The 144,179-nt window shown below is 35.6% G+C and overlaps 4 protein-coding genes and 2 long non-coding RNA genes across 7 annotated transcripts; 2 read left to right on the forward strand and 4 right to left on the reverse strand.

The window, feature by feature from the left end:
- Window positions 1-18,946: 18,946 nt before the first annotated feature.
- On the reverse strand, window positions 18,947-19,978 carry LOC142353658 (ribosome production factor 2 homolog). The gene has a single exon (XM_075405956.1). The coding sequence runs from the start codon at window positions 19,970-19,972 to the stop codon at window positions 19,010-19,012; it is 963 nt and encodes a 320-aa protein (XP_075262071.1). The 5' UTR covers window positions 19,973-19,978; the 3' UTR covers window positions 18,947-19,009.
- An 843-nt stretch (window positions 19,979-20,821) lies between these two features.
- Window positions 20,822-28,978, reverse strand: LOC142353489 (26S proteasome non-ATPase regulatory subunit 12-like). Its single transcript, XM_075405742.1, has 2 exons — window positions 28,249-28,978; window positions 20,822-21,665 (listed from the first exon to the last, which is right to left on the reverse strand). Exons 1-2 carry the CDS (start codon window positions 28,937-28,939, stop codon window positions 20,977-20,979), a joined length of 1,380 nt encoding a protein of 459 aa, XP_075261857.1. The 5' UTR covers window positions 28,940-28,978; the 3' UTR covers window positions 20,822-20,976.
- A 24,584-nt stretch (window positions 28,979-53,562) lies between these two features.
- LOC142353706 (laminin subunit beta-1-like) lies at window positions 53,563-102,749 on the reverse strand. The gene is made up of 27 exons (XM_075406028.1): window positions 101,858-102,749; window positions 96,941-97,200; window positions 96,141-96,303; window positions 95,561-95,776; window positions 94,292-94,504; window positions 90,326-90,564; window positions 89,689-89,937; window positions 89,031-89,203; window positions 87,717-87,840; window positions 87,210-87,402; window positions 85,068-85,226; window positions 84,558-84,792; window positions 81,871-82,055; window positions 81,236-81,460; window positions 79,730-79,944; window positions 71,678-71,820; window positions 71,094-71,239; window positions 70,316-70,496; window positions 68,138-68,322; window positions 67,372-67,610; window positions 66,945-67,157; window positions 63,682-63,916; window positions 61,821-61,941; window positions 61,113-61,254; window positions 60,148-60,324; window positions 56,906-57,065; window positions 53,563-53,779 (listed from the first exon to the last, which is right to left on the reverse strand). The coding sequence occupies exons 1-27, from the start codon at window positions 101,913-101,915 to the stop codon at window positions 53,616-53,618; spliced, it is 5,013 nt and encodes a 1,670-aa protein (XP_075262143.1). The 5' UTR covers window positions 101,916-102,749; the 3' UTR covers window positions 53,563-53,615.
- A 6,865-nt stretch (window positions 102,750-109,614) lies between these two features.
- LOC142353220 (uncharacterized) lies at window positions 109,615-114,108 on the forward strand. The gene is made up of 3 exons (XR_012761037.1): window positions 109,615-109,695; window positions 109,974-110,234; window positions 113,538-114,108. It is a non-coding gene; the product is annotated as an uncharacterized LOC142353220 (long non-coding RNA).
- A 1,823-nt stretch (window positions 114,109-115,931) lies between these two features.
- Window positions 115,932-116,972, forward strand: LOC142353325 (uncharacterized). Its single transcript, XR_012761044.1, has 2 exons — window positions 115,932-116,251; window positions 116,601-116,972. It is a non-coding gene; the product is annotated as an uncharacterized LOC142353325 (long non-coding RNA).
- An 11,471-nt stretch (window positions 116,973-128,443) lies between these two features.
- On the reverse strand, window positions 128,444-139,062 carry LOC142352789 (rho GTPase-activating protein 32-like). 2 transcript variants are annotated; one of them, XM_075404898.1, is made up of 3 exons: window positions 137,741-139,062; window positions 129,165-130,068; window positions 128,444-129,098 (listed from the first exon to the last, which is right to left on the reverse strand). In XM_075404898.1, the coding sequence occupies exons 1-3, from the start codon at window positions 138,449-138,451 to the stop codon at window positions 128,596-128,598; spliced, it is 2,118 nt and encodes a 705-aa protein (XP_075261013.1). In that variant the 5' UTR covers window positions 138,452-139,062; the 3' UTR covers window positions 128,444-128,595. The 2 variants fall into 2 exon arrangements, with proteins under 2 accessions (XP_075261013.1, XP_075261012.1); XM_075404897.1 differs by having other exon boundaries at window positions 128,444-130,068.
- Between the last annotated feature and the right edge of the window lie 5,117 nt (window positions 139,063-144,179).

Genomic DNA, 144,179 nt, shown 5'->3' on the forward strand with positions numbered 1-144,179 from the left:
TTGTTTAAGATTTCAGTCAAAGCACGCATTATCCGTTAGTGTTATTCCCAATACGCAAACAAGACTTATTCACTACTGAAGCTGTTTCTAGCAACCCCCCGCAAATACAAAGCTTGTGTTCTTTCTTGCTTAATTGATCAAGTGGCTAATTAACTTTTGAAAATTTAGCTATTTTTACAGTTCCAGTGGAAACTACTCTTTTTGTACATCATTACACTATTTGTTTGATTCAAGCTCTTGACGAATTCCTATCATTCTACTTTACTTAACTAACACGTTCAGCTGCTCCTGCATATCATAGTTTTTCCACCAAATTTTTCGGTTTTTAACAGAATTTAATCTTTTTACTTAGCTCAATTTATTGTTTATCTCCCAACAATTTAACTCAAATAATTTTTTCCTGTAAATAATTTTGCTCAATCCTAGAAGGGTAGCTGAATGCCTATAGAGAAATTTGTTTTCAAAAAAGCATGCCCAGAACATCAAAAAGTTGTTTTTGTCTTCTGTGTTGCAACATTTTATCATTTTCTTGCCAAGGAGTAAATGACAAAGAGCATGAATTTGTTTTTTTAAGAAAAATCTTAATAGTTTTTTATTATGGTAGCTTGATAGGAGAAGAAATTTCAGTTTTCAACAAAGCATGCTCAGAACATCAAAAAGTTGTTTTTATCTTCTGTGTTGCAACATTTTATCATTTTCTTGCCTAGGATTAAAAGACAAAGAGCATGAATTTTTTTTCGTAAAAAATCTTGATAGTTTTTAATATGGTAGCTAGATAGGTGTAGAAAATTCAGTTTTCAACAAAGCATGCTCAGAACATCAAAACCTTGTTGTCGTCTTCGTTTGTGACATTTTGCTTGCCAATGCTTAATGGGACAGAGTTTAGCTACGCTGAAGGTCAAAATCCGTGTGCAAGATATAATATTATTGGATCGTGGAGACAAATAACAACATTCTTCAAGGCAATTAAATTGCCCTCCAGGAACTTATCTCCCCCCTCTCTCTATCTCTCTCCCTCTCTCTATCTCTCTCTCTCTTTCTCTCATCGGATTGGAAACATATAAATACATAAATACATAAACACATTCAGACATATATACATACATTTCACTGTATAGATATAGAAAAACATACACACATAAAACCAAGAACGTCTCGACAAATACACACATTTACAATTTCTAACCACAGACATACATTTCAGCCTATACTCATAGGAACATATTACTTAACTTAAGCACAGTTATAATTACTTATAAACAGATATACACTTTCATATATACTTTCATTATACACATGAATACGCATAATTATATAAATAAAACTCTCATTCTTTCGTTTCTTTCAATTGATCATTCCTACATAAACATTACAATTTTGAACACATGTAAGCAAATATACGTACTTGTTTTGATAGAAATATACATAGTTACACATGTATATAAAAAAATAAAGCCAAGCTTTCCACATCACACTGAACGTTTGCAAAAGTATTGTCAACACAAACTGCTTCTGACTGCTCTTTGACTTCTTTCAGACTACTTCAAAAACTGAGTTTTTCATGTCCTATTTGGTTGAACAAAATGAAGTCCACAAAAATCATTTTTGAAAGCTCCTTCATTGCGAAAAATCCATTTCATGCCACTTTAGGGCTTCAAAAAATTTTGAAATTTTTTTTCAGAAAAATAACGAAATTTTTGTATGTTTCGACCCCCCATACTTCATAGATGAATAAAGTGAAGTCAACAAAAAATCACTTTTGAGTGCTCTTTTATAGCGCAAAATCCATTTCAGACCATTTTAGGACTTTGAAAAATTTTGAAAATTTTTTTCAAAAATTTCGAAATTTTTGTATGTTTCGACCCCTATACTACTTAGGTGAAAAAAGTGAAGTCAACAAAAAATCACTTTTGAGTGCTCTTTCATAGCGCAAAATCCATTTCAGACCATTTTAGGACCTTGAAAAACTTTGAAAAATTTTCGAAAAAATTTTTGAAATTTTTTGAAAAATTTTAGGCTTCTGGTGTCTTATATTAGGTTTTTTATGTTTTCACCAAAAAGATTTAGTGAGAGTTCAAAACTTAGGTAACACCTAATTCTATATACAGCGAACATTTCAACAGCGGATATCTGCCATGTTACTGGAGGGCGGTAGTCCGGACACCCCCCCTACAAGAACGCTCACCACCGAAAAACTGATTTTCTCTTAGTGAAAGCAAGTTTTTTGGTTAAGTTTCGCCAGCCGACTTAACCCAAGAACTTCTCTCAGGCTGGCGAAACTTAACCAAAAAACTTGCTTTCACTAAGAGAAAATCAGTTTTTCGGTGGTGAGAGTTCTTGTAGGGGGGGGGGTCCGGACCCCCCCCCCCCCTCCAGTAACATGGCAGATATGAATACTACTTACGTTAATGGGGTCCGGGTGCTCATACTAATGATTTGGAAGACAATTGAAATTAAAATTGATGCGGACAGAAGTAAAATTAGAATAAGATACAACAAACAGTCTGGAAAACATAGCTGGCAGATTTCCAGAAAATAGCTGCAATAGCTTCGTAGATCTGCAGTCTAAAAAACAGTGCAAACAGACTGACCAAAAAAATTGCTCTTTTCATTAAAGATGAGATGTTACTTTGATTAAGAATCTGTATAGTTATTGCTGTCTCTGTTAGCTGCTCTCAAATAACCTTCATTTAGAGTGACATACATTCACTTGACTTTATCTCTTTGAATAAAAGTGAAGAAAAGTCAATTTTGAAGAGACGAAGTCATTTTTGAGAGTGAAGTTAGTCAAGTTGGACCAAAACGTAATCACGCAAAAAAAACAAAAACCAATCGAACAGTAGGAGTGAAAAAATGACGTCACGCATGAAAAACAAACAGACCAAAAAACTACTCTTTTCATCAAAGATGAGATGTTTTTTATTAAGAATCCGTATAAGTTATCGCTGTCTCTATTAGCTGCTCTCAAATAACCTTCCTTTAGATTGACTTACATTCACTTGACCTTATCTCTTTGAATTAAAGTGAAGAAAAGTCCATTTCAAAGTGAGCAAGTCATTTTTGAGAGTGAATTAATTCATATGACAAAAACTTGATCACGCGAATGAATAAAAAACACTCTCTAATAAGAGTGAAAAATGACGTCACTCCTTTAATTCAGAAAAAATACGTACACGATTGAACAAAAAGCACATTTAAAGTAGTTGCGACATCATATGGACTTAACAAAAATTTTGACGACGAAAGAATAAACCAAGAGAAGGCCAATAATAGCCCAGCTATCGCTGTGCGGCTATTAACAAAATCAACTTGAATTGCTAATGTGTTTAACCGGGTGCGGCTCGGTTACTTGTTGAGTACTGATTCATCAAGTTTCATTTATGTGTTATGAAATTGACAGAACTCTCATAAGGGAATTCTATAGACTGTCTATAATGTCTTTTACGCTTTCAATCTGCCGTTAGACTGAATAGAACGCTTTAGTACACTGCTTTTTCCCTTGGCAGAATGAGTCATAACATGAATTTTTTCTGAGCAGTATGGTTGAAAATGTGCACCACTTATGCGTTGGATACGTTTTAATTATGCGTAGGATGCATGACATAAAAATAACTAATATACTTAGTTTTTTACTTATTTAACTCGATTATTATCCAAAGTGTTTTGATAGAACAAATTTTGTATATAAAAATATCCATATCCATAATATTTGGAACAACTACATGTTCCTAGAAGGCGAGCAGAAGTAGCAAGGTTTTTTTTGTCCAACCGTTGTTTTTTTACTGTCCAAAAATTATTTGGAGTGTAATCAAACGATGTCTTTTTTAAATATCTTCGCAATTTCTGCTTTTTTATGTTAATTACAGGACAGCACTATTCAAATCAAGGCTTAATAACGACATGACTTGATGATCTGGCTTCCTATGGTTTTTCACGAAAACATATGTAGTGTTTTAGTCGAAAGCTTATGCTTGTTTTGACTTTATGGTTTTCCATTGTTTGTTTTGAAAATACTGGTTTTCAAAACAAACAATGGATTAATGTGATTTGCCAATTTTTCTCTTTATCTGGTTAACGTGTAGCTTCAAGTCATCATAAAAAGGGTCGGATAGTCTTTCTAGTGGAACAACATTTAATTATTTTTGCATTTTACGTTACAAGTCGATGTTTGTACATTTTCCCATCTTTATGCTTCCTTTTCTTTGTCTTGTTGTCTTGTCTACTTGTTACATAGTCGCATTAAATACAGGTCGTATATCACACTTTTGGATTTAAAAAGAAACATTCTATTTTTTTTAGTCATGGCATGTTTTTGCTAGTGAAGTACAAATCAATTTGTTTAGTTTAGGCTTTTTTGACGCTATTTTGACATTGTTATTAAGATTTCTTTATTCCAAAAAGATAAAATGAGTTTCGGATGTAAATATTGTTTGTTGTTCTTATTTGATTTTGTTTTTTGGCTTGTCTCGTAAATTTACTAAGGGCTGAACTCATCGGCCCTCTATTATGGCATTAGTTAATTTTCTAAGTGTCTTGAGTTGGAAGCAATTTTTCTATTCATACACCCATTTTTTTAACATTTCACCCGCATTATAATAAAATGAATGATAAACTGCTTGACATCAGCTAAGATATCTTCTATGGTTAAATATCAAGAGAAGCACACGGAATATTGTTTATGCGCTATTCTAAATAATCATCTTACAAACAAATGAAGCTGCATAACAATTTTAGGTTTTTGGTTATGATTTCATAATGTGAAAGATCAATTATTGCAGTAGTACTTAAAAAAGGATCAAATCAAATACCCACTTCCAATTTAGCGCAAAACAATCGACAAGAAATATGAATAACTCCCGGAAAAACAAGCTGTACGCTTTTAACAAAATCAGCTTGAATTGCTAATTGCTACAACACCTTGGCTGTTGTCATCACTATTCATGTGATGAAAAAAATTATGTGATTCATCAACTTTATTCTTGACCAAGGTGACACCCGTTAAATATCTGCCGAAAAAAAATATAATTCGAAGAACCCTGTCCAGGCAATTAAAAATCAGGAAACTGCACAGACAATTTTTGATTTCACATTTTTCCTATGATTTACATGAATAACTGAGACTAAACCGGATAAAACCAAGCTCCACCTACACTAATATTCAAGAAATTGTGCCATTTACTTTGATTTTGTTTTCTCAAAGGGGTTGCTATGAAACGAAACTCAAAGATTGGCAATGTGTGGCTGCACAAACAGTCCCAGCACTATTTAAAATACGTTCGATAGCATTTTCGTAAAAAGTTCAATACAATAAAATACGATTATCCTTACCAGTTTGAGGAACAATACGTTAATAATTTCCTCAACCCCTTTCCCTAAGGATTATCGGCTGGACCTAGCAGCTTATATCCCGAGCATCTTCATAACGCAATCAATTACCATAGCCCGAATGATTCAAAAAACATGAGGGCAAATCTTACTCGCATCGCCAATTTCACAGCCAGTCGAAATTTGCAGTGATACCTCCTCGTCACTGTGCTGTTCAAGCTGTTAGGCCTTTTATTGTTGGAGAGGTATTGCGACCTCTTGTCTCCCAAAATGTTGCGCCAAAAACGCATTCAATAAAAACAAAGACTTTGTTGTTGCCGTTGCCGACTAACGTGGCGCAGCGGCTATGATCCAAGTAGCCAAAATATCAATAAACCACTGTTTCACTGACAACAGCCAAGGAAATTTCCAGATAGACTTTGAGAATGCCTTCAACACGCTCAATCGGAAGAACATTATAGAGCAAGTTGGAGAACATTTACCTGACCCATCGTTTTTTGGGAAACTTGTAACTCCAGACACAGTCCTCTTTACTTCAGTGGACTTATCATTGAATACAAACTTGAGCCCAGCAAGGATGTTTCGATTTTCGCCTCAGCGCAACATCCGATTGACCGCAATTTGTCTTGAATAAGCTCCAATCTAGAACAAACCTCCTTCAAACAGGATGATGAACTTCTTTGTGGGGCATAAAATGAATTCCAGAAACGCTTTTGCGTAGTTGCTAAAGATGGAAAAAACATGTATCAAAGATAAAAGAAAAAATGTTCTCTCAGGTCCAGAAAAAATCTAGTTTCGATGCAAAAAAAACAAATCACAGCAGCGTGCATAGAAGTTCTGCGACCAGCTCTCGAAAAATGGTTTTATAGCCCAAAATTCGATATTGTTGAAAAAAACTCTTTCTAGAAAAGCGCACTACGGTTTACATTGCACAAGCCGAATTCTACAAAACTGTCAGGGCTTTTGAAAGATGACTTAGAGCCAACTGTTTGCGAGAAAAATTCTTCAGCATTGGATGACAACTCCAGGACAAGTGATAATGACAATTTACTTGTTAAACGGAAATTCAGCACAAACCCTTTTAATGCAAGACAGAATGAGGGCTAGTACAATTTCGATTGTTGCAGAAGACAAAAAAATCATTATCAGCACTGGAGAAGTCACGGAACCAATTTTTTATTCCATTGGCCGCCGAACCAACTGTCGAACTCCTTTAAGAGTTTTCTAGACTTTAAAACGAGCAGCGTTGTTGTTCTAAGAACACAATGCTTTCTCCAAGGCAACCAGCATTGTAGTCAGCCGAAGGATCCTATCGATCCTAATGATTTTCGTAAAAGGAACCACGGCCATGCAAATTGCACTGCAGATATGAGCTTGATACATTCAACCTTTTGTCTTTTTAAAGAGTTTATTGCGTCACACGTGACCAACAAAATAGTTGATATTTCAACTCCAATTGTGTCTGTTGAACGCTTTTTCTGAACCATACAAACAACTGCCAATACAGTAAAAAAAATCCCGAACACATGGAAACGAAGCAATTCGGCTTAGATGGTTCACTATTTTGAATTGAAACCCCGGTTGTCTGGGTCTTTTGGCATCAATGTACGACACTGTTAACTCTATCGTTCAGGGGAAGAACCGTTGATTGCTAATTCAAGGAGCAAATTCAATTGTTCTTAGCTGGATAAAGGTGGAAAAACACAAGCTGTTATTTGATTACCAATAAATGCGCTTTGCAATCTACATTTCATTCGTAACTAAGTTTCTGATTTTTCAAACAATGAGCACATATCATAGTGAATTTAAAATAATACTGTTTAAATTTGCTAAATTGTAAAAAAAAAAATTTACAAATTTTAAAATTCTGGAATCAATGGCAAAAACTGTTCATCTATTAACAAAGCCGTAGCCAAAAAAACAGGTAAATCCTCAAGTTAGTTATTAAACTAGCTTGAGGATTTAACTGTTATTTTTGGCTCCGGCTTGGTTAACAGATGAACAGTTTTTGCCATTAATTTCAGAAGTTTAAGATTTGTGATATTTTTCTTACGTTTAAGCAAATTTAAACAGTATTATTTTAATTTTAATATGATTTGTGTTCATTGTTTTAATGATGTAAACGAAAATTAGTTAGGAATAAAAAGTAGATTGCAAAGCACATGTATGGGTAATCAAGTAACAGCTTGTCTTTTTCCACCTTTAACCAGCTTAGAACAAATCAATTAACACATTGAATTAGCAATCGTCAGCTCTTCCCCCGAACGATGGAGTTGATAGTGTCTCAATTTGATGCCAAAAGACCCAGATAGTCGGATTCGAATTAAAAATAGTGAATCATCTATGCCGAATCGCTACGTTTAGTATTATTTTAAATTTAATTTAATGTGTTTAATCGATGTTAAAATTTCTGCGTTTCTTTGCAATATTTTTGAAATATTTTGTATGAAGAAATTTGTTTTGCGTGGTGCTCGTCAATCTAATTACGTTAGTTTTTTTGTATTTTTAATGCGCATAAAAATTTTTCCTTCTCAGTTATGAAATGAGCAAAATCGGAAAGAATATTGATAGCTAAAACGCGTGGCCCCTTAATAACTATGCGAACTCGAAACAAAACTAAGCGCAGTCACATCAAGGTGAATTGCAATGTCGCGACAGTATTTATCACAGTCGTTAACAATGATGACACTGCAAGAAACTGTTCAAAGGTAACTTTTAGGGAAAAATTGCGCTTTCTCTGCAAAAAATTGCATTTATTGATAGAAATTTTTTTCCTAACAGATATCTTTTTTATGGCTTCAAAGTACCAAACAGAAAATTCAAATCTCTTCTAAAAGCGCAGTTACCCAATTATCGAATGATCATGCTGATTTAAATTAGGAAACTATATGGATATACAAACGCAGAAGTTCTGCAATGTTCCTAAAAAGTTTATAAATTTCACGTTATAATTGAGAATTTGAAATTTTCTACCACGGCTGGCAAGTAAATGCACTTAAAATATGTCTTCCGTGGAAATTTTGTACCATATGACGTCATAAATCTTGTTTCTTTAATTTTTAAATAGCTCTTCATTTCGAACATGTTTGCTTTTCTTAATTGAAAACAGAAGTTTGCATGGAACAAAGGGTTTATTATCTTTTCGCTTTCCAAGTGCCTTATAATTTCAATCCAATGCTGTCAAAGTCTACGATAGACAAACAAACAGCACAATGTGATATTAAATTATGCATGATCTATTATCGTTCAGTAAAATTTCCACCCAATTACAAATTCTCTCTAAATTAAATGTCGACAATAAGAATACGTCTGAGGAGAACCGAACATGGTTGAAAGCAGTTTTAGCAAAAAAAAGTTGCAGATGAGTTTCAATTAAAATTGAATGTCCGTTTTTTCTTTCGATCTCAAGTTTTTGTTTTGACGATGTTTCTCATCATCAATATTTTAATTAGGCGCAAAATCTGCAGCCATTAAGGCATTATGATAACAAGAAAAGTGTGGGCCTGAAAAATGGGGTGCAAAAATTTCAAAGTGTTTCTTAAAATTATGGTTCCAGCCTAGTTTTCTCCTGGAAAGCTTGCAGATTAAATCAGTCTCCAACAAAAATGATGAATTTAGGATGCCCACTATATTGGTACAACTGAATGAAACTAATAAGGGTACTTGGGCTTACCTTTTCAGCGGTGTTTGACGATGCTTTAATATAGCATAGTCATTGTTCCAGTGATTGCAGAGGCATCATCATTAAACAGAAACTTCAATCTGTTCTAGATTCGAAATAAGAACTACTGTCGATCTACTGTCGCCTCCGCTAGCAAACATGCTACTCAGGCGTGTCAACGTTTGTTTGCAGCTTTGAAACGAATGCTGAGACACTTGAAAAAAGTAAATTCTATCGAGGGAAAATATTGACTGACACAAACAGATTGAATTTTGTTGCAATTTTGTCTAAGTCCTGCATTTTTGTTCAAGTTCGCGAATTTCAACAAAGCAAGACATTTTTTGGATTTTTTTCCTTTTTTTTCTCACTTCTAAAACTATCTATTTCTGTGTGGTTAACGAATAAGTGAGCGGAAAAGAAACAAAATAAGAGCACCCAAATAAACGCGTTTCTCCTTTTACAACAGGTGAATACAAAAAGTAGAAAATTTTTTGACCAGTGGAGTTCCACTATTGTTTGTTCCACTTTCCTAACAAGGAGCAACTAATTAGAACAGCAACTTTTTTTTGAAAATAATGTTGCATTAATTGATACAAAAAAATGGGAGAATATATATGCGAGGCATTTTTTACTCAGTCAAATTTACCTTTTTTTTGTTTACGCATCGTAGAAAAAGAAGAAAGACGCCATTTTTAGCCCTCAGGATATAGTTTTGATTAAAAACTTCAAAGGAAAAACTGAAAAATCGAGAGGAAAAAAGAACATCGCTCGGGAGGAGGGGGGAGGGGTTAGGGTTAGGGTTAGGGCCTGACATCACGTTGAATTTTAGGATAAAAACAAACGGAAAAATTTGTAATAAATTGAGGTTGAATTGAGATTTTCCAGTAATTCTTTACAGTTTCAAGCCCAAAAATAACAATAAAAATAACAATTTAAACTATGTGACCGAAAATTTCTCTCATTTCTATACATCTCTTAGTTTTTCCGGTTAAGTACTATGGTAAAAGCCATTATTTTCTCTGCATCAAAACGATTTTTGGAAAACTGAAGACTTCAGGCAATTTCGAGCCCTCAAAATAGCAAACATAACCGACTAACGTCGGGCGAATTGCCATAAAACGACCGGCGAGCGGTTAGCATCGTCAGTAGCTAGCCACGGTTTAGTGGGGCTAGCTACTGACGGTGAGGCTAGTTACCACGGTTTAGTGAGGCTAGCTTTTAGTTTTCTATCCTTGTTAGTAAATAAATCAAACAAAAAACTGATAATTTAAAAATTTGCAAAATATTGCAAAATTTAAAAGAATAGCTTCCAGATTTCGCAGTGACAAAAGCTAATAAACTAAATTTTAACTCTGGAGTTATGTCAAGTAACCAATCTGCAGGACTTGAAAAGCTTCGTTGGCCAGTAATGATCGTTAAATTCAGAAAAGGGCAAATTTTTTCAAAAATTTTGTCCTTTTCAATCGCAATTTTTAACGAAATCTTGCAAAAATTCGAGATATTGAAATCTTCAAAACCATTTCATGGTCTGAAGAGACTATCCCGTATCCCCATTCCAAGCTTTAAATAATTTCACTGGCTCATAAAGATCCATAAACTTGGAACATGATATCAATTTTGCGAAAATTTGAAAAAAATTAAATTTTACCAAATAATTGCTAAAGCTGGAGTCATTAAAATCTTGATAAACATTCCATTAACCCTAAAAACTATGCAACAGCTTATCATCAGACCTTTGAGGAGGTCACTAAGACGCTGGTGCCGGAAAAATAGATTTAAAAAATCAAAAAGATTCAAAAATTTGAAAAAAATTGCAAATATATTTTTTTAAAAATTGATGATATTAAAATCTTGAAAAATATTCCATTACATCTATAAGCTATGCAGTAAGTTATAATCAAACCCTAGAGGATGTTTAGTGGCTTTTGAGACTGAAGAAATCTAAAATAAACCAAAAATTTCAAAAAGATTAAAAAATTTGCAAATTGCATAACTAACTGCTAAACTTTGTGATAATAGTTGAAAATTAATCCATGGTCAAAAAACAATTTCCGGTACTTATTATCAATCCCTGAAAGAGATTTTCTTTTAGGCTGAAAAACCTGAAAAATGACAAAAAATGTCAAAAAAATTGAAAAAAATTAACGTTTTAGAAAAAAAACGCTAAATTTCGTGGTGTTGAAATCTTGAGAGACATTCAATTAGATTTAGAAACTGTACAGTTACCTATGATCAAACCCTACAGGAGGTTTCTGGGCTCTGGACGCGGGAGAAACTTAAAAACCCAAAAAATTTTCAAAACTTGAAAAAATTTGAAAAATTTATCGAAATATTGCTAAAGTTTGTGACAATAAAGAACTTAAAACTATTCCATGGACAATGAAAATTTTGCAGTGACTTACGATTAAACACTTAAAGAGGATTTCTGCCTCCTGGGTCTGTAAAAACTTGAATAATGAAAACTAAATGTCAAAAAAATTGAAAAAATTTGCACGATTTGTCAAAAAAATGCTAAAATTCGTAAAGTTAAAATGTTGAAACTATTCCACTACCACTAGAAACTATGCAGTAACCTTTAATAAAAATCTAGAGGAGGTTCCCTAATAGCTGGGGCAGAAAACTCAAAAAATGAGAAAAATTTTCAAAAAGCTTTGAAGAAGTTGTTAAAATTAGTATAAAATTGGGTGTTTTTAGCGATGAGTTTTTCGAACGTAGCCTCGGTGGGGGGGGGGGGGGGGGGGGGGGCAATAGTGGCGAGGGGTCAACAGTGCGGGTGTCTTTAACCTCTCTTCCGCTCTTCACACCATAAGTATAAGTCTCCAAAACAGTTTGAGCTAAAACAGATCTGAAAGGTTCTAAGAGCGCTTAATGGCTGCAGGGCGCTACCTGTTTATCCCTTTTTTGAGGACGAAAAGTCAAAAGCCTCGGACAAAAAATAAGTCAAACGAAAAATTGCATAAAAAAGACCGACAGGAGTAATATAATTGCTACAAACTTTGTTTGAGAGCAATTAAAAATCAAGTTTGAACAAGTAAAACTCGAAGTAGAAAATTGTACACTTTTCTATATTCTGGAATAGTTTCTGCAAAATTTCTTCACATTTCATCAGAACTAACCACCCAACTATTTTTGAGAAACTTGGAGAAAAGAAAAACCAGTTTGATAAAATCAACATCAAATCAATCAAATGCTTTTTGAAAAAAAAAACAGAAAAAATTTTGTCTCTTCTTATCTTTTTATTTGTATCAATTCTGATGTCAGAGCAGATAGTTCAAGCTAATCTACTATAGCATATCAGAATAAAAACTAATTTTATAGTTAGGGAGTAAAGACGAACATTGAGCAAAGATCAGAGGTCAAAAACGCAATTTAAAAAATGATTTTTTTTAAAAACGAGAATTGTTTTTGAATGTTTGTGTGTGTGTGTGTGTGTGTGCGTGCGCTTGTATAGGTGTATGTACGTGCGTGTGTTAGTAAAGGTAAGGTGTGATATGTGTTTAGGATAAAGGGAAAGAAGGAATTAGTGTGATAGAAATAGTCTCTTTAAATTTTGTACAAAGAGAAGCAGATTGCAAAAAAAAATTGGAAAATTAACATATTGTTTGCCACAAACTGTGGCTTTAAATAAATTCAAAGTCGCGACTCCTTATTTTCAAAGCTTGTTGATAACAGGTCTGCGCAATTTTGATAAACTGTTCCTCTCATTATGCTAATGAAACATCAAAAATGGCAAAATATTTCGATAAAGCTCAAGAAGCTCGTTTCCCATTTTCGTTTAATTTTTTGTACGGCTGAGGACACAACTGCCCCAAGGAATCCAAACCTAGCTTTCAAGAAAAAAACCATCAAGGCTATAAATGGTAGCAAACTTAGTAAAGATTAGATTCCAAAACGAAAATTTTCTTTTTGTTGGCGGTGTCTGCGTGTAGGCACGTTTCTGAAAGTGTATGTATCTGTGTGATTTTTGTAATGCGTGTGTTGTATCTAGAAGACAGAAGAAGTGAGTTTATGTCAGGGAGATAATTCCTTCAAATTTCAGACACAATTTAAGAAAATTAAATTACTTGCTACAAATTGCGGCTTTAAACGTGTCTTATATCAAAACCTAGTTTTCAAATATCGCTGATGAGGCCTGCAAGATTTAGAAAAATGAATTGTCCCATTATGCTCATGAGGCTCAAAAAATGAAAAATTCTGAAAATTGGAAAATTTGGAAAAGTTTCCTTCAGATTTTTTTGTCAGTCGTACGACAAACAATAGAATGGCCTCAGGAAGTCAACATCTGATTTCTCAGAAAAAAATCAAGACGTAAATGCACGGTGAGGAAACTTGAATAGATTTCAGATACGAGAGAGACAGGGAATTAAATTTAGTCTCAGATAGTTGATTCCATTGAATATTGGACAAAAATAGAAGCAGAGTGGAAAAACTGTTAGAAAACATGTCAAAATTAGAAAAATTTCTTATTACTTGGTACAAAATGCTAAACGATATAATTCCATAGCTAAACCTGTGTTTTCAAGTCTCGTTGAGGAAAAATCTGCCAGATTTCAAAAAATTAACTGTCCATGTGTAATAACTCAGCTTGTGGTATATCAAGCTAACAAAGTTGCTACTTCAGTAGAACTTTGGTGAAACGGTAGAATGCCTGGCCTCGGTTCTGGAGATATTCGGTTCGAGTCCTCTAAGCACTATTTCTTTTGCAGTTTATGGAGTTAGCTAATACCACAGTTGAGTTGTTACACTAGCAAAAAATCACTGTTTATTTCAAAAGTTACATTTAAAAGTTTGGTGTCAAATATACAGTTACATAGGTAATTGCCTTTATAATTCCACACCCATTTTTCTTTTAAAAAACAAAGAAGTTCTAAAAGATCGGTTACGAAACTTCAGTAGACCGATTTCCGAAAAAAATGTTTTTTTTCCTTAAGTTGATGTTTGTATTTGTTTGTTGGTGTTTGCGTAACGTGGAGTGTGGGTGTTTGTATGGTTGTTATGTGTCGGTGTGTTTCAAATTGTTGTACACTTTTCTTTCTAGAATTTTCGTTTTTGTCTGCCGAAAAAACACGGAATTTTTTGGGTGCACTGTACAAGTTATTTTCTCCAATGCATAACCAGCGCAACCTTGAGAGGTATGTTGGGACATTCTGTGCTAAGCACTGACTCTCATGAGCCGCCTTGTTTTAATTTGAGTTTAAGAGATCAGACATATCAAGCTAACTATAGAAAAGAAGTTTTAAGCATGGATGTCAATTTTATCGAGCCAAAAACTGGTGGAATGTAACATACATCATAACGATTGAAGTACATTTTTCTTCAATTATGTCAAAACCCAACGACGAGGGACAAGCATAGAACAGATCACTGTATTGGGTTTGGAGATTGCTATTCGTGCAAACTGTGATCGCCAAAATTCTCAAAGCTGATTCCAAACAGCTGCTATAACAAGGCACCTGTTTTTACAGATATCAAATATTATTTAACACACAAACTCTGTTCCAAATTTGTCAAATAATTTTTGACTAATGCTTGAATTTTTTTCTCAACTATTTTTCGAACAGTCTTTTAGTGTCGATGTAAATTTGGAAACCTATGCCAACCGTTCCAAGCTATGGTTTTCACATTTTCAGAGGTAAATTCCTTGCATCATTTTCAAGTTGTGATGAAATAAAAAGTTATATTGTTCACCCCGATCAAAATATCGCCGAATAACTATACAAAAATTGTTTTCGATGTAAGGGGCATGTTCTGCATCTTTCAAGCTGTGTTTGAAATTACGAAGATCTAAGTTTTCTTGAAAGATTTAAAACTCCGAAATACCACGGGACATTAAGCAGTTCAACGAAAGGGGACATATTGAATTACGTAAAAAAAATTTAATAGTAATAGTAAAAAAATATTCTTCCATTTTATTAAAAAATAATGGAAGAATCTGATGAACATTTCACGGAGATGGCTGATGAAAGTTGTGGATGATTGATTAGAAATTGGCGGACGAAAAAAAGCTTTTAATCCATATGATGATCCTATTGATGTGTTTGTGGTAGTTTTAGGCAGTATTTCTGTCGCTTTCCTTCAAACTAATTGTCTGTGGATAAACTTTAGCCAAGAGCGCAATGAAGGTTTTTCTTTGAAATTCAATCATTTTTTTTTCGTGGGGCCATTTATTTCAACAAGGAGGCTGGGTAATGTGCGTTTGCACACGTTATTCCGACTCCAGTCAACCACATTTTTGACTTAACTGTCTACCATGAAGAAACAAATAACTTTTAAAAGTACACATTTTGTTCGAAATAAACTGATGTAAAATTTTTTTTAAAAATGTAAAACCCCAAAACATAGTTAGATAATGCCACATTAGAGGGCTATTGAAAGCTGCCATTAATAAGGCTGCGCGACAAGACAAACAGCCAGATCAAACAAACGACAAGCATTAATTACGACCAAAATTCGACGTTTTTTCATAAAATATTTTCAAATAAGTCATGAAAACGATTAGCCAACATATGAAGACAAAAAATAGGTTCATTTTTATTTATATCTTCATAGGGAGCGACTAAAACTTGTCATTATCCAGAACATACTACGCGACCACAGAAAGAACGCAAATACCGAAAAAAACTTACTGTAGCGAAAACAAAGTGTTGCGAGAAAGCGTTGTCTAAGGCGAAATCCATTCACCTGTACGATATATGCCATCAACTGAGTCTCTTTTCTACACAGGTAATGTGATATGAGACCCTTCTTTAATGAGAAAATGTAAGAAGTGGGCAAAAAACAAAGTTAGAAAATAAAATTATGCATTCTAAAACATTTAATATCGAAGTCCTCAAAACAATTAGTTAATAACTGAAAACATAAAATAACCCATATATATTTCAAAAATAAGCGGTTGAGACTTGTCATTAAACAAAATTTGTCATTAAACTACCAAAAAGAACAAATAATGTAAAAAAAACAAGCCTAATTAAACTAATTAAATTTTGCGAGAACAGTGTCGAAACCGTTAAAATAATAAGTTATTCCCTAAAAACTCTTCAAATGCAGCTTCATGCAATGCAAATGATGACATAGGTGACGCGTCATTAATGAAACTAGAAAATAAAGGAACAAGAAAGAACGAAAAACGCTAATTTGAAAAAAAAAGAACTTTTTTTAAAACAATTATTTTCAAGTCATGAAAAACATGTCCGATCAACTAAAATCACTGAAGTGTTACGCAGTAACTTATAGAGTGTTCCTCGTGGTGTTATAAGGTTAATATTTGGTGTAAACGGCTTGAATTACTGACATTGTACAAGGACTTATTATGTTTCATAGTTCGACTTTTAGCGGATATAATTTGAACAAAGTTAGCTAGTAATAGCCTTTTGTTGAGCAGTTCAGACGCAGAATCCATTAGTTGCCTTGTGTTTTAATAGCTTCGTACAGTGTTATTTAGCTCTATGGAAGCCTGTTATAGCGTGAAATTTTATTAAGATTTTCCAGTTCAATCTTTAATTATTTTAAAAATAAATCAACAATAATCAATAAAAAGTTTTACAAGTTTTAGTGAAGTTTCAGGTGATTGTAATCAACTGATTATCAGGCTGGCTCGCCGGTGTTTTGCTGATCGCAGGTTTTGCTGATTTGTACCTGTAGTTGTAGTGGTCCTTCGCGTTGGACAATATTTACTGATCTTCAAGTTGGACAATTTCCGGCTTTTGTACGTCTCTTGATGTTTGTTAAGTACATATACAATTTCCGTATTAGCACGTACTTTATCAGAATAATTGATTCACCACGTAATTATTTTCTCATGAAGTTATTTACCCATTATACAAACTCATCGTCATGGAGCTTAAAAAGGTAAATATTGAGGCTTTTATATACTTAATATATTTATCTGTTAACTGTCAATCTGCGGTTGTTTTTAGTAAACCAAAACAAATAAAGGGTTACAGGACTAAATGGAATTACAGGCTAGATATGGCCTTGAAGTCTATCTGAATAAAAACTAGATTATAGCACTTTATATGGATATTTAAATGAAAAACGTCACGTAACTATAAGTCACGAAAAAGGAGCGTGACAAATAGTTTCATGTAAATCCCCATATAAATTCATTGCCTTTGAGAACTGTTATTATCCATAGTATGTCATGGCTATACAAAGGCATGACAAATACAGAAAAAAATCAAATATCAAAATTAAATTTTGCAAGACAACGGTGTTGAAGCTGTTAAAAACATCTATTCACTAAAAAATAAGATAGGTTCAATTCAGCTTCCTTTTAACATCAATAATCTGATATGTGACCCGTCATTAATGTCGAAAAAATGTCGCAAAGTTAGAAAAAACAATTGAATATTTTCAAAACAATTAAAATTGAAGTAATCAAAACCAATAGTTATTAACTGAAAAGAAAACAGACGTTCACCTATGCATTCACATGAAGCGATTGGGAATTGTCATCATCCAGAATATGCTATAGGACTAAATAAAGAACAAGAATACGGAAACCAATTAAATTTTGCGGTAAAACAATGTCGAAGCCGTTAAAGTCAATCTTTTCAAAAAACTTGATGATCAATTAGGGCTTGTCTCTGTGAGGAAAATGTCGTACGTCTACAAAAAGAACAACAGTAAAAGACGAAGGTCCAAAATTCAAATAAATTTTGCGAGAAAATGTTGTAGAAGCCGTTAAAACCATAATCTATTCACTAAAATTATTAGATACTTGCAATTGAACTTTCTTTCAACACCAAAAAATTGATATAAGACCACTCGTTAATGTCAAAAAACGAGAAAAGAACCTCAAAAATTTTCAGATGTCCACAAATCACCAAAATTTGTTTTAAAAAACTCGCATTACGAAAACCAAAAAACTCTACAAAAAACATAAAACTGCAATTATGATTAAATTTTGTTTCAATAGAAAACATACGCCCTGCCTTTGCTGAGACTAAGCTATAAATTGGTTGATAAAAACAAGATTCAGAAGTAGAAAAGCTCAAAGGTTCATTTTCAATTTTAGAAAACCGGCAAAATTTTGTCTTCAGAACACTCACAGGCGGCTTGCGTAAAAATAGTTTCATTTGGAGTTTCCATAGATTCACAGGTTGTGACAGCATTTTTTTGCATTTACGGCAGATATATACAAAGTGAGCTTAAGATGAATATTTGGTGCCATTTTTGTTAAAAGGGTTGAATTGACAAAAAACCAAAACTCAGCCAAAGTTTTAGCACGATCAGACGGTTCAGCAATACTTGTACATCTACGTCAATAAGTCAAGGAAATCAGTCAAATGTTCAAAAAACCTGGATATGTATTAAACCTCAATAACTTCGTATAAAATATGAAATTCGAAATCCTAGTAATTTTGTATTCTACGCTGGACGGGCTTTCTCACGATACCACTCACAACCCTCTAGGATGAATTTATCAATCGCCCAAAATTGACTAAACAAAAAACTCATTTGAGTATATAGTTCCTCCCCCCACAAAAGTGGGTCGGAACAATTAGAAAAATTTCGGCGATGAATTTTTAAAGAGCTATTAATTTCATTGCCTCAAACAGAACGATGCATGATTGAAAAATACCGAAGATAATTGAAACTCAAGAACGAAATCAAATGTATAATTTAGATGTCAAATATCTTATGGGGTGTCGAGCCTGCGGGGATACGGATGACTTTCATCTCAAACAGTTTTGGTGAATAACATACTTAGATTAGTGGACCGTAAGGCTCTAAGAGAAATTAATGCCCTGCAAACATTACCTGTTTATCTCATTTTTCAGGATATAAAGTCAAATAGTCAGACGAAAAGTCAAAAAGTCAGAAGAAATAGTCACACGAAAAGCGATTAATAACATTCATGCTTCCTATTTGAAGTTAATATCGAATCTTTCTTATCTGAAACTGTTTATAAAACAGCAACGCTACCCTTAGTCTTATATCAACTCACAAAAAAGACCACGCAATCCGAACATTTAAATTTATATCAAGATAGGAGAGAACATTTCACGTTTGATATAAACGTCAATAATCTTCATCAGACATTTCAGAATCCCTACTTTGATCAAGTTTCTCTCTAACTTCAGGAGGCAACCCTGCATTTGAGCTCTCCAAATGTTTGTACGCTTTGACCTTTCTCAACTGCAACTGGCTGAAATCTTGCTTCTCCATGTGAACCCTTCCTAGCTGAGATTTGAAATCGTCCGTAGAGATATTCTTCTTCTTTTTCGCCATCAATTCTTTTGGCCTTCTTAGACTCTCCTGGTACAAATCGTCTGTTGCCAGTTGCGATCTCGCCACCTTGAATGAAACCTGAGGTCCAGTTTCTAGCAACTCGACGCGGGGTGTATTTTCGCTACTGGCTCCACTTTTTGCCAATTTTATTGCATAAGGCATCATGTGCAACGTATCACCGACCAAGAAAAATGAAATAACACTTTTGATTCCTTGTAATGATATTTTGTCAGTTACGATTCCACGGAAATAATCGATCAAGAAACTTCGAAGACGCGACGTAGTTTTCGACTTCTCGTAATCATCTCCCGCAAAAACAAGAAGAGGTTTATTTCCTTTTCCTTCGGGTAAATTCCCTAAGAAATTTGAGATAGGCTTAATATCTTCAATTAAAAACTCAAACATATCTAATATATTTCCGTTGTACAATCGTCCGCAAATTAAAGAATTTGGTTTCTTCTTCGAATGTTTTGACACTGAGAATAAAGAAGCATCGTTTTTACGACAAAGCCTTTCAACAAGCGTCGGATCTTCGAAAGGGTAGACTTCTTGTTTTTGTTTCCCGTAAAACATTGCATGCGGCTTCTTCAAATGATGGAAATCTGTCAGGACTTGAGAGCTTTTAGTGCAAGTCGAAGAGCAGCGAATAAATACGGTGAACTTTTCATTTTCGACCACTTTCGCCTCCCTGTTGAGAAGAAACTTGCGCCCTTTGTGCGTTTTGGGTTTTTCTACCCTTGACAGCGGCGCCATAACTAACCAACTGAAAAATAGACTAAAGTTTGTTACATAATAACATCGTAATAAGACCGCAACAGTAACATGGTCGAGAGGGTCAAACATTTAAATGTGACGTGTTCCTAAATACTATAATGTGTTTCACCCAATTTACAAAACAGGCTTAGAGTACTATAAGGCGCAGAAGTTCTCTTAGCAGCGCCTAATCAATGCTACTGCAATGAGCTAGCTCCTTGTTTCAAATCGATTTTAGATTACCGGGGTCTTCAGTTGCAAAAAATGGGCAATTTCTGCTTTAACAACAACGGTCATCTCATGTTGTTCCGTGTTTAAAAAATAAAGCGTCAGCTCTTACAGAGCATTATCTTTGCCCTTTATCAAAATCTATGGCCTATTGCTTGCAAATTTGACTTTTACAAAAATCCAAAACCAACTTTTCCCAATTTTTTGCGCGTGGGAAAGCATTATAAAAACAATTATTCTTTTGGATTGTTCTGTAGCTTGATCTGAAAAAAACGAAGTAAGAAAATTTGCCAATATAGAGTGCTGCTCATCGTACCTTCACGCAGACTTTATAAATTCCTCCAGAATCGTCGAAAGATTATGTAAAAATCTGGAAAAAAGAGCAAATAGATGACAAATGTCAAAACATGAAAGGAAATGTAGTGTAATTCATTTTCTATTAATTTTCGTCCAAAATTGATTTAAAATTGGTTGATACATCATTCTAATTTTATTTTCAGTCTTGTGCAGCTTAAACATGAAAGTTATCGCGGTCTCACTAATAACAACCCTTTTTCTGAATATACATGAAACTAGTGTCCCAGTTACCCAAATTTGAAGCCTTGGGGTCGGTAAAAAAACTGTGCCAAGAAAATTGAATTCAGTTAAAAAGCACGTATCTTTATATGTAACGTAAACACATTTATTCAACAAAACAATTGAACATGATTAATTAGGCCTCAGGTCATTATCAGCGAGTACACGATATCCAGTAGTTCCGTTGTCACTTAGTCCAATCACCGAGCAGAAGTTGTTCCCTTTGCATTAGCATATTTGTGTATCATGAATTCTTTGTCAATTAAGTGAGAGGTATGACTCATCAGGTTCATCAACCCATTGATAGATACTGACCAATCATCCAACACCTTGGCAGCATCCCTGGGTTCCTTGAAACTGACTATGTTTGTCAATCCATCGATTCTGGCGTATATCATTTCTTTGAACACCAGTCGCGAAATACAGCTTTCAACTTCTTCTGAAGGAAGGTCAAGTAAAACAGACATGCGTTCCAGTTTCACCCTCGTATAGTATTTTGTCATGACTCGGATGTTATGTTCGACCACGCGCTCTTTCAAACATTTCCAAGCCTTTTCCCCATCTTCGCCCGTAAATACGTCTGGGGGCGGATTTGATTTTGACCCGGTGCGGAGCTCGCTGGTGTAATTGGCTTCTAACGCAGACCAAGAAATGAGTTCGGTGGTTAAAAACAGCTTCAACAAGCTTAAGTACATTTTCATTGGCTCCTCTTTCAAATTTTTGTCAGTTGAAATTCTGTGCATGAAATCCGATTGTTCGTTGCCGTATTCAGCTAAGCATATGAAAAGGACAACTGATTTGAGAGCCATGAATTTGTCGGATTCGTTCGATTTGACCACTGGAGTCTCATAAATTGCATGGAAATGTTTGCAGATATCCAAATATGATCCTGAAACAAAGACATTTTCACAAACTGCTAAAAAGGTTCTCCACAAATTCAGCTTTAGCTTCTCTGGACGATCAAATTTTGCAATGATCGGAAAAATCAAACATACCCGGCAGATTGCCGGAAAATAGCCGCCGTTGATTCCAATAAGCATGATTGGGATTGAAATAACAGATATTGAAAAAAAAAGATTTTTGTACAAAAACATTTTTTAAGTCCGATTTATTTTGATGGCATTTCGTAGTTGAACATACTTCTGTTTCTTAGAGAGAGGCTACAGGGGCTACTATCAATACCAATAAGCATAAGAGATGGTAACTAAGACTTATAGGAACGACGTTCAAATAGCGGGCATCTAAAGTTGGGCTTTATGGGTTTATCCCGTTTCTATTTCTGACTTCATTTTTTTATACTGACTCTGTTCATTTTGAATTGCTTTGCTGAGCAACTGATGTTCAAAATCACTTTTAGCAGAATGAGAGAAGAGAGAAACTAGCCTAGAGAAGTCAAAAAGATTTCACGCAAAATGTTGAAGATGCGGCAAAATGAGGTAAAGCGAAACATTTTTTTATTCGACGAAGTAAAAAACATAGCAGGACAAGTCCTGTCGTACAATTCAAAGAATTTTCATTGACTAAACAGAAAACTAGACCTAGAAAGGACTATGAATGGATTGGGAAAACCATTTAGAAAAAAATCCGATCCAAAAAATCGAAAAAACAGAAAATATCAAAGCGAAATTGCCGCATGTGAACAAAAAACCACTACCGATAAAGCGAATTTTTGTTCAAACACCGTATTCTCACTCTACTTTAAAATTAGAGCGAAAAAAATTCACGCCGCAAAACCACTCGCTTTTTCGCTCCACTTCCTGTTTCGGCGTGACCAAAATCACTACTCCAATTTGACTTCAAAAATCATGAAAATGTGTGAACAGATCTTAAAAAAAAAAAGACAGCGCCCCAATACAATTCAAATTCTTTGAATTGTAAAAAAAAAATAGGAGCGCTATAATAGCCGGCTGAGAAGATGAGGGCGGCTATTAATTATATTTACATAGCTGTCAGCTTGAGAATTAGAATAAATCTAATTTAGAAAGTTAGCCATCCAATTTGCCCTCGCAGAACCAGTTTGGAAGTGAGGTCATTTCTGATCAAAAACATTACGAACGAAAAAAAAACTCGTTTAAACAAGGGTCACACACACAACAAAAATTCTTGGATAAAAGACTAAGCTTGAACACAAGGTCGTAACAATAAGTTCGATAATTTATAGACGAACACACCGGAAACGAACCAAATTTTTGACTCTGCCACACTGCTAACTAAACCACAACGCAACCAAAAATAGGTGCGTTGTCAAAATAGGTGTTTAAATACAATTTTGAAAAAAACATCCGAACAGCTCGACTCAAAGTAAGACCCCAGGGAAGCAACCAATAATTAACCTATAAAACCTCATTATATGCAACTCCAAAACAATTATTCTCTGCATCAGACCTCGTAGCATTCTCCCTCGACTACTTTTTATTTATCTCAAGATAAACACAACGATTAAAATAGTACATAAAAACAACAGAAAAACGAAACAAAAAACTAAAACCTGTCAACATGTTTATTACCAAACATATATCATGTAGCATAAATGTAAAGTACGTTGAGGTACAATTTTTTGTCACTCTGAGTAAGCACACGATAAGAGGACCCTAAAAAATAACCGACTAGGACCCTAAAAAATAACCGACTAACGTCGGACGAATTGCTCTCATGGCGTGGTGCGGGCGTTGCTTGTTGCAGCTGCCCAAAGCTCTGGGAAATCAACTAGAATGGATTTACAACGTAAAATTACGCCTGCACAGCAGAATTCAGTGGGAGTAGGGTGGTTAGAGTGACCGAACGGCGGAGAGGGCGATGAAGGAGCGTGTTGTGGACCAAAGACTCCAATAATTGCCCTTCACATCTTGACTTTAGGATACGTCTGCCCAAAAGTTTCGTTGTTTTGCATACTACGAGCGTAGTAAGGCTCTTACAGAACTGCTCACCAACTTAATGCCCCCAAGCTTTAAACTCACACCTTTTCTGAAGACCAAAAGTTTGAAATTCGTTGGGCAAACCAAAAATCAGTAGTACAAAAAAAACTGCATTATAGAAAGACGAGCAGGACCAATACAATTGCACAAACTTATTGGGAGCCATTAACCAGAGGGAAACCACGAAAACAAAACAAAACACAGAATCTCATTTAAGTAACAACTGGTACATCAAAGATTCAAATTCCTCTTCGTAACAAAAACCCAGGAAGTGCAATTACGAAAACTTAGGTGGTCAACATTTCAAATTAGTAAATTCATTCTGCAGAAAAAGAAACAAAAGGTAACCAAAACCACCAAAAAGGCAAACTCCAGCCCATAATCTCACAAAATATGTTTAAAACGAGGAAAAGAAAAAGGAAACACTGGGATATCCAAGATGCCTCCTCCTATCAACAAAAACCAATATACTCGTTAGAGATAAACGTTGTACAAACTTAATTGACAATCGTCGGACGAAATAATCTTAACGGCAGGCAAGAAGTTCGCTTTGGCTGTAGCACTAAAACGGTGCGAGGTGGCGGTCCAAATTACCCCTTTAGACTACAAATGTCTGTCTCCTCAAGCGTTCCTCAGCAGCTTTGCTGAAAAGTAAACTTAGCTTAAGTTCTATTAGAGCTGCTCAGACTCTTAATGCCTTCGGGCTTAACCGGTTGATAAAAATTTTAAAGACGGAAAGTCAACTAAATCTCTCAAGAGAGCAAAATAGTTTTCTAGAAACTTTTAGAAAAGAAGTGAAAAAACTAGTGAACTCAAAACCAAACACTCAAGACTCTAATACTCAAGAATTAGGGCATATACGCTTGCCACTACTTAGATGCACACAATTGACCTTTAACTAGTAAATGTTCATAAAATTTGAAGTCCATTAAGTGAATTCAGAAGTCATTTTTGAGTGAGGTAAGTCACGCAATTGACCTAAAAGCAGAACAAATGACGTCACGCACACAAATTTTAACTGCAAAGCAGAAGTCACTGAAATTGAAATGTCCATGGTCGCAAAAATCATTGATGGCGACGACGAATTAAAAAGACATAGCAGGACAAGTCCTGACGTACAATTCAAAGAATTTTCATTGACTAAACAAAAAACTAGAGCTAGAATAGACTTTGAGTGAATTGGGAAAACCATTTCCAAAAAAATTCAGATTGAAAAAAAAACAGAAAACCAAAGTCAAAATGCCGCATGTGAACAAAAAAAACACCAACGAGAAAGAGAAATTTGAATCCAGCAAAAAACTACTCCTAGAATGAACTAAGAATGGATTGCGAAAATAAATTAGAAAAAAATCCGGTCCTAAAAATTAAAAAACTGTAAATATCAAAATGAAATTGCCGCATGTGAACAAAAAACCAGTAGCGAGAAAGCGAATTTTTGTTCAAACACCGTTTTCTCACTCTACTTCAAAATTGGAGAAAAAAATTTCACGCCGAAAAACCACTCGCCTTTTCGCTCCATTTCCTGTTTCAGCGTGACCAAAATCACTACTCCAATTTGACTTCAAACATCATGAAAATGTGTGAACAGACCTTAAAAAAGACAGCGCCCCAATATAATTCAAACTCTTTGAATTGTAAAAAACACGATTTCCCCAATAATAGCCACTATCGCTTCTCGGCTATTAATAATCTATCAAATTATTTGAGGGCAAAAAGTATTCCGAGAAGCACAATCAAAAGGCAGATAACTACAAAAGGAAAAACATGAACGAAAACCGTCGAGGAAATTGCTCACAAACGACTGGCGAAGGAATGGCTTTGTCATAAACTAGCTACGAAATAGGGAGGCCAGTACGAAATAGTTTTGCTTAATTGAGGGTGTGGGAGCGCGGTTACGGGTGAGAAACAAGATTGAAGATGGTGGACGACGAGGAGAGAAGGCGTGGAAAGAGTAAGCGGTTATTGTGGCGGGGGAGTGAGTGGTGGAGGGGTCTACGCCCTCCAAGCCATTCAAACCATGATTTTATATCTCAAGTTTCTGTGAATCGCATACTTAGAGACTAGTGAGCCATAAGACTCTAAGAGTTCTTCGTCAGGGAATTAGATGTTTATCTCGTTTTTGAGGACCAAAAGTTAAAGGTCAGACAAAAAAACGATTGAACAAACAGTTGGTAAAGCGGAAAATTGCATTGAAAAATGCCCACAGGACTAATATAATTAAACTAAATTTACTTTGTTCGACAGCAATTAAGTGGTAATCAAAACCACAAGAAACACAGAAGACAATTGATACTCCCTATAGGTTTCAAAAAATCGAAAAAGATCGCAAATGAAAAGCGTCTAATACTGTAATTTTCTCAAACCTCTTAATTGCATTATAACCAAAAACTGACAACCGTTGGATGAATTGGTATCAAACGACAGGCAGGGCAATTTAATCTATAGGAGGTAAATCTTAGAAAGGTCTCAATGGTGCAAACAAAACAACCCCATCATCTGACAGACATCTCCACTATTTGACAATGGCTTTGATTCTATTCTGCTAACAATCGCTTTTAGATTAGCATCGAACTTTATCTCACAAAGAGCAACTTAGTTCACTAAAAAATGACGCACTCATGCGTGATAAACTATCTCAAGAAGTCAAAGAATGTTCTAAAACAAAATTGCAAAAAAGACAATGTTAAAATTTTACATATAAAAGACAAAAACTTTTACCATAATTGCTTCAAACTTCCTTCGAGAGAAATTAAACATTTAAAATGATCAGAAGAGCTCACAGACATAAAATGTTGTTAAGGTATAATGAATGTCAAACATAAGTTAGCGCCCTTTAATTTTACGAAGTTATAAATCAATTTTTGAAGCAGCTTTACTCCAACTTGTAATCAATTCTTGCACAGTTTTTCTTACACCATTGACCTCCTTCAATAGCGCTTTGGCCCACCCATGAAATCACAAGCTAAGATAAATTACCAGAAAATAAAATTGAAAAAAAATCATCAATGTTGTCACGAAATCAGTTTCAGTTACAGTAAAAACTAAAAAAATTCTTATTTCCTTACACTCTGTATAGCTCGAAAGAATGTAAGAACAAAACCATTCTCTCTTTCAAACTCTCTTAGTTTGACTTTTGTTCAGTAGATTGAACTGAAAACTTCTTTCACGTGCATTTCAATTCAAGAGTTAAATTAGCATATCTGTGAAAGAAAGCCTGAAACAAAAAACTAACCCAGCTCCAGCAATTGTCTAACACCTACCTTTATTACTTCCCGGAAAAATAATTACCAAAATTTACGAAAACGAGTCAAACGGATTATCCTCAATTGAAGAATTCAAGGAGCCAAAATTACCTTACCTATTATCTGCTCCTTTTAGTTTGGCTTCGCATCACAAAAGGATTTTAAAAAAATATACACAATTGGCACGTTGAACAAAAAAAATCAAACTCAAAGATTACTTATCGATTAAAAGAGCGAAATACGAAAACCGCGTTTTTGCCTTCACCGGCGGTACAGGATCTACAGCGACAAAAGCTCTCAAACCGATTACTGCTTTTAATCTGCGCAAAATGCAAGGAACCGTACGCCAACGTAATGTCTATCTTCGACGCTGTTTCCCATACCTCAGGGGGTGTCAGCCGCTGTGAAAAAACAAAGCAAAAAAATTCATCCTCTACCATTCTTCACGAGGGACGGCTGAACGGTTTCTAATGTTTTCCTTATCAGCTGGTGCTGAAACATATTCCTACCTTGTTATATTCCAGAATAGACATAGTACGTAAACACAACACCGGCTTATTTTTTCTCTACACTAGACATATATGTATTCGAGCATAAGTTTCCTATGGTTCTTCATGTTATGCAACAAGCAGATACATTCAATGTTTGTTTTACCAAATAAAAGTTCGGTTTGTTTATCGGTAAACATTATTCATTTACTTTGTTTTAAAAAGAAATTGACTTTACTTCCTGTGAAAATCAAAAAACCCATTGAAAAACTTAGTTGGAGTAATGAAGCAGCAAGTAATGCTGTTTCAAAAACTGACTTATAACGTCGTAAAACTAAAGGGTGCTAACTTATATTTGACATTCATTATATCTTAGAAACCGTTCAGCCGTCCCTCGTGAAGAATGGTAGATGATGAATTTTTTTGGTTTGTTTTTTCACAGCGGCCGACACCTCCAGAGGCATGGGAAACAGCGTCGAAGATAGACATTACGTCGGCGTACGGTTCCTTGCATTTTTCACAGATTAAAAGCGGTAATCGGTTTGAGTGCTTTTTGTCGCTGTAGTATTTCGCTCTTTTAATAGATAATTAATCTTTAAATTTGATTTATTTGTTCAACTTCACCACTCTTCCCTATGAGAGGTCGACTTCAAGAACAGACTTATAAAATCGACGTTTCGAATTTAAAACAAGAAAGGCCAAAAAGGGATGCATTCGGCTCTCATCATCTCAATTAGAAACATTGTGGAGTTATAATTTTTTGTTGGTTATCATGGGAAAGTAACGATTAATATTTTGGTGGATGTATCTGCAAGATATAGACTTACCTTCGTGGTTATCCAAGCGAATCATCAATCTGTAGAACCTGAGTTTGAGATCGTGTGTAGATTCATCTTCAAAGTATCTTGTGGATATTTTCTTGCTGATAATCTGAGTTCTGATATAGTCATTGTTATCAAGGCAGAACCGCATCTGTTCCAGAATGAAGTTCACTTTCTCACGCCTGTCCATAGTGTTGTAAGTTTCCACTTGAAGCTCTATCATTAGCTTCACTGCTTCTTCTAACTGTCCATTTGCTTCTTTATGATCTGCTAAAATTTTAGTCAAACGCGCCCGCTCATTTTCCACGTATATTTTGCCCTCACAAACACTTCTAAGCGTATCGATTAATTTGAACTTGATAGTTTCATCTGCCAGTTCATCGACAAATTTACAACCCTCTTGAATCATTTTGGTTACAGCTTGTCGAAGCTGACTTCGCTTTTTAGAAAGTGCAACAATTTGCTCAAACAAGTTATCGAATTGCTGAGCGTCGTATAATATTCGGACAACTGTCACAAGAACTTTTTCTGTGCTGAAGACATCACAAGCTAGACGGGTCTGCTTTTCCATTGCGAGAAGCTTTTCAATTGCACCATTTACATCTACCTTCGCCTGATCGATACATTCAGGAATTAGCTTCTCAACTGTTCCTGAGTAATCGACCTCCATTTTTCGGACTTGTACTTCAGAATCCATTTTAAACTAAAAATCATTTAACAATACATTAAATTTAGATTTTTAATGCATAAAGTAGATTAAAAACACAACCTCAACACTGAGGATGAATATTGGCTGATAGTCCGTGGTCTTCCCAGATCTACGTCTGCGACACGCATTTTGTATTTTCCAAATTGATCAAACATAACCGACTAAACGTCGGAAAAGTTGCTCTCGAACTAGTGGTAGCTCTAATCAATTACAGCCCAGCCTGCTTCAGTCGGGGGGGGGGGGGGGGGGGGTTGGTGGGACTAAGAAGTTCAATAGTGGGCTTCAAATAACCGCATTAGAGGTTGATATATTCTACTATTAAGACTTAATGTGATAAATGGCACCAGTTTCGGCGCACTTTTCATTTGACTTTGAGTATTAAATTGCCGCCAATTGAGTTCAGCTGCTTGAAATTGTGATTGAGAGAGAATTTTAGATCACGCAAAACGTGAATGAGAATATAAACGTACTCGACTAACGGAGGCAGAATTGCTCTCAAACGATTGGTGGGAGCTGAAATCTATTGCAGCCTTCTTCAGTCAGGTGGGGGGTACTATATTCATTAAGGTGGCTAGGCTAAATTTGTCCTCTTGAGGTTATCAGACAGCACTGTTACAATTATACAACACAAAAACCTGTAAATTACATTAGAAAAGAATGACGCTGGAAATGTGTTTTCTTGATATCAACGTAAATTTGAGCAGCAAAAATAATTTGCAAAGATTTAGAAAAGGATCGTCAATTAAAAATTTTTCTACGAACGTTTTCAAACTCTGAGTTCATGGTCAGGTTATATAGAATGCAAAATGCTAGAAAAGCCAGAAAATAAATTGCAAATCACTGATATCCTCTCAGTCAAGGAAATTACAAACAAATTTGTACCTATCTACAGTCATATCTACAAAATTTTTCATTGGAGCATATATATACTCCTTTTGAGGTAGCAGATGCATTTCGACACGTTTTTAAAAAAACACTTATATTTTCTTAAGCTTACTTCGTTTTGTTCAATTGTAAAGTTGAAATTTTCGTTTCGTAAATTTTCCTTCTTTCAAGTTGGACTTTCATCTCCAAACTAAGCTTTCAGGGTCAATTCTTGTGCTCCATATTCATCGCGCGCGTTGATGGCCGGTTTCAGTGTTCTTATATGAAGCGCCTCTAGTGTGATTAATATGGATTGTTTGCCGCACTGGTCAAATATCTTCCACAGGAAAGCTGTTTTATCACCGTTGCACTCAATTGCATGTCTTGCCTTGGGCGAGTCCGCCTTGGCATGCTCTGAGACACTTGTGGTAATATGACGAGATATCTGCCCTTCATAAATGGATTTGCATCCATTACAAGTGAGTTCATAAACCACATGGGATTTGAGGACTTTATCAAAGCTAGATTTAGGGCCAGGTAAACAGCCCCTAAAATTCCGAGTGGTGAAATTTGTCTTTACAGGATGAAATTTGTTCAGAAACTTTATAAAATCATTAGAATTGTTGCCTCTGTACTATAATACACAATGTGGTTTCTCAGTTTTTTCTGTTGATTTACGGCTAGGCCAGGGTAGTATCCTTTTCTTTGGTTTTTCATTCGCAGCTGTTTAATTGTATCCTTGAAATTATTCCCTGCCTAATGCATAGAGTATTAAATACGTTCCCAATATTTATCATTTTTCGTCATTGCTTCATGGAACGCTTCCCAATTGCTAACTTTTCTGAACAGGCTGTGTATTGTTCCATTATATTGAAGAGGTGCACAGCTACAATAATTCAGACTTCCAGTATCTGATGATTTTCGATACCATGAGCAAAAAACTGTGCGCTCTGGTTGTACGTTAAATGAGATGTCAAGAAATGGCAGACTGTTTTTTGTCATCCGTTGTTTATAATGTAAATCGAAGATTTGAATGGAGGTTATTGACCGCATGTAACAGCTCGCTGGTGTCTTCTCTAACAGTTCTCACAATATCGTCGAAATGTCTTAGAAAATTTTTTGTTTAGAAAGATTCTTTAATGTCAGTCTTGTCATTTTTACGGCAGAATCAGAGCAATGAGAACTGGTTTTCCGTGCTATCATATTCTGTGTTACTGATTCGCTGACATTTTGCATGGAACCATCTATTGCAGTTTTACACTCAATAACTCTGGAATGTGTAGTTACACGGTGTTCGCAATTGCGACAGGTGCTCAATTGTGCGTTGGTTTTACATTAAGTTGCTTGTAGCTTCAATTGTGGCTCCCACGATTTTATCCAAAAGTCAGCCAAAATCTATGCTAAGGACGCACTCATTGCTAACCTGTCTTTCTGACAGTACAAACTTTCATTTCATCTGAAATGGACGCTTGTGATGGATGCTTCCAGCAGACGTTTCTTTGTTTTTCGAGTTATGTCTGGTTTATTGTCCCTAACATAAAGCGATCGCAGTGCAATGTTAATGGCTTCGTTTACGGAAACGTTGGTTTATAAACTTTTTACATCCTATGATAGGTTTTGTTCATCTTTTTCAAGTTTGTTTGCTCCTGTTTTTTGTGCAAAATTGGAGTTAGTTTTTATGTTTGCTCCTTCAATCTCTTGGGAAAAAAAGTGTTAGAAATTTGTTAAAGAAATGGTAACATTTTCCCGGGATAGGGAGAACAAGTCTTCGAGGGGTTTCTTTTTCATGTATTTTAGCTAATCGCTAGTGTACCCTTGCCGGTTGTGCTCCGGTGGAACTTAAAGCTTCGTATAGCTTAACCGGTATCTTCCTTTTTTCCTCATCTCCGAAAATTCTTTGTTTAATTCTGTTTCATCTTTCATTACGATATTATCACAATCCTTTTTCCGAGTTTTCTGAACTGCTCGCAATCTAGTAATTTTTCCAGTTTTTTTGCGTAAGTGCTCTTTTCCAAAACACAGAAACCAATATCTTTATCAAAAGAGGCAGCAATCAGGGCGTTGTCACGCTGATATTTTTGCAGTTTTGCTAATGCTCTATCTAAAGGTGTTTCTCTGATTTTTTTGAATACCAATTTGTTGCCACTTCAACTTCGAACAGTTTTTCACCTGGTACAATGTTCTCACATAGATTCCTTGTCAAACTTGTATATATCCGCCGAAAAATACAAATCCTTAAACTTGTCCCCTATTGCAAGCTTTGGACCAAAAGCGAGCAAGTCCGTGACGAATCCCGGCAAAATGATAATATCTAGAACCACTACATTTTTTTCATTAGATGATCATGGCGGCTTGTCTTGCCTTTCCAGAAGTTTGGCATGTTTTCCCCGCAGTCTTTGTTCAGAATTAACTACATGGCTGCAAACTTGGTTGTGGAAAATTTATGCAGGGCAATAGATGGTTGTCTAAATTTTTAAAGGGAGCTTTTCGACTAGCATCTGGCTTTGGGGCACATTTATTATGAGTGTCAACTGCTCTGGAGGTTTCCTACCTTAGCAATATTGGTTGAAATTTATGCACCACTTGATCCAAAAAAAGCGCAACAACTAGTTGGTTTGACTTCTATCAGCACATCAAAGCAAAAAGAAAAGCTAGACCAAAAGTCAGTCTACGGATGAATGGTCCTCAGAAATGTGACGCAGACTTTAGATAAGATAATAAATGTAGTAGTAAAAGACATTAAAATACCAATTAGGGACATTTAAGAGCCCAGAGAAGCTTGTGCCAAAGGTAATTAATGAACTAAACAATTGAAAAACCTTAATTAAAATAAATACTGAGCTGAGATCTGCAAATAGAACAGTGACAATTTACTTACCATTTGCAAGGTTGATTAATATTATATTTAGAGTAACGCAGTTTTTGGATAAAAAAATTATAAGAGATTTTGAGTTTCTTTGTGGCTCAAATAAACTGAAGCGCCTATTATCATAAAAATCAGTGGCCGCCGTCAAAACTCGGTAAAAAGTTATCGTTCTCATAGTTTTCTTTTATAGCCAGACGAAGATATATGTTGAACAGTGTCACTACATTAAGATCTTTGATCCCGCCTAATTGTAAAGTAATTGTCAAATGTATGCAGCTTCTTTACGTCTAATTGCTGAAAGAAATTGAGATTGCACTCAATAAAATTATATGATATCGGAAGTCAGTTTAGTGCCCCGAAATATTGATAAGAAGTCCGTCCTAACAAAAAAACTATGAAAATTATATGGGGATGAAACTTTTCCATCAACCCAGTATGACACATAAGGACTCCATACTTGTGATCTATACAAAAGATTCGATAAAGTGCAAGCATGGTACAAGTTCCATGTGTCCATGCTTGGCAGACTGTATGTGCTTCTTCGTTGTTTCTCGCCGGAAAATATTTTTGTGCTTGTATGCCGATCCAATCTAAAATTTGACAATACTTCAACTCCAAGATCAGATGAAATAATTAAAATTCAAGTAAATGTCAACACAGCTTGGAAAGCAATCTGAATTCGTTGGGACAGTTAAAAAAAGCATCATTACCTGACAAAAGTTTGTATCGTCAGCAACAAAGTTTCAAAGAGAATTTTCGGCTGATGTCATCTATATAAAGAAGGAAAAAATGGGACCAAGAAATCTAACTTTGCGTTTTCTCTTTGTTAAGTCAACAGTCGCTGACAAATATCCGTTCATTCTGACGCGCTGAATTCTCTAAAAAAAGCAATTTTTCAAAAGCCTAGAAATTGATGACCAGTTCCTTATGAAGGCAATTTTGTCATTGAAATGTCAATCTTTTACAAGTCAAAAGGTTTGGAGAAGCCTAGATATTCAACTACCTGTTCTATGTTCTTAACAAAATTAGCAGAAACTGATCAAGATAAACCTCTTATTGAGTAATAGTCGAATGGTTGTTTCTAAATCCATGCTGCTTAGAATTTAATCGATATCAAAATTTGGAGTACATTAAGTTGAAAAAAGTGTTCCAAAAATAACTATAACCGAGGTAGGATAGAGATAGCTCTTTATTTTTCAACGTCATTCTCGGACTTCTTCTTGTGTAGTACGTTTACAAATGCTAACTTCCAAAATCAGGTCTCTCGTACGTTTCCATAATGCGAGAAAATAACTAAGCAACGTGAAACGCAAAAAAGTCAGCACATGAAATCCAACACATTTTTGGTGCATCTTCGCAGGACGCCAGGGATCTCGGTGGTTTCTTTTTCAATTCCGAGTAAATTTTTGCTGTTTTTATAACAACTTCGGAGAGAAAAATGTCGGAATTGCAGCAAAAACACTGAAAAGTTTCCTTGCGCTTCTTTTTAGAAACGTTTTTAAAAAATCAGTTCACAAAATTGGCATTTCGTCCACCGTTTCCGCCGAACACTCTTTCCAAAAAGTATACTGGGGTTAACTGGCTCTATCGGATAAATGCTTCAGTAATTGGAAGGCGTCCTTCACTGCAAAATTTTTAAAGGAGGACAGGAGTGAAGCTTTGTCAAGCTAAATATTTTCGTTGAGTTCTATTTTCCAATTTTGCGGCGAAACAAGAAGTCACATAACCCTGTCTTGTAGATTGTAGTTTGTTTACTTGGTAAACGGTCAAAGATGAGTAGTAAAGTGGCATGTTGCTCCGTTTCATGCTTTCGCCTTTTAAAACAGGGGCCAGCACGTTATTAAAACTTGGCCTCCAGTAAAGATAACAAAATATGAGTTTGTTTGCCAGATGCAGCGCTGGTATAATTGTATCTTCAGACACATTTGTTATTAAAATTCTAATTGAATATTTGAATGATCTTGAGGCAAAAAAACTTCCCTGTGCTAACTTTATCATGATGAGATTTTGATCTGAGCAAAAAAATTGAGTATCACATAGCCTCATAATTCAGAATATGAGTTGGAGACAAATTCAAGAGTATTTTTCCGTTTTTGGCTAGAACTGTGAATAATTTGTTCCAGGAGACAACCGCAAACTCATCAAACACATTCTTTAATTCTTTCTGCAAGTGTCAACAATGTCGATAACAACAGACATTTCTCGAAGAACTAACTCAGAAACAAGCAGTGTGCGCTCGCTCGTATGAATACTTTGGATGTTGAGAAGCAGAAAACTTGTTTCGTGTTCATGGAAATCTTCAAGATTACAATTTGCTCATTTCGATTCAAAAACACGGCCTTTTTTGATAATGAATACTTTGTCAGCATATTTTTGCACTGATTTGCAGTTCTCAACCTGTTAACTGAAATTGGTCTTCACGCTCGGATTTGGTCAAATCAAGATTCACATATGTTTATTGATTTTTTGATGGTTTAATTAAATTAACTTTAGCTTACCCTAGTTTCATTTCTTAAAAATCCTATTCTCTTCACTGCATCTTTCAAACTGAATAACAAAATTTGCCTTTCATTGTTTTTGTGTTTTTCTCCAATCCCTTTTTGTTTCAAAATCTCGATCAAAGCTATGGAACGAACTTGACTGACATTTAATTTTTCAATATCACAGTCATTAATTACTTCAGACAAACGAAAGCTCTTGACAATAAAATTAAAATTCTTGTTGTTTTGTTCAACTTGTTAGTGAAGTCTTTACTACAGGATCAAGCTTTGCTCTCTTGCCGTAGATTATCAACCAGCACACTTGCACATTTATTTGTTTCCTTTGGCATTGAAGCTGCGCAAAACACAGATAAAATCTTTTGTAAATTGAAAAGTGTTTGAGATTAAAGCCTTGCTCACAACGGGGAATGAGATGTTCTTGCAACTGCTCTCTTTTTCAGTGAAACTTACTTTCGATTTGTGTGATCAGGTTGGCGTTTTCAAAACCTACGATCGCCAATTGCCAATGCTAACACTTGCAAGAGGGGTTAAAGGAGATCTAATAATTCCGGCTGCTACCAGTGGTCTTAGAAATGCAAAGGCGATGAAAGAAGCGGACAAGCATATTACTTCTAATGATCAAGTGAGGGAGCAATAAATGCGTTTCTTTTGCCGTTCAACTTGATTAGAAATTTCCGTAGAAGAGTTGCCTTCTTGTACTGCATTCTAAAATCCCAAATAAAGATGGGCTTCGCAGAGAATAATCTCGTTTCTGATATCAGGTAATTGAAGAACTTGAGCTGAAACAAAACTAAATAGCCTCCTGAGCGCAGATGGCGACTTATTAATTAGTTTATCACAACAATCAGGCCATTATTCAAAATATCAGGCCGTAATCAGCTGTCGAAATTAATACAAAGAGCATCAAAAAGCCTGACTATCTCTCAACAAAAAAACAAAAAAATTTTTATACAATATAGAGGAAGCCATTCAAAAAGTTTTGCAATGAAGCTGAAAAACTTAATGACTCCCATGAGCTATTCAAAACGCAAAATGTTACATCATACCTCCTAAAACAACATCCTAATTCATACCTTAAATCATCCATCTAAAGAGACCTGAATTCTCACGTCGTTTATGAAATAAAGTGTAATTGATTTCCACCATTAACAGGTCAGAATATAAGAAGAAAACATAAGTGGGTCAATTTTAACAAAAGAAATATCCACAAGACATAAAAGAAACAGTCAGGAGAAAAGCTTAAAAAAATCGCAATTTGCAAGTTGTCAATGAAAAGTTTGAAAATGGCTTCCGTTGGCAAATGGTTTGTGATTGCAATGCCTGTAGAAACAACTGTAGATTGTTTTAAACATAACGACAGGGACAGTGTTCCCACTGCGCCAGCAAAGTTATCTCGGCATCAACAACAGAAATGTAGTTGTTCCACGAGTAGCACTAAATGGAAAGTTCTGGATAATGTCGCGCAGTACAAAAACTTAGCACTATCAAAGCTCTATATGTATATAAATCGGGGTGGAAACCAAGTGACATTTATAGGGAAGGCAAACTCACGCCAAAATAATAGTTCAAAACATTTTTCTGACTTAATTATAGGACAAAAAATTTTGCATGGAAAAATAAAAATTGCAAAACCCTCACAAGAGGATTGACTAAGGTTATGGGCGAAACTCTGAACTACTTCGGAAACCAAAAAGCATGAGAAAAAAATCCGAAACACGAAATGATATCAGATGTAAAAGTGAAGTTGTAAGTAGATTAAATGTTTTCTATATGGAAATTTTTGATTCCAAAATGTTCAGGTGTTTCCTTGATACGAATAAATTGTGGTTTCAGATAAACGTAAATACCTTGTCATTTGACCGTCTAACAAATTGTGAAACAGTTTTAACTTGGCGATGAACCTAAAACCTGAAATAGCTTGTTTTAGAAACAAGAATTAGTTTTGAGATGACAAATCAGTTTCTTCAAAAATTTACTTGTTTGGTTTCTCTAAGGTCATATTATTTTCTACTGTTGAAATATGATATTAGAGTCGGCTGGAGGTCTCTCCAGATTTTCTTGTCTGCTTTTTTCTTTTTTAATTTGGTTTTCATTTGTTTACTAACATTGTCTGTATTTGGTTGATCAGCAATTTTTTAGTTATCCTTGACTGGCTTTCTGATGATAGATTTTCGAGTAAAAAAAAGCAACAAAGAGAAGTACATCAGGTTATTCCTTTAATAGTGAAAGAGGTAGCAAGTTGAGTTTAATCAGGTTTTTCTTGTAGGTGGTGTCCCAAACACTGATATTCCAAGATTTCGCTTTCGATTGGCATCTCTCAATTTTCTTTGTTTTCTTTTTGTTAGCGAATCAGAATAGATTTGAAAGTGTATCAATTGGGATCAAGTATCTCGCTCACGCATTAAGCTCAGAGTTTGGTTATGTAGACGCCGATGTGTGCCATAGATCACTCTTTTAGTGCCATAGGTCACGCTTTATTCAACATTTGACTGCGTTGGAATTCAGGTTTCTTTGTACTACCTTGATTTTTTTCTGCTCTGATACTGTAAAATTTGTTCTTCAATTTTTTTTAAAAAAAAACTTTCACTTCTTGTTAACCTGTTTTCGTTTTGCTTGATTTTTCTGTTCAAGCACCAATTCTCAATTCTATTTATGACATTGCTTTTTTTCTGTTCAATTCCAGGTTTTTAAATTAGTCGAAATAACAAAACGGTTTGCATTTGAACACTTGAATTGACAAATCGGTAATGAAGTTGATGAGCAAAAGTGGACCCAATAGCTATACTTGAGGTACCCCACTTGTTGCCGAACAAATTCTAACATACGATCATTCAATTTCACATACTGTCTTTGTTCGCATGAGTAGCTGGCAATCATCATTGGAAAATATCAACAAAAAACCCAATCATTAGATTTTTTTAGTATGAGGTCAAGTGTGACATTATACGCTTTAGCAGAAATGAATCAAGAAGAACCACGAATAACGACAAATCCAAGGGCTCGTATTGTTACCAACAATGCCTCTAGTAAATAGGCAAGCGAAGGCACTGCAATCGAGACTCAATCGCATTGACTGTCACATTGACTTTGACAAAAAAATTTGGACTGAAAACAAGAATAATTCGTGTCATCACAATTCGTGTGAACAATTTTTTTTGTGGGAAAAGTTGTTTGCCTATAAAGCCCAAGGAAACATGAATAAGGGCCCCGTCCATAGAGTGTTTAGAGCAACAAGCAATTGGTAGAGGTTTGATCAAACGTTAAGTACTATTGAAAAATTTTGGCTTGATAATTAGTACCCCCAAATATGGAGTGGCGAAGTTGAAACGATTGTTGGCGAAAAATTCAAAAGTAACAAGGTCAAGGGAAAAGCCGATCTGAAAACAGTCCAAGGTGCCCCAAACAAGGTTTGTACTAGTTGGCAATTTTGTAAACAGCTACAAAATAGCTGCCCAGGTTTTGGTCCAGACCCAAATTGAGCTATGATCAGACCCAATCGAGCGCACACCCTTGTGTTCCCAGACCGAAATTACAGGGTCTGGAAAGCGGCTCGAGCGCACAATAGTCCGGACCAGGGTCTGGGTTCGGTCTGATCAGAGGTCAATTCGGTCTGGAAGGTCTGATCATAGTCTCTTTAGTCTGGACCATGGTCTGGGTTCGGTCTGATCAGAGGTCAATTCGGTCTGGAAGGTCTGATCATAGTCTCTTGAGTCTGGACCATGGTCTGGGTTCGCTCTGATCAGAGGTCAATTCGGTCTGGAAGGTCTGATGATAGTCTCTTTAGTTTGGACTATGGCCTGGGTTCGGTCTGATCAGAGGTCAATTCGGTCTGGAAGGTCTGATCATAGTCTTTTTAGTCTGGACCATGGTCTGGGTTCGGTCTGATCAGAGGACGTTTCGAGCGCACTTGAGTCTGATCAGAGGCAACCAACCAAACACTGCAAGGAAGAGGGGTTCAGTGTCAACAAAATGCGACCACTCCCGTTTAATTTGGTTCAGTACTTTGGAAGATATTAACAAAATACTGTTCTGTACCCCATTTTTTGGGCTAAAATCGAAGCCCAAGATCTCCGGAACCGACGTAAAACAACGTGAAAACGCGTGCCCGGCGTATTTGTGGGTGTAATTCTGGTCCACTTCCACGTTCTAGGTCACGGCAAACCTTCATGGTGAGGTGGGAAAAAATTTCCCTGCACACCATGAAGGTTATGATGTTTTGTGTGTTTTGACATAAAGCAACATCCACAGAAATTTGATGAAATCGTGAAAAAAGAAAAATATGTGAAAAAGAACACTATACATCACTATATTAAGTCATTATTAAAAATATTTAGTATTGTAGTAACTTAAATAATTGCAATTAAAGAGAGGTCTGTATAACAAATCTCTAATTTTTTCAACAAACAAAACATTGTGATTGTGGTTACTTAGCTTAACTTAATCATGATTTGAACTTAACTGAATTTCAATAACTTCAATCTTTTGAACAAAGATCATTTGGTCATTGATGGACCGTAAGGTCTGATCATAGTCTTTTTATAATCTGGACAGTGGTCTGAATTTGGGTCTGATCATAGGCGCACTATAGTCTGGACAAAAGTCTGGGATTTGGTCTGAAAAGCGGTCACTTTGGTCTGGAAAGTCTGATCATAGTCTGTTTATAGTCTGGACAATGGTCTGAATTTGGGTCTGATCATAGGCGCACTATAGTATGGACAAAAGTCTGGGATTTGGTCTGAAAAGCGGTCACTTTGGTCTGGAAAGTCTCATCATAGTCTGTTTATAGTCTGGACAATGGTCTGAATTTGGGTCTGATCATAAGCGCACTATAGTCTGGACAAAGGTCTGGGTTCGGTCTGATCAGAGAACATTTTGGTCTGGAAAGTCTGATCAGAGATCATTTTGGTCTGGAAGGTCTGATCAGAGGTAATTTTGGTCTGGAAAGTCTGATCAGAGGTCCATTCAGTCTGGATAGTCTGATCATAGCTCAATTTGGATCTGGACCAAAACCTGGGTGTCCAATGACAACAATTTCTGTAACCCGCGGTGGGGACGGGGGGAGTCATTGATTGATTGAGTCATTGTTCCAGGGAATGCAAGGACTGGAACTGCGATGATAAAATATGGGTATGACAAAAGCATGCTGGCGACCAAAAAAATGTGTGAACAATGTTTGTTGTTTAGTTGGAAGTTTTTCTCGACAAATCAAACAGCACTCAAATGCAGCATATGCGATGGAATAATGATGATTGGCAATAGGAATAGCCCTTCGCCAGTGAATTGAAAAACAACTACAGAATAGGTGTAGTTGAGCTCTCTGTAAAACAATGAGTCTAAAAACGACGACGGAAACGGGAGGACGTCAACTGATAATGAAATATTCGACGGCAGCCCGACGGAAGCATGTATACTACAAAGAACTTTGAAAAAGAAACGTTTAGTGTCTGAAAATCATTTCTTTTGACAAGAACATTCTGCCAAAAAAAATGTACTTAAATGCAGCATATATGAGAAAAAAATGATGAGGAGCAAAAATATGATTTTAGATATTAAAAACCTTCACTTCGATTCAAGCAAGACCAACGAGAAAAAAAAAGATTTAGTTGTCACCCATATCTGCTTTCATCTAGAAATGATATCATGGTTTTTTGCGAATGGGATTTCAGAAACGAACAGATACATGCCTAGTGTTTATCGAAGTTGACTTCCAATAGAACCCAAAAAAATGATTGAAGGTGCTATCTATAGTTTTTTGGAGCCACAAGTGATTGGGGAAATTTCTGTCAAACTTTAAACCCTTGTGAAATAAATTGGCGGGATTATCATTTCCACTAAAAAAGGGAAAAAGATGTAAAGAACTGTTGGGACAGAGTATTTTAAACAGAAGCAAGTCCAAAGCAACAGTGCTAAAGGAAAACCAAATACGATGTGTCCTTGTTTGAGAATATTAGGTTGAAATGTAACAGGAACAGCCCAATAACATTATTTTTTACGTACTGCCAAATGAAACACGCTTTGACTCAACTAAATCAGTTTTTGAAATTGGGCTGAGATCACACGGGTTTTGAGATTAAATGATGTTGAATGAAATTAACTTATGTTGGTTAAAACTGTCGTCATGTAACCACACAAATTTTGGAATACAGATAATTTGCCTACCCACCCAGGATGAAGTCCGCGACCCAAGACAGGTATTGGCCAGACCGACCATACCCAAAACAGGCATTGGTCAGACCGACCATACCAAAAGATAGGTATTGGCCAGATCGAACAAAATTTGGCCACCATTGGCCAGACTGAGCAGACTTTGGCCACCATTGGCCAGACTGACCAGACATTGTCCAGACCATTGGGCAGACCGAACAGACCCTAGGCCAGACCGTTGTCCAGACCATCGGCCAGACCGTTGTCCAGACCAATGGCCAGACCGAACAGACCCTAGGCCGGACCATTGTCCAGAACGTAGGCCAGAACATCTGCCGGACCGTTGTCCAGACCAATGGCCAGACCGAGCAGACATTAAGCCAGACCTGCAGGTTTAGGTCCAGACCCACATTGAGCTATGATCAGACTATCCATACTAAAATGACCTGTTATCAGACTTTCCAGACCGAAGGTACCTATGATCAGGCCTTCCAGACCAAAATGATCTCTGATCAGACTTTCCAGACCAAAATGTCCTCTGATCAGACCGAACCCAGATCTTTGTCAAAACTATACTGCGCTTATGGTCAGACTCAAACCCAGACCATTGCCCAGACTATAAAAAGACTATGATCAGACCTTCCGGACCAAATTGACCGCTTAACAGACTCAATCTAGTCCAAATCTGGAAAAATGCACAATTTCTCTGTTTCAAATTTAAAAGTAAGCTAAGTAACCACAATCGAAAATATTTGTTTGTTGAAAGAAAATTTAGAGATTTTTTATACAGTCTTCCCTTTAATTGCAATTATTTAAGTTACTACAATACAAAATCTTTTATCTGACTTAATATAGAGGGCTGATCAAATTTTCAGGGGCAATATTATCTCTGATCAGACTTTCCAGACTGATAGGGTCTCTGATCAGACCAAAAGAATTCTGGTCAGAACGTCTCCCGACCGTGGTCCAGACTCAATTTCAGACCATCCCCCAGCACCATAATCAGAATATGATCAGACTTTTCAGACCCAAGTGACCTCTGAGCAGACACTAGAGTTAAGAAAGCACAAGATTTTAGGTGTCGTTAAAATTTATGCATTTCATAGAAAAACTGATCTGTCCAGCAAAAAGTGTTGAAGTAAAAACAAGGTCAAAAATGTTTTTTGAAATGAAAGTTTTTCAAAAATTTTGAAAAAAACACCATTACATGCCAATGCAAAAACAGCCAGCACCATAGATGAACTCAGACAGCTATTTATAAGAAACATCTGGATCTACAGTTGCTATTTCTATTTTACAGAGACCAATCAATTGATAGCGGTTGAACTCTTTTGTCGTGGTTGTTCTGATCCACGGCAAGGGATTCGAAATGAGTCTCTGGTCAGAACAGATATCTTTTCTCGGCTCGCAACAGAGTCATCACCAACTCTTTATTGGAAAAAATTGAAAAGAATGCTAAAATTGACATCTGATCAGACTTCGTGCGCTCGAAGCCGCTTCTGATCAGAGCCAAGTGTGCTGGACTCGGATTATGATCAGACTCAAATGCGCTCGAAGCGGTTATGATCAGACCCAAGTGCGACCGAAAGCACCTATAATCAGACTTTTCAGACCAAATTGACCTCTGATCAGACCAAACTCAGACCATGGCCCAGACTATAAAGACTATGATCAGACCTTTCAGACCGAATTGACCTCTCATCAGACCGAACCCAGACCATGGTCCCGATTATCAAGACTATGATCAGACTGTCCAGAGCGAAATGACCTCTGATCAGACACTAGAGTTAAACAAGCAGGAGATTTAGATGTCGTTAAAACCTATGCATTTCATAGAAAAACTGATCTGTCCAGCAGAAAAAATGGTGAAGTAAAAACAAAGCCAAAAATGTTTTTTTGAAATGATGGTTATTCAGAAATTTTGAAAAAAACACCATTACATGCCATTGCAAAAATAGCCAGCACCATAGATGAACTCAGACAGCTATTTATGAGAAACGTCTGGATCTACAGTTGCTATTTCTATTTTACAGAGACCAATCAATTGATAGCGGTTGGACTTTTTTGTCTTGGTTGTTCTGATCCACGGCAAGGGATTCGAAATGAGTCTCTGGTCAGAACAGATATCTTTTCTCGGCTCGCAACAGAGTCATCACCATCTCTTTATTGGAAAAAATTGAAAAGAATGCTAAAATTGACATCTGATCAGACTTCGTGCGCTCGAAGCCGCCTCTGATCAGAGCCAAGTGTGCTGGACTCGGATTATGATCAGACTCAAATGCGCTCGAAGCGGTTATGATCAGACCCAAGTGCGACCGAAAGCACCTCTGATCAGACTTTTCAGACCAAATTGACATCTGATCAGACCAAACTCAGACCATGGCCCAGACTATAAAGACTATGATCAGATCTTTCAGACCGAATTGACCTCTGATCAGACCGAACCCAGACCATGGTCCAGATAATCAAGACTATGATCAGACTGTCCAGACCGAATTGACCTCTGATCAGACCAAACTCAGACCATGGCCCAGACTATAAAGACTATGATCAGACCTTTCAGACCGAATTGACCTCTCATCAGACCGAACCCAGACCATGGTCCCGATTATCAAGACTATGATCAGACTGTCCAGAGCGAAATGACCTCTGATCAGACACTAGAGTTAAACAAGCAGGAGATTTAGGTGTCGTTAAAACCTATGCATTTCATAGAAAAACTGATCTGTCCAGCAGAAAAAATGGTGAAGTAAAAACAAAGTCAAAAATGTTTTTTTGAAATGATGGTTATTCAGAAATTTTGAAAAAAACACCATTACATGCCATTGCAAAAATAGCCAGCAACATAGATGAACTCAGACAGCTATTTATGAGAAACGTCTGGATCTACAGTTGCTATTTCTATTTTACAGAGACCAATCAATTGATAGCGGTTGGACTTTTTTGTCTTGGTTGTTCTGATCCACGGCAAGGGATTCGAAATGAGTCTCTGGTCAGAACAGATATCTTTTCTCGGCTCGCAACAGAGTCATCACCATCTCTTTATTGGAAAAAATTGAAAAGAATGCTAAAATTGACATCTGATCAGACTTCGTGCGCTCGAAGCCGCCTCTGATCAGAGCCAAGTGTGCTGGACTCGGATTATGATCAGACTCAAATGCGCTCGAAGCGGTTATGATCAGACCCAAGTGCGACCGAAAGCACCTCTGATCAGACTTTTCAGACCAAATTGACATCTGATCAGACCAAACTCAGACCATGGCCCAGACTATAAAGACTATGATCAGATCTTTCAGACCGAATTGACCTCTGATCAGACCGAACCCAGACCATGGTCCAGATAATCAAGACTATGATCAGACTGTCCAGACCGAATTGACCTCTGATCAGACCAAAATCAGACCATGGTCCACACTATTGTGCGCTCGAACCGCTTTCCAGAACCTGTAATTTCGGTCTGGGAACACACGGGTGTGCGCTTGATTGGGTCTGATCATAGCTCAATTTGCGTCTGGACCTAAGCCTGGGTAGTCAGTGGGGCATCATTTGGTTGAGTGACCGAGCTCCACGAAATCAATAATCAATGTTGATGATCAATACACCAACAGTGAGAGCTCCTAACCATTTAAGCTCTCAAGACAGCTGAAAAACAGCCAAGTTTGAAAACGCCCCAGGAAATACCAGGAGGGAAAATGATGATAAAATGTTAATCCGACGAAGTACTTCAGCTACCAACATCATTTGGAAAAATTATTTTGGTGTTTTACATTGAAGTTTTTTTCGGCAGCAACACTTTGCCATTAAAGGAGGACAAATGAAGCATATGGACGAAAAATAGTGAGAACGAGTAAGAACAATTTCCCCCGAGAAGTTTTTCAAAAATAGGTATAGGTTTCAATGAGTCTTGATTTTCAATTTTTCTTGTCTTTGATTTGAGAAAATGGCATTCATCTCCTTAATTAGACAGAATTTTTTCATCTCGCAATTTACGAAAATGAGGCAGAATCTTAACATCGTGACACACATCGGTAATAACTTTTGCAATGAACTATTGCAGTTTGTCGTGTTTTATGTCTGTTTATCCTCCTTTTGGAGAATGAAAGGCATTTGCAACATTGCATCGTTCAAGACAGGCACCTGATAATAGGATCTAGATTAGAACCGACATCATTTCGGCTACCAACATCATTTGGGAAAAATATTTTGGTGTTTCACTTTAAAGCTTTTTTTGACAGCAACACTTTGCCATTAAAGGAGAACACATGAAGCATATGGGCGAAAAAATAGTGAGAACGAGTAAGAACAATTTCCCCCGAGAAGTTTTTCAAAAATAGGTATAGGTTTCAATGAGTCTTGATTTTCAATTTTTCTTGTCTTTGATTTGAGAAAATGGCATTCATCTCCTTAATTAGACAGAATTTTTTCATCTCGCAATTTACGAAAATGAGGCAGAATCTTAACATCGTGACACACATCGGTAATAACTTTTGCAATGAACTATTGCAGTTTGTCGTGTTTTATGTCTGTTTATCCTCCTTTTGGAGAATGAAAGGCATTTGCAACATTGCATCGTTCAAGACAGGCACCTGATAATAGGATCTAGATTAGAACCGACATCATTTCGGCTACCAACATCATTTGGGAAAAATATTTTGGTGTTTCACTTTAAAGCTTTTTTTGACAGCAACACTTTGCCATTAAAGGAGAACACATGAAGCATATGGGCGAAAAAATAGTGAGAACGAGTAAGAACAATTTCCCCCGAGAAGATATTCAAATAAAGGTATAGGTTTCAATGAGTCTTGATTTTCAATTTTTCTTGTCTTTGATTTGAGAAAATGGCATTCATCTTCTTATATATACAGAATTTTTTCATCTCACAAATTACGAAATTGAGGCAGAATCTTAACATCGTGACGCACATCAGTAATAATTTTTGCAATAAACTATTGCAGTTTGTTGTGTTTTATGTCTGTTTATCCTCCTTTTAGAGGATGAAGGGCATTTGAAACAATGCATCGTTCAAGGCAGACACTTGATATTAGTATCTATATTAGAACCAAAACCGATAGCGTAGAGCACAACTATTACAAAAACTGCTTTTCGTGGACTCCAAGCGATGCTCTTTTACTGGCGTAGCGTGAAACGAATTCGATGCCCTTTACTCAATAGCAAAATGTATGTATGTTATTTAATGCAAAAATTCCAATGTCTTTTAAAGATGGATAAACTCAAAAAGTATCAAAAGTTTTAAAAAGTTTTGAGAAAATTCAGTTTCATTTTCAATTTTGCTACTTTTTGTGGAATTATAATTTTCAGAAATTTTCCCTTTCTCTTGATGCTTTCCAGTACTCATTTGTCAGCCCTAAAAAGTTTCACCGGCCTCTAAACGACCAAAAAAGCCAAAAATGACAAAGACTGCAAATTGGCGAAAATGAAAATTTTTGTTTGAAAATTGCTGACAAATTGTTTTAGTAAAACCATTAAAAACAATTCTTTGGTCTCTAGAAACTTTTCATCAACATTAAAAAGTTACCAAGTCCTAAAAAATTTACTGAAATTTCATTAATTTATTACCCGTTTAACAAACAACTCAGTAAGGAATCATCACGAACGTAAAAAATTGGACCATTTCCTCTCAAAACTACAAAAATTGACATGTTTAAATTAAAAAGTTAAAGAAATATTAGCGTTCTTTAGGAAGCTTTGCTCACTGGGTGTTATATATTAACACAGTCCTAAAAGACAATGTCGCAGATGAATTTGCAAGAAATTCTAAAAGAAAAAGACAGAAAAGTAGGAAAAATTCTACATTGCATTCGAAAGAAATGAAAATGAAGTAACTAAGGACACGACCTGACAACTATCTTTTTCACAGCAAAATTCAGCGAGACACTCAAACCCACAATTTTTTATGCGAAAAAGTGAATAAAAGTTGATAAAAATTGTTCCTTTCCAAGTTCTGGCGTTTTAAGGATCAAAGATGATAAAAATTTTTATGATAAAAAAATTTATATCAAAAATTCTTTACACACATAAAATGTGTGTACGTATTATAATATTGTCGACATCAATAAAAAAACAAAAAAGTAAAACCCAAAAATCACGCAACCATCGGAATAGATTTGAAAGTCAGTTGCATCAAGCAAGAAAACCACATAACCATATGCCAAAATACTTAATCACAACTTATCATAAAATTTAAAAAAACAAGAACTAGCGTATAGCAGATTCAATGGCCGCAAAGGGGGACAATGGAACTTCAATTGAAAGCAATAATCATAAAATCATTTAAACATTTCGCAAGACAAACGATACCTTAGTCAATTAAAAAGATAGGTAAAAGTTGGAACCAATAAATTGATCAGAATTATGCCTCACATGAAAATTGTCATTTTGAAGCCAAACGATAATAGCAAGAGAAATCAACAAAAAATATGACTCAAAAATAAGTTTTCTCCAGAAGTAGAGTCAAAACAATAACCAAAAACGGTTTCTATGAGCCTGAGCAACTAATTAGATTCACTCCTTCATTTTTAGCAACCGATAAAGCTTGTCCATAATGAGAATAGTTGATGAGGTTAAAAAATACAACAAAAACTCCAAATCCTGCTTCTTTGTGTTAAAAAAAGTTTAAAAGTGAGACGAAGCTGTGCACGATTGAGAGGTAGAAACAGTGCAAAAATCTCAGAGCAGCAAAAGAGTTGGCTGATAAAAGCCAAAATGTTACAGCTGTTTGCATTCTCTGGGGAAAACAAGAGATATTATGTGACCACAAAGTAGATTCTCTCTCAGACTCCAGTATAGGTATGGGAACAGGTCGGATATCAAGTTAACAGGACGCCGCATAGGATGTTGACAAAGTGACAAAATGCTCTCCTCAAAGAGCTAGACCCCAGATTGTCTTCGCACCGATGATCTAGTCTTCATGGCTTGGAATTCATTCCTCTAAAGGTCTGATGACTAAATACCTAAGGCTCCGGCCAGATGGGAGGTGCACTTAAAAGATGGAAACATGACATTTGATAACTTTGCTATCCTTTCCCCAAACTCTTGACAAGCGAACCTGTCGAAAATTTCTAAGAAGCCTCCTGAGGACTGTCTAATTTGGTATCATTAAAACAAAGAAGATACAAAACTTATTCCAAAAAGAACGACGGTGAAGCACTAAAAAATGAGCGCTAGCTCTAGCAATAACCTATATAATTGTAACTCCTGATGATTCGAATACTGAATGCAGGTATCACCGGCTTTCACAACATAAGCACTGTCATATTTGTGCATAAGCAGCCGTCACCATTGTACCCTGAATCCGCAATATATTCAAGAAATCAGTGTGGTAATTCGACAGAGACCAACCCATTGTCCCAATTAAAAATTCAATTGAAACCCGGAACACCAGAAGAAAAGTACAGCCTAAGAAAACTCATGTAAATTTTGCATTCGATGCATGTATCGTTCAGAAAGCATTAAAGTTGAAACACTAAATGTTTATATTGCTAACTACGGCTCAGACACTGATGATACAGAGGACAACTGTGTTTAAATAGTTGACAAACTTCAATAGTCGAAAACAATCGAGCCATTGATTATCAACATTCGCAATTATTATAACTATTTAGTTCTGGTGGCTTCGGGCAGCATTTGCACTATCAAAAAAATCACTTGCAAATCCAAATTGTGAATACCGACCCTGAGAGCTAATGGTCGAACTGTAAGAAGATGCAAAATTTGAAGACTTTCTGAAAGGATTCGGTCAAGAACATGGTGCCAATCAAAACAAAAATTCGATTTTGCGAAGTAGCAGATATCGAAAGATAAGTTTTCAATTATGTTCCTAAATTTCTACCAGGCTGGGAGCCCTTTGAAAAACTCGGTTTATCAATTCAACAAAGTTTACATGTAATCACTAACATTGAAGAAAAATTAACATCGACGCTCTCTAAAAAGAACAATTGTCCCAATAATTAACCACTAGAATTGATAGTCGAAAACACACAAAACAGAGGTATTATATTACGGACACTGTTCTTTAAATCATAAAAAAGGTCGGCGAGTACTTTTTTTGAAGAGGAAAAATCGCTTTTGAAAATACGAAAATAATCAAAGGGTGTCATATTATCCAAGTAATCACCTGTCCTAGCAACAACTTCATCTGACCAATTGTTTTTGAAGTTAAACGAATTAAAAAGTCATATTTCAGCAATTGGTTCAAAAATTTCTAATAAGTCCATACAAATAAGTCAATGCTTAAAAATAATAATCTGAAAAGTACATTTTCGCAAAATTTAGTTGAAACTTAAAATGAAGCAGCCTATTTTTCAACATTAGATTCAAACCATAAGTTCAGTCAAGAAAAGTTAAACACGGAATCGATAACACTGCTTTATCAGTATAGTAAAAGGCGAATCCACTGACATTCACAGGATTGTTACTGGATCTTAACGTTTATCAGGTATGCGAGTGGCATTCCAAATAAAACATTGGCTACACTTTAAGTTTTTTTCAAAAACACTAATATTTTTGAAAGATTTTTTAGCGTCAGTCGTGGAACACAAAATTATTGACTAATGTAATTAAGACTACAAAAATCTCATAAAATTGGGTAAAGATAAACTGAGAGTATCAACTCAAATTAACTAAATGGTACTTAACGAAAGCCAAATAGGATTGCTTAGCTTATAGAATTACTAAAAGAGGAGTTTAAGCAGTTAGCTAAAAAAAGGAAAGAGAAACAATACAAGCACTAGCACCTCTAGAAGTTCAGAAAAAAAGATTAGGATTAAGCATCACTTCAGACTATTTTTCCAAATCCTGCTCAATTCTGCCACCTTCTCAAACTCTTACCTAAAATATCAAAAAAAAATTCATTTGCACCACGACGAGACGTACTAAAAAAATTATAATCAAAAAAGGACAATTGGCATCAGCAGCTGAAACCAGACTGTAATCCAACATTGGAACTGCGCATCAAATGTGCTCATCAAACGCTGGTTAAGGCGCTTTTTATAGCAGTGAACATTTGAAGAGTTCAAAACAATAGCGTATGCATAGACATTTCCAAAATTCAAACATAATATAGTTTGAATTACGAAGGCTGAACGTATATGAATTTCGTGTGATTCGCGGTGCATATCAATCAAATTTCAATGAGGGGCAGAATCGCGGAGCAAATCAAGCTTTATAAAACTGAGAATGTAAGAATTAGATCCGACTGTGCTGATTGGCTGAGCGAATCAAGCTTATCAATATTTTGTGACTTGCTAATTGCTGGGAGATTAGGCTATTGTGCCAGGGTATTTTAGTCGCCTAGCGAATCAAAACATATTGTCAAAGACAAAGATTGAATTACAACGGATCAGAGTAAGAGAGTTAGTTGCACCGAATAGCTTAGCAACAGACAAGAGCAGAGTGAACGAAATCTAAATGTTTATAACGCTGCATGAACAAAGATATGAACAAGAATGAACAGCCCTAAGATGGAAGTTACAGAAATTGAACAAGTTTATAGGATTAGCAACGTAGACTCAAAGAAGTCAAGAATAGAGGCAAAAGTAACTATAAACATAAATAGAAATATTTAAATAAATGGTGGATCAACAACAAGTTGGATGGGACCATCGTAGATGTGTACCATAAGATGTCCCAAGGGCAACCAACAGAGTATACCAGCATTCGTTATTTTCTGGCATTTCAAATTCCACGAAACTTTGAGTTGTGCATTTCGCAACTTTCTTTCTCCTTCAGTTGTCTCAGTGTGATCATAGATAGGCTGTTCTTGTCGTGGTTCTGATAGGAGATTCACCCTGGTTGGTTTTGGATTGAGCAACACGTCAAGATTGGTTCCCTCTTTGGCTAAAATTGCTAGCTTCACTTGCGTCCTCCACTGTTCCCTTCGTAGCGGTGGTTCCGACGATGGTTTCTTCCAAAAAGGGACGATTGGCAGCGGTGTCTTTCTTGGTCCTGCTGACTGCGCCATGTTGCACAAGCTTGCTAAAAGTATTTGATTTTCCTATTCGCGATGAGAATCAAGCAAATTTAAATGAAGTGCTGAATCGCAGAGTGAATCATGCCATTTAGATTTGCGAAATATTTGCGAATTATTTCCGACTGTACTGATTCGCGGAGCAAGTCAGGCTTATCATTATCTATCTTCGATTTGCTATTCGCGGGGCGATTAGGCTCTTGTTCTATAGAAATGTATTCACTTAGCGAATCAAAACATATTTTCAATGATTGAATTACAACTGATCAGAGTAAGAGAGTTAATTCAGACATTTAAGTTTCAATTAACTTTTCACACTTCAAGACCCAATCTCACAAGCTACAAAATAGAAAACAGAACAGGGAAAAAACAGTACAGTTCAAAGCAGCTCACATAAACCTTGTTTTTTAACAAAAATTGCCTGAAATGGAAAACTACGAATGACTTTTAACCAAACAACAAACAAAAAGTTAATAAGGTAGATAAATGATCCATTTAAGATAAGAGAACCAAACTCTAAAGAAAGGAACACTTCATCTGGCACTGTCGAAAAGATGGCAATTTTCTCGAACACAAGTTCTCAAAAACAACCTAACACACAACTTCTAATTAGACGAAGAACTTTGCGTGCATTATTCTGTTAAATTAGCTCTCACTCTGACCCCCCCCCCCCCACCACCGACGGGAGCCCACCAAACAGCAATCCCTGTATGCCTTATGGTTTCATGATCTCACAAGCTGCATGTGAACAACATGGAGATTAGTAGAGGTAGTAGTAGTAAAAGACTAAATTCCCGGTTTATGGAAGAACAAATATTAATACTAATCGAAGCCAATCAGTTTTGTTGTTGTTGTTGTTGTTGTTGTTGTTGTAGTGTTTGCAGCCTCCGCTGCTAGGTGTTAAATAGGGGTTGCCATTTTGAAATTGCATCTACCTAACATGTTTTCCCAATTTTCAAATTTTCGTTTGCAACTATCTCGACTATGTATAGTCTGTAATAACAATAGTTATTAAGTATTTCCTGAAAACCCACATATTACTGGTTACACTGCACAAATCACTTGCCCGTTATATCACAGTCGTCGCTCTGTTCTGATCAGCCGGAGTACAGTCGGAGGCAGAGTCTTGCCATCAACATGGCTGATGGCAATAAACATTGACCAGACATAAGGCAGCTGGCTCTCACTCTGGGTAGTTGGCGGGAAATTTAAACTGATTATAAAATGGTTGTATTGCTTGTTATTGATATTGTCTTCACAATGAGGCGTAAGCCCGGGTGACCAGACCGCCCAGAACAACAGTCTTTGATTAGACCGTTCTGGAGCAATTCCTCCGAATCAGACTCAGCAGCACTCAACGATTTTCTGTGGACGAAGTGACCCCCCAAATCATTTCGATCACTCTGTTTTAAAACAAAATATGAATAGGTTACGCATTCTGCTTGAGAACTTCTGGCACTTTTCCAGAACCACGTAGCGGTACGAGAGTGTAGTCAAATTTTTGGATTGACTTCTGCAGAGAGTCACTTAACTCACTTAATTAATCGCGCTTAAAACACGAACCTTGCACGATTAAAAGTTGCAAAACTTATGGATGTCAATACAGGAACTTATGCCATTTTGGCATCGGATGCTGCAGATTTTGGAATATTAAACCGTGCACGTGCTCGCTTTAGTCCGTCTCTGATCACACAAATTCCAGACCATCGAACAATCGTAGAGCTGACCATGACCAGACTGTTGTGTGCAAAATATCCGATGATAAATCAATAGGGACCTGGTCTGGGGAGGCTTTTTGCAGACAACAACGAAAGTTTTTGGATCAGAAAATAAGCGATCATCGAGATTTTAGCTGTGCTACAACAGTAACAGATGTTACTATATTCAGTGACGTCAAAACAAAATCACAAAAATTCAATTCTAATTTAAATTACATGAAATAAATCTGCAGCTGATTTTCGTTTTTGAAACGATTCATCACACACGCTGGAGTCAATTTCCAAAGATCGGATTTATCGCCGTTTATATGCATTATCTAATAGAGTTACCAAAAATTGGAACGCAAACCAACGTTTCAAAGGCTAAAATTTAACCTTAAACCATGCGGACCGTTACGAAAAGAGGAAAATTAGACAAAGTATTCCTATGTATTTGAACATCCTGATGCTGTTTTTTTTTCAATACATAGTGTTTTTCAAACGTAAGTTTGCGTTTCAACTGAAACTATAGTTTAGGAATTGCAAATAATAATTAAATTATAGTCGTAATTAAATTTCATTTGTTTTGTTTATTTGTCTGGATAGTTTATAGTGATTCCGGGAAGTTAATTTTGGTGCACTGTGGGTCATATTTGAGTTTGTACTGGTATCGGATCTTCTCCCACGCGTCCTCCAGTCGATTATTGAGAGCATCTATCTTCTGGCCGTAGTCTCTGAACTTCCGTATTTGGTCAAACAGACGTCTGTTAACTAAAAGCCAAACAGATTGTTTCAGAAGTTTAATTTTTCGCTTTTTTGGTTACACAACCGGAGTCAACGAATAATTTTGATAAATCGATCATTCTTTTGAACTTGTTTCTGCGCCTTTCTGACGACTCAGATGATGTGTGAAAACCAATCACATAAATCGAAATTGAAATTTTTATTACTGAAGCTAAGTAAATTTGTTCTATAATGTCAAATACCCGACTCAGCTTTCAAATAAAATAACAAATTGGCGCAATTTTTCCCAAAATTTCAGTCCCTGTTTTTCACCTATTTTAAACCATAATTTTTTCTCAAGGTTTGCTCCAATTTTGTTTTCCCAATTGGCCCCTAAATTATACGCAAAATTAAAAAGCGCTCCTATTGTATAGAGTTCATATGAAGCTTTAATTAATCGTAGGACAAAGATTATAATTAATGGCTAGAATGATTAACAGCAAGATGTTCATTTGCCAATAACAATCCCACGATATGAAAACCATTGAAAGCAATAGCTAAAAACCGTAGTCCTCCTGAAATAGTAAAAGTTTTGTTTTTTTAGAGCTTAGGAGGGCATCAGAACAGATTGTCAAACATTTTTGAGGCCGCCTAAACCGTGATAGCTACACAATGAAATATCATAATCATTTACAATAACATATACAACCCCAGCCAAGAAAAATTTTATCTTGAAGATCTTGCAAGAGTCTACCAAATAATTGCAAGACGATGCATCGTCTGTGGTCAGAGTTTATGCCAACGCAAGTCCAAGATAAATATTTTCTTCCAAATAGGCAAATAATGGTACAAAATTGAATGCGTTTGAACACAATCAGCATATGATTTCTATGATGGGTTTCAATAACTATTTGAATGGATAAAATATCATTAGCTAAAAAGTTGACACTGAAATGAAGAATCAAATAATACTATCAAATAAACACAAAACAAGACAAAACAAGTCAGAAATGCTCAAAGTACGAATTAGTTTTATCTAGACTTTTTGTTTCTAAAATTCTTAGTAAAGTAAAATAGAGTAAAAACATTTTAAAGAAATTAATAGCCGAGCAATTTATATCGAACCCCAGTAGGCTTGCTATAGTGCATAATGATTTGCCCTGGATTGCAGATAATGGCGCAAAACAGATGTTGCAATTACTACCGAGTTTGTAAGCACTTTTTTGACAACATATTTTTTTGTAAATTTAGATCGCTTTACTTGAATGAATTCTGCAACAAATGATTGAATAAAATGAAACTCCAAATCATTCAGAACACAGCACCATCGGAACGTGCTTGCAAGAATCTTGTAAGATAACATTCGTAACATTCTGTCTTGCGAGATCTTGTACAATACCCTTCAACTTGCTAAGTATGATCATTTTTCACCTGATAAAATCTTGTATTCTTACATGATTAGTTTTTGTCTTGTGAAATCTTACAAGATATCCTTTTTCTAAATGAAAAGACGCACACTTCAACGGATACTTCGTCGGAGCAAAATCAAATGGATAAATTGATCTCGAAATCAATAGCGTTAGTTTCCTGTCAAGTCTCATTGTCGCGAAGCCGGCCTAATTGAACTAGTCTTCATTATTATTAGAAATATTATTACCTTATAAATTTTCTCAGGCCCGAATGATTATGCCTATTTATGTTCTGATGATTTGATCCGGAAAAAGTCTTTGTCAGAAAATGAAGCAAGATTTGTGAAGAATAGCGATGAAAAATTTTCCTATTGCAAGACGTTTTTACGGTTTTAAGCGTTGAATGTGTTAAAAACTTCAAATTTTTGTAAGAATTGCGGTAAATTTAACATTTTATCAAACTTTTTCACTGCATTTTTAACCATAGATAGAGAACCTCTTGGTGAGGCACTGCGCTCTCCAGGTCATCAAAATTTCAACAATTGGTTTAGATTTTATGTGATTCACTCTTTTGTGTCCAAATTGAAACTTTTTTCACCGATAAGCCCAAGAATTGTGATTTCAGCAAAACTTACTAAAAATTTAGCGATTAATTTTTTTTTTGAATTTTCTATTTCTTGTAAAAATTGAACTCACACACACATACACAAATGCAGGCAAGAACACAAGCACACCATTCTTTAATGGCTTTACAAATTCCGGTTCTTTACGCGAAAAATCTATAGTGTGCAAATATCAATTTATTGTGTTTTTTTTCAAGGGTGTTTTTTGATGATACAACTTCCAGTTCGCTAAGCAAAAGTTTTATAGTGTGAAAAAACTAATGTGCTTTATAGCAATTACTGGATAACAATTGCGGCAAAATAGTTGAACATTACATGGGTCTACTGGTAGCAAAACAAATTTATTTGCAAAGAAATTGGCTGTGACTAACATATCAAGTTAAAAAAATAGCGGGGATGGGATTTTAAACGAAATTGGGACATGTCCCCAAAAATGAAAATGACATTGAACTTACATAAAAAATAAGTGAATAAAGCACTTTTAAAATGTATTATTTTTGCAAATTATTTTTGCCCCTCGATAACATTTTGGCAAGTATTTGGCAAACAACGAAGGAAAAAGTTGAAAACACGATAAAAAATATTCACTTCTCTATTCTAAATAGTTTAGAGAATGGATGTAAGAAGTTCGAGAAAAAATGGTGCCATAAATGCTGGACGGACATAAAACGAAGTGCTACAAATGCTAAATATTAACAAAATTGTGACACTTTTTGTAAGCTATTATCCTGTAGAGACATTTGTTAGGGACACTTTAGTACTCTATAGTGTCCAGTGGATTTTGAAGAACCACTTATAAGTGTTTTATTTGGTACTCGCCTAATGTCCACAAAACTTTAGTTCAAAAAATTCGGCTACAAAAAATGCGTTAGCCTAGCCGAGTTTTCTATTACCCTACGCCCAAAAATATAGCAATCCATCGAACAAAATCTCTTTGAACAAAATTGTTTCAGCCACATTTGTCGCATTCACCTCAATTCTTGTTTTTTTTTCAAACAAGCATAAACATAGCTAGACTTTTTAGCAAAAATTTTCGTTTCTTTGCCACAAATACCCATTTACCTAATTACAAATCTTACAAAAAAATACGATTGATTGCGAAATAAAAAATTTGACAAAAATCTAATTTTTGAAGAACTTACGTGATTGGAATCGGTCGAAGACTTCTTGAGCGCCATCGGTGAGTTCTGTTGCATGCTCCAATGCATCTTCGGCTTTCTGAGACACTTGATTTGTTTCGGTTATTTTGTCATCCAGAAACTGCTCTAGTCGATCGAAGTCTTCGCGTAAGTCGTCAGCATCCTGTATCCAACATACCATGATCACAGTTGAAATCAAATCTGATTTGGACCCCCTTCAATCTTTTCAATATTTTTTCACCCCCCCCCCCCATCTGATGTACAATCATAGTTCCCTATTCCGGGAACGCGGTCCGAAAATTAACTTGGGAAAATGAGCAAATGAATTCCACTATGTTGATGATGGGATTATCAGGAACACAACTGCCGAAAGGCATGCCTGAATTGGGTGGGGAGTTTCTTTCGTGAGATCAAAATAACAATTTGTGCTTGCGCATAATATGTGCTGGTGAACAAAAATAATTTTAAATTTTTGCATCGTGGAATCTAATTATGCTGCTGTATTTTATTAAATATCAAAGTATTACCTCGTGGCATGATAGCCAAGAGGTAAGGTGTGTGGTGCACACGCCAATGCTTGAGAGTTCAATCCCCTGCCTCCGCGAAGATGTCTGTGTGAGGATGAGCTGTTACTTAACCATACTTCATGTTGACCATAGCCTGACCAATGTTGGCTGCAATGATGGTACCACGTGAAAGTTTCAGACGCAAAAAAAGTGGCTATAGTCACCAAAAAAAGAGCAATGCTGCTCATAAAAAATATCAGTCCCAAATGTGGGGAATAATAAGAAAAAGGGCAGCTGAAAACAGGCTACTGTAGGCCTAATGCTGTTCCGCTGTGATTACGCAGAAATCACAGTTTTTATTAAATATCAAAGCAGATATATTTTTCAATATGAAAGGAACCCGGGCATAAATACAGCTAGTTATGGAAAGTTCCAATGACAAAAACGAAAGCACTATTATCTGCAACAGAAAGAGGTAACAGTCGAATTACCAAAAGGACCAAGGTGCAGCGATGTGTCTTTCTTGCGGTAAGATCAGACTATGCATTAAATTGCATGACATAGCAAGGGTTGGAAAAAATTAGTTTTCTGATCTAGTATGTAGGTTTTCACAAAAACTAAACTTGAATTGGTACGCACGATCATATTTAGTGTTCCATTTGACACTACAAAACTGTATAGAAACTCTTTTGTTGTCACTAAAAATGTGCATATTAATTCAGAGAAATTACTCTAGGTAATCAGATTTCAATCGTGTGAGTTGTTTACATTACATCACTAATCCAATGGGTATTTGGTTCAAAGTAGCCACCCGGGTCGTGAAACTTAAGCAAGCAATCGATTTTACGGAGATATTTTGTCAGGCTAAGACTACATCCAATATATACCGATATATGGGGTATATTTAGGATAAGCCAATATATGGGGTATATTTAAAGAAGTTTGCAGCTACGATAGCAAGTAATTTTTTAAACGGATTTAGAGCGATTTAAGAGTTGTCTTACTTTCTCGCGACCAATTTTTAGTCAATCAGAATTGAGCAAAATTTAGCTATGCGAAAACAAAACTGCTAAAACACATCATAATCGCGCATGATTTCGTCGTTCAATATAGTTTGTAATTTCAATTCAACAAATTTGGTTTTAATTTTTTTGGCTTCACAATAAGTTTTCTTTCCAGATTCAATTTCTTTTCAAAAGCACAGCCCAAATCAACACCAAAAGACAAAAAGTTTTTAGCTGAAAAATAGTCAAAAATTAGAGATTTCGACTATTAGTTTTCCAAAATTAGGCCTTTTTTAGAGTCGAAAATCAATTTAAAATAATGAGCACAATCAATCTACCTTTGATATCTTCTATGCAGGTATAATTCATAATTTTATTCAAAAATTATGATAATTATACACTATTTGAATTTTTTAAGGCTTGGAGCATTTTGTTCTCTATTTCAGATGCAGATCTTCGTTTTCTTCCAATGAGCACCTGTTGGGTCAATAGACTTGCTGTTGCGAAAGTAATGCATGGAGTGGATAGACTGAAACTGATAGAAATCTGATGGACTTGAAATGTTAAATCAAAACTTTCAAATTACATGAATTGTTAATTTAAATTTAAAACAATATAACGGTTTTTCACTGAGCGGAGAAACTATATTAAAAATAGATTTAATGGAATTTTCGTAGCTCAATTTTAAATGCATTTCAAAGGTTTTTAAACAACTACAATGCAATTTTTTCAACGGAATTAAATAGATTTAAGAGGATTTAAATCGTTAAAATGGTCTCAAATTGATGCCGTAAAAGAGATTTTGTTGATAACACTTTTTAAAAATGAAAACCGCTATAAAATCGATTTTTATTTCAATTATTCCAATGCGGGCAACTTAAGTAAAATTCAAAAGCCTTATTAGGAACACATGTATGAACATAGGTTGTGATCCTTACATAGATTCGAGTGCAAAATTGCAAGAATTTGTACTGCTCAAATTCAATCAGGTAAACATTAATGATGGGTCCTCTTTTCAGCACCCAAGCGAATTCTTCTGTGCACCCAGAATCAAAATATGCCGCCAGAATTAAAAAAGCTAAATTTCAGGTGAAAAATATGCAACTTTTTGGTTTCGGATTACATTTTATTTGCCACTCGCCGTCAATTGAGCTCACGAAAACGTCAAAAACCAAATAAAAGGAATTGAACAAATCCAAAAATTAGAAACCAGTTCATATATAGATCTATAAACTGACAATATTTGCAATGCAAATTTATTTAAAATGGCAGCTACTATACTTTTGCTATCAAATTTTCCGATATGAGGGTTCCTGCTTTTTAGCACGTTTTTTTCCTTAGTGAATGTCAAGGAGTTACGGATTTTTGCGGATAATAGCAATGGATCATCTGAAAGCAACTCAATAACCAACTCAACTTTGCGGAAAACTATCCTTTTTGTCCTACTGATTTCAATGAACAGCCTAAAAAAACGTTGGAGAAACTATTAAACGTGCAATGACATTAACCAAGGATTTCCAAAAGCAAGTAGAGTATTAAAGAAGGCCAAAACGGCTAATGTGTAAACCTTTAAAGATGCAAATTCTGTCTCAAAAATGAGTTTGAGATTATAAAGTCTTATTAAGATCACATTCTTCTCCTTGCGCGAAATACATTGGCCATATTCATATACCTAAGAGGTCAAGAGGTCCAAAAAATTTTTTCATAAATTCATAATGTAACCATTAAACGGCACCTGTCCCGTTTTTGCGACAGTTGCATTTGCCTGATTGACCACAGCCTCTGCATCAGATAGTTCCACAGTTAGAGAACTCATAAGAGATGCCAGAGTGTCTCTGCATTGGAGCACTGATTTGAGAGAATCCGCTGTCTGGTTCACCAGTTTGTCCAGACCAGCCATGTCACTCCGGAGCTACGAAAAGAACATGAACCCAACATGAATTGTTTTCTACTTTTGATTTATACAATTCAAACTTATTTTTCTAATTTATGATTTTTATTCAAGAAGTCTGATTTCGCGCAAAAATCTTACTAGAATGCTCACACTTTCTCTGAAGTTCCGCTCTTAAACTGCTTACGATGGGAAAACAAGAAAGTCAAAATTTACATATTCGCAGCAGTTTCCTTCCCTCAGCAAGTGATTAGATGTTTTCGCCCAAGTTCCGATCCCTACAAATGTTCAAATTAGCCGGTGAAAGGGGACTGTTATGGGCAAATAACTTAAGATGGGTGCATAATAATTGAATATAAGACTTTATTTAAGAAGTTTTGCTTTATTTATAAATCAACATTTAAAACTACGATCTCTGGCCACAATTTTAAAATACGATATTTTTACCGACATCGTCATCTTAATCAGCATTTAACCGACGTGTCAGAAAACTCTTCAGTATTTTCGGGGGTTTTTTGTACTTGAAACCGACGATGCCAAAGTTCTGTAACAAACTGTTGTCGTTTTTGAACTATGGAAATTTGCGCACTCAGATTCAGGTCCCAGTCTGAAGCAACCTCTGGTTAGACTATCTCAGACCAAAGTGACCTCTGATCAGACAAATTCCAGTCCATTTTCGAGACCATTCTGAGCTCGAAGATTTTTTAAGACTATGTAATTCGAGTCACGATGCACAGGTGTGCAATCAAATATGGTCGGATCAGAGGTAGCTTTGTTCTATGACGTCAACCTGGGTATTAATAACTTACCCCATCAACTTTTGCGCCCATTTGGCTGAGGAGAAGCTTCGTGTCATTGATGGCCTGCTCCGTGAGGTTGTTGTATTGAACTGCATCAGTCAACATATTCATCAGTTTCATCACATCTGACATCACACTCTCAGCTAACTTACTAAAAAATCAATCAATCAACAAAAATATATCCTTGTGGATTGCCTCAGCACAATCGTTTCCGGAAAAACCGAGACCGATTCGGGGGGTCGCCCTTTTCTTTCAATGCATTATGCAGTCATGATGACTACTTCTCTTTGACCTTAAAAAGGCAGGGTGATGATGATGTCCAAGATGGGAGTAATAAACGGCACTGTGGGTGTAAGAGATCCTAGTTTTGCTATATTTGATCCTTTAAACTATATGTATACAAAATATAGTAGGTTCTGCTGCTTCTCAACGTGATTCATATAAACCATAAATTCTAATATGTCACATTTTAGCTCGTATTTGATTTCAACCCCCACAAACTTTTCATTGCAATACCATTTTTTCGACCCTTCGACCCCTCCTCGATTATTAGACCAAATTTTGACATTTTTGCTGACAAATTTCCTAGTTATATCAAGATAAATGATATCAGAGGTAAATGAAGGAGGGCTGAAAAAGACCGGAAACAAAGCAGGACAGTAAAACAGAAGTCAGTACTGTTTGTAAATTAAGTATCGTTTCGTATGGCCTCTTTACCGGGCTGTAAGTGCGTCTTGTAGTAGCGTGCGTACAAGAGAGGCATTAGCCTGCATCTGCTGAGTCACTTTGGCCATCTCGTCAACTTGTGCCTCCATACTTCGCATCTCTCGCTCAAGATCTAATCAAACAAACAATCACTTCTCTCAAAAACAAATCTTCGAAAAATATGAGTACAGCTCACGATTAATCAATTTTTCAAAGCAGAAGGGCGCATAAATAACTGAGTTTATAGCGTATACTGCTAGTTTTTCTCGAAATTTTAGTTAACCGCAAAATTGAGGAAATAGTGCAAATGAACGCCCATTCACAGATCGTTTTATTACATGTGTGGTAACTAGTGTTGAAATTCTGTATAATGCACAAAAAAAAACAAGATTTTGGCCTGAATGCGATAAATGTGTTGAACTTATGCACTGTTAACTTTATATAGATTATAGAGCTAATTTCACTTCATTAACTGTTTTTCTCTCTCATAGAATTTAGAAAGAGATCAACCCAAATACAGCACGTAAATTCTGCACGAACAGCAGGCAACGATCAAAAGAGTTTGCATTATGTGGGCTTCGGCATACCATAGGAACATTAACCAAGAAATGAACATCCGAAGATCTTGACACTGAAGTATCCAGGCAGAGAAGCAAAAATCAACCCACATTCATATCTATAAGGGATCTATCTAGGCCTCCATTTATGAGCGGCATGGTCTCGACACGTGAATTACCCGATGAATCAAAGCTTCATACATCTTCCGGTAACATTTAAGATCCTGACTAGCCAGTGTAAATTGGGATATGAACAGAGTTCCGGCCATCCACCAAAAAACAGAATGTCTCTGGACTGATTCAGCGCTGATTTGCTCTGCAACCAACCTCGGGGTATAAACAGATTTATGTAAAAGGTGGATGATCTCTGTTCGATGATGGATGAAAACTGTTCAAAGTGGGTTGCAAATTATATATATATATATATATATATATATAATATATACATATATATATATATATATATATATATATATATATATATATATATATATATATATGTATACACACACACACACACACACACACACATATATATATATATATATATATATATATATATATATATATAGAAGCTATATATATATATATATATATATATATATATATATATATATATATATATATATATGGGTTTTATAGAGGCTAGCTGTATACAAGGGTTGTACTCAAGAGAAATGATATTCTGTTAATTCAAAGAAGTGAAAACTGTTGATAGAGTGTTGCTCTGGTTGAATTTTGTATAATAGCAGGCGGAACGTGCGAGCAGAACTGTTGGAGCATATTTTATCCAGCTAAAGAGTCCATCTGAATTGCATCTCATCACTTTTATAAACAATTTATAAAAGATTTGTGTTCTCCTACAAAACTGAAACGAAGTCCCAGAGTTTTTGCTTTCATTTTGCCCATCATATGTTGAAAACACGAGGGCGGTTTTTTCCATTGTCAACGAGGGAAATCAATTCTATGACGCCAATGAAAAAATGGAAAACTGGACAATGCCAAGACGGCCTCATAGACTGAAAAACATTCACTACAGTTTTACGTTTAAAAGACTGGTCATGGAAATATTTGTTGTTGGATGTTTGAACTAACTAGCGAATAGAAATGGCACATTATTCTCCGATTCCAACTCCAGTTTTTTAATCTTTTGAATTTTTTTTGCTCAATTCGTTATTTTAATTTGCACAAGAAGAAAAAGCAAACGAAAGGACAGTGAGAGCTCTTGCAATAAGTATAAAAATGAGTTTGCGTTGTTTCTCCACACTGATAAGCGAATTTTGTGACGTCAAAAGTTCCAAAGTGTTCAAACTTACTCTCGATATCTTTTTGCGTAATGTTTGGCATTTGGAAGTTATCAATGGCCTTGAGCAGCTTCGAGACATCGTCCAGGTATCTATAGCTAAGAGCTTTCTGCTCAGCAATAGAGGTCAACTGGTCAGTGAAGGTTTTGTTCAAATTAGAAGCCATCTCTTGTGCGTCCTCTGCTCGCCTTCTCAAGTCCTCTGCTGACAGTGAAGTGATTTCAACCAATGAGAGAGCTTCGTTCACCTGCAAATGTTTTCACTCCAGAGCGAACAGTGCAAAAACTACTTAGTAATATTTTGAAAAAATTTGATGGTTAGAATAAGCAACTTAGCATATTAAACAACATAAACAACTTAGCACTAACAAGTTTTTTTTTACAATTCAAAGAATTTGAATTGTATTGGGGCGCTGTCTTTTTACAATTCAAAGAATTTGAATTGTATTGGGGTGCTGTCTTTTTTTTACGACTCGAAGAGGAGTATTGGTTTTCTTAAGGTTTTTTTTTACCGGAAGTACTATTCGTTCAGACGATGTTTTGACCTAAAAGCGAAAGCGAGTAAAATTGCAGTATGAACTAATTTTTTCTGAGCGAGAGAAGTTTTTTGATCATGCGCTGCGTTTAGTGAATGACTTTTTGACATTGAAAAGTAGTTTTTGACTGAATGGCACATATAGATAACCGTTTTTAGCCGTTTTTTCGTCTAAGTGGCCTAGTTTTATTGCTTGTAATTTGGTTTTTTGTAGAAATAATTTTTAATCGATGCTATGTTGAAATGTAAACCCGGGAAATTGTTAGCACAGTATTTTGCATAGCCTGAAATTGCGTTGCAAATGCGAAATTGGCACATATTTCTTGATTTTTTAGTTAATTTTTGGCTTTTTTTCTATTAATTTCTTCATTTTTGGATCTTTTAGCTGTTTTTTGTCAAAATATATCATATACTCAATGCCTCTTTCTACCTCGATGTTTTTTGTTTCAAAAAAATGTACATTTGCTAATCCGATTTTCGTAGTTTTTTGCATTTTTTTCAGTTTTTTGTTTGTATTTTGCTTTTAATTACTAAAAATAGTATTTTGGGGAAGATGAGGGACTTTAATTTTGTTTCAATAAAAATTCAATTATTTTTTGGGGTTAAGTTTTTGAAAAAACAGATAAATTTTTTTCATAAATGCAGTCTTAAATATTTTTTGACCACTTTTTTGCAAAATGTTTCATTGTTTCGTATGTCTGAATTCTGCTTTTTCTTGTTTTATTCTGTTCAGCAAGCTGGATTTTTGTCTCGAATGACTCGTTGTATTTTCTATGTCTCGAATGCTGATCAATGAAATGTACTCGTTTTTCTTGATTTTTTTAAACTTGATTTTTAACTTTCAAAAATCAAGAATTGGTCTTTTTGTTACGGTGTTCCTAACATTGTGTCCACATTCTTCACATTCTCGTTTGTATCATTCTAGTTTTTTCCTGGCACCTACTTTGGTTTTCGTTATATTGATTTTTTAAGTTGTTAAAAAATTGAATTAATTCAGCTTTTTCTTAGATCTTGGTTTCTTCGGTTTGCAATTGATTTAATTCAAAATAAGGCAGTACTGGGAGTTTGCTAGAAAGTCTTTGCCAACATTTCGACTTATTACTGTTCATTGCAATTTTATTCCGGGCTGGGTATTGTTTTTAGACGATTGTTTGCCTTTGAATATTATTCTGTTGCTTTTGTTTTTCTATGAATAATTTAATTTTTGAATTAGTATGAAATCTTGTTGTCTAGCATATATACAACAAGGAAAAATCATGTATTATTTTTGTCTTAATTGCCGTGATTAGAAATCTAATTGTAGTGGTTCTCTGATTCTTAAGTTTGAGCACTCTTTTTTGAATAATTTTGACTTTCCTGTCTTTTTGAAAAGTTTTTATCTGCCACTTGCTTTCGCGATCTTTTTGAGATTAGAATCATTAATTATCTGAGGGCAATTGATGGCCCCATCAGCTTTGTCAGGCTATCAGTTTTTTGACCATCCTAAAAATTTCAGACTTTTTTAACGTTACCAAACGTTTTCAATAATAAAAATTTGCTGCATTTTCTTTCTCTTGGTGACAGTGGTTTAAATTTCACCGATTTGTAGATCAGACCCGCGGAGGTAATGAGTTAAGGGTTTAAAACAAAAGGTAATGGCTTTAGCTTTTTGTGAAATTTTGGTGCTTCGAGTCGCTTCCGGAATTCTTCCGGCTATGTTTTTAAGATCTGTTCACACATTTTCATGATTTTTGAAGTCAAATTGGAGTAGTGATTTTGGTCACGCCGAAACAGGAAAGGGAGCGAAAAAGCGGGTGGCTTTGTGGCGTGAAATATTTTTGCTCTAAATTTAAAGTAGAGTGAGAAAATGGTGTTTGAACAAAAATTCGCTTTCTCGCTAGTGGTTTTTTGTTCACATGCGGCAATTTCACTTTGATTTTTACTGGTTTTTTTCGATTTTTTGGATCGGATTTTTTTCTAAATGGTTTTCCCAATCCATTTACAGCTCATTCTAGGCCTAGTTTTCTGCTTGAATTGAATTTTCATTTCTCGCTGGTGGTTTTTTTGTTCACATGCGGCATTTTGACATTGATTTTCTGTTGTTTTTTCTTATTTTTTGATCTGATTACTTTTAAAATTGTTTTCTCAATTCACTCATAGTCCATTCTTGGTCTAGTTTTCCTGTTTAGTCAATGAAAATTCTTTGAATTGTACGTCAGGACTTGTCCTGCTATGTTTTTTTAAAGATCTGTTCACACATTTTCATGATTTTTGAAGTCAAATTGGAGTAGTGATTTTGGTCACGCCGAAACAGGAAACGGAGCGAAAAAGCGAGTGGTTTTGCGGCGTGAAATTTTTTCGCTCTAAATTTAAAGTAGAGTGAGAAAACGGTGTTTGAACAAAAATTCGGTTTCTCGGTAGTGGTTTTTTGTTCACATGCGGCAATTTCACTCTGATTTTTACTGTTTTTTCGATTTTTTGGATCGGATTTTTTTCTAAATGGTTTTTCCAATCCATTCATAGTTTATTCTAGTCCTATTTTTTTATTTTTGAACCAAATTTTCACTACTGGCTAGTAGTTTTTTTTCACTTGCGGCTTCTTGACATTGATTTTTTGTTTTTTTAAATTTTTTTGTTATCTGATTTTTTTTTAGAAATGGGGGGGGAGGGGGGTTAATGGAGGGAAGATTCCAAATTATCTCACTGGATAACTGAGGACCGGTATTAAAAAAGTCAATAAAGTTTGCTTCTCTGGCACTGACCTCTTGAAGAACCTCTCTAGCTCGTGTCAGCTTTGCATCCAGCAGAGCTATGATCTCCTTCAATTTTGACTCTGCCTTCCTTGAGTAAGTGGTAGCACCCTTGCACGTGGCTAACACAATGCCCTCTGCAGTGGGAGTATTCCCACAGAATGAACAGCGGGGACCACCACAAGTGTCACAGGAGCCAATTGTGGGGTCCACCCCGCCACACATCTGTCAATAGATTCGAAAGTTTGTAAAATTCCAATTGTAAAATTACAAGTTTCAAAATTGAAATCGGCCATTTTACTTCTGGCAATTGTTAGTCGTTTTTTCTCAGGTTCTTCATTGAAATTAAAAAGTAATAGACTTTAATGTTATCTTCCTATCGAACAAACCAAGCGGACAAAAACTGTTAGCTATGCTTATGAAAATAAGGTAAATTTACCAGCTTAGTCATTTCTGCAATGAAGACCTGAGTAGAATTGACTTGAGTCTCCAATTCTTCGAACGTCTCCTGAAACTCCTCGACGGTCTCTTGGTACTGTGTCGGGTCAATTAAGGTCAACTGTCTCTCAATATAGTCCAGTTGCTTCTCAATTGACACCAGGCTCTCCATTTCAGATAGAGAATCAGCCATAGCTTGTTTTGACATCTCACTGGCTTTCGAGATGCGGTCTTTGATACCTGTGAAAGTAAAATGATTTAGAAGGTTTTAGTTTGATGGCTACCAGAAAATCTTCTAACATCCAATTTACATCGAATGGGATTTAAAATTCACATCTATTAAAGATTTATACCCCCTGAGAATACAAAAAAGATAACTGAGAATATGGAAAAGATAACTCTGTGAAAAAATAACTGCAATTGCAAGGCCACTGTGCAAGCCAAAAGGTACAGTAAAACATTGGTCTAGAAACGGTACTATTAATTATAGGAATTTCAGTTAAGCGACGTCGTTTTCTTGGATCAGTTTATTTCGTGGTAGGCTGGAACAGCAGAAGGCACATGATAAAGCAAGAACGCGAATTTTAACTGTTTTCAGAATGATTTCCGACATCAATTTTTGTGCTCTGAAGTTTAGTCTGAACATAGAGCAAAAAATAACCTGATCACAATATGACTAGTGTAAAAATGCAGACTGAGATTCTCATGATTCAGCGCTGCTTAACAATGTCTCTTCGATACAGGATAGAGAAAACAGTTCTGATTACCCAATAAGGAATCGGCAGCTAGTCCGTCTTTCTTGGCCTTGAGGATCTCTATTCTCCTGGATGATTCGTTCATGTCTCTCCTAGCCTGGTCCAACTGTAGACGCAGTCGGTCCAAGTCACCAGATTGGGTCTCAATTGAGGCCTCGTATTTCACCAATTCCTCCTCCAGCAAGTCTGCTCGCAACCTTCCAAAATGGAAACAATGTTATATCCGAAAAATTGAGACTGAAACGACAAATTCAAAAGATTAATCAATTCATTTAAGTTGTGTTCTCAAATAATTTATAACTTTCAAGTAGCGCGTGCACTTGCATTCGCTTTGGCTGTACATTTAACTTCATTTTGAAGTTGTGCTGCAGAAATTTATTGATTCTCAAATTTCTGGAGAAAAAAAATTTTAAATCGGAAAATGCTCGCATCAAGAATCAAAAAAGGTGGCGTGAATAAAAAGATGTGTCCTAAATCGGGAATAAATTTGAGACGCTATCTTCACGATCGGAGCCTTTTGAGGGGATGGACGAACCCGTTGGCGCCTCCAGAGATTGACTGACACCGCTGTCAGCATCACCAGGCGATCAACCGGAGCATCTATTTGTTTCGAATTGGCTTGGAATAACCACATACGATTCGAAATCATGTCACAGAACTCCACGGATAATGCTATCGCATTGGCACATACGATAATTTATTGCCACATGATTGGGGGGTTGGGTTGTGGGGGGTGGTTGGGTTGTGGGGGATTGGGTTGTGGGGGATTGGGTTGTGGGGGATTGGGTTGTGGGCGGTGTTCTCCATCAACGACCCATGACCCATGAAATCATACCTCCCATTACTGTATTATTGTTTTTACTGTAAAATTGCTCTGTTCGCCATTTTAGCTTTTCATGCTAATTTAAAATATATTGCTTTCGAAAATTTCAATTTCAACTCTGTAAATTTTGTAGCATGGGGGAGTCACTGAACAGGCCAGTAACATCCTTGCCTCTGGGCAGAGAATATTCAGCCTGAGTTTGACTCAGGTTGGACAGAAGTCACTCATTCTTTGTTCACGTTCAGTTGTTGAATAATTGCTGAGTTTAGCCTTTAGTAACTGTAGAGCATCTGCGCAGAAGAGAACGGTCGTTTTTCTTCATTTGTCATGGCAGAGTGCTGAGTGTTATGGAATTACCATGATTCAGTGGCTTATATACGAAGAAAAACAAACACATTCCGTTAATTTATTGAAAATCCATAGGATATAATCATTTTTTTGCTAACAAAAATGTTGGAAAAAAATTAATTTTGGTTTTTATACTGCCAGTGTTCACACAAATTGTTGAATAAGTAAGTTTTCCTGTATAGTGAAAGGTACCAGAGCGTTCAGATGTTCAATATCTGCATTAGTCGCACCCGATTTTGCATACATGCACGCAGTTTATCTGACGTACGTACATAGGCATGTTTTTCTTCACAACTGAAAACACTAAAGAACAAAACGCACAGAATATTTGCCAGAAAGAATTATGTAAGAAACTCTCTTAAAAATCAAAATCTGTTTAATTATTCATATTACTATGATGTCTTTTAACTTCTGGGAAAATTGGTTTTAGTTTCGACAAAAACGAGAAGTGTTACGCGTTTTACAAAGTATTACAAACTCTTACGCTTAAGTAGGAAGAAGTTTTTTGAATAAAGTTTTTCCACGAAAGAGTTTTAATCAGGCGTATGACTACCTGGATCTTCTATTATACGCCTTTCCTGCAGATCAATAGATACAAATACGCGCTAATGCTATGCAATCCCAGTTGTAACGTTATCATGAAAAAAGCTAGAAATTTAAATTACGTGAAAAGTTAAAGTTTTTTGCTTATTATACCCTTGTTTTGGATTGAGCGAATGGATTACAAGTAAATTGTGCCGGAAGTGCAACCAATTTTCCGTCAAATTGTCCGAAAACTTAAGATTCGTGCAGCTGACATGCAGATTGTTTTCAGGAATGCCAAAATACGGGCACACATCAAGTAAATTTACCTAAATTTTTGTTTAGTTTTCCCTGAACGCTTTCTTAGAGTGTATGAAGTTATGAAGTTGGAGACAGGTGGGTTAATGATGGTTATATTCCTCTAAGCGTGGGAGGAAGCAGTTTGGGTTTTGTTTAATAGAACAGGGTAGCGTGGTTCGGTTCGTAGAAATGCTTACTTAGAGCTCTCGACAGTGTCTTTGAGCTGTTTGAGTCTGTCCGCTGCCTCCTTGTTACTCTCCAACAACTTCTCAATATCTCTAATGTATCCATCTAGCTTCTGGAACTCTCTCGTGTACTCCCCCACACTTCCAGACTTCTCTATTTTGGCTGCTTTATCTGCCAGGATATCTGATTCTCCTGAAATATTGAGTTAAGCTTTACTCTCAAACAACTTTAACACAAATTTATGAACCGACAAAAGTTGGAAATAATACATTTGGAAATAATACATTTGGAAATAATAATTAAAAATTACTGTGTTTATAATTTCTTTTGCAAGTTTGTCTAAGTTTGGTTATAGTTGTATTTTAATTATTTGAAGAGAAAGTTATAGGGGTATGAATCTGGCAAAACATGCGGACCGTTCACGTTATTGACTCAGCTATTGGTACAATATTTTAGTTGACGCAATTTCACTTTTGCATGGCGGATCTCTTTCCGTTCGTTAACCCCCTTCCCCTCCCCCGCCCCCGCTTTGTGGTTACATATTATTTGTAACTCTCAAACGCGTGCCCTGTATCAACACAATAATTATATGTGAGGGAGCAAACAAGAATTAACACCATCTCAACGGATCTGAAAGGTGAGTCACACATGAAAGGAATTAGGTGTAATTACACACATAAATATTAATATAAAAATTTTGCTATATTGATTTTTATTTTTGTGGTTTTTTATGATTAAACTTTTAATTTAAATGTTTAAGAAAAAAATAGATCCCAAATAGTTGCTTACGTTTTAGATCGTCCATAATGAGTTTCCAGTTATCGTAGCAGGAGCCACAAGGCTCGCAAGCTGGAAAAGTGCCCTGGTAGCCAATTTCACACTCGTCACATTTCTGTCCCCTCACTCCCGTCCTGCACTCACACTGGCCAGAGTATCTGGAAAAAAGAAGGGAATATTAATGGCTGTAATATTTGGGATGACCCCTATATAAAAATCTTAGATATCTCCCAGGACAGCTCCAAATGGTTATAGTGAAGGATATTACAAGTTTCTGAGAGTATTGCAAGGTAACCATTAATCCTAAAAGAATCATACGAGATCTTACTAAAAGAATCTTTTTCAGAAATACATGGCCACTCAAATAAGAGATCGATTTTTTCCTATATATTTCTGAAATGTAATTTTTGCGTTATGTTTCAGTGTTTTTTTAGGATTATTAACAAAATCTCATTTTTAAAAGTACATTTTTTTGAAATATGAGTGCAACTTTTCATGAGTACACCAACATCAAAATAGGAAGTAGTAATTTAATATCTTTTTGAGTTGTAATGTCAATTCCGGCTGACTACAGTGAGAAAACGAAATTAACTGACCGACTGCACTGGTTTGAATTTGAGCCCCATGGGTTGCAGTCGCAGCTGTGGCACTTGTCAAGAGGATCACCCCACTCACCCTCCCCACACTCGTCACACTTCCTGCCCCCGTAGTAGGGCAAACAAGCGCAGAACCCCGTCACCTTGAAAAGAAGAAACACACACTACTCAAATGATCAAGTATTGATGATTTCGATTCTGCAATTGCAGCGGAACAGTATAAGGTATTTTAACCTAAGGTGGATTAACAGAAGACTGATGTTACTTTTCAGGAATAGCATTTATGCTCCTTTTCAGGAACATCATTGCTATTTTTTGACGAATAATGACGACTTTTTGCGTCTGAAACCTTTGCGTGGTTCCGACCTTCCAGCCAATAATGGTCAGAATTTTTCTTTACAAAATTTGTTTGCGTAGTAACGACCTTTCCCACCCACGGATACATTATCTAATTACCGAAATAAATAAATTTGATTCTGCGTAATCGCAGCGGAGCAGCATTAGGCTTTGAGTCTGCATTAACAGTAGCCTGTTCTCATCTGTCCTTTTTCTATTATTCCCCACCTCTCAGACAGCTCATTTAGTGAGCATGACTGCTCTTTTTGGTGACTATGGCCGCTTTTTTGCGTCTGAAACTTTCACGTGGTACCATCATTGCAGCCAGCATTAATAATTGTGGTTTCTGCGTAATCGCAGCGGAACAGCATTAGGCCTACAGTAGCCTGTTTTCAGCTGCCCTTTTTCTTATTATTGCCCACACTTCAGACTGATCTTTTTATGTCTGAATTGTGGGGAATAATAAGAAAAAGGGCAGTTGAAAACAGGCTACTGTAGGCCTAATGCTGTTCCGCTGCGATTACGCAGAAACCACAATTATTAATGTTGGCTGCAACATTGGTCAGGCTATGGTCAACCTGAAGCTATGGTTAAGTAAGAGCTCATCCTCACAAAAACAGCTTCACTGAGGCAGGGGATCGAACTAACGATCATTGGGGTGTCAATCACACACCTTACCTCTCGGCCATCACGCCAAATGACATGAAGCCTAATTTGTGATTAATTACAGAATTGCCCCTCTCGATACTAATTGTGGATTAAGAAGAGAGTTATTTGTTTTGAAATTTCACGCAGACCTGTCTTTTTTGTTCTTGCATATATCACGCTTGGTTGATCATTCATCGCCATAGCCAAACAAGAATTATTGTTCGGTTTAAAGGATTCCACAATCTCCATTTTCCCACTACAAAATGCAACTAATACAAAACGAAGAAACACTGAAATTTAAATTAAATTTTTCACGAATGTTTGTGTTCAGAACGATAGTTTTTTAAGCCTATAGCATCTGTTCAATTAATCCTTTTTCCTGTGTTAAAAAAACAAAGCAGTTGAACATAAGTTTCCTATTACAATAGATAAAATGACATTAAATCATAGTTTTTTTCGATTCAAATTTTTCTTTTTTTGGGAACTTTACCGTACACTTTTCTGTAGAAATAGCGCCGTCGTACAAAATTTAAAATGGATTTAAAATGCCTTGCTTAAACATTTCTAGCAATTTCTGTTTCAATAGTTAAAAATGAACTGCCCATTAAATATAGTCGCAACAAGATTTTAAATTGTGTTTTTAAAAAATGGTTCCAAATTCTTTGTGAATTACAGAGCGCTAAATTATCTGTTGCAGTGGGTTCTTGTCTACACATTGCAGTAGTCATTTGATTTTGGTTTCTCTTCACGTCTCAAACAAATCATGGCAGAGTATCTCTATTTTCTTCGTACGTTTTTATCTTTCTACATAAATTATTCCCAGAAACAGTGATGGATTAAGAATGCAAAAATATTGAACTGAGCTTTAAAATACTGCGGAAACATAATCCCATTTTAGATTTATTTGCCAGAAATTCAAAGAGGAAACTATAATGCAAAATGGTTTACTTAAAAAACAGGTACAATCGTTTGATCATTGTAGATTGCACATCTAAGACGCATCCAACCAATATTATATTTTTTCATTAAGTTATGGATTTTAATTTTTCAATTACCTGTAAATTTTGGACAAATGGCTGAAAAAACGAACAGAAGCTTCCTAAATTCCTCATTAAAAGAAATATTTACTATTTGCTTGCCTAGTCAGTGCTTCTGCACTTTTTTAGTTGTTATGCAATTAACACGAATTTTATTACTTTCAAAAATTTTTTGCATCTAATAATGAAATGACGCCCACTCATACGCCCCAAAATCGCCTGATTTTTGATACATTAACCATTTACCAAATGTAAACTGTAAATATATTATTTATATTTCAGACTATATATACAACTGATTTTTGTTAAAATCTTCACTCTTCTTTTCTCTTTTGAATCTCCTAAAATTAATTTATCTTATTCTCTCTAACAACTTCTGAGCTTAAACAGCTTCAATCTCTAATTTGCCGAAACTCGTCTCGCCTCATCGGGGTTGTTGCGCTACCGTGTCCTTAATCCTGCTAACAGGTTATGGGCCTAGCCATCAGACCGTTGATACTCTAATAGAGCTTTGGTTGAGATTGTAGTGTCAGTGGTGGCAGTTTTAGCTCTTCTAGATTCACGAGAGTTTTAAGATATAATATTTGAGATTTCCCTCGTGTATAAAACTAATTGAGAATTTTTGATAGAAAAGTTGAAGTTTAAACTTCATAATGGAACCATCAAACAATAGTTTGAAGTTGATGGCATTTAGTGGGTTGGCAGAGGACTACCCAACATGGAGCACTCGTTTCTCTACCTTTGCACAAACCTATGGCCTCTTCAAAACGCTCACAGACACAGTTGAGCTACCTGACAGGCCGACACCACTGAGGGAAGATACCAATAATGCTCAAATGCGAGAACAGACTCAAGCTAGAGCTACAACTGTACAAGAAGATGAGAGCCGCAAAAATCAGATCTCGTGCTACTTGGCGGTGACATTAGACGCCAGTAGCTTCATGCTCATTTGTCATGACTGTGTGAACAACAGGGGTCTCGGCGATGGTCAGAAAGCGTGGCGAATTTTCCAGCAAAGCTTCAGAATCGACGAAATATCTAGTCATAAGTCTGATGAGGCAGTTCCCCAGACTACAACTTCGAGAGGACGAAACCATCCACCAGTACTTCATCAGAGCGCAAAAGTTGGTCACCCGCTTGCATCTCGCTCTTGGAAGCTTTCTGAGACGCTGCTTAATGAAATGGTATTGAACGGTCTTCTACAACGATAAGAGCATTTTGTTGTGCAGGAGAGATTCAATCCTGCAAAGAACATTTTGGAACTGAGGAAGCGTCTCACCAAATTCCAAGAGAGCCGCAGACAGTAGAGATTATGTGGAGGAGGATCAGAACGTTGCTATGTCAGCAAAAAATGCTTCTCATCAAATTGGTATACACTCTTCATTCTAATCAGATCCTAGGAAGACCTTTTCTAAGCCTAGTAGTTCCAAAAACCCTAGATTGTGTTTTGTATGTAACAAACCTAAAATTTAGCAACTAGTTGTTACAAAAAGGACTACGCTGTACGTAGTATAGGCAAGGCTAAAGGCCACCTAGCAAGTGCATAAAGACTTCAACAAAAAAGTCATCATAAAGGCTGAGCATCCAGTTTAAGCGCTGAAAGCACATTTGAAGTTTCAAAAACTAATTTAGTAATAGATTCAGGAAGTACTGATCACATGATGATACTAAAACATGGTTTAAAAATCACCAAAAACTAGAAACCACAGTTAACAATCCAGATGGAGGGAAAACAAAAGTTGAAGGGATAAGAGATATAGATGTGGAAGCCCGAGACACAAAAGGTGTGCTAAATAAACTGACTTTTGAAAAAGCTCTGCATGTATCAGAGTACAAAACAAACTTAACTTCAGTTTCAAGTTTAGTTCAAAAGCAATACGGAGTATTTCACACAAAAGCTAAGTCAGTGCTAAAATTCAGAAGCAAAGAAAGCTTCAGACTGATAAGAAGAGGAAAATTGTTCTTCTTACAATACAGAAAAAAAACAAGCACCATTTTTCAAACTTAAGTGGACGCGCGTGTCAAGCAAAACTTTGACACAAAAGACTTGGACATTTGAACTATAGAGATGTAGCAAATACAACAGATGATGTTTCCCAAGCTTCAGATTTCTGTGAAACTTGTCCTTAGGGAAAAATTTTGAAAAAGCCTGTTCCAAAAGTGAGTGATAACACAGCAACTCAAATACTAGAAAGAATTTAATGTTTAATCTGACGTTAATGAACCAGTGAGTCCATCAAGTATAAGTGGCAACAGATATCCAATCAGTTTTACAGATGAATTCAGTGGCTATGCAGCAGTAGAATTTATGAAATACAAAACGAAGGCATTGCAAACTTCCAAAGAGTATGTAGCCCAAAATGGCCGACCAAAAAATTTCCGAACTGATAATGGGACAGAATACAGAAAAGCCTGTAAAAAATTTTGCATAAGCAAAGAAATAGCTCGTGAATTTACAGTTCCTGAAACACCCGAGAAAAATGGTGTTGCAGAACGTTTTAATAGAACCGTAGTAAAGGCTACAAGATGCCTTCTAATAGATTCAAAATTGACAAAAATCTGTTGGGTTCGAGCTGTAGATAAAGCTTGTTATGCTAGAAATTTGGTTGTGAAAGACAAAAATACAAAGTCAGTCTTCAAAAAATTTTTCGTTGGAAAACCGAGAACCCACCATCTAAAGATATTTGGCTGTGTAGCCCATTCAAAACATCGTGACGCCAGTGAAAAATCAAAGTTTTATCCAAAAGCAACAAAGTGCCTGCTCATTGGTTACTCTGATAACACAACAAATTATTTGTTGCAGAACATAAAAACTAGGCAAATTTTCCCTTCTACAAAAGTTAGGTTCAATAAAAACAATCTAACAAGTTTTCATAATGAATACGAGGACATAGATGACAGCTTTCTATATCTAGACTTAGACGAAATAAGAGAAAAACTTCAGGATATAAGCAACTCAAGCGATTCAAGTTCAGAGGTTGAGACAACTGAAACGGAGAGTTTTCAGAAAAATTTAAAAATGCTATTAATTCGGAACAAAAAGACAAATGCCTTGAAGTATTGAAAACAGAGATAGAGAGTTTAAATGAAACAGAAACTTGGGACTCAGGGCCAAAAGAAAAAGGACAAAATGTTATTCCTGGCCGGTGGATGGACAGAATTAAACATAACTCAAACAGAAACATCGATAAGTTTAAAGCTCTTTGTGCAGCAAAAGAATTTGAATAAAACAACAAATTGAGGAAAATGAATACTCGGATACTTTTGCTCCCACAAGCAAACCTGAAACCTTTAAAATTCTACTAGTTTTATCAGCTACCGAAAACTTCTTTTTAAAACAAATGGATGTAAAGCAGAGTATTTTCTTCCTAAAATGGACGAAGAAGTCTATTTAGAGGGAACAAAATGTTTCGAAAAGTTAGACAGCAATGGCAACAAGTTAGTTTGTTAACTAAAAAATCAATAAATGGACTGAAGCAAGCAACCAGAAACTGGTATCAGGAATTTTCTAATTCAGCAAGGTTTTCAGAGAAGTAAACACGATTACTGTCTTTTTCTAAAAACAAAGAAAATGAAAAATTCTTTCTAACCTGGGTTGATGACTTAGTCATAGCAGGAAATAGTCAAACATAGATCAAAAAATTGGAAAGTTCACTAGAATCAAAATTCTGAATGGACGACAGAAGAGATCTTGAATGGTTTCTTGGAATGCGAATTCTAAAAACAGAAAAGGAATAACCTTAGATCAAGAAAAGTACACTCAAAACATTTTATAACAGTTCAATATGCAAGACTACAAACCAATTAAAACACCAATAGAAAATAACATGTAACTTGAAGTAGCTCGAAGAGATTCGGTAAGAGTTGATTCACCTGAGTTGAGAAGTCTAGTAGGTTCACTACTTTACCTAGCTAAGCAAACTAGACCAAATATCATGTGGATCACAAATGTCTGATCACGATTCATGAACGACCCAACTGTTGAGCATTTTAATACTGACAAGCGCTTCTTGAGAAACCTGCAACACATTAAATCTCTTAGACTGTTTTTCCAATCAACCAGCAACAGCACTCTAGTTGGCGAAACAGATGCAGACTGGAGTGGAGACGTGAATGATAGACGATCAACCTCATGATGCTATTTCAAGCTGGGAGACAGTGACGCATCTGTCATTTGGCAAGTCAAGAAGCAACCAATGTTGCCACTCCAATCTTGTGGGGCAGAATACCAGGGTTTAACTGCCGCGGTTCAAGAAGCCATTTTCTTTCGTGGTCTTCTTAAAGAATTTGGGTACGAACAGTGTGAACCCACAACCAAAGGAGAGGACAACCAGAGTTGCATAAAGCTTGCAACTAACCCAGTGCTTCACATGAGATCAAAGAACACCGACACGAAATATCGTTTCATCCTCGAACGAGTTGATGACAACTCAATCAAATTGATCTACACGCCAACAGATGAAATCGTAGCAGATCTTCTGATAAAATCTTCATCACAGCAGAAAATAGAACAATGTCGAGAACAACTATTGGGCAATTCCAAATTCCCACCTAGTGGCAACAATCTGAGTGGGGGTATTGGAGCACAGAAAAGAACTTAGAAATTATCTTAGAGCTTAGAAACTTAACCTATGATAATAAACTGAGAAACAAAACAAACTTACCAGATTTATAATGACAACTGCAGCTATTAAATTAGAAAAAAATGTGAATCAGATTTGAACTGTATGTTTGTCAACTATTGATATCTATTTACTAATTTTGAAAGGGAAATGCAATTTTGTGAACGATCTCAAGTGAACTAAATTTTTGCATGCAATAATGAAATGACGCCCACTCATACGCCCCAAAATTGCCTGATTTTTGATACATTAACCTTTTAACAAATTTAAACTATCAATATTTTTTATATTTCAGACTATATATATATATATATATATATATATATATATATATATATACATATGTGTATATATATATATATATATATATATATATATATATATATATATATATATATACAACTGATTTTTGTTAAAATCTTCACTCTTCTCTTCTCTTTTCAATTTCCTAATTTCCGAAAATTAATTTATGTTATTTTCTTTAACATCTTTTGCGCTGAAATAGCTTCAATCTCTAATTTGCCAAAACTCGTCCCGCCTCATTTGTGTTGTTGCGCTACGGTGTCCTTAATTCTGCTAACACTAAGTATAACTCTGTCTTCTCTTTCCGCCCTGTTAAATTATTTTTTTAATTTTTCTATACAACGCATAAGCACATCAAAATATTGCCTACTTCAATAAGATATAAGTTGCAGGGGTATTACCATGGGCAAAATCTTCTCTTTGGCTCCATAGGTACCGCGGAGGGAAATCGTTTGTTTCTGCTGTCAATAGATTTGTAAATAGTGGAATGGGACAAATTTAAAACGGTTTAATGAAAAAAGAAGCCAGGGAACTGTTCAATAAGCGCCGTCAGGGAACTGACTTAAACTATTGACTGCGTTTTGTTGTTTTGGGCTGCGCTTCAATGTTTTCCAAAAAAGGAGATGCTTAAGCGCCAAAAAGAGAAAAAGCTGTCATAGATAACTTATAGAATCGACAACACTGAGTTCCTCTTACTCTGGGGTGGGATTATGCCCAGTTTTTCCAGGAAATAATTTTTTCCACCAAAATTAAATAAAAAACTTTGAAAATTGAATAACTCTTCCAATAGGGGGCTTAGAAACGAATCAGAGGGGTTCAACAGCGTCCTGTTAGCGTCGAGTTTGTCTGATGTCTTTGCATCTCGTGAGCTTCTAAATTGTTCTCTTTCTCGACGACCAATTTTTCCTTACTACGAATATAAACTACTGGTCAAAGACATCTCAAGATCTACCTGGCCATATCTTGCTAATGCATCGTTTTCGTCGAGAAGTTTGTCGAGATGGCCAAGATGTTAAATGTCCTAACAAAAATATCAAGAAGTTTCGTTTCAATAGGACAACAATCTGCCAATCAGGGATATAATTTTGCATGATTAGAAAACTAACCGGATCACACATGTTCTCACGTGACCCATAACTCGCACATTCACACGGTTGACAGCCATCAGGGTGTGAAATATTAAAATGGTTAGCTGCACATTGAGAACATTCTGCTCCGATCACATTCGGCTTACAGTAACAGCTGCCTGTGACGTCATCGCATGAACAACCAGATGGACCACATGTTTTATCCAGGGTTCCCGACCTGTCGCATCTGCAAGCTGCAAAAAGAAACTTTGTGTTATACGAAGGAGGAAGCCATGAGTGACAAGTTATCTAGTACCAGATTGACAATGACATAACAGGAAGTGACTGGAATGATAAAAGACAGATGAAATGTTGTTGCTTTTTGATAAAAGAAATTGCTGCGATGCGAACAAACGCTGTAGTCAGTAAACATAGGACCAAAAAATAAGCAGTACTTTTTGAGTAAAAGTTTTCGAAATGAAGCTATTTTCTAGAGACACCTTCAAAAGAGCGAACCGATGACTCCAAGTTGAATTCAATACCTTTTCATTTTACATATTGTGGATAGATTCATTACACGGGACGTTTGAACAACAAATACTAATGATTTTTATTTTATTGTGCTGGTACTTCCCTGTATAAATTCTTCCGCGTAATACCAAATTTGGCGCTGGATAGTCAGCGAGCATAGCGTTATCGTCGACAGTACTTGCAGACTCTATTAAATGGAAATGAGCACAGTTAGAGGAATTTTTGCAATTGAGAAGACGGAGACGTTAAAATTTGATAATTGACAGCAGAAAAATAGACTAAGATGCTTTTTTGGATCTTTTCAACAATTGCCCCCCCTTTTGCAAAAGGGGGGCTATTCTTGAATAGAATTTAAGTGAGCCATTTATTAACCAATCAGAGACGACTAATAACTTTCCACGCATGCACATATTATTAAACTGAATAGAATAAAATACACCGTGGTATAGCAATTAGCCGAACCGGAATACAAAGCGAAAAGAATTTCCGACTGGCGGGTCGGTGGGCTTCGCCGCGATAACCGACCCGCGATTTCCGGATTACATCCCACAGCGCATGAGAGGCATGGCCATGAACAGCGGTCCGCAATTGCGCTGAAACTATTATTCGGCTATCTGAACTGTAGGCCAAGTAATATCGTGGTAAAGTATACAACAGAGGGGGTGGCGATTCTCTACTAGGTACCAAAGGGGGGGGGGGGGTAGTTGTTGAAAAGATCCGCTTTTTTTTCAGGACACAAAACCATCACATTATATATTAAAAGTGTATTTTATGGGAAGTTTCACATTTTTCAAACTATTTGGCCATAATTCTTCACTTTTCCTGCACTCCAATTGAAGCAATCACTTTTTACAATTTATTACAAAAAATATCAATTTTTTTGTAAAAAAAGCTTTTTTTGATATTTCTTCGAAAAAAGCAGCTTAACCAAGCTCAACAAACAGCACGAAAAGCGTGAGAAATAATCTCTGCAAATGTGGCATTGGGTTAACTTTAGATTACTTTATTCCTCACCCGAACACCCTATCGTAGGGTCAGTTGGGTCCCCGAAGAACCCCTCTTTACACCTGTCACACTTATCACCGTCCGCACTGTTTCTGCACCCCAAACACACCCCACTTCTGCTGTCACACTTATGAACTGGGTCTAGTTCGTTCCCGTGGCATTCACATTCTCTGCACTGGATACCAGCTGCCGGGTTGCCGAAGTAGCCGGGTGCACATTCCGTGCATAGGTCACCTTAAAAGAAGCGACTAGTATTTAGCTGGCACAAGGAACAAATTTATTTGCCCGGGCCGAGGCCAAATCTTATTTTTACACTCTTTTCCCAGTTATTTTTGGTCAAAATCCTCGGCCCGGGTGCTGAAAACAATCTATAGGCATTTTGTTACCAAAACATCGAACAGAGAGCTTTAAGTTTTCGACAAGTCCTCACTAAGCAATAGGTGAAAATTTCGAATAGTTTAACTGAATTCGCTGCTTACTTAATAAAGACAAATTTCATCTTGTCCGGGAGAGAAATAATAGCTAAAATATCACTGCAGCAAAATGCGCCGTATTTTCTGGTGAAAATTGTAAACATCGCGCGCCTTATTAGTCTCTAAGCTGAAATTAGTGACCATTTTTTTAATCATGAGGACAGAACCCACCTTTGTATCCAGCTAGACATGAACATCTAACGGAGGAGGAGTCCTTGGAATCTACAGTGCATCCGGATGCGAAGAATGCGATGCTCTTGTTGAGTGAGTCCTGGAAGGTGCCTGGACACGAACAGGCTCTACAAGTTGCAGAAACTTCTGGGTTGGTTGCATCCAGGTAGTAACCATCCTCACACCTGGTGAAAATAAACCAGTAATAAGGTCCGAGAAATTGAAAACGGTATCTTACTCTCAGATGCTGATCTGTTTGCTTATACTGGTTACCGAACTATTTCTAACGCATACCAGTTACTGAACTAATTGTTTTGAGTAAATTTTGATCTTGCTGTTGGTTTCCACGTTTTATATGCCTTTTTAAGATTAAAGTTGTGATTTTATTGTTCCATCTCTCCCTAAAATTTATTTGTGGGCTAGGAACTTTATGTAAAGCTGTCTTTTTACGTAAAATTAATTTTGGCCAATCTTTATATTTTGCGAAGACATACAAAAGTGGTTTCACTGAAAAACTCTTGAAAAACTGGATTGATCTCTGGAGAAATATATCCATTTTTCTCATTTCTTGAAGAAAAAGGGAGGTTTAAAATTTTCAATTTTTCCCTTTCCTTTTCTACGTTTTTCACGATTCAAATACGCTATAATTTGTGTACCTGTATAAAAAAGTAAGTAATAGGATCTGTTTATTAAATAGAAGTCCAATAATCAGATTAAAGTAGTTACAGAACTGTCTCAAAGAACAAAAAACGAATTCTATGATAAATGCATGTGATGTACGAACGATGAGGAAATTGTTGAGAAAACTGTTTATTTAATTTTTTGTTGACCAAAGATAGTTATTGAATAAATAAAAAAAGTTTTCGAACAAAAAATTAAATAAACTCAAAATAAATTTTCTTTGCGGTTTGAATTTTGCCGTTGCAACATTGTGGTATGCTTTCAAATAAGATGACAATCATATTTCATAGGAATTGCTTACAAATATTCGATCATCGGGCAATATTTGTTTTATCAGAGTAACTTTTCAGGTCGAAAATGTTTTAATTTACTAATAAAAAGTTGCTAATAATTTAAATTTACCAATGATTTACTAATAAAAAATGGAATCTTTTACAAACTAATTAGTCTTGAAAAGTTTAGGCAAAACGATGCAAAATTTTCTAGACTTCAGAACACGTATGCCTTTATCTGATTTCTAGCTGTATTCATTACATAATTTTATGACTTCATTTCATAGACCACTTTTTATATATGTTGTGGAAGACTTTTTTATGCCATAAATAAACAATATTTGTAACCTTTAGCCATTTTCAGGCAATAAATACAATAAGTTTTTATAAGATTATCCCAGAGGTATATTAAAACTTCATTTTACCGTTGACATAATGAAATTGTTGAAAAAATACAAAGTAGACTCAGCCGCTCATAAATTCAAAATTTGATATTTAAATTGTCAGATTTTTGAAAATTGTTTTGGCTGGAAACTGTATTTTTTAATTTAGTTATTTTCTTCTTTCAACTATACTGTAGCCCACGAAATACTGACTATACACCTTTAGCCAAATGAGAATACTGTTTTCTATTTTAGATAGCGCTTGCACGCCTGATTGTAGTCAGTCTAATAGATAGTTGCACTATGTGTATACCATTGACTCCGGTGCTGTATTATATTACCACCGTAATATTGAAATTTATCAGTTAGACTTAGAGAACTAGGTAAGTCTACCTTGGGCGCAGAAAGAGGTAGCCCTAACTCTTTATACTTTAAGGCTGTAAAAGGAGCCCAACTAGGGTCTGCCTTAATACCATTAGTTGACGTGGATTTTTCGAAACCGCTGTGTTATGTTTCGGAGGAGAAACTTGTTTCAGAAAAAATTGTTTTTCACGGAAATTATTTCCTTCTTTTTTAACGGTTAGAACCTTTAAATTAACTCGCACATAAGTTTACCCTAACTAACTTTAAATTCAACGTCAATCAAATTTTTATTTGTTTTGTATCTTCCGAGGCTGATTTAAACTTTAGAAAAACCAGCTTGACATTTTTTTTTAATAGATTTTGTATATTTTTTGGTGGCTCACAAATTCCAAAGAAAACAGAAGACTAAGTGGATGCTAAGATAAGATATCTAATGGTTTTACCAGAAAAATCAGCGTAGCTTCTGGAATAAAGTGAATCCAACTTGATTTTTCTCAAAAAAAATGGATAACATTTTTTGACTTTTCTCTGTGTCACCAAAACTAAGAACTCTTTACAAAAGCGTATGTCATCATCCGACTGGTTGAATCATTATAAGCAAACGCAGACTACTTGCAAGATGGTGCATAATCTTACAAGACTCTTGCAAGATTCTTGCAAGATCTTGCAAGATAGCCGTCGGTATTAGACTAGGGTACGGATCCTTATTTTTCACTTTGTTCAAATCCCATATGAGCTGTTTAGGTTTACAAGAATTTAGAGAAGATTCACTCTTTAGAGAAGAATTTAAACTAAACTCTAGCAAGAAATTTGTGGGTCGATTTAAAATTATGGTAATAATTAAGTCGAACTCAATTTTTTCCATGGGCCATTTTGGTCAAGCGCGGACTTTTCATCCCACTTTTCATTAGAGCATGATTTTTTTAATATAAATCTAAACCTGGAGGGTTGCTCTGATCAATTCAGATTGCATAGAGACTTCACTAACAATTCGCAATTAAAGCCAGCGCTATGTTGTGTACACTCCAAACATTTTCCCGACTCCGGATCACAAGAAGCCGATTTTCCGTTACACTGGCACTCGTCACACTTTGGGAATCCAAACCTTCCCTCCTCACACTCGTCACAGTTCTTGCCAGAGAATCCGGGCAAACACTGACAATCTCCGGTTTGAGGGTCGCAAAAGGTGCCTGGTTTAGTGCCCAACATGTTGCAGCTGCAATCTAAGAACGGAAACTATTCTAAGTTTATGTTTTTTTATTTCAATTGCTGGCCGTTTAATTGATACGATAATAACTTCAATCTATTTTTGTGCAGCACTTCGAGATCATGTGTTGTTATATGGTTATAGGAGTTCTATCTACATGTATGCCTTTATAAATTCTATATAAGATATGGTTTCTAAGACGGGTAGAATGAAAAACGACAAATTGCAATCCAATTAATGTTTTCACAGACTACATGTTTTGTTTCTGATGTTTTTGATTAAAATCCATACCCTGACATCCTTCTTTATGTGTAATGTTGTATGTGCCCAGCAGACATTGGTCACACTGCCGACCAATCACATTAGTCTTACAACCACACTGGCCTCCCATTGGTTCACACTGCTGCTTCTGGCTACCATCCTTAGTGCCAAATTTGTTGCAATCACAGCCTATAAAATGTTCACAGTAAAACACTAGGATGGCGTGAGGGTTTTTTCAAATAGGTTTTGTGATTGGCTTTTTTCGTTGTTGAACGCAGAATTAAGACAAAAAAATTCCCAACTTTTTGTCCAATGGGCATTTTCATGCTGGTCCTGCAAAAATTCTCTCAATTTATGTTTATAGTTTACTTTTGAACCCACTGACCTTATGTGGCAAAGTATCTTACTCAATTTTTGGACGCATTTCATCAAGAGTGATCAATCATCATGTTTTGATTGTTTTTGTTTCCGTCAAATAAGATATTTCGTTCCTTTGTTTCATTCAATTTGCGAGCGGTTTTTTAAATAAAATTTCTGACGTTCTCCGCATAAAGTGTGTATGGAGCTTAATTGAACTGATTTTCATTTCAGCTGGCAAAATATCAGCGTTGTTAAAAACACATGGAAAATGAACAAGTTTTCTGCGCAAGTAACATACTTTTTGCCCCAGTTCATTTGTCCATTCATAAGCTGTAAATGTCTAGCCGACAGAATTTATTAAAAAATTGAAGTGAACGAATAACGAGAGAGAACGGTTGACTTGAATACTTGCAAACTTGTATCAGCCGAAGTGTGCGATGGTATAAAGAGCAAACAACGATTAAGAACAGGCCATATTTAAGAATATTATGTGATTTTCAAATTATTTCCAGAAAACTGACTGCAGTTTGGAAAAAATAGCTTTGGAAAAAACATAGAGAAGCTTCATGAAAATGTCTTTCCTGTCTGAAAAGACCAATTACTAATTATTTATTTTCAAATTGCAGTTTTTGCAAAAAATTTTGCTTGAAATTTGTGCATTAAAAAATTTAAATAATTTGCAGGTAATTTACCTGAATAATGTGAAGGTATTCAATTTTCAGGAAAATTGTGCAGGTAAATTTTACCTGCATATGGCTTTACCTGCACAGTGTTCAGGTAAATTTACCTGTATATTAATTAGTGGTTGCTTGCTGAAGACAATCGGGTAAAACAGATATAGGTTTTAAAATGAGGTGATCTTGAAAGACTTTGTCATATTCTAGCTAGACTTTTGCTTGTTTAAAAAATATATCAAACAATTTTGAATGATTCTTGCAGAATACCATTTCAACAATATAGCAATATAAGCCGAAAAAAATTACAAAACTTACAGAAGACGTGGCGGGTATACAGATGGTAGAGCTTCAAAAAATGGCTGACTTGTTCTTCGTTTTATATATAATTATTTGGGCTGCTCACTTGCGTGTGCAAACTTCAAACTTCAGAAGCTAAGCAAAGAGCGCAAAAAACTCCAAATTTCAGAAGCTAGACAAACAGAGCAAAAAATGTTCAATTAAAACGATCAATACAGGAGCCTTCAGCTATTATCCACTATTAGTCAACATAAAACCTCTTAACCTTACACTTCAACAATTTTATACAGAAAAGTTTCCCAAACTTTTCAGTTGATTTTTTGCTGCATTACGGTATCAAGTATTAGGGTGTCGGAGATAATTAGTGCCCAAAAATATAAAATTTGAAAAAAAGTTTATGAACTACTTAAGAGTTGAAAAAAACATTTTTTTAGATTATACCAACCTTCAATTTACCTCATATACGTTGCGTGAAATTAATTATTAAATGCGGTTAAAAAGTTTGTTTAAAAAGTTTTGTTGATTTATGCATTGAACAACTATCTCTAGGGCACCAGTTGACAAATGTCAGTAACCAGAAGAGTTGAAGGTGCAACTGAGTATGAGTGTTGCAAATTTTCAACACTAACATGAATTCTTTGACATAAATAACTGAAAATATCAAATTTCAATAGACATTGTTACCAAATAAAAGAAAAATTACCACAGTCCGAATTCGTCTGACTATCACTGCGCAATGCTGTAAACTTAAGAAGACAATTTTTCCAGAAAGCATCTTGCAGGATTCTTACAAACGTAGGTGAGTTTTTTCTATGAAACATTGAACAGAATGGCTCACTTTTTGCTCCATTGTAGAGTTCAGCCTGAACTGCAATTGTATATTGGCGACATTTGTCATTCATCTTAGACATTGTCAATGGCCCACTCAGAAGAGACATCTGCTGTTCAATGCAATAACTGGACACTATATCCTCTTCTGACAATCCAAAGTCACCAACCGAAGTGCCCTTGGGATATGGTGCCAGAATCAGCTAAAAACGACACAATAAAAAAATCAGAACCCAAAAGAATCGTTGAAAGAGATCCAAAAAATACCACGATATAAGGGCAATTCGTTCCTTTATTGATGATTATTTTGTAAAATATGTCAAAAAATTCTGTGTCGTAACAGACGACGCCATTAGAAATTATTGGCCAAAAGCAAAAAATAATCCTTGATTGAGGCTTATAAAGATGAATAAAAATTATAATGTCTAGATTTTACGCCGTTGTTCCCTGTTCTCCTTCATTGTTTGCAAATGGCTGCGGCTTTTTTAAGTTTAATAAAAAAAGTTGGATATCTAACGGAATCGATTTCCAAGGAAGATAGGGATTCTTCTCCTGATTTTGACTGGTCTATGGAAAGAATAATCTGCACGGGGATGTCCATTTGAAGACACAAAAGCATCTCGTCACCCATTCTGAGCCAACTAAAATAAATTTTTAAATAATGAGGTTTGTTGATAATGCATTCATCATTTCACCACAGAATTCACCACTTATATACCACCAATTCAGCAGTTATCTTACACCATTTATTAAAATCCAGTTGTCTCACCAACAGTCCCATAAGTTATGGACAAAATGACTTGTTTTTGCTCGACGAATACTGTGAAAATCGGACAAATAGGTTAATCTTGGCTTCAGGATTAGACAACTTTTTCCCGTAATTTTTTTCACCGATGTTGGTACATGAAAAAAAGTTTTCTAATGTGCTACCAAGTACCTAGCCGATTTGTATAATTGTAAGATTCTTGCTTCAATCAATTTTTGTAACAAAATACATATTCATGTATTTACATAAATTATGTAACATTAATTACTAAAAATTAGGTAAGATTCTAAAAGTGAACAGAGAACAAAAATTTTCACATTTACATTTTTTTGCAACTCTTACTGGACGTCTAGTTCCGACAAAACTTATTCCTGTTGAAGGAAAACAAGTTCACAAATCGCAGACGCGAAAGCGATTTGAAAATAATAACAAAAAAGGGCCAGAATTCTTCAGGAACTTTTGACAAGTTAACTCACTTTGATTTCACCAAGCAGAATCCATCATGATCAAAAATAGTGAAATTATAATAAATCGTCAGTTAATGGATGAAACGTACAAGGAATGCGACCTGAGGGCAGTATCCTATTGAATAAGAAGCACTCCCGAGTGGAGGTTTGGCGGTGAATTTTCGTAAGAAATGCGGTGAAATGCGGTGAAAAAAAAATAATTTTCACCCCGTTTTTCTTACATCTTTTTGCGGTGATTGCGGTGAATCGCGGTGAATTATTTATTTTCACCGCGTTCTCAGTATTCTTACAAAAAAAGCTTCATTACACGGGTTTTGGAACTCTTACATCCTGCATGTCTTCAACTCCTTATTCCACTGCGCCAAATTTCACTTGCTTCAATAATATCTCTTGTGAATTTAAATCAGGATTCAGTAAACGTTCGAAAGCAAATGCGGTGAATTTTTGTAAGAAATGCGGTGATTTTTTTTAAAGAAATTCGGTGAATTTCGCGGTGAATATTGGTAAGAAATGCGGTGAGTCTTTTTTTTCACCGCATTCACCGCATTTCTTACAAAAATTCACCCAAAAATTCACCCGGGCTCTTAACTCAGCTAACCCCCAAATAGTGTTCTGTTGATTGACTTCCACCGAGGTGGATTGACTAGGGTTGCGAATTCCGTATTCCGCTTGACATAGAGTGGTCCATTTGGATCCCATGCTGCGTCTCTCAGACTCCTTCCCTCCGAGGACTGTCCTCATTGAGAGCGTAAAAGAATGCTGGGAATCAATCTAAGCAACAAAAACATTTCAGAACTTCTTTCACATAAACCACAAAAAAAAATATGTTTGTGAAGAATGCAGAATGTTGAAGACAAAACTAACTAACCAAATTAATTAACACTAAATATTCGAAATAAAAAAACTAATTTAATCAAATTAATCAAAACTAAAACAAAAACAAAATGGACTATTATATCTGTCCCGAAAAATTGGATGGATTTTACAGCTTAAGAATAAATTATGTCAGGACAAAAGAGCAAAAATTTGCAATTGTTATTTAAAGGGTGAAATTTACATTTTTTGCGGTTTTTAACGATCATAAGAAATGACTTCAGACCTTTCGATAATTATGAACAGATAAAGAAGAACGCACAAGTTTTTAGGCACATTGATGTTGGTCTTCTGGGTAGAATTTCAAGCAATTGACGGATGATAAACATGATCAATTATGTTCTCAATGCAAAATATCCAAAACAGATTTTGAACCAACTTACCGGTTTCACACGTAAAAATGGTATGAAAAGCAATGGCTTTGAAGTCCTCGGGAATTGCTCCGAACTGATTTCGAACTTCAATGTTTCTCCTGATCTAAGTTCAACAAATCCATCGCCAGTCCAAGTTTTCAGACCATATTGCTTCATGATGATTTTTCTCGCATTTGATTGGCTGCTCTCAGCCTCCAATCGGAAGTGGTCAAATGTGGGTATGAATGAACCAGACTCCACTTGTTCACATTTCTGGCCCTAAATTGAACCAATTTGATACATCACTCTACCTTGAAGTTCTGGAAATACACAAAACTATGAAACAAAAATGCAACTTTACACGTTGCTCCTAAGTTCATAATGTTAAAAAGTTCTAACCAAAACGAATTCGATATTTTGTTGGTACAAATTGAGGAAATTCGTATTAGTTTGGTGCTGTTATTCCAATGAATATTTTCCAAATTTCCAATAAATATTTTTCAAAAAAACCGGAAGCTTTATTGAGTTGATACTGGTTGAAACTCCCTAATCGCAAATAATAGCAGCTCCTCACGTACATCAAATTTTTATTCGCGCCAAAATGATCCTCTTCAGGCAAAAGATGTAGGAGTGGGTTTTTCAGAAACAACTTTAAACCAAAACCCACCGTGAACCCGTATCTGCAGTCACATTTTCCCGATTTCCTCGAATCACAAGCTGGAGTTCTTGACCCTCCCGGAGCGCATTCGCAACTCATACAGCCCTCAACACTCCCGTAACCTAATCCATAAGTACCCTCGACACAAGTGTCACATCTGGGACCTGTCACTTTGGGCTTACAAAACACCTTGCCAGTTTTAGGGTCGCAGATTTCTCCGGTGACACCTCGCGGGTCATAGTCGCACACTAAATATGAGGTGAGAATAAGATAAGCTGTTCAAACCCTCACCCTCACTCAGAAGAACCCTCTGAAAACGAAAATAGTCAACCTATACAAATTACGATCAGCCTTAACGTATTCAAAAAAATACAAATAAACTATTTGTATTATTTAATAACCCTAGTAAAAATATTCATAATGTACGGCGCATCTGAACAATTTCTCGAGAAATATTGGAAGAAAGTCTTGAAAGAAGCCAATGTAAATCAAGATTCAGTTTAGGCTTATTTCGTCAGGCTACAAGAAAAATTTTGACTAGATTTTTGATTTTGAAAAAGCAAACGGATATTTAAAAAGAGTTTATGTTCCTTTCGAAGTATCGCATACCACCAACAGAATTTTCATAGCACATTATTTCTAAGATTGTTGAATTGGATTTACAAATCAATCATCATTAGAGACGAGCGCCACTATCAAATTTAAATTGAACTAGATTAACACAAATTCAACAAAATGGCTTATTTTGTGGAATATCATGAGACAATTTATCACCATAATACACCTATTGTGTTTTGTGGAAAAAACAATTTAACCCTGGAATATGGTGACATTATACCGCCATATACCACAATTAAGCGCATGAGCCGTTTTTAGAATTAAATTTATCTTGGCGTTGTTTTTACTGGTGTCAAGACAATTTACGCAATGTCATTACACGTAAAGCCAAAATAACCAATACCATTATACCCAATGCCAATATACCCAATGCCATTATACCCTGTGTACTTTGATATTTTGGTTCAATAATCCGACTAGCAGAAATTAGCAGTCGTTATTACCCGTATGTTTTAGCATACTTAATGGCCATGGCCATGCCTCAGCGGCCCGTGGAAATTGATATGAAACTATCACAACCGAACAAGTGATTAAATTATTATGCTTAATGGCCATAGCCATGCCTCAGCGGCCAAAAATGGGATTAAATTATCCGCTTGTTAAATCATAGGTGTAAGAGCTATTTTCTGCTAATTAGCAATCGAATTATGGAACGAAAATATAAATGTAAATTGGGTATAATGGCATTGGGTATTTTGGAATTGGGTATAATGGCATTGGGTATTTTGGCATTGGGTAAATTTTCATGTAACCGTTTTTTAGTAAAATAGCACTAATCCAAGTTCAAAGCCAGCTGTAATTGCCAAAAAAAATCAATTTAAGATAATGAAAAAATTGGTTTTTACCAGCTGGGGGATATTTCACAAATTAACGAAATTGCGAATCGTTTTCATCACGAAAGTTTTTTATGTGATTGCTACAATCTGGATAAAATAATAGCAACAAAAGTTCCATAAAGGTTTAGCAATTAAGATAAACAAAACCCTTCTATCCGTTTTGCTAACTGATTTGTATGTTAATTAGATATGGTATATATGGAACAGCATTAACTGAGTCGTTTTTTGAGGGACTTTTCAGATAAAAATCTTTTATCCTGGACGTTGATGCGTTCAACACCAACTCACTGACCTTCCAGCAACAGGACCTGAACAACAAACTAGGAAGTGTTTTAGTTCTGTATAACGTTTCTGAAATCTTGAAAATATAATAAAGTGTTAGAGTATAGGTTTAAACAGCTGAGGGAGAAGCATGAAATATTTACTGACCACTTTGCATGTAGAGGGATTTTTCTGGAATTATCATTTACTGATCACTTTTCAAAGAGGGAGATTTTCGGTAAATACGAAAAATTAATATTTAGTCTTTAGCAAATGTACCACCCCCAACTTCTTTAACTTATACTAATTTATTTCACCAGCTTTACAAAAGTTGCTTTATTTAATTTCTCGCCAAAGAAGCGTTAAATTGGTTTTATTTAAATGTTAAACACAAAATTCTTTTAAAATTGTTACAAATATAAAAACTATGAAACTATAATTAGCCGCATTCTGTTTCAATTATTTGCATATGGTTGTTCTGTTAAATAAAAATATGCGATGGAATCCAGTTTAAAAGTAGAAAAATTAAATTAATAGGTTATTTTGTATAACTATGAACTACTCAATTTGACTGTTCCTACATTTTCGGCTTAATTTCTTGTTTTAAAAGCGTCATCGAAGCCTGATTAGCAGCAAATTAAAGGAACTTACCAATTTGCTCATATGTGCAAAACAAAAGGACATTGCATTTGAAAATCGAATACCGGTCACCCGAATACCCGATGTGTGAAATGGACCGAATGCTCCGACCCATTTCGTTAGGGGCACTAGTATGTAATGATTATTTAGAGAGATGTTTTCTCGGAATTATAATGACAATTGTTTTACAAGAAAAATATGAAAATAATTTGCGCCTTTATGAGACAAATTGTCGTGAGGAACGCTAAAATCCTTACAGTAAATCCTTTTGACTCACCCAATGAGTGGGGAGCTCAAAATTTAACACATTGTCATACTAGCTGTAACTCAGTGGCGGGTGAAATTTGATTGCCCAGAACAGGAAGTTTTACCTCAAACAATTTTTCCAAGAAGGAAACTAGTGTGATTGCATGGGTGATTGCATGGGTGATTGCATGGGTTGAACTGATAACAATGATCGTTTATGAACCAAGGTTTTCTAATTAGATTGTAACCTTTACAGTAAATAGTATGAGAAAGTCAAAAACAATTTTTAGGTGACCTAATTGAAATTTAGCGAATTCCTATTGAGCTATGTGAAACAAAAATCGGCTTGAAGGAAATCATTGAGATTGGAAGGAATGAAAGCATAAATAAACATTGTTCCTTTAAGAATGGCGCACAGATAAAAAAAACAGTTTGTGCATATTCTTGGATAAGTCAGCGTTCAAAGACAAGATAAAATTGATTAGCCTGCAACCAATCATTTAATCATTGATATAGTGCTTCATTCATCAATACAATCAGCATTTGATTCCAGCAAATTATTTATGTGAATTGTCCTTAAGCTTGTATTCCAATATTTTCTGCAAAGATTGAGTCCGTTATTTATATACGGGGACTTCAATTGATTCAAAGTTTGGGATTTTAGCTGACAGTTTAACGTTGAAATGCTGGTCTATGTCTGCCGGGGACATCAAAAATTTTTTTCAAGATGTCATGAATTGTCAATTAAGTTGCATGATTACTACAAAAGAGTTTACGATTATTATGACTTCGGGGTAGTCAAACATTATTCAGGGAAAAAGAGTATAATAAAGGAATAAAGGGTTCCAGGACTAAAGAGTGTAGTTATAGTGTATTTTTAAAAGTGTAAAGAGTGTACACAAAAGTGTAATTTTTTTTAAAATTACACTCTTACACTTTTTTCCTGGTTAATTAAGAGTGGAATTGACTTTACGCCCTTATTTTCGCTTAATAACGGTAGAATACGGGTGGACGCCTCGGCTCGGGTACAAAACTTAAATAGATAGTCAACACCTTCATATTTGTTTTTGAAATGGGTTCCGTTGGTTTCACGAAGGGGATTGGTTTATAGCCCTGTAATCATGAATAAATGAATTAATTTTTTTTCTGATAGTACAAGTTTCAAATGTATGAATTCATGGCAATAAACAAGGATCATAAATGATTTGTTATCACTATTCTTCAACACTCAGAAGCAATATCTGGCATTTTCTTAGAAATCACGCCATAATAATTATCACTTCATTAGTTTAATGTATGAATCAAATTAAATTTCTGAGGTTTAGAAAACAGCCAAAATTGGTCTTTTCCGTAATAAAAACTTTGAGACGCTAACTTCTGCATGGAAATCTGTCCGATATCAGTCTTCCCAGTTGCAAATGGTACCCCACTCTGCACCTGTCACAATGAGCACCCTCAGTCTCGTCATCACAGTTCACACACTGTCCCCCGTCGCCCTCACCCCGTGAACTGCTGCCCCCTGTCATGGATAGCTCCCGTTGAGTTTGGTTGAACCGGCACACTGATGCGTGGTTGTTGCACTTGCATTCTGAAAATTGATTTAGTGTATTATCATACCTATATGTATTCTGTAGTCACAGTAAAACAGAACTTCAATTCAATTATGATCGGTACTTTAAGAACCATAACTTAACCTTGAAGCGCACGAGAACGTTCCAAAAGCACTAGGGCATGCAATAAACTCATTGCAATATTTTTTCTTAGATTTTTTAAACGAATTTAAACAAATTCGCACAAGTTTCAATCCAATGACATGCTGGATGCCGGAATATCTCAAGGTTTTGGTGATTTTCACAATTCATTTTCAAATCGTGCAATAATTGCAGAAATTTATGTAAAATTATTACTCCCTATATTGCACATAATAAAATTTCGAAAAGCGAAAGTAAGCTTGGTTTTAATCAGTCAAAACGATCGAAATTCTTGCATTTTTCTTCGGTTTCGTAGTTATGTTCTGGTTTCAAACGCGGGATACCTTTGGTATGTTCAGTTTCCAGATGTTAACAACTGTCAACATGTTAGGTTCCAAACCACAAGGCAATCTTAAGAAAAGGTTTTGTGATCTAATTAACACTCCTTGAAAGCAAACTAATGATCCGATTCGTCGTCAATGTTCAATATGTAAGCCACAATTTTAAAACAAAAATAAACAAAGCAAACTAATTTTAAATTTGCTAAAGTTTGTTTTTCCATCTCTTGAAATAATTTCTTCATTGAATAACAATTCAGTTTACTGATATTAGTTCCATTCAGAACTTCATTTAAAAATTGTGTACAAAAAAATCGACCATTTTTATTACGAAATTCTCGCGTTTAGATCCGATCGATTACCGACGTTTACTTTCGGTCTTCTGGACTTCGGATCCTTTTCCGAAACGGTTTCATTTAGGCTTGTTCATTATGTGGGGATGATGAATTAACAATTTGAACATTACAAATTTTCACGCAGCTTCAAATGCACATAACGCACCAAAATATTAAGTATTAGAAATTTTGGGATAAACTCTACCCGAATCAAGACATTCCGTCAAACTTTGGTCGAAAAATATCCACAAAAGTGTGAAATGTGGGCAATCACTCTAACCTCGGCACTCAAACTGGTTCTGTTCAGTCCATGGTTTCCACTCCAAGGCATTGTACATTGGCTTGCAACTGTCACAATTGGTTCCTTGTGTGAAATGAGCACACTGACACACCCCATACACTTTGTCACTCACAAATGCCTCGTAGGGGTCACTAGAGACACACTTGGATGCGTGTCCATTGCAGAAACACTTTCCTCCTATCTCCAGTTGAGAAACTGAAAGACAGGTAGTTATTTACCGAGTTGGGGTTATCCAGGATGAGGTCCTCGACCCAAAACAGGTATGGAACAGAGGGACTGGGGTCGCGGACAAGGGACACGGTGCGACCCTCTATCATAGTCTGGACGGAATTTGGGTCGCACCATCCGGACCGAGTCTAGTACGCTGGACCGTTGTATTATAGTCAATATGACCCTCTTGCCAGACCGTTAAAGTATTTTTTTAAGTCAAGGTCTGGACTTTTGGTCAATATAAGTGCACACGACGAAATTCTGGTATTTAGGGATTCTATATAGATTATCAGGAATTCCATCTAACATGTAGATCGATGACTATAACGGGTACAAAATTCTGGCTAACTTGAATAAAAGTATCTGAGTTTGTCAGCGGTGGCGTCAGTGATGTACGGCAATGCGTGGAACTTGATCAGTCTGATTCGCACATTGGTCACCATTTTCAATTCTTTCCCAGATGACTCATCCACCCCAGCACCGTCTAAGATGTCCTCAACTTTGAACACCACCTATTCAGAAAAAAATGGAAGAGCAAATGCATAACTTTTCAACAAATGCTTATAGGATGTCACCTTGTGTTTCGGAGACGAGCATGTTACCAATGCTTTTAGATAATTTTGCAGTTTATGTTAATGAAAAATGCTTCAATTTAATAGCATCAATTTTTTAACAGTCAATAATAAGAGCTATAAGCTTATCACAAATCTGTTCAAAAATTTAACCTCAGCAGCAAAAATCATTAAGAAAATTGTTTGAAATTATTGCGAAAACATTAAAAGAAGAGGTCTTTCCCATTATAGCCCCCCCCCCCAGCTTAGTGGTCATATAACCGCTTATAGCCCCTTCCCAATTGTTGTAATTATACAAAAATGGGGGGCTATAATTTCATGGGGGGGGGGGCTATAATGGGAGGACCCAAAAGAAACAGTCCACAATATACAAAAGTGCATCAATAATTATAAGCACAAGAATCCTCGACCGTATATTTTTGAACGCACCGTACCCCCTGTGTGCGTTCAAAAATGGTATGCGTCATAAACGATGACAATAACGAAAACCTCGACCTGGTGAGGCTACAAAATATTTGAAAATTCAATCCGATCAGGAAATATCGCTGGGCTAATTAAAAATTAAATTTAATCTTACAGCTGATTCGACGTCACTCGAATCGGAGAACCTCTGTTCACAATAAGGTTCTCCCTCTGCACGCGTGATCAAATTGGGTACTGTAGGGAACACCCTGAAACAGTCGTATGAGAAGTACTGCAGAGCACTCCATGACTTGCCCCCATCTGATGATTTCTCCATGACCATAGAGTGTGGTTTCGTGTACTTGAAGGTCACAGAGATGAAGTCCAGCTCAAAGGTGGACTCAAGATTTAGCTGGATTGTCACGTTTTCCACTCCTAAAGGATTACGATTTCAGTTGCTTTCATGCTGAAAGGACATTTAAGAGAAGTTTCAGCTTTCCTTTGGGTTCAACCCTGTGCTCATTTTCATTCTAGAAACCCCGTTCCTTTTCCTCAGAAAAAGAACTTTGAGTTTCTAGCTTTTAGTTTAGCTCCTGTATTTTGTTTTTGAGATACAAAATTGAAAAATGTGCAAAAGTTATTGAGTGAGCACGACTTGTTGGCGACTCTCGCCCTTATGTTTTCAATAATCGACAAACTTGATGAAATTTTTTTTCAAAAACCTCAAAAAATTGGTAGATAAGTTGATAGGTAACCTTTTCTCTCATTCATTCATCGTCATTCCTAGACACTTCTTCATTGTCAAGTCCCACTCGCATAAAAGCATAATTTGCACAAGTAGGAGAACTCTTGGCTCCAAATACATGACGCTGATATTCGTATACCTGAACAGGTTCGTTAGTTTTTGGACGCCATAAGAACCTCAAGCAACTTCTATCCTGTTCGGAAACTTGCACTTGTAGAAACATCGATTCGATGTCAGCTGTCAGGGCTATTGGTCCTTCACGGAATCTGAATTTTGTTCCATGTAGCAGATCAGGTCCTGCTAGTAGCTTGCCATTTAGGCAAACTTCTTTGTACTTCGATGCAACATTTCAAACACTTTTTACTTTACCAGGCTTATTCGAGTTTAGCACTGGCTGGTGTGACAAATACCATTCTTTCCTGAAGGTGCTTTTCGATTCGGACTCGTCCTTTATCTTTACCAATCCCTTTTCTACATCTTCATCTTTTGATTGTTGATACAAACTCTTCAGGTTTGGGTCCCTTTGAAATATTTGCTCCAGTGAGCAAAGCTGACCGAAGGCTGAGCTTTAGTTGCTCGGTAGGTTTGGCTCTGGCTCAGTTCTCATCATTCTCACTTCGTACCGCTCGCCTGTGAACTTCGTCGTACTCTCTAGCATCTTTTGTGCCTGCAGTTCCTTCTTTGACTGACTGACGACGTTGATTTTGGAAGCATCAGTTTCTATGACCTACCAAGTTTGGATATTCTCAGCCACTTTTACATCTTCTGAGAAGGCGGAATGATAAACATTTTGTCTTCTTTTGCCTGTCATGGGTCCACTGACTACATATCTTAGCTCTGTTAGAACAGCGATAGGTTCACTTCGTGTTCCTATCTTGTAGTCCAATGGGCGTTGCCGCTAATAAGCAACTTGACCAAGGATGAGGCCAACTTCCATCACGATGAAGCTTTTGTTTGGTAAACCACTCAAGTGATTGAAGTATTGCTTCATAAATTTGTTTTTGTAGTTTGTGTTTCCCAAGGAGATTGACGGGTGTGCAAACGTTTCGATTGAATGCACCTTTGAATGTAGTCCCTTTATCTTGAGAGGAACCTTTTCGCTCATCAGATCTTTTGTTCCGTGCATGTCAGCTATGTTTTGCGTCACATCGTTGCCTCTCATATTCTATTCGTCGTCGATCCACTGTAGCAATGAACATACTAGACCACTCCGGCCACTCGAAAGGGTTTCCATCAAAGTTGTTCAACTTCAGCTTTGGTAGATTACTGCTGCCTATGTAACCACTGATTTATCGTAGAATAGCTCTGGGGGAGACGTCCCGCTCGTGAACTGCAAAATCGTGAGAAGTGACAATGCCTGTTCACTTCAGGGTTGCTTCGAAGAGAGCTGTTGAGCATTCTGGTGTTAGAAGATTGCCAATCCTACTGGCCCAGTCTGAAACATCGCTCTTCTTTTGGGTAGAGTTGAAGGGTGATTTGTCTCAAGCACTAATTGCTTGAAAACGGACATTATCATTTTCTAATGCTGTTCTCTTCACTTTGCGCTCTAGCTCACGCTCTTCCTTCAGTAGTTGACGCTTGGTTTCTAGCTCCTTCAATTGCATTTCCAGGCCTAGCTTCCTCCGCTCGAACCGTGCTTGCTCTAGTCTCATCCTGGTTTTGGATTTGATATCGAATTTGTTCATCCTCTCGTCGCGTTTTTGCTTTGCTGAAGATGTTTCCGAGATATTTTCCGTGTCTTGGCCGCTTGCAGTTGCCCCGTTTCACTCTGTTTGAGCAACCGGGTTGTCCGTTGAGTAGTTTTTGTTTCTCTCACGTTCGTTCACTGCTTGAGTTACGTTGGTTCGTTCTTCATTCAATGGTGGTTGCGTGCCTTTTCTCATACATGCAACCAAATGATATTCTAAACCTGCTTGGCACTTCCTTGCTTCTTTCAAATCTCCCTTAACAAAATTTGCTTGTTAGGGCACAAGTCCGTTTCGACGCTGCAGCTGCTTGGGTGTTTCTTCTTCTAGAAGGTGGGCAGTCTGTTGGTAGAGGACCTGTAGTTTGTTGGGTCGATCTGAATCTTCAATTATTTTCTAGCCAAGCCCACGTTTAGTGTTAACTTCTTCTACTACGTCTCGGAAATTATTGTCCTATATGTGAGCTGTTGATTAAAGCTCTACTCTGCTTGTTGTGCTTGAATTACCTGGTTGCTGTTCGCTTCTGTTTTGCTAATTTCCTTTTAAAAGGGTTTGCACTTCAATTTCTTTAATGAAATGCACTCTTCTATTCGCCTCTCTGGCCTGTTGCTGTCGATTTGTTTGATTCTCTTTGGGCGGGGGGAGGGCGCCTTCGGCAATCATTTCATTAGATGCGACAGTAGTTTGCCTGCCACTGCCCGGGTCGGCGGACCAAATGTAATGGCTGCTTACCTATCAAAGACAAGGAAACTTTACACCGCCCAGTTCGTTTCAGCGGTTTCAAATCTGTCCGGATATTGCGTTTTTGCTGTAAATTTTTGTGAACTGTATTAAGCGCTATTCTGTGGATTACCGTTGCATTACTTGTTGCTAAACCAGTCCTGAAAACTAATCGCTCATGTTTGCTGAATAACAATTTACTTTGCTTGAATTAATCGAATGACTCAAAACTTCAAATAACCAATTAGACGTAAAATTACGAATTTCTACTATACTGCAAATGCTAAGGACAAAACAACTCTTGTGCTTATGCACGCTGGGTAGGCCAACTGATTGATATGAGAACAATGAAAACTACTTGATCTATATAGATGAACCCGGCTTTTATATTTTATACCCAATCTTAACAGACGGGCAAAAACAACGTTTCACATCTCCGATTGGTTGTAGATCACTATGTTGTAAGATTTTCTGGATAAACTGCGTGCGGGGTTTGGGATAACCTATACAGTGCCCCAAACTCTCCTCTCTAAATTGCTACAAAAATCGCAAAATTCATTGAATCTGGCTTACCAAGTTGGGTATCTCTTACTCCATCTGAGCTCAATTTGTGTCATTGAGAACACTTGAATACGTGACAATAATAGTGTTGTTCAAGTTTGAGTTCAAGTTCCACTTTATGTATGATGATTATGTACTAAAAATAGTTACTGAATAAAAATGTTGAACAAATTGAACAAATCCGTATGGCTTCGATAGAAAGTAGCATTAAATTTCGCTAGTCAAGCTACTCTAACTTTACTGCCTGAAATGGCTTCGAAGCGCTATTCAATTTGGTTGTTGAATTATTGAGCTCAGTCAACACAACTTAAAAGAAATTTTTAAAATCCAATCTTTTTCTTCAGAAAACGTTCACACAAAAGTCTGTTGAAAGTGTGATTGAGAAGGAGATTGCAAAATCTTATTTTTTTTTCAAAAATAACTGATCGAGAAAAAAATTATCACAAACTAAGAGCAGAATCTTCTAATTTGGTAACCCGATATCAAAACAAGAAAGGGCGTAATTTAGGATATGTATATTAGCTTAGCCGCGATTTATATAAGTTTATAACGAAATACTTCAACTCAAAGCATTGTATTCCGGATATAATAAAAAAGTAACTATCGACACTTTTCTCTTTTCTATTCAAATTCTCAAAACAGAAATAATCTGTCATTTATGACTTAAAACATAGACTTAAAAACATAGACGCTTAAAAACATTTCCTGTATTCGGTTTTGTTTGGTTTCAAACGTAAAAAATTCTAACGCAACTCTTGGAGAGACAATTTTGTCGAGAAAAGAGTGAAAATTATTGACATTCCTTAGCTCATTTCTAAAACTATTTGAAAAAATATAACTTTTTTGTTTGTTCATCAAGATAAAAATTGTAGAACTTGTAGAAAATTGATAGGGTTTTGGGGATTCAGTTCATTGAAAGACATCAATTCAGTCATGATAGGATCATGAGAATTCAAAAACATAATTAGTCATTTTCTCATGTTTTCTTGCAGTCTAGAACTTACCGACGGTTTCTTACGTTTAAAAACCGAACATATTGGCTGCACCGAAAAAGTAGGGGCTTTGTCGCTTTTGTCTAGCTAAAACCGAAAATACTGACAAACATTTGTGAACACTTCTGAACTAAGGTCACTTAGTGTTATGTTTTTGTATAGCCAAGAACTCCTCGCCACCCCCACCCCCCCCCCCCCCCTTCCCGGCTAAAATGCAAAAAAAAATGAAACACCTTCACAATTCATTTAAAAAATATAAAGTAGCTCTTTTTTCAATGTTTTTGTCGTGTTTTGGATTTGAGAACGTATTAGCTTTTGTTTGCATAGATAGTTCGTCTCCATTACAAATTTCAAATCGCAATTATTTTTGAATTCAACAATTAACAAACCAGGTTCCGACTGCCACCAGTAATTTTTCCTGAGGAAATGTTGATCGGAATTGACCATATTTTCTGCTAAGTGGGTCAATTCGGCTTGAGATTCAGTGTAGCCTCTTCTAGAGTCACATGACAAACATTGAGTAGTTGCTGGGTCATTCGGATCTGCTATGCAGTATTTCGACACTATTTCTAGCCCACATGTTGAGGTTGTTGTTAATTATGGCTCTCGACCAACTAAAAGGTCACCCGATTCAAGCGCGTTGCTTAAAAATAATAAATTTGAAATTGTGAAAATACAAACTAAAATCATAATTTTTAAGAAATCAGACGTAAAAATGATGTCCAATATAGTAAGTCTAATTTGAATTTAGAAAGAATCTGATAAGTTGATTGTATTTCTCCGTAAATAAACTAATACAGAATTTATTCATTCATTATTGTCCGACAGTTGAAATTGTTATTTTTTAAAACAACCGTTGAAAAGGTTGTAGAAGTAAAATCACTGTAGCAGTACTAACAACGATTGCTGGAAAGTTAGAGAAAATTGACATAAAAGTTACAGGAAAAAATCCATTAACATTTTTGTTAACTTTCTGATTTTCTGCTGTTTGTAGGAATGAGAAATTAGTTTAAGAAATTGTTGTTACGTAATATACAAGCAATAAATAAACAAGGGGAAATTACGAGTAGTTCAAAGACGTTTGAGTGAGGCCAGATACGAATTTCTTAATTTAAGATTTCCCTAGGATTTGGTTTAAAGTGTAAAAGCATAGATAGGTTAAATATCTATGGTTCAGTTGTACGGACTGTATGGTTTACTATGGGTTAGAGAAGTTGTAAAAGGGAATATCTTTCTTGTGTTTTATGTGCTTGGAAAACTTTCCCATGGGTTTAAACATATTTATTGGTTCGTGGTTCATGCATAAATGTATGTAAGTTCTTTCTGCAGTTTCTTACATGCTCTATTATTTGAATGCTTATTCTGCCATGTGCCTTCTGTGTAAGCGAGAGGAATATAAGGACAGGGCTTGTTTAGTAGATCAGTTATATTCTGTCAATCTGACAAACCTCCCTGCTTAGAAGCAGAAAGTCTGAGAAGTAATTTTTGGTAAGATACACCAAAAAAGCAGACTTAGCCAGGCTGCAAGGTCCCAGGTCAGAATGACATCTTATCAAACTATTAGGATTCAGACATTTTAATGAGACCTGAATGATCACTTAATCTGTCTTTATTCCCATAGTCCACATTTCCAGAGGCCGTTCCAAATTTTTTCTAATATTAGACTGATCATGCACCCTTCTGATTGTGCCTACTCGAGTTTAAAACAGTCTTTGAAGCTGCATTCAGTTTCTGCATTTCTATTGATGCCAAATTCTAACTTCAAATAACAAGAAACTTCTGGGCATATTTACTACATTGTAAGATCATTGCGATTTCAAAAAAAAACGTTAAATTTTTTTAAATTGTAATCTAATTCAAACTTACTTTAGAGAATAGAAACCATTGCAAATTCGATAGCTCTTATAGGCATCATTTAGGATTTTAATATGCTCATACAGCATTCAAATTATCTTATTAAACGTATTAAACTGTATGGGCTATGTGAAATGTGAATCTGCAAAAGATTTGGTCAGAATACCTTTATTTGAAAAAAAGTTGTCATTACTTAAAAAGTTGCAATTTTTATCTATGATCAGTTTTTATATAAGGCTTTATGAATTGTTCTTTTTTGTGCTGTTTATTGATAATTGCAGACAACCTTTGAGCTATGTGATGTCTTTGTAAGCACTTTGACTGGTTTTAATGTTTATTTTTGTCTTGTTTTAATGTTTATTTTGCCTTGTTGTTGTTTTGGAAAACTGTACAAGCATGGTTTTTTACCATGCTATACCAGTTTTCCTGAAGTTTATTTCAGTAACTCCGCAACTGCCGCTACCCAGCCCGGAATGAAAAAGGAGACATGACTTGAGAAAATTTCCGACCCCAAATTCTCCAGGTATTGTATGAATTTATATTTCTTAAGGACCTGAGAACGAAAGCAATGGTAAAACCTAGCATGACTAAGGAACAAAATCATGAAGTTAAACTAATTCAGAAAAAATCAGAGTCTAATTCAGAGCCTGAATCTAAAAAGAATCAGTGTCTGATTCAGAGTCTGACACAGAGTCTGAATCTCAGTCTGAATCAGAGAATATCAGAGCAAAATGTGACATGAACAGATTCTGAATCAGTACTGAATTGTTTCTGAAAAACCGCCTGATTTAGTACTGAAATACTCTGAAAGTTAAGTACGGGACATACCTTTGTGTCCCATGAGTTGATCCAGTGTAAAAGATCCCAAAATTCTTATCTGATTATCTTCCAGTCAATTTTCGTATCTTTTCCGTTTGTGCCCCCAGTACATTATGCGCCCCCAGTTACAGAACACGTGCCATTACTTAGTGAGTCATTATGCAAAAAACATAGCACGTGCGTCCTGGGGTTGCAAATAAAATGCGCCCACTAAGCTGGGGGCACAAACGGAAAATATCGCAATTTTCGGATCTATTCTGTTTGCCCCCCCCCCCCCCCCAGTTTAGTGAGCGTAAATCTTTTATGACCCCCAGACGCACGTGCTATTTTCTTACATAATAACGTTCTATATAACAACATATAATTTGTAACTGGGGGTCGTAGAAACACTGGGGGCCGAAACAGAATAGATCCCAATTTTCTTTCGTTGATCATTTTGCGCCATTGGAGCTTTGGGACCCAATATTCAATTTTGACCCACAACCCAACCACAGAAGCTAAAGTTAAGCCAAAAACCATACTGCTCTTCAAATCAAATCAACAAGATAAAAAATTTCTATCTTTAGTAGCTCAAAAATCACTTTAAGAATCAACAAAAAAAATTCGTTTTATAAAGTTCCATCTCTCACAGAAAGATGCATTTTAAAATTTACGAAAATTTATACTGAAGGAAAACTTCTAAACGTTCTAGAGAGAACTCTAACAACAATGTTGCTTTACATAATTACCAAGAACGATTCGAGAGAATTGCCCAATCTGGTTTTTAGCAAACTTTAGATGACAATTCTCTTATTTAAAAATCAAAGCCTTGCCAAGGGATCAAATAATGTAATGAAACAAAAGATGTCATATCACTTCCTATTTAAACAGAATATGATTACGCCATTTTTTGCGTGTCAAATCATGAAATCCTTAACAAAATATTTGTGTGTAAAACAGAACGCAATTCAGTTCTTTCAAACGTACCATTAAGAAATAGTATTATTTGACTGCAAGTAAACATGGACAACAATAGTTCAATTTTTTTCTGGAAACCATATCATATAAAAGCTTTATGAGAACGCTTTTCTTGACCAAAGAGATGACTACCGAACAAGCAATTAGGAGAGCACGCGAACAATTTCAAGCACAATTTTGCAGGTAAATATTGCCTGCACATGGCCTTACCAGCAAACTGTTGGGGGTGAATTTGCCTAAACCTTAGTTAGAGTGTACACTTGTATAAACTATATTTTATCTTAGTACATTACAGGAACATTCAAAAATGAGCAACGCTTAGGCATTTCCTAAAACTGTAAATTTATTGTTCCGACCCCACTTGTGGGGGCGGAGGAACTATACTCAAATGGGTTTTTTTTTTCGTTCAGTCAATTTTGGCCGATCGATATATTCATCGCACAGAAATGTGAGTGGTATCATTAAAAAGCTGGTCCAGTGTAAAATTCAACATTAAAAAGATTCTTTTTATTTTCGTTTTTTTTCGAGGAGTTATCGAGGATTGAAGTTTTGAGTGAACACGGGATATTTGTTCACTTTTAGTGCCATTTTTCTTCAAATTAAGATATTTTCTATAAAAAAAGTATTTCAAACATAATTTTCTTGCCACAAAATGAACCAATTTCGTGTTCCTAACAGACTAAAAGGCGATAAAAAAGACTAGTTTTGGTCTCATAGGGAGCTTCAACATCGAAAAAAATTCGAAATCTATTTGAGAGTTTTTTTTTAAAACTTTTCTACTTTTTTGCTTTTTTTATGTCACTTAGAGACAAGTCACTTTTCATATCGAGGTTCTGTTAATGACAAACCTCCTTTGCAACCAAATAAAGTCCAATGAACAAAAACCTCTTTTAAAAGGATTTGCTCATGTTTTTTCTTAACTTCGACTCTGAGTTTTCGTAATTTTAAATGAAATTTTGAACTTTTTTTTGAGTTTTTACTGATTTGTTGGAGTCTTATGGCATGGAAACATTGACTAACATTGCAATATGTTCCGTAAGGAGATTTAAGTGAGCGTATCTAGTGCTTTGAGTGGACAGCTAATGGCTGTTAAGACTTGAAAAATAATTTTTCGAAAAATTTTCGAACATTAACCAATCATAAACTTATTATCGTGAACTGTAAGTCAGTCTCTGTAATGACTGCATCTTCTTTCCGTCCTATTGTAACCAAATTTGATCTAGCTGACAGTTTTATCTTCTAACTTTTAGATATATGACTTCAATGACAAAATATTTCAAAAAGTTTCCGTATTATTGGTTACTTTTGAAATCTTTTCACATTATCCTAAAATTGAATGCTCCTATTGGCTTCAAAACAACATTCAGTGGATCAAGGATAAATTTTTCAGAGAAAAGCTTATGGTTTGAATTGGCTTCGATCTTTTCTTCTCGCACTTATCTCCTGAATTTTTTGTTTTTGCCTGATTTTGTTGTTGTTTTCATAGTCTCAAGACTTATTGTGATCTCTTATTGATTATCTATGCATGACAAACACCTTTTGCTTGCCATCGTGTAAATTTTTAGCGTAGTTATTGACCTCCGTTAAAAGCTTTTGAGTTTAATGGCTCTTAAGACTTTAAAAAAAGTTTTTCGAAAATTTTTTGTACATTAACCGATTCTAAACTTTTTTCGTTGACTGTTTGTCAATCTTAGTACTTACAGGATTGCTTTTTATTTCTAATGCAGTCAAAATTAATCTGGTTAGCAGTTTTAAACTTTTCCCTAATAATTTTTTTCAAACTTCAATGCCAATAGTTTTCATTTTTTTTTTCAAATTTTCGGGTGTTTTCTCTTATTTTTGGATCCTTTTGAAATCTTGTCACATTATTCCAATACTGATGGTTCCCACTGGTTTAGGGAAGACGTTCAACGGATCATATTTAAAGTTTTTAGAGAAGAACTTATGATTTAAATTACTTCGACACCTTCTTCTTGCGCTTTTCTACTGAATTTTTGGTTGTTGCCTGTCTTTATTGTTGTTTTCATCTTCAATAACTTGTTGTAAGGTCTTATTGACTAAATATGAATGACCTAGCAAACTATTTATCCCATGAAGGCATAATTTAGCGTATTTAGTGGATTCCGTTGAAAGCTAACGAAATTAATGGCGTTGCCTTGCTACTACGAGCTTTCTCAAAAATTTCGTGGTTCTAATGTATTTGTTCATGTTTGATTTTTTAAAACTATATTAATAAAAAAGAGGGATCTCATTGCTGTTGATGAATTGATTGAACATAGAAAAGCTTTTATTAAAAAACTTATTTCTTAATGCTCAATTTTTTTCTTGAAATTGCTGTTTTTGCCTGTTTTTGTTCTTTAGGTAGCCGTAAATTGCTGACAAGTCTCTCAGGCTTGTAATTGAAAATTGAATTAATGAGTTATTTGAATGAGCTAGTCAGTTTATAGCCTTTAGTCTTAAAGTTTTTTTATATACATTTTCAATCATTTTTCAAACTTTTCAGTTTTTGTTGTTCTTTTCGTCGAATTGTAACTTGTTTTCATCAATGATAGGTAACATCCAATTGCTTGTATTCCTTAAGAAAAGGTATACTAAAATTATTTGTGACCGATGCTTTGTTTGTTGGACAATATGCGTTTTTATAAACGTTTTTTGAGTGCTCGTTTTTTGCGCTTCTTTTTCACTTCTTTCAGAACAATCGCGTAGTAACAGATCCCAATGGTTTACAAATGTAGCCCAAATAAATTTATTTAATCTCTCAGTATTATTGCTGTAGCTGAATTAGTAGAAAAAAGAATTGCATTAAAAATACATAATACTCAGATAATAGCTAATGGTTTAAATCGTAGCAATAGTTTGTGTTTTCGCAATTCGTTTCTAATTTTTTAGGTTATTATTAAGTTCATTTCTAAGGCTTAAACTCCCAAAGGCGTAGCCTCATGGTTTTGTAGTAACTCTTTAGTAATTTATCAAGGATTATTTGTGTAAAAGCTAAAGATTTTAAAGATTTTTGAAATATCTTGGTTTAAAAAATGTTGATTAATTTTTGAATTTCGCCTCATTGATCGTTCTCTTTGTTGACTTGTAACACAGTCTCATTAAAAAAACTTTCGGTCCGCTGTATAGTTAGGAGGAATTGAATTTGAGTAGTTAAGGTTTTATCTGACTGCAATTTGATGTTGTTACTATGTGCTTTTAAAATTAGATATTCAGTTTTTGCCGTGAAGTTTTTGTTTTTGCTAATTTTTTGGTTTTTTTATTTTGTCTCTTAGTGTCTTTAAGGTCAGATCTCATTGGCGTTGTAATAAGCCATGGCATTATGTAATTCAATTAGTAGATAGATTGTGTGGCGATTGTTTTAAACTCAAACATCTATTTTTGTTATTTCTTCATTTGGTTGACAATTAAGTCAAAAATGTAGATGAGCTCGGGTCGGAACATCATGCGCGAACGCACATTAACGAGCCGCCTTGTACCATATAGAATTTTTAGAGCCAAGGAACTGGGTATCAGCTATTGAGCTGTTTTACGATGTTTAATCACTGTATTTTGCGCAAAAGTAGAATAATATGCAACCTCTAACAAAATGCGTCATTTTTCAAAATAAATGATTAATGGCAAATTTTTATTAATCTGAAGTATGACTGGCCATGACACATGCTTTAAATATAATTCACTGATCAAATTTGATTTGAAGTCAACTTAGAACAGCAGCAAATGCCCATTTCGTTTGCACATCTTTCTAAAAAATCCTATATTTTACTATTTTTGCTAATAAATTAAAAATTCACGTAAGTTTTCCCACACTTGTTTTTTGAATTAATTCTAATTACTAACTGTCAAACTAAAATGCCTCGAAATTCTTATTTTTTTTTGTTATGGACCCATTTGAATGATCTCATAGATTACAGCAACCTGGATTCCGCTTCCAGTTAATTAATCGTGGTCAATATAAAACTTGATTATCAAAACAAATTTTGTTTTCACTTAGAACGAGTTGTATGAATTAATACATTTTGATTAGTTACGAACGATGATTACGTTGTAGAAAAATGATTGAAACAAAATGGTTTGTTTAAAAAAGTGTGTGTTTAAAATAGTTATTGTTTAATAGTTAAAATAGTATTGAGAACTGCTACAACGTTTGAAAAAATAGAACCTATTTAATGCTATAAAAATAACAATAAAGTGCAAACAATAGGGCTGAATAGCATTTCATCAAGTTCTAATGGATATCCGCTTGAAAAATATTACCACCCTGAACGAATATGATCGTTTGAAACAAGAAATTTCATCTGCTTTTAGTTCATCGGAAGTTTAATGTTCGGCAAATACTCAAAAGACAGTTGTCGGGCAAATATTCGAAACAAAGTTAATTTCCTAAAAGAAAAAATCACTTTAAAACTTTCTTGCAATCGAGCAAGCTAACCAACCCGAAAATACTTTCTAGTGAACTTTTATTGTTGAGCGAGAAAGCTTTCTTTTAAGGTAAATAAGTAGATGAACATAAAATCAACATCACGCCAATATCTAGATATTTGTTTATAGTCTATTTTGTGTCACTAAAATCTTAACTGTTCAAAACCATATAACACAAGTTAAACTTCGCAAACTGTTTTCTGGGAGTTTTTCAATGACTACAAGCTCGATTTTTTTCATGCTAGTTTTGTCGGCTAGAATTCCGAATCTCCTTACAGCAATACGTTTATTGGATCACAAGCGGATTAAACTATTAATTTCTAGTGTGAAATAATTTGATGGCCAATTTTTGGTATAAATTCTATATCTCAGCCAACCCAGACTTGAGTAGTTTGAATAACTTTTTAATTCAGAAATATTTAGAAGAAAACAGTTCTGGGTAAAATTTCAACTTAGAAATTTCAACGCGTACCTGATGATCATAAATAAAACTGATTACAATGGTATCAAAAGAATCGTTTCAATATGAAGAAATGGAAGATGAAAAAGGAGTGGGGATTATTTCACTTCGCAGGAGAGTAATTGGACTGATTGTGGGAATCCTGCTCAACTTCTCCTTTGGGTTAAATGACTATTTTTGGGCTCCCTTTGTCCCACAGATGCACGAAGAGAGAGGTCTGTCGAAAACAGCTACAGGAATCATTTCATGCGGACTGGGTTAGTTTCACTTATAACGATGTTCTCATTCTTTGCCCAATGTTTAAACTAACTTCTCTAAGTTAAAACTGAAAGCCATGGACATCATTAATAGAACTGGCCTGGTTGGGCTCCAATACAATTGGCGCATCATGGACCAGCCATTGTTCAAGGTTTGGACATTGTTCCTCTGCTCCGTGTATTTCATAATTATATTCGAAGAGTCTGTAACCGCAAAATAAAGCGTGTAAACCTTCGTTCAATTAATTTTTCGTCCAATGGTGACATAATGGGATTCTATAGAAGTACCATGAATCAGCAACTGGATTTAACACTTAAATGAATATACTATGATCCATCGATGGCATCTGAGATTCATCAATAAGTTCAAGAACTTATATGAGTTTACAGGGATCCATGCATACCAAAACCCGTGTGAAGATAAACTTAAAAGTCTTATCTAGCTTTAAATTAGACACAAGTATTTTTCTATCTTGAGATGATACAATTTATTCAAACCACCATCTACCAAACAAAGCATGTAGCTTAAAATTTATATCAATATTTTTTCCATCTCGAGTTTGATTTCCTAAATAAAAACTTCTTCCTGATGTAACATATGATATGTAGCTCTCGTTAGATGAGACTAAATATTTTGGGGGTCAAACAAATGCGTTGCTCATATACTTCAAAACCGTGGTTCAAACTCTGAGTACATTATTGAAATATTTTTAATCATTCTTGTGGAAAGAGGGTCTAACAAAAGTCGTATTGGAAAGCTCAAGGAGAAGCCTAAAAGCTATATAAAGTTTTGACAACAGCCTTGAGGTACAAAACCTGAACAGATGTTTAGGTCTGAACTGGCTGGGTATTTTCTCCAGCGCAAACGTAAAAAAAACTCGACCTGATTAAAATGTTTATTTAAAGAGAGAGCACGATACTGAAGAAATGTCTTGAAAATATATTGCGACGGATAACTTTATATACAATATAATTTAAAAAAAACACAAACAGGAACTGGAAACCATTTTCGAAACAACTTCGAGCTATCAAAAGGTAAAAATAATATGAACATTATTTATAATCAAACTCATCAGCGTTTGTTGAAAAGTTACACAAAAACTGGAGGTGACGTTATATTTGACCTTAGATTTTCTTAGAAAATTATCAGTGAACTCTTATTTAAGCATGGAACTTCACGGAAACTGATAAGCTTTTCCATGAGTTTGATGTTGCAAAATGGAGGATTAAAAAAGGCATTGAATTCTTCGTTAGAGCATTTTTATTTGCCAGATTTTACTTTTCGATAAATTTGTATGCAATCTAATTGTTCTATTTAAAAATATAAGCAGCTGAGCTCAGTACGAAAACATCGTTCAGCATCCACCCGCTGTCCTGAAAAACAAGCTCTCAGCTATCTACTAGAAGTTCTCCAAAAAAAACCTCAGTGAAAATTGCCTCTTGCCTCTGTTAATAGCGTCTGGGATGCTTCTGTGCAAACTGCAAAAACAGACGCAAATTAAATTTCAGTTTCAAATGTTTTCATGTGAGAACTATCGTCCCTTGGTGATGCTACTTAACTTCTGTGTTTATTATTAAAATATTTCAAAAGTGCAGTGAAATTTACCCCCTAATGTGTCCGAGTTTCCACGAGTTCGAATGTTGCTTCCCATACGATAAAATCGGTTTTAAAGTAAGCATCACCGAGACTACATATTTTTACCGCACTCGACTTAAAATTTTGTTGGTAAAAAAACAAGCTTTCACCGCTTGTCCTGCATCATTTCTCAGAAACTCATATGTGCTCCCGTTAATAATAATTATTATTATTTTTGACGGCAGCACAGATGAGTTTTTGAGAAATGATGCAAGACAAGCGGTGAAAGCTTGTTTTTACGAACAAAATTTTAAGTCGAGTGCGGTAAAAATATGTAGTCTTGGTGATGCTTACTTTAAAACCGATTTTAGCATATGAGAAGCAACATTTGAACTCGTGGAAACTCGGACACATGAGGTGGTAAATTTCACTGCACTTTTGCAATAGTATAATAATAGTAACACAGAATTTAAGTAGTATCACCAAGGGACGATAATTCTCACATGAAATCATTAAAAACTGAAATTTAATTTGCGTCTTCTTATGCAATTTGCACAGAAGCATCCCAGGCGCTATTAAGAGAGGCAATTTTCACTGAGTTTTTTTAGAGAATTTCTAGTAGATATCTGAGAAGTTGTATTTCAGGACAGCGGGTGGATGCTGAACGAAGTTTTCGTACTGACCTCAGCTGCTTATATTCTTAAATAGAACAATTCGATTGCATACAAATTTATCGAAAAGTAAAATCTGGCAAATAAAAATGCTCTAACGAAGAATTCAATGCCTTTTTTAATCCTCCATTTTGCAACATCAAACTCATGGAAAAGCTTATCAGTTTCCGTGAAGTTCCATGCTTAAATAAGAGTTCACTGATAATTTTCTAAGAAAATCTAAGGTCAAATATAACGTCACCTCCAGTTTTTGTGTAACTTTTCAACAAACGCTGATGAGTTTGATTATAAATAATGTTCATATTATTTTTACGTTTTGATAGCTCGAAGTTGTTTCGAAAATGGTTTCCAGGTCTTGTTTGTGTTTTTCAAAATTATATTGTAGAATGTATAATGTTATCCGTTGCAAAATATTTTCAAGATATTTCTTCAGTATCGTGCTCTCTCTTCAAATAAACATTTTAATCAGGTCGATTTTTTTACGTTTGCGCTGGAGAAAATACCCAGCCAGTTCAGACTTAAACATATGAAGCCCATATCATCCAAGTACCAATAGGATTCTTTCAATTATTTTTTTCCAAACATGTAAACTAGTTATAGAACCGGAAAGTTAAAGTTTACATGCCTTCGGAATAATCAGGAATACATATTCAAAAATAAAAATAAACAAATCTTCTGGTTATTGATTATTGTTCCCAATTGAGCTGTTCGTTCCTCTTTATATAAAAGTCAGAATTGCATGACCCTAATTTTCTGTCTTTTGATAAATTTTCTGGCTGACATTGCAAGAACTCTGTTAAAATTCTTTTGAAAAGAATTTTTCCCTGTCGTCCTTAGATTAAAAAGTAACTTATTCCACTTTTTTATGCGCTTCGAAACCAATGATTTTTGACTCTGCTTAGTGTACTTTTGCGTTATTATTATCAACAAACCAATAGGTCCAAATTCATGATTAGAAAAAAATTTCTAACCAAATTCGTGATTGGAAAAAAGTCTTGCTAAAGACCAATTTAGATTATACAGCTAACAAAGAGTAATGAAACTTCACTCTTTTAGGTTTCGGAGAAATCGTGATGGCATCTTCGCTTATCTTTATTCTGCCTCGAACTAACAAACGAAAACAGCTCTTCAGTGTTGGTCCATTCATTACTGGAATAAACACAATATTATTCGGCTTACTAAACAATCTGTTTTCCGAGCGCCAGAACACTTTATACTCTGTTCTGACGACCCTGACCCGAGTTTTTCAAGGTGTTGGTGTAGCGTTCACGTTTTGTTCAGGCACCCCCCTGCTGTTGACGTTTTTCCCAAACATGACGGGAAAATTATGCAGTTGGATTTCAATGGCGCCCCCTATCGGACAATTAGCGGGTCCACCAATCGGAAGCGTCCTTTTTAGCCTTGGAGGGTACTATTTACCTTTTTGGGCTGTTGGGTTATTTCAAATTGTTTTATCATTTGTTGGTTTGCTTCTAATCCCACGGCAAATTACAGAAGTTAACTCAAAAAACGCGAGAAGAGGAATTGATAAACTGTTTTTTATAGAGTACTTGAAAAATGGAGGCGTTACATTGCTCTGTATTTCTGCTGTGTTTGTGTTCTCAGCGGGATCGTTTTTCGCAGTTACTTTCAGGGAACTCTTTCATCTGCTTAAAAATTTGGTTTTTCAAATAAAAAACTGGCACAAAATGAAACACAATTGCCAAAAGTGATAAAATATCAGGGGCGTTAGGTTAGTGTAATGGGTTCGTTTGTTCAGCGCATTTCTGCACAGAGTGAGCATGTGAGTGAGTGAATTAGTAAGTGTACAAGTGAGTGGGTGATTGATTGAGCGAGCGAGTGAGTGTGTGTGTGTGTGTGTTTGTGTGTTTGTGTGTGTGTGTGTGTGTGCGAGTGTGTGTGTGTCCGTGTGTGTGTGTGTGTGTGTGTGTGTGTGTGTGTGTGTGTGTGTGTGTGTGTGTGCGAGTGTGTGTGTGTGTCCGTGTGTGTGTGTGTGTGTGTGTGTGTGTGTGTGTGTGTGTATGTGTGTGTGTAAAAATATATATTTTCAATGCGTTTAAAATTATTTTTCATTCAGTTTTTTTTGTCAGCGGTTAAGAATACGCGACGGTTTTTCATGTTCGTCACGTTCTTTGATAAGTTTACTCTTTAATTAAGATGGGGCCTTTTATATTCAATTGCATAGCCGTTTCAGACTATTTGGATTTTTAACACCTGCCGTGTTATGTTTCATAAGATCAGTTCATGGGTTTTATTGATTTTTAGGGTCTATTGGATCCCAAACTTGAAGGTATTTAGGGAGCGATTTTAGTCACCCTGAACTAGTAAAGGTAACTATTGAGTATGTTAAATTACAAATGTTTTTCAAACTCTGCTTCCAGGAGTTTGGAGGTCCTATTTTTGGTTTTGACAATGAAATTGCTTTAACTTTTATTCACGGCTTGTTCTGCTAAACTTTCCGTTCGTAATCTCCATCGGATTTTTTTGCAATTATTTGCTTGCGCTTCACAAGCTCAAAAAAAACTAACTTTAGTGACTTTGTTTTGGACTTTCGTAGGTTCTTTTTTCTGATACTTAAACATTTTAACAACCCAGGTTTAAGTGCGCGCACTAGACCACTCTCATCAGACCATTTCCCGGACTTTGCCCTCTTATCAGACCATCGTGCGACCCAGAGCCCTCTGACCAGACTATTGTGCGACCCAAATTTTTGTGCGACTCTAGTGCGACCAACGCTCCCTCTGATCAGACCATACTCCAAACTTTGTCTTGTGATCAGACCATTCCTGAATACATGTTATAATCTGTTGTTATTTGTTTAAATTAATCATTTCAAACTTCTATACTACTCAACTTAAAAATGAATAATTTAGTATATCTTGATAAGGTTAGGACAAAACTAGTTGATAAAAATATAAACAAAAAATCTTTTTGAAGTGCCTGCAGTTTTTCTTTTGAGTCATCAAAAACATTGATAAAAAACTGCTGTCAAATAAATATGGTCAAGTCAGTTAATGCTCTGTGGTCACATTTTGGGGCAACTTATGTCCAGACTTTGGTCTCTGATCAGACCGTAGTGCGACCATTGTCCAGACTTTCGTTCGACCTATGATCAGACTAGAGTCCAACTTTGCCCTCTGATCAGACCGCAGTGCGACCATTGTGCAGACCATTTCCCAGACGTTGCCCTCTGATAAGATCGTAGTGCGACCGTTGTCCAGACCATCGAGCAACTCAAGCGTTTCCCAGACGATGTATTTTGGGCCTCACCACGCCACCATTGTGCGACCCAAATGGTCCAATCAGAGCGTTCTAAGGTCGCGCACCTGAACCTGGGAAGCGTCATTGAACGAAAAAAAGCTGAAGGAAAATACGCAAAACAATGTACGCTCGTCAACAATTTAAATGGAAAATATTAACATCAAAAAAAATTCCGGAAGAATAATGAAATGGTTCCACTGTTAGTCTGGAAATGTTGGACAGATACGACATTCAAAGTTCAGAGTCAGGAATCTACGCTTTCCCGATAGTTCTGGGACGAACAATGTTTTCCCCCTTATTTGGATATTTGGTTGACAAAGGTTACCCCATTATGATTTTCGCAGGCGTCGGCTGTTTCTCAACAGCTTTTGGCTATATCTTACTTTACATTGCCAAATTTGTCACCTTCTTTGAAAGTTTAGCTGTTTTTGAAGGCGCGTTTTTCCTAATTGGCTGCACATCATCGGCGTCCATTGTGTCGTTTATTCCGATAAATCGGCTAATTTTTGGTTCGGCTACATTAATTGGCAACTAGCTGCTTTCATCCTGCATGAATACGCACTTGTCACTATTTTCTGTCTTACATTTAAGAAAGATGCTAAATTGACAGAAATGAATGAAAACCGAATTGGAAACTAATTGCATAAAAGCTCCTCGGCCTAATAATTGAGGGCTAAAATGATAAGATTCTGAATAGCTTTAACTATATCAAGATTCTTAGAATTAAGTTAGGTATCCAATTTAGGTCTTAAGTAAGTCATAACAAAACTCGCCCAATCGTGATATAGGCTGATTGTTACTGGTCTACTGGAAAACAATAGAAACCGTAAAAGAAGCTTTTTGCCAATTAATGTACAGGTGAAGAAAGCAGCTCTGTGGACAGTTTAGCCGCATCAGCAATGTACATCTGCTTCGGGTCGAGTATAATGATAGGTATGGGTGTTTTTGGGGGTGTTGTCAATGATAGATTGGGTTTTGAAAATACTTGTCTTCTCCTGGCATGTTTCTGCACGACAGTTGGGATTCTAATATCAACTTACTTTCTCAGGAAGGTCAAAAACTCAAACACGCCTTATCAAAACGGAAGAAAAAGTGAAGAAACGAACATTGATGAGTATTCAAAAACACCTTTGATGGATTCAGTTGATTAACAATGTAGAGTAGATTACATCAGTTGCATCAAAATTTGTCCAATGCAAAAATGCTTAATTTATTCCTTAAATTTCCTGATTTTTTGCTGAATAATCCGATTAAAAATTAGCACTAGTCACTACAAGCAAGCTTCATGAAACTTATGCGTATGATTTGATCACAAGTTTGATTGCGATAGTTTCGTATCAACTGCTTTGGGCCGCTGAGGCTTGCCATTGTCTTCGGAGCATGATTAAATGAATTAGTCTTATCAAAAAAATTTGGGGATTATACTCTGTTGCCGTATGTTATTCTAACCCGGGTCACTGATCACACAACTTTCTTTGATTTCGTAGTATTAGGTCATATATGATTTGTATGACTTCTTGGTAGTCATACAAGGATCATACAAAAATCAAAACCTACTCTCAAAAGAATCCACTCGTTATGCTCTATCATACTGATACTGAAATAAAAACAATCAAGGATGCAAAATGTGATGAAAAAACTTTTTTCTTTGTAATCATACTAGGTCATATATGATTTGTATAATTTCTTAGTATTCATACAGGGATCATACAATAAAATTAATGATACCAGGAAAAAAAATCAATTAGTGAGCTTCAGGGGAAACAAATAAAGCCATAATTGGCAATTCCATTTCTAAAAAAAGGCAAATTAAAAATTGAAAATTCTTTGAAGTCATACTAACTCATATAAGACTTATATGATATCTTGGTATTCATATGTCATAGTGGTGTTTCCGGTGAGATTAACAATTAGGTAAAATATTGCGCATAGTTTGGTTATTGTGTCATAACATCGATTGCTTGACTAGTGACCACCAATATCGCTATTGAAACCGCCCATGCGTTTCCGTATCAGTGTCTGATTGGCACATTTAAAAGGCGACTAATTTACTCCGATTAGTAAGTTTAATCCGTTTTTGCAACCTTTGGCAGAGAGCATTTCAAATCGAATTTTTTTCCACCTTTCTTCCGCCTTTGAGCAATTATTAGTATAAAATTAAATCATTTCTCAGATCTTTTCTTTAATTGCCCTTTTTTCCAAAAGGGGGGCTACTCTCGAATAGAACTTAAGCGACCAATTTAATGAGCAATCAGAGACGACTAATAACTTTCCACGTATGCACATACTTTGTTAAACTGAATAGAACGAAATACCCGCGCTATATTAATTAGCCGAAATAAAATACAAAACAAAAAACATTTCCGACTGGGAACCGATCCGCCAGTCCGAACAAATGACCCGCAATTTTTGGATAACCTCGAACAGTGCACAGGAGGCATATGGTCGTGAACAACGGTCGTTTAGGATTTCAAAAATAGTAGCAACTAATCAATTAGCTTTTATCAAGCAATATTGCACTTCACAGAGATGACAGAATTTCAAATGTAATTAACCCAATTGAACATTTAAAATATCTCCATGATACTAAAAGCACTGTTAATATAAATGTAATTTTTTAAATTACAAGTTAAAAAATACTGTCATATGTTTTCCTTAGCGCTCAAAAACTTCTAATTGAACAACTTTGTGAAAAAAATTTATATGATAGAGATATATATGACTGAGCTACGATACTAGAGGATGTTACTCTTGTATTCCTCTAGTCATTTTGATAAAAAGAATATTTAAGAAAAACGTGGCATCATTAGAAAATCAGCAGTACGTAGATGATATAATCTGCAAGACATTAATCCAAGGATTGGTCAAACATTTGATGATTACTGTATAAGTTGGAATATAAGTTAAACGCCATTTTCAGTTTCTTTGGCAAAATACTTTTGATAATTTTTCACCGAAAGGAGCTGTAAGTTGATCTATACGTTGAATGCAGGAACAACTCTATTGAGTTCAGATCCTAGAGGATGTTATTCTGTATTCCTCTAGTCATTACTGATTAAAAATTTATTTCAGAAAAACGTGGCATTTTTATTGAAAAATCAGCAGCACGTAGACGATATAATTCGCAAGATGTTAATCCAAAGATTTGTCAAATTTTTCGAAAAATTTTGTGTAAGCAGGCGAGTAAGTTATACGTCAATTTCATTTTCTTTGGCAAATATCTGTCAATTTTTTTCACCGAAAGGAGCCGTAAGTTGATCTGTACGTTGAATGTAGAAACAGCTCATAATTTTAACTGTGAAAATTTCTGTCAACTCTTCTCTTGGTCCTGTTTTTGCGGTAAAACTCTAATCTCAGCCAAGTCCGTTTTCGTCGGAATGCCAGATGTAGCACTATAGTCAACAGTTGTCACAGTGAAAAGCAAAGATAATATATACTTTATAAGTTTTTTATATATAATTCGTAATATATACCTCTTAACTCTTTATATCATAAAACCGTTAACTTTATATTCTTTTGTCAAAATTTTTACGTCAGTTTGGCCTACAGAATTGACAAAAAATATTTCTAAAATTTTAACCAATTTGAAAAAAAGTGGAACTGTAAACAAAAAAATTGTTGTAAAATTAAAGGATGTGGGTCAACAAAATGTACAGCTGCAGCACCATTTCAAAATAATGATTATCACAAATTGAAAGAAAACATATTCTTTCCAGGTCATTTTGGATAGTGTTGCGTCTGAAATAAAAAAAATAATTGACTGTTTCAAAATCAAAGTCAATCGCGGAAGAGGCGGAATTTCTGCAAAAAGAGTTTACTAAAAGTTTACTAAAAATCATTGTCTCCTAACATTTTGATGATTATTGTATAGGTTGAAGTATTAAACGCCATTTTCAGCTTCTTTGACAAAAATATATGTAAAAAAATTTTTTCACCGAAAGGAGCTGTAATTTGATCTGCACGCTGATTGCAGGAACAACTCTATTGGGTTCAGACCCTAGAGGATGTCATATTGTAATCTTGTAGTCAATTCTGATTAAAAATTTTTTTAAGAAAGACGTGGTAATTTTATTGAAAAATCAGCAGTACGTAGACGATATAATTCGCAAGATGTTAATCCAAGGACTTGTCAAGTTTTTCGAAAAATTTTGTGTATATTGGGGTATAAATTATACTTCAATTTCATTTCCTTTGGTAAATATCGGTTAATTTATGTTCACCGAAGGGAGCCGTAAGTTAATCTGTCCGCTGAATGAAGGAAAAACTCATAGTTTTGACTGTGAAAATTCTGTCAATCTTTATCCGTTTCCTGTTTTGTGGTAAAACTCTATTCTGAGTCAACACCCTTTTCATTGAATTGACAGCTGTATCATTACAGTCATCATATTTCACAAAAAAAAACAACAATAATAAGTAATTCCTAATTAATGATATGTACTTCATAATTTGGAGAACTTTTGTTTTGTTCCGTTTTACAAACAGATTTGCCGCTATTGGATAACAATTTTTTGATCAACCTTGCCTCTTAACTCATGAAATCCTTGAATCGTTTAATTTACAATTATGTAACAAATTTCTGCTTTCAATTTGGCCAACAGAACTGACAGAAAACAAATTCGGGCTTTAAACCATTTTTAAAAGAATGGGAAGGTACAAATAAAAACTGTTCTACTTTTAAATGATGTGGTGTCAAAAAATGTAAAGCATTAGCGCTACTTCAAACTAAGGGTTATTTTAAATTGAAAAAAACATTGTAGTGCTAAGGCCATTTTTGATAGTGTTGCTTCTGACGTATATTAAAAATTAGATCACTGTGATACAAAATCAAAGCTAATGGTGGAAATGGCGGAATTTTTGCAAAAAGTTTAAACTTACTAAAAAAAACCTTGTCTCCCGAATTTTAGCTTTGAAAACGTTGTTCATTCGATATCCGGGTATCACTTTTCAAAATGCACAGTTCGGATCTTGATTGAGAATTGCATAAAAGTGTAAAATTAAAAAAGGATTGCCTTATTTTCAAACTGTTATTCATGCTGCAGAGAAATCCTGTTTTCAACCATAAATTCTGCGCTTCTAATTGTAGTTTTGATTCAACGCTCAAACTCTAGAGTTGATTTTTTTTTATATTTTGAAAGGTGTTTCATAAATATATAGCGAGACTTAGTAGCGCTTAGAAGAGTTAAAATTAGGTGAGGTAAGTGTTTATCAAAGTCGACAAAATAGACAAATTTGAAATTTTCTTACACGATTATATTGTAATTGCGTTGAGTCAGGAACTGTCAAATCAAAATGTTCATTTCAAAACCATGCAAGAATGTTTCGCCGAGATTTTTTCCATCAACGCTTTTAACGATTATCTTACCTCATTGTGTCAAGATTTCGGCGTGGGCCGTATAGTTTCTTCGTCAAAACTAATATAAAACTTTTTCACCAGTTTCATAATCAGCTCTGTAAAATGTTGTTTTTTGATAGTCTCCGGAGAAGTTCTTGTTTCACATATTTGTCAAGTCTTGACATATCCTGTTCCTTTTTCTGTAACAAAAGTGTGTATTTCTTGGATTTCAAAAGGAGTTCCAACTAAACAATTGGCCTTTACCAAGTAATATTACAATTCACAGAAATGACGGAATATCGAATGTAAGCAAACCAATTGATATTTTAAAACCACTCCATGATAGTAAAAGTATTGGTGAGATAATTGTATCTTTTTAAATTACAGTTTAACAAATAGTACCATAGATTTTCCTTAGCGCCCAAAAACTTCTTATTGAACAATCTTTTGTGAAAAAATTTACATGATAGAGATACATCTGATTGAGTTGAAATCCTAGAAGATGTTATACTTGTATTTATGAACCATTTTTGATAAGAGAAGCAATTAATAATAACGTAGCATCATTGGAATTTCAGCAGTACGTAGATGATATAATTCGCAAGACATTAGCTAAGCATTGGTCAAATTTTGATGACTATTGTATAGGTTGAAGTATTAAACGCCATTTTCAGCTTCTTTGACAAAAATATATATAAAAAAATTTTTTCACCGAAGGGAGCTGTAATTTGATCTGTACGCTGATTGCAGGAACAACTCTATTGGGTTCAGACCCTAGAGGATGTCATATTGTAATCTTGTAAAAATTTTTATAAGAAAGACGTGGTAATTTTATTGAAAAATCAGCAGTACGTAGACGATATAATTCGCAAGATGTTAATCCAAGGACTTGTCAAGTTTTTCGAAAAATTTTGTGTATATTGGGTATAAATTATACTTCAATTTCATTTCCTTTGGTAAATATCGGTTAATTTATGTTCACCGAAGGGAGCCGTAAGTTGATCTGTCCGTTGAATGAAGGAAAAACTCATAGTTTTGACTGTGAAAATTCTGTCAATCTTTATCCGTTTCCTGTTTTGTGGTAAAACTCTATTCTGAGTCAACACCCTTTTCATTGAATTGACAGCTGTATCATTACAGTCATCATATTTCACAAAAAAACACCAATAATAAGTAATTCCTAATTAATGATATGTACTTCATAATTTGGAGAACTTTTGTTTTGTTCCGTTTTACAAACAGATTTGCCGCTATTGGATAACAATTTTTTGATCAACCTTGCCTCTTAACTCATGAAATCCTTGAATCGTTTAATTTACAATTATGTAACAAGTTTCTGCTTTCAATTTGGCCAACAGAACTGACAGAAAACAAATTCGGGCTTTAAACCATTTTTAAAAGAATGTGAAGGTAAAAATAAAAACTGTTCTACTTTTAAATGATGTGGTGTCAAAAAATGTAAAGCATTAGCGCTACTTCAAACTAAGGGTTATTTTAAATTGAAAAAAAAAACATTGTAGTGCTAAAGCCATTTTTGATAGTGTTGCTTCTGACGTATATTAAAATTTAGATCACTGTGATACAAATCAAAGCTAATGGTGGAAATGGCGGAATTTTTGCAAAAAGTGTAAACTTACTAAAAAAAACTTTGTCTCCCGAATTTTAGCTTTGAAAACGTTGTTCATTTGATATGCGGGTATCACTTTTAAAAATGCACAGTTCGGATCATGATTGAGAATTGCATGAAAGTGTAAAATTAAAAAAGGATTGCCTTATTTTCAAACTGTTATTCATGCCGCAGAGAAATCCTCTTTTCGACCGTAACTTTTGCGCTTCTAATTGTAGTTTTGATTCAATGCTCAAACTCTAGAGTTGGTTTTTTATTTTGAAAAGTGTTTTATAAATATATAGATAAGACTTAGTAGCGCTTAGAAGAGTTAAAATTAGGTAAGGTAAGTGTTTATCAAAGTCGACAAGTTAGACAAATTTCAAATTTTCTTACACGATAATATTGTGATTGCGTTGAGTCCGGAACTGTCAAATCAAAATGTTCATTTCAAAACCATGCAAAAATGTTTTGCCAAGATTTTTTTATCAACGATTGTAACGATTATCGTACATTATTATGTCAAAGTCCGTCAAAACTAATATAAAAACTTTTTCACAAATTCAAGCTCAACTTAGTAAAATATTGTTTTTTTATTGTCTCCAGAGAAGTTCCTGTTTCACATTTTTGGTCGAGTCCTGACATGTCCTGTTCCTTTTTCTGTAACAAAAATGTGTTTCTCTAGGATTTCAAATAGAGTAGCAACTAACCAATTGGTTTTTACCAAGCAATATTACAATTCACAAACATGACGGAATATCAGATGTAAGCAAACCAATTGATATTTTAAAATCACTCCATGATAAAAAAAGTACTGGTAAGATAATTGTATTTGATTAAAATACAATTTAACAAAAGGTACCATAGGTTTTCCTTAGCGCCCAAAAACTTCTCATTGAACCACTTTTTATGAAAAAATTTATATGATAGAGATATATCTGATTAAGTTAAGATCCTAGAGGATGTTATACTTTTATTCCTCTAGTCAACTTTGTCAGGAAAAGTATTTAGGAAAAACGTGGCATCATTGGAAAATCAATAGTATGTAGATGGTATAATTTGCAAGACATTATTCCAAGGATTGGTCAAATTTTCATGATTTTTGCATAAGTTGGAGTATAAGTTAAACACTTTTTTCGGTTTCTTTGGCAAAATTATTTATAAAAATTAATTTTTACCGAAAAGAGCTGTAAGATGATCTGTACGTTGAATGCAGGAACAACTCTCTTGAGTTCAGATCCTAGAGGATGTTATACTGTATTCTTCTAGTCATTTCTGATTTAAAGATTATTTAAAAAAGACGTGGCATTATTATTGAAAAAAAGCAGTACGTAGACGATATAATTCGCAAGATGTTAATCCAAGAATATGTCCAATTTTTCGATATATTTTGTATAAGTAGGATTATAAGTTATACGTCAAGTTCAGTTTCTTTGGTAAATATTGGTTAATTTATATTCACCGAAGGGAGACGTATGTTGATCTGTCCGTTGAATGAAGAAACAACTCATAGTTTTAGCGGCGAAAATTCTCTCAATCCTTATCCCTGTCCTGTTTTGTGGTAAAATTCTATTCTGAGTCATCACCCTTTTCGTCGAATTGAAAAATGTATCAATACAGTCATCATATTTCACAAATAAAACAACAATAATATATAATTCCTAATTAAAGATATGTACTTCATAATTTGGAGAAATTTTCTTCTGTTCCGTTTTAAAAACAGATTTGCCGCCATTGGATAACAATTTTTTGATCAGCCTTGCCTCTTAACTCATGAAATTCTTAAATTGTTAAATTTTCATTTTTGTAACAAATTTCGGCTGTCAATTTGGCCAAAAGAATTGACAGAAAACAAATTCGCGCTTGGAACCATTTTGAAAAAAAGGGAATGTACAAATAAAAACTGTTCTACTTTTAAATGATGTGGGGTCAACAAAATGTACGGCAGCAGCGCTACTTCAAACTAAGGAATAATAGAAATTGAAGAAAAATTTGTAGTGCTAAGGTCATTTTTGATAGTGTTGCTTCTGATGTATTTTGAAAGTTAGATCACTATGTTACAAAATCAAAGCTAATGGCGGAACATTTGCGGTTATGTTATATTTTTTTTAAAAAAATATTGCAAAATTTGTCCCCCGATGTGTAGTTTTGAAAATGTTCATTTGATATCCAGAACATTAATTTAGGAAATGGCAGTTTGAACCAAGATTGATATCTGCATAAAACTGTAAATGTAAAAAAAATGATTGCTGCATTTTCGAACAGTTGTTTAAACCGCAGACAAAATTTGTAAACCGCAGATAAAACTTTACCCGTAATTATTGCGTTTCTAAGCGTAGATTCGATACAGCGCTCAATCTCTAGTGTTGATCTTTGTATATTTTAAAAAGTGCTGTAGAAACATATAGATAAGGCTTATTAGCGCTTATAAGAGTTAAACTTATGTAACGTAAGTGTTAACTAAAGTTGACAACTGAACAAATCTCAAAACGTTCATACATGATATTGCTGTGATTTCGTTGAGTTCAATTCGTTGGGAGCATACGCAGCCGTTGTCTTTATGAGACAGCAAATGATATACCGATTGCACACTCACATGCTAACATCCAACAAGCGTTTTAGAAATCAAAACTTTTGGTGGTACACGTTCTGAAGTCGGTGCAGCGCCTTCAGGAGCACAATTTTTCAAGCTGTTGCAGAAGATTTATAAGCTCATAGTCTTTATGCTAACGGATCAAAGAGGTTCCAAAAGATTGAAAGACTTTCGTTGCTGGCCGATGCAACAAAATTCAGTGCCAAATTTTTTAAAAATTGTTCCCACAACCAAACATAGCCTATTGTGCGTCAGGAGGAGTTCCAGTAGACCAATTACTGAATCTACATCTGTGGCGGAAATTTTTTTTACTGATTGGAGGGTAGATTTTTCTGAAATTTCATCTGAAGCGTTAATGGAAGTAAAATTGATGAAACCATTTAACTTAAAAACCGCCTAAGTGAAAAGACAGGGATACCGGAAATCATCACAAATAGTCATCAATGCATTTGTTGGAGAGGTTTTTACCTAAGTCAAAATATTCAGTCACTGCAAGACAGCAACTAAAACGCAAGACAAAACCCCAAATAATTTTAAAACATTAGGTCTTGAATACGAAATGTTGAATACGCGTCTCTTTCCAGAGATAATCAGCTTCCACCTCGTGAACATCGTGGCTTCCGTCAATTGTCGTGTCTCCTAACTATCTTGTTGAAGAAGATAAAATGCAACAGCTGATGCAGTCTCACAGCAGCCAACAGATTTTGTACTAAACCTCTGCTTCCTTTCAGTAGCACACAAAAAGAAGGTTTTGCACCAGGGCCTTTTCTTTTCCTATAGCACACATCCTGAGGAAACCATCGAGAAAACAATATGACACAAAGTCAGCAAATAACCAAGGAAAGCCAAGCAAAACCGACAGACTTGGTTTCGTCATCCAGCTGTGTTCATCCAACACCAGACAAGCATCATCAGATGTTCAGCCGTTGTAAGCCGATATAAGAAAAAAAGTTCTCAAAGAAACAAAACCTAGTAGAAGTGTAATCAAAAATCTTGAGGAATGGTTATCATCAATTGGAAAAACGTGTAACAGAAAACCTCTCAGTGCAGGCAACTGGCCTTCTTTTAACGTGAAAGAAAAACAAACAAGTCAACAAAAAGAACAAAAAATAAACATGTCTGCAACTTTCGCTGTTAAAAATTGGTTGATCGACAAAAGCCTCACAAAACATAACATTAAGTCTACCAATGGACGCATGCAGCAAACGCGTTAACAGGAGCACGCAACTTCTCAGCCTGGCTCCATTCCTCGAGGGAGAACACATCTTCCTAGTTGTTTGTCGTAATGAAAATACAATGTGGACAATTGTTTCCCTATAAAAATTCATAAAACGCCTCTGCTAGTTTTTTTTACTAAGCCAAGGGAGTCAATGCAGTAACTTGCACAGTAGACCCCATGGGCACTTTTTCTGCAACCCTAATTTTCAGAGATTCTCGGAGGTGTCCCCAGCATTTTCTGCAACCTACTGTCCTTCATACAAATTGATGTCCTCATACGCTAGACCACAAGAAGATCTGTCCATAATACGGATAATTAAATATATAGACCTCCGTATCACAGGCAAAGCTTTCATGGACCATCCATACAAACATCTGTTGTATCAACTACATAAATCAAAAGCAGTCATATTATTTTATTTTACTTCAAAAGCAATGGACTTGGGGCCATTGAAAACCCTAACCTTAGGCAACTTCACCCCTAACCTGAAGAGATTTAAAGCCGTATAAGCAAAGAGATCTATAGTGATAATTCAACAGCACTCATAAAAGCCTGAGTGAAACCCGAAAAAAGAAAATTTTTTCAATGTGCAGTGTGCAACAACTTCATTAATGATTTTGCGAGCCTCAATAACAACGAGTGTTTACAATATTACACCGAGACCGTTCATTTTAGTGGACTAAAGGAATCGCAGTGAAGTGCATGAAGCTCCAACTATGTAGAATATCTGTGGCGACCAAATTATCATCCAGGGCCTTCACAGTTGTTCTCACCTAAACTGTGGTCATCCTCATTTCTCTCCTCCAGGAGCGCTCTCAACGATCCCTTCGTGTATTACCCGAATACTTCATTATCAAAAACCCATTCAAAGCCATCATCAGCAGAGAATAGCACATTGACACGAAATTAGAGTGTCATCGACAGAATGCTTTGCCAGTTATGGAAGAACTAAAGTGTCGATCACTTGTCGTCATTGGAGCTGTGGACAAATTGAGCACGGAAATTGAACAATTACTAATGGACAGTAATGTTATCGTCAAAGAGGACAATACTTGCCAAATATGATGGCAGCTCGCTCATATATCAAAAACATTCGAGAGTATCACCAACATTGATCATATTCTGGTAAGGAAAACACAAATTTGAGCCTTGATGGGACCAGTCACCCAGGGAGTACTCATTTTTTGTGAGAATAGGGTTGTTGGTGTAACAGGGTGAAAAACCTGCAGACTTCATCAATTTTGTCAACTTTTACCGAATCAATATTATAATAGATTTTAACATTTTTGACAATTTCCACTGAAAACGTCGAGATTTTTCGATGAAAAGAGTTCAAGCCGGTCGGGAAATGTTTAACGCGAAAAGAGCGGTCCAGGTCTTATCAAAACAGTAACAAACAATTACAACCTGCCCTGACAAAGTCCTTGGAAAGGCCATTTTTTAACGACAATTTTACTTCATATAGATTCAAGAATTTATAGACAAGCAAAGTGAGCAATGAAGCAGAGCTTCATCAGTAATCAATAATTAAGCTTATTTTGATCATCTTTTTTCACGGTTGTCGAAAATTTGAATTTTTGTCCAATTCATAGCTTCCTCACTGTTTCCTATTTATTTGAATTTCAATATTGCAATGTTATGTTTAATTGTGTCATTTGTTCCATTTTCAATATGTCAGTTTTGTGAAGAACATATTTAATTTCAAACTGAAATCTAAAAGTTTCTGTGATTCAAGACAATGAGTTTTGTTCAGTGTTATGTTACATTCCTAAAGTTTTCATTCATTAATAGTGACTGAGCTGAGCATAGAGCTCTTCAGTATAAAGCACCCGTTCTTAATCGAAATACATCACTGATTTTTTGCTCTGAATCGTGGTATTACTCGAGCTTTTCGGATCAATAAATGAGCTGTAATGTCTGTTCAAAACCTGAATCTTAACTTAAAACAGCGTAATGAGATCTAATTAATTATGGAAATGTGGTTACTAATATGAGAAGAGCATATATAATAAGAACATATTAAATAAACTTGAAACCTTGGGCATTTATTATGGGTGAAGTAAAAATATAGTTTGAAGAAATTTCTCATGTTTGAATAGTTTGTCAAAACTGTTGAGAATTTACTGTCAATCGCTGCTGCTTAGCAGTACCTTGCGCAATTTCGTCGCTTGTAGCCGAATTCCGCGCCGAAGAATTTGACTTTAACACGTGCTGTTTGGGACTCTCACTGGGCTCGACATCAACGCGTGTCGGGGTTGTCGCGAGAACTGTTTGGTCCGCTTTTATTATTGAAATCGGACAAATTTGAATCTGAGTCTTGAAATCGTAGCCAAAACTTCCAGTCGATCGCGTTTCGCTGACGTCACTGGCAAACGATTTCTTCGCAGCTGTCAGATTTTCTTTTTCGTCGCCGAGACTCAAGTCGGCTAATTGGTTTCGTAGTTTGTTTTCTTTCTCATCGGTTTCGTCGACCTCGTTAAGATTGCGATCGCGGGTTGGTTTTCTGAGCCGAAGTGAGCTTGACCGACGTCGGTTCAAACCTTTTCCTGAAGGTGAGCTAGTCCCAGTTTGGATCGAATCGACTGTCATTCTTCTACTCAATCCGTCTGAAAAAGAAACATCGTCATAATCAGTAGTCAAATCATAATCGGTATTACTTCTTATTAGCATACCGGGTCCTATATATTTGAGCTTGAACTGTCGCTTAGAATTGAGGAACTTCTCGATGTTCGGAATCGGTTTCTGGTATCCAAAAATCTGAGGCACCATTTTTATAAGGTCGGCGATAATATCACCATCTTGGCAAACGTTGGCTTTCATTAACGCTATGGCGTCTAAATCACCCGAGGGCATTAGGAACCCAGTTCCTGGTTGCCTCTTGACCAGATTTGATGTCCAAATTCTGGCCAAGTTCTCGGCATTCATATTTGTGATATGATCTTCCTTGGACAATTCGTATAAATGCGTCATCAACAGTTTCAATGTGTTCCAGTGATCTTGCGGCAAACATTGCAAGGCCTCAATATAAGCTTCTTTTCTATCATTCATTTGCGAAAAGTTGTTTCTGGCATTCTCACATTTCTCGAACACTTCGGTCAAAATAAGTGGATCTTTGAGATCTCGGAAGAAGCCTTTGAGGTATGACGCTACGCAATACTGATCATTTTTGATCTCTGCGTACGCTATCAACTCGTCGGCTGTTACGCGCACCTTGCCCCGAGAAAATAGCTGACGTAAAAGTTCGACATTAACAATACTGCCTGGTTTTCGATACACGCCACTTGTAATTCCGTACTTATTTATGAACTTGATACACACTTCGACAACCCAGGGTGTCCGTTCGAGTTCCTCGATGTAGAAATTGAGGGGTTTCGGGGGCGGAGGGTCTTTTAGAATCTTTTTCCTGCGTAGTTCCTCCTGGTTGGGTCGTTTCTCGAGGAGTTCCTTGAGGGTTACAATTTTCTTCCCGTGTTTCTTGCCGACTTCACTGAGTCTAGGTGCGAATGATTCTAATAGTTCTTTTTTGTCTCCCTCAGTTGCGATTAGTTTGATGCAATCGAAGGGAAAATAGCCCACCTAAACCAAATCAAAAATTATCTTCATATTTGAGTGAGAACTATTTATCGTTCTGCTTATCAGCACTTGGGTGTTGCTTCCCAAGTAGAGGCCCAAGGCCTAAACTACCTCGGATCAGGCCCAACTCTGGCCCAACTCGGGCATTCCCCGAATTTTAAAAATGAACAGCAAATTTAGCGCCCTTTTGTCTGAACAGAGGTCTGGAAAAGGTCTGATATGGTCTGATCAGTGACCATTTTACTATAAAATGTATAATTATCATAGTAGTCTTCTTTTAAGATGAAAAAGTAGATGTGATTGGGACTTCCGAATTTGCCAGAAAGGTTTCTTTTACTTTTGAATTAAAGTGAGGGTGATAACGGCTCACTTCAATTCTCAAGTATTCCATAATTTTAAACCAAATAATTATTTCAACATGGCTAAATTTTGCATACTTTTTGCTATAACTCGTGACATAACTAAACATGTCAAGAAATTTAAAGAGATTAAAAGTAAACGAGAAGTTCAAGAATAGATTCTGCGGCAAATAGCTCCAAATAGGATTGTCACTGTTTTTCACGGGTTAATCTTCAATTGGTCTGAATCATTATCTGGTGAGTTTTATTGATAATAGACCAAAAAAACAAGATCAATTAAATACTTAAGTACTAATCTGAAAGCTCTCATTATAATCCGTAATAATTTGATCCATTGTACTTTTTGCATTTATTTTTGTTAGTTTGCAAAAGTGTCTTCTTGTTTCTCGCTTTTTAAGTCCCGGGTCGAGGTGTCACCGCTAAAAATTGCTAAAAGATGTAAGATTTAAGGTGAATTTGAGTAAAAGTGTAAGATTTGCGTTCAATGCGATGAATGCGGTGAAAAAAAACTTTGAGCGGTGAAAAATATTTTTTCAGCGCTTAAGCGGTGAAAGAAAAATTTTCACCGCTACAAGCAGGATCCGGTGAAAAAAAAATTTTTACCACTACCAGCAGAATGTGGTGAAAAAAAATTTTTCACCGCTACCAGCAGAATGCGGTGAAAAAAATTTTCACCGCTACCAGCAGAATGCGGTGAAAAAAAAACTTCTCTTTTTCACCGCAGAATGCGGTGAAAAAAAAAGTTGTTGACGCGCATGAGGTAGAGGTTCGAACCCTTCTACGGCCGTTTTTTTTTGTAAGAATTCCGGTGAATGCTGTGAAAAAAAATTTTTCGCCGCAAATTTCAACGCAATTCTTACAAAAATCCACCGCTTTCAGCGCATTCAACGATAAAAGATGCGGGCGCTTTGCAGTGAAAAAAGTTGTTTTTCACCGCTTTTCACCGCTAATCTTACATTATTTTCTGACAAAACCTCGACCCGGGGTGAGCAACCGAGTACGTAATATAGATTTTTGAAGTCGGTTAAATTTCACCAAAAAATATTTCAAGCACATTTTTTGCAGCTTATTTTTTCCGGTACCGGCAGACGCTCGTATTGAATCTATTATTATTGTTTATTGACCCTAGTTAAATTACCAATTCAATAAACTTGCTCAATTCATAAGTAAAATTCCGATAAAATGTTTTACAAAAAAATCGAGATTTCATTGCATATGGTACCTTTTTGTTTTACTTGCTCCAGTCACATATTTCCGCTTAAATAATTCTCTAACTGGCTAATTCTCTACTGGAGCAAAGAAAACAAATAGGTACCATACAATGCAATGAAATCTAGTTGTTTTTGTGAACCATATTTTCGGAATTATACAAAAAAAATAATTTTACAGACTTTAAATTTAGGCGCGCTCAATTAAAAGATACAATTGCTTGGTACTGCATTTTAACTGTTTCTTAAGGAAAAGAGCTAGTTTTCTACTTGATGATCCAATTGATTACTCTTGGTAAATGAAGTTTTTGTTAAATTTGCATGAACTGTGAAACAATAGAATATTAATTTCTCTTAAAAATCTAATTTCAATTTGAAGCGGAACGTAACAAACATTTGAAAACCCTTTTTGAAAAAACAATTAAGTGATTTTGCCTAAAACGTAGAATTTTTTGTTTGTATTTAGAGATGATTATTAATAAATAGTTTGGTTGTTGTCAAAAAAGTTTTTAATTAAAAAAACTACTGTACCACTGGTCTCCTCAATTTCGATTTAAACAGATAAAGAGGTGGGCTCCATTTAACCATTATTCAAAACAGAACACATAGAATAAAGTTGGTCCAGTCATTGCAGCTATTATATAAGATATCCTGATCCCGCAAACGCAAGGAACAAAATCAAAAGTTTGTTTCAACAATAATTTGCTTAAAAATTTTGATATCCGCTAATTAAAATATTCTCTGGCTCTGCATTACAGAAATGAACGGTTTTTTCTAGCAAAGCCTATCTTTGTTTTCAATTTTATTTTTTTAACCTTTTGTGAAATTAATGAACTCTAAAGTATGGGCTTTAATTCTATTTATAGATTGTCTGCGCTGAATTATCAGATCAACCAACTTGCTCAATTCATAAACGTAGCAATTCATTTTTAGCTCATTGTTGTTTCATTAGAATGAAAACTTGAATAACAATCTTCAACACAGGAAAACTTTAACAAAACTTTTGTATTGTTGTAGCAATTGAGTATTATTTATGATTGTGTTAGACTAAAATTACCAACCCATTTTTGAGACAGGATTCTATGACAAGCAACTTCAAACTGATTTTGATCGCCTTCTGTAACAAAATGCAAACGCATACATAGAGGTTATTTTTTATTAGGACACTCTACGAAATCAGTGATTCCTATAACATGGGATTTCTCTATAGTTCAAGAAGACATCCGGACCAAATGAAAAGTCCAAATCGGTACTAGGCAGGTCTAAGTGCAAATCTAATATCAGTGCTGACTCAGAGCTGTGATCAAGTCATTTTTTACACTTGTCAGTCTTGTTCATGTCTTGGTCAACAAAACTTACAAATTTAAATCCAACTCCTGATCAAGACTTGGCAAGTCTAAGTCATTAATATGGGCTCCTCTTAACCCACGGGGAGCTAGTTGACAGTTTTGAATTTTTGTGGGATGTTTTCAAAGGAGCCTGGGAAAGCGAGTAAAAATTAACCCCGAAATTTGGGCACTTCTTTCAACATTCAAAAGTTTCAATTGAATTCTTTTTTAAAGATGTGTTATAGTTGCAAACAACTTGCAAGTGTTCCCGAAGTCTTGGTAATGACTTGTCACAGATGTAAAACTTGTGCTAAGACTTGCCCCGTACTGAAAACGACGTAAGACGTGCATTTAGACTTGCCTAGTACAGATTTCAACTTGGGAGATCGGTACGGGTAGCTAAAAGAATTGGGCAGCCGAAGCTCACCATTTCTGCGAAACGAGAAAAAAAAGTACCAAGCAACTTGTACGGAACACCTTACGACGTCGAAAAACGGAGAAGCAGTTGCTACGTGAAAAATTGACAATGGATCTTGCGTTTTACAATGATGTTTTGGGAGTTTTGACGTCCAACCCCATTAGACAAAAACTTTTCAGTGTTGCTTTCTGTTTCTAGATAAAATTGTTGATAAAGTAGCCCTGAAATTACACAAGGATGTGGTTGTTTTTCAAAAGAAAAGTAGCTGAGAAAACATTCAGTGGATTTTCAGCTGTTTTAATTTTAGTAGAGGCCATTTAAAATCAATAGAATGTACAAAATTGTGATAAAGGCAATGCCAGAACAAAATGTTAGAATTGATCATACTTCTGACACTTTTAGGGTATTGTTCGACATGTGTCACTTTCCTTTGTATGAGTGCCTCTCATATCGACAATGGACTAGCTGTATAGCATTTCCTAGCAAATTTGTAGTGTGTTTTGAAGCTCAAACTAACTGGCTAACAATTTTTTAAAAAATTCAGCGAAAGTAATAGTTCTGTTCAAGTATCCGCAGTTCCGAAATAATTTCAGCACTTTTTTTCCATCCAACTAATCCTAAAATATGTCAGCACTCTTTTTGGAGAGTCCTAAGAGCTTTGAAGAAAAGTTGAACTACAACAACCCTTAAAATTGTAATATCTGATTTTTTTCCGGCGCAAAATTTTCTACTTCCCACTGTCTGCTCTCTTTAGGAAACCGTTCTCCAACTTGATTGAAGAGTGATGATCTCAACCAAATGACGTAGATTTCAAAACCAAGCTTTAGAAATCAACCGTGTATCTAAACAGAGTTTAGCTGAAGACACAAAATCCTGTTTCAGCACAAAACTTTTTCATTACGCACTATTCGCACAAAAACTCATAGGAACTTTAAAACTCAAACGTGAAATTCAAACGCAAGAATGGATCCGACAGCTTTCAAATATGTCTGCCAAAAGTGTCTGAAGCCCTTTTCATGTTGGGAATAGTACAAAAAGCATAATTTTTATTACCTCTAAGATTCTCCATGAATAATGAGTTAGTTCTGGAGGGGACAATGTGAAGTAAATTCTCGCTTATATCTGTTTCTGAACGATCTGCATGAACGCCCAGGTGGTGTATTCCTTTAAATTAGGTACACGCATTTGTGTTAGCAACATCTCTAGGCACCAAAAAGTGAAAATTCAAAGTCTGGTATTAGATTAAAAACGGTCTTGTTCACGAAAAGGATCCTGTCACCAAGTCAGTGGACCGTGCGGTACCATCGCTAATCTAATGTACAATAAAAACGGAAACAAGTTGCTGGTAGCGCCTTCGGAAGCCATTGCCGATTATTGAAACAAGTCCTGAAATCACCAGTTTTCATGGTTTCATCAGATAGCGTTTTCCATTTGAAATGACGATTTAACGCATGAAACAAAACAAGAACTGAGACTACCTAAAATATTCAATTGTTTTAAACGCTTCTAATTTGTTGGCATCGGCACAAACAAGCCTCAATAACAGGTTGTTTTTAAAATATGTTCACTTAAATAAAGAGTGGTTGTGATTTCATTGTCTATGAGCCGGTCCGTGGTTGCGATTTCGCAGCCAAAAAGAGTTTCCACTTTAATACTTTCGGTCCCAGTTTCCATGTAATTATCGGTCTGATCATACTGAGAAGACGCAGCAACATTCATTTCCCTGTACTAGCAACTTTAGTGCTTTTGTCAGAGCATATCATCAATGGCATTAGATGACAATCAGTTGAACATTCCATAACCGTAGTGCATAATTTCTGATCCATTGAGCTAGCAACCTTGACATGAACTATTGGCCATGAGAAAACTTATTGCGAAATAACATCTGTTTAGAAGACTGATAAATTTTCCTGTAACATGGACGGGACTAATTGAGATCATTAATCGTAATTGGCGGGGTTGTCATGATAAGACATTTGGTCGCAAGATTAGCCAACATCGGATGTATTGGCCTCGCGTTTAGTTTTCGGCAAAAAACTGAAATGTATTGAAAGTGACTCCAGTACAGAACACTTCTCTTCGAAAAGCGCGCAAACACAATCACCATACTTCTGATGATTTATAAGATTCTTCCTCACAAAAAGTACTTTTATTAATTTTTTTGTTAATTTTTGTAGTCGCACAAGTTCACTTTGGAACGAATCTGCAGCTGTAATTCCTGCTGCGCTAAACTCTTGTGTATAAACCGTTTTTCGTGGCATAAGCAGTATGCGGAGTGGCTCAGAAGTACATAAGGGTTACACATAGCCATTCGAAAAAGATCGCAACCATTAAATATTTGTCTCTGAAATGAAATGCTAACAAAACCGCTTGAAGATCAAGTTCTCATATAGAACATTTTCATCATAGCTACTTGATTGCTTCCGATGACAAAAATGAGTTCGGTTGACTGACCGTCGGTGGTGCATAAATCAAAAAGCTCGGGATACACAACTGAGCTTAACACTTTCTGTAAACTGTCAACAAAAGATTGAAAATCCAAGTGCCAAAAAACAACAAAAAGCTTCAAAATTATTCTGCTTTTCAGTAATTCTGAGGAAAAACAGAGGAAAAATCTCCAAGAGGAAAAACAGTCAATCATCTTGACAGGTAGTGTGTCATCCCAGTTCTGATAAGGAGCACGTCAGATCTCTGAGTGGTAGTCAAGTTGTCTTGCTAAAAGGAGTGTCAGGCCAGTTATGATCACAGTTGAAATAGGGAAACAGACTATTATTTTACACACTTTGAGATATCACACGTTGTTTTGCGATTGATAACCAAGTTTCCCCGTTTACATGATACAACATCGAACTTCAAACATCATATTTTGAATCCTCCTCGGAAGCAATTAATTTATCACCATTATTTACCGTGTTTCAGCGATTTGTCCCCATACTCTTCATGGAACTCAGGCATAATGCTGATTATATTAGTTGTGCTCGAACAACAACCGTTTGATCAAATCCCGCGGCCATTGAGATCTGTTTTTGATGACTCCGTAGAGTCTGAGTGGTCATCTGTTTCAACAGTTTTGTAGACTGGCCGCGCAAAGTCCGGAAAATGTGACTAGGTCAATTTAATTTTTCGCAGCATAGCATAGTTGTCATAAGCTGGGGAAATCTTTCCATCGAATTATTGCCTGGTATAATAATGAAACGTTTATTAAGGATTGTTCCCACAACAAAAAAAAACCGCAAAACCGTCTGATATTATAGCAAGATACCTACTTTCAAGAAAATACCCTCAATGTTTTCCGAAACAGCGAATGGATACTCAAAAACTTTTCAGGGTCTGCTTTAATCTCCGCAACATGTGTGGACCAGTGGCCAACACGTTTTTTTCAAAAAGTATACGTTGAAACGCTGAAGCACCATTCGAAACCCTCCTCACTTTTCCCATCCGTTCAAGTTTAAAGCCGGGAAGTGAGGTTGATGTCATTCTTCCAAAGCATTTCCCCTTAGTCCGATCTGTTTATTTGATAAAGTACCCTTTTTCGAGATCGTCTTGAAGTATCTGTTGGTCACTTTTGCTTAATCGGGATCCTGACTTCACCAACTTGAATTAAATCTTTGCAGAAAATAATTTTTCATAATCGCACCACTTAATGCCAACAAAAACGTTAAACGAGCAGCGACGAGTGAGTATTTTGAGTTGGTTTCATCGTACACAACCGGGCGGATGGTGTGTTAAGCTTCTTGGCGATATCTTTCTTGCATGGCGTCAGTATCGATAATGTCGGAGCACACTAGTTAGTTTTCATTTACATAAAGGTGTAGATCAAACGAAGAAAACGTGATTCTGAACATTCTTGGATTATGGCAAACTATTCAAGAAACTGATTAGAACTTTCTTCAGTGCCTCATGTCGACCTGACTCAAATTTTGACTTCTCTGTTGAACAAATATTTTCCTATAGTGAGAAACCATTCAATTTTCTCCGTTTTCATTTGACAAATTCGTTTCCTAAGAGTTAATGTCAAACTTTTTTGAAACCTCCGTTTCCTAGATTGCAGTATATGAGTTTTGTTCTCCTTACAGGCGGTTTAAATGTTAAATTAGTTCATGCCTCGCGGGCAATGAATATGCCTCAGGAACCTGTGGAATTTCATAAGAAACTATCACATAACTAAATATGAGACCAAATTATCCTCATAAGTATGATAAAACATGCTTGAAGTAGTAAATACTAATTTGTAATCGGATTACTGGGTTTTTAGGGCATTTGGTATGATGGCGTAGGTATAACTTTCCATGTGTAAATCTTCAACTCCAGTGATACCTCGAAAAAGGATGCAATCTTGCAAAAAAAATCCAAGCTACCTACGTTAAATTTGTTCTTGCCATACCACCACCCCGATTCGGATGGCTTGCAAATCTTGAGCACCGTAATTGGGTCTCCAGGCTTCATTGACAGTTCGTCCTGACACTGGGCGACGTATTCCTTCACACACTGACCAGTGTATGCCCCGGGTTGATTGATTTCATCCTGGATAACCGTAATCTGCCTTCCCATGTTATCCAAACAAAACCAGTTGAGAACCTCGTTACATTTCATAAAATCTCTTGGGTAATCTGTAATCATTTGTTGAAGTCTAGATATGTAAACGGCGAATTCGTCTCGAATTGATATGTATGAAACACTGTCGTCAGAATTAGGGTTTGGGAGATTTTGTAAATTTGCAAGTTGGGAGAATTCACGTTTTAGAAGAACCCCCTCGCAATCAGGGATGTTATCAGGACAGGTGTGCAAATGGCTATCAAGTTCTGTAAAGTCGTCATAATTTCTCAACAAGGTAAAACACGGGGCTTGCTCATCCGGGTTGCTCAGCAACGGGAAAACGCGGATTCTGAAATTGAAGATTTTTCTGTCGTAAATAACTTTGGTCACCGGCTGGTGTGATTTGTCAAGCTCAATTTTGACAGGACTCAAATCAACCCTGTCGTAAACGTGGTGGCCGTGCACCATCGTGATTTCGCCCAGATTTGATTTCCGCCCGCCGTCTTTCTTGTTATGTTTCTTACTGTTGCCCGTCATGGCTTGGGACTGTAACTAGGGTTTCCTGACAATAATACTTCCTAAAATACCTTTCTCAAAATGTAAACAACGTAAAGAAACAAACAAAAGCTTTTCCCAGGCGAAAAGTGAGAGTAAACGCAAATTCAAGCCGAGAGAAATTAAATTGAAGTTACAAATAAATACTAAGTTTTGACATGAAATGAGACTTTAATGTTGGGTGGTTGCAATTTGGATAATTCGGTTCAATCAGGTTCCTTTCTTTACAGAAAAGGCTTGAAAGAGCTATATATTTGACGTTCTCTTGTTCGTTGTCAGCTATCATTCAAATGTTTGAATTCTGTTTGATGCAACTTTTGAGCGAAAGAATAAGTATTTAAACTTGGGTGGTTTCGCTCTTGTTAAGCGGGTTCAAACCAATTGTCGTACTAAATTGGTAACTATATTTGCTGAGTTATGACAAAAGAAAAGGCTATGTTTAGAGTGAGTATTACGTCGTTATAACTGAAGAAATAACCAATTCTAAGTTATGACTGTGCGTTGATGGCTGTTTCTTTAAACTCAAACATTCAAACAATCACTGCAGCTGTTCGTGGCCAGCTTTTGTGTTGAGCGAATTCGTATTAGCATATGTGTAAAGTTCGTCAGTGTCTTGTATATATCTTTACGTTGTACCTTTCTCTACCAACTTGTAATAACTTTTTAAAACTTCTGACATTTTGTATTAAAGTTCAAAACATAAGTTGTGTACACGCGAATGAGTTATAAAGGCCCCGTTCGTACGACTGGTCGTGAAACACAAACAAAAAACGCAAAAAACGATAAAAGCCATATTTTAAATAAGAAAATACGCTTTATTATGATAAAGAAAAAAAAATATTTTCAATTACAAAATCGATCAGTGATTTTGCAAAAAGCGGTCTTGAGCTGAGAAAAGATAACAGCGATTTGCAAGTGATCATAACCAAAACTTCGGACAGTTAGTTGCCGATTTTTGACATTTTTTCGCTTGACGTTACAAGCTAGATCAAGTGCATAAAATTTTGCAGCAGGAATCTATGGTCAATTAAGGAGACCCGGAGACTCGGCAATGTGTTTTAAAAAAACAGCTTTCAAAAAAGTTCAATCTCCCTCGGAAATGCAAGAAATAAAATTTAAAAAGAACAAACAAATCAACATAGCTGGCAGGTTGCAAGAAAATTGGGGCCATAACCTGACACCCATGTAATCTCAAAATACAAATAAAGAAGAGTCTGGATTTGATTCAATCGCATTTACAGTGAAAATATCCACAAGGGACCTTCCATTAGTTTAAGATATCATCAATTGAACTCCAATTGACTCTCCAATTAAAGTAAAAAAAAATAAATTTGAGATATTGAAATTCATTTTGAGAGTCAAATCAGTCAAAAAAGACCAAATTGTTCTCACAGGAAAGAACAAGCGCTGATTTTGAATGTGAATGATTTTGAAATCAGTTAAAAAATAACAGTTATACAAAAAGAGAAAAAAAATAACAAAAGAATTCTAATTGTATACTCTTTTAAAATTCGGGGATTCAATACTAAATTTAACCATCAAATTTGAACAAAGCGTACAGCTAAAGACTTTAAAAATCTCGCTTGAAATATAGGGGAACAACCGAAGTAGGCGAAGACAGTAAAAACTGTAAAAGAACATATTAAGAAAATAAAAAATAAAATAATTTGTTTCTGTGTAATCGCAGCGGAACAGCATTAGGCCACAGCGGCCTGTTCTCAGCTGCCCCTTTTCTTATCATTCCCCACTTCAGACTGTTCTTTTCATGAGCATCATTACTCTTTTTTTGGTGACGATGGCCACTTTTTTGCCTCTGAAACTTTCACGTGGTACCATCATTGCAGCCAACATTGGTCAGGTTATGGTCAACCTGAAGCTATGGTTAAGTAAGAGCGCATCCTTACACAGACAGCTTCACGGAGAGAGAAAGAGTTTCAAGATTCGGTTAAAGCCGCTGGCGCTTGTTTCCGCACAAGCAGTATTTTAGACCTATATACACGAACAGAGGAGACCTGTTTCATTATCAGAAAGATAGGCGTGAGTATATGAACTTAAAAAAGGAAAAGTTCACTGCTGAAATGTATAATTATTCTGACACTCAAGTAATGTAAACCATTTTTTTTGACAAAATCTGTTCTAACACTAGTTGACAAGCTCGGAAAAATCTAATTGGGATACAACAGGCATTTTGTGAGGAGCACGATTAAATAATGTTAAAAACAGCGTGATTGTCTACATTCTTTGTCATTCCTTTGCACCGCTGAAAACTAACCATTAACTCATTCCCAAATTAAAGTAATTTAATTGGCCCCTTAGAGAATAAAAAATCGTCGTAAAAAATCGACAAAATTGTTGGCCAGAACTTGCAAAAATTGCGACCATCGCTATGAGTTTTATGTAATTTGTCATTACCAAACCGTACATCTCAAAAACAGACATTACAAATCTGTTTGCATAAAAAGTCCTTGAACTTTATTCAATTTTAAGTTAGATGCTATTCAACTAAGACCGCAAAAACCAAAGCAGCAAAAGTATATAAGAAAAAAATGCACATTTTTGAGCTCAAAGAGTGTCGGAAATCATATTTTTACTTTAGTTTTTGGCCTCTCCAGCAACTTCAGCGCACTAAGATCTTAACAGACTTTTGATGTTAAATTTTGAACTAAAATGAAACTTAATGCTGAATGGGCATTGTCTGTTTGTAGCCTCTGGAATCTCAAAATCATTGAAAAATTTTTTAAGAAAATTCTCGTGCAAAAGGACGCGCACCATACAATACAAACTCCTTGTGTTAGAAAAAATTTAAAAGAAGGTCTAAAAAGCTCTGTTCAGCTATCCCTGTCTGAGATTCTAGTAAATTAGTAACTCAAGTAATTAATACAAGTTTTAAAAATATAAAAAATTTGAGGTAAATATTTAAAAATCCATAGAAAGATAGATTGCGTAAGTATAAACGAAACAAAGAATATGTAAGTATAAAAAAAACAAGGAGGCCGAATTTCGTGAAAAATATTTCAGTCTCAATATCAGCAAGACAACTGATACAATAGTTTTCTTGAGCTTCTATTCAATTTATGGAAAAAAACTTTGAAATCCTTTTTCCAAAAACTTTGTTCTTCTTTTCGGTTTTGGATAGTGGAAGTTTTACTAAAATATTTGAGTTTTGCAAAGTTAATGATAATTAATAAAAATTTAACAGCCGCAAACAGTTGAAATAGCAAATACGTTTTCAGTACTATAGACTTTTTGATTGAATTTTATGAATTTCTGAAAAAACTTTGTATTTTTTAGCCTGGTTACTAAATCTGCGTTGAATTTGTAGAATGCTTCACATTACCGAATTCGTTGAATCGGTTTCATAAAAACAACTTTTTAAAAAGTATACATAATATAATACATAATGCTGATAAAATAAACATACAAAGCGTGAAAAGTTCAAAAATGTAAGAAAATCAAAAATTTTTCAGAAATTCATTTTGAGCATCAATTTGACTTAAAGAAACGATAAAGTTGAAAGGAAAATGTCAACAATTGATTCAGTTTTTCTAGAGGTTTTCTAGCATATCATTTTGGCATCTCTCCGCATAAAATATCGGTCGGCCATAACCGGCTGAACAATAGAACAGTAGAGCTGGTTTCAAGTTCCTAGTCTCCCTTTCATTTTTACTGAACTAACGTAGACAACCCAACCCATGTATGAAGTTCTACAAGGTGATTTGCGCTCATGGAATCGAGAAAAATTACTTGAACATATTTATGACGTCTGCTTTAGATGCCTATTCTTGGATTTTGTCTGAAAAGCATTTAATCTACAAGCGGTTGTTGTAATTTTCCTAACAGCGTTTGAACTCCTCCAGCAGAATTGCATTTTTGACCCTCGGAAGCGCCGGCTACATATATGGCATAAACTATACGCTCTTCCCGGGCCGAGGTGTCAACGCTAAAAAACGCAAAATTATGTAAGATTGGCGTTGGATGCGTTGAATTTATGTAAGATCTACGCTTGAGTGTAGATCTTACATAAATTCAACGCATTCAACGCCAATCTTACATAATTTTGCGTTGAATTTTGGCGTAGATCTTACATATTTAGCGTTGAATTTTAGCGTAGATCTTACATATTTAGCGTTGAATTTAGCGTAAATCTTACATAAATTCAACGCAATCAAGGCCAATCTTACATATTTTGCGTTGAATTTTGGCGTTGATCTTACATAATTAGCGTTGAATTTTAGCGTAGATCTTACATATTTAGCGTTGAATTTAGCGTAGATCATACATAAATTCAACGCATTCAACGCTAATCTTACATAATTTTGCGTTCAAATTTGGCGTAGATCTTACATATTTAGCGTTGAATATTAGCATAGATCTTACATAATTAGCGTTGAATTTTAGCGTAGATCTTACATATTTAGCGTTGAATTTAGCGTAGAACTTACATAAATTCAACGCATTCAACGCCAATCTTATATATTTTGCGTTGAAATTTGGCGTAGATCTTAAATATTTAGCGTTGAATTGTAGCGTAGATCTTACATATTTAGCGTTGAATTTAGCGTAGATTTTACATAAATTCAACGCTTTCAACACCAATCTTACATATTTCGCGTTGAAATTTGGTGTAGATCTTACATATTTAACGTTGAATTTTAGCGTAGATCTTACATATTTAGCGTTGAATTTAGCGTAGATCTTACATAAATTCAACGCATTCAACGCCAGTCTTACATAATTTTGCGTTGAATTTTGGCGTAGATCTTACATATTTAGCGTTGATTTTTGGCGTAGATCTTACAAATTTAATGTTGAACTTTTTGAATACCATTTCAGACCACTTTATGAATTCAAAAGTTTTTCAAGTTTGTTTTCAAAAATTCAATTTTTTCACTGTTTCGAACCCGATACTTCACAGGTGAGAAAAGCGAAGTCAGCAAAATAAAACACTTTTTAGTGCTCTTTTATAGTGCAAAATTTTTTCCCAGTACTCCTCACATGATAAATGCGTTGAATACGTTGAAATTATGTAAGATCTCGGCTAAAGTCAACGAAAAATATGTAAGATCTAGGCTAAATTCAACGAAATATATGCAAGTTTTACGCTAAATTCAATGGAAAATATGTAAGGTCTACGCTAAATTCAACACAAAATATGTAAGATCTACGCTGAATTCTACTCAAAATATGTAAGATCTACGCTTTATAAGGATTGAGGCTCTTAAGGAAACCAAGGTACGGTGGCGCATTGGTAGAAGAGGCGATAAGTAAACAGGAGGTCAGTGGTTCGAGTCCCATACCCAGAGTTTTACGCGTTTATTTTTTGTAAGATCAACGCTAAATTCAACGCAAAAATATGTAAGATCTACGCTAAATTCAACGCTAAATATGTAAGATCTACGCTAAATTCAACGCTAAATATGTAAGATCAGCGGCAACTAGCGTTGACAAGTTGGAAATTTCACCGCCATTTCTTACATAATTTTGCGCTGAATGCGTTGAATTTTTGTATTTAAATTCAACGCATTCAACGCAAAATTATGTAAGAAAATGTGAATTTTCCGACTTGTCAACGCTAGTTGCCGCTGATCTTACATAATTTCGGCCAAATTCCTCGGCCCGGGTTTCATGAGATTCATTGTTACACAATTGCATCGTGATGATTTTTGTAAGTAGATGCTATGAAGCACATGGGTAATGCTCGGAATCTAAC

Source organism: Convolutriloba macropyga, chromosome 14 (assembly GCF_964194025.1).
Source record: "Convolutriloba macropyga chromosome 14, txConMacr16.3, whole genome shotgun sequence".
NCBI classification, from domain to species: Eukaryota; Metazoa; Xenacoelomorpha; order Acoela; family Convolutidae; genus Convolutriloba; species Convolutriloba macropyga.

Excerpts from the sequence above, each read along its gene's own strand:
- LOC142353489 (XM_075405742.1), bottom strand. The coding sequence starts at position 28,939 with ATGGATTCTGAAGTACAAGTCCGAAAAATGGAGGTCGATTACTCAGGA. Across the intron at positions 21,666-28,248 it reads TCGCTTGGATAACCACGAAG|GATCATATTTGGATATCTGC; the intron begins GTAAGTCTATAT and ends TCTTTGTTTCAG.
- LOC142353658 (XM_075405956.1), bottom strand. The coding sequence starts at position 19,972 with ATGGCGCCGCTGTCAAGGGTAGAAAAACCCAAAACGCACAAAGGGCGC.
- LOC142353706 (XM_075406028.1), bottom strand. The coding sequence starts at position 101,915 with ATGGTCAATTCCGATCAACATTTCCTCAGGAAAAATTACTGGTGGCAG. Across the intron at positions 95,777-96,140 it reads ACTCAGATACTTTTATTCAA|TTTCTCAACTGGAGATAGGA; the intron begins GTTAGCCAGAAT and ends CCTGTCTTTCAG. Across the intron at positions 85,227-87,209 it reads ACTCTACAATGGAGCAAAAA|GCTGTGATTGCAACAAATTT; the intron begins GTGAGCCATTCT and ends AACATTTTATAG.
- LOC142352789 (XM_075404897.1), bottom strand. The coding sequence starts at position 138,451 with ATGACGGGCAACAGTAAGAAACATAACAAGAAAGACGGCGGGCGGAAA. Across the intron at positions 130,069-137,740 it reads ATGGCAAGAACAAATTTAAC|GTGGGCTATTTTCCCTTCGA; the intron begins GTAGGTAGCTTG and ends GATTTGGTTTAG.